The following is a 124,575-nucleotide window of genomic DNA, read 5'->3' as shown; positions in this document are numbered from 1 at the left end:
TGAGGTGGGACAGTTTCATCCCAAAACCATCCTCCTCACTCCACCCTGGAAAAAATTGTCTTCCACGAAACCAGCCTCTGGTGCCAAGAGGATGGGGACTGCTGTCATATGTGACTGCAACAAGTTGCAATTTGCAATGCCTTTTTTTTTTTTTTTTTTTTTTTTGAGACCGAGTCTCACTCTGTTGCCCAGGCTGGAGTGCAGTGGTGTGATCTCGGCTCACTGCAACCTCTGCCTCTGAGGCTCAAGCGATTCTCGTGCCTCAGCCTCCCGAGTAGCTGGGATTACAGGTGCCCACCACCATGCCCAGATAATTTTTGTATTTTTAGTAGAGATAGGGTTTAGCAGAGACCATGTTGGCCAGGCTGGTCTTGAACTCCTGACCTCAGGTGACCCACCTGCTGCGGCCTCCCGAAGTGCTGGGATTACAGGCGTGAGCCACTGCGCCTGGTCTGCGATGTCTTTAGCCGGTCATTTGCAATATCTATTAATTTTAGATACGCATGCCCTTTAACTCAGCAAGCGCATTTCTGGGAATTTATCCTACAGATAAATTCATATAATTAGACAAAAAGTCCAAGGATGAAAGAGTGGCATTATCTATTATTCCCATTTTCCTGCTAAGCCTATCGAGGTCTTGAAAGGTAAATGCAAGGCCCTCCCTTGCAAAAGCTGGGGAGCCAGGATTAGAATCCCGATCTGTTTGAAGCCTAATTTAGTCAGAGATGGCATTAGCGATGTTTGACACATCTGAATATGTCAGCCCTATTCACAGTCCTGTCCTAACAACTCACTGCTTCACCCCTTGAGCACAAACAAGCTATTCATTAGCCTGTGGAAGATCCTTAGGTCTTCGAGTTACAAGTCTCAGCTCTGCCCAAAACTCCCTGGGTGATGCTAGGCAAGTCACTTGCCCTCTCTGGGCCTTGTATTTTTCAGCCTGGTACAGTAAAGTTCTATGCTCCTCACCTTTATTTTGAGACAGAGTCTCACTCTGTTGCCCAGGCTAGAGAACAGTGATGCAATCAGGGCCCACGGCAGCCTTGAACTCCTGGGCTCAAGCAATCCTCCTGCCTCACTCAGCCTCCTGAATAACTAGGACTACAGATGCATGCCACCATGCCCAGCTCATTTTAAAAATTTTTTTGTAGAGATGGTGCCTCGCTATGTCGCCCACTCTGGTTTCCAACTCCTGACTTCAAGCCATCCCCCGACCTCAGCCTCCCAAATTGCTGGGATTACAGGTATGACCTGCCATACCTGGCCTCTATGGCCCTTTCCTAGCAACTTTGATGAGGTTGTTCCTCCTTAGCCCCTGAAACCCTGATACAAGTCACAGATGTCCGACCTCCCCTTTCAGCCACTGTGACACTGTGAGCAGCTTCTTCCTCTGTCCTTGGATCACATACAAGGTTTCTTTCAAATTCTTGCCTGTCTTTCTCTAAACTCAGTCTTTCCTCCATTGTGTGGCCAGGGTTAAAAGTTGAAAGGTCAGGGGTGGAAGGAGAAGACCTAGAGAGCAAAAAGACCATCCCTTAAAGTATGCCATCAAGACCCTAAATAAGCCAGGCGCGGTGGCTCACGCCTGTAATCTGAGCACTTTGGGAGACCAAGCCAGGCGAATCACTTGAGGTCAGCAGTTCGAGACCAGCCTGGCCAATATGGTGAAACCCCATCTCTACTAAAAATACAAAAAATTAGCCAGGCATGGTGGTGGGCGCCTATAAACCCAGCTACTCTCTCCTCGGGAGGCTGAGGCTGGAGAAGTGCTTGAACCTAGGAGGCGGAGGTTGCAGTGAGCCAAGATCGCACCACTGCACTCCAGCCTGGGCGACAGAGCAAGACTCTGTCTCAAAAACAAACAAACAAAACCCTAAACAAATGCAATTGGAATTTGTAACATTCCCAATCCAGGTAAGGAATGGTAGCTTCATATATTAAAGATTCTAATCACCACTTTCAGCCCAAATAGAAACGAGGTTTATGAGATCAAAGGGAAGAAAATTAAGAGAAGCTTCTCCTTTAACGGCCACATAGTTTAGGCTTCCCGGTTCTGCCAAAGATGAGCCATGCCATACTGAGCAAACATCTTGAACTCTCTGGTTGTGTTTGCTATAAATAACCATCACTAAAGCTTACCAGGGGCCAGGCACAGTGCGAAACCCTTCATACACATTAGCTCATCAAATCCTCCCATGAGGGTAATCTGTGAAACTCTGGAGTTAGAAAGACCTAGATTTGTAGAATCTTGTTTTCCTTACTGGTTAGCTGAGCTATCTTAAGCAAGTTATTCAGACTCCATATGTGTAAAATAAAGCCAGTTATAATAACAGTATCTACTCTAAAGGGTTGTTATGAAGACTTAAGATAATGTCCACAAAGGGTTTAGCATCTCGCCAGGCAAAAGTGCCCAAAAAACATGAGTTATTCTCATTAGCCCCATTTCCCGGATGAGAAAGTGAGGTTTGGGGAGGTGCTGGAGATGATTTTTAAATTTGCTTATGACCTTCTATGATTCTACTGGATTGAAAATTGAACTTGGTTTTCAAGAAAAATCTACTATATATCTGCTCTTGGAATTACACGCTTGTGCCTAACGTGGAAGACCCACCTGTTTGGATTCAAGCCCTGTGGAAAGGAGACAATTCCCTCCCACCCCCCACCCAAAAAAATCAAACCTCTGAGTAAGAGGGGGTAGGAAAAAAGAATCCCACTTTCCTCCCAAATCTCTTCTCCTTAGGGTTTCTCCACTAGTTCTTCAATGGGTGAGGGACATGGTAGACAAATCCCCAGGGCCAGGACCAACCGGGCTGCAGTGCAAGGCTGGGTAACTGATGAGGGGGCCGGGGATGGCCTCATGGAAAATGCTTCCATAAATGGGCATGTTTGCCTCAATCTCTGCCCTCCCACGGAAAAGTAATGATAACAAATCCATAACAGATACCTTGAACGGAATAACACATCTATTTCGGACATGATCATAAAAAAACATGGTGTTTACGAGGCAAGCCTGGCGGCTTCTCGGAAAAGACCCAGCTAGTTCACGTTCTGGACTCTCGGCATGGCAGCCCACCTAGGGTCACTGGTTTCAGCTAGGTCACCCCCTCAATCAGGGGACAAACAGTGCCTTTTATTTTAAATGTGCAAAAAGTCAGTTTATGTTTTCTTCAAAGGACATGGTGATAAACATTTACTTTGTTGGAAGCATTTAGTCCCACCAGAAACCTGACCCCAGCAAGTTTGTGTCCATGGTAAAGAAGAAAGATAGTGGGGTCAAGGGTATGAACTTGGACTCAAACTGACCCGGGAATGGGTTCTACCACTTGCTGGCTGTGTGACACTTTACCTCTCTGAGCCTCAGCTGCCTTGTATACTAAACAGGCATCATAACGCCTTTCTTATGAAGTTGTTGCAAAGATTAAATGAGATAAATTAAGTTAAATGTTGCAACAGCATGTGGCACTGAAGTGTTCCATCAAAGGTAGCTATCTCAAAGGGAAAACATCAATTTCCTTCAAACAAAATTCCCTATCTTATTTCACACCCTGCCACCTAATGACTTTCAGTTCAGCGTCAAGTTCCCTCTCTGAACAATTCTAAAATAGTATCGTTAAGTAAATCAAAGAAACAAAAAACTATGCAAAGCAGTTTATTAATAGCCTGCCTTCTTTTTGCCAAACCCCAGACAGTTCACCATTTAATCTCTCAGTTCTTCATACTGCAATTAAACACTCCCGCCTTGGGTTTCTAAATATTTTCTTTTACTTCTTGACAAGCATGGCTTTGGATGGTACCTTTTCTCAAGTGGCAAAATCCCTACCAGACCCTGTGCTGGAAGAAAACTTACAACAGGCAGTAGCCACACTTTCTCTCGTTTTACCCATTTGGTTGGGCACGAGAGTGGCATTGACACAGGTGGCTCTGCGGGAAATTCTAGTGTAATCTTACCTAATGCACCTGCAGATCGTGGAAGCAAATGGAGACTTTGGAGCCCACCTGGGTATCTGGGGGCCCTTTGGGGTCAACCTGGGTGAGTTTTTTTTTTTTAATTTGGAGAAGAGGAAAAAGTGGGCTGTAACAAACTAGATCACAACCAGCCTTATCTCCCAGGGGTTCTCAACACAGAAGAACCTCCCCTAAACTGATTAAAAAAAAAACACAACACTCCTTTCTGCTAAGCCTATGCCCATGTGTTTTTAACTGATTTAATGCATTATCAACACAACTGTGCAATACGGTCAAATCCACAAGGAGCCTCACTTTGCCCGTCTGTGTGATAGCAAGTGACTTTTCAGTGAAGTTCAGCTGTACATTTTTTGGTGCCTAGAATAAAAGTGAGATGCCTTGATTGTCTGCACCGGACCTCTGAGATTTCCAAGGGAGCATATCTCCTGGATTAGCCTCTTAACAAGAATCACTCGGGACTAATTTTTTTTTTTTAAGGCAGTTTTTCTGGGGATTCTAGAGTTGGGAAATGGAGTTGGGTCCAGGCATTGATATCGTTAATAAGCACCCCCAAAATGGTACTTCTCACTGGCAATCTTGAGAAATGCTGTTTGGGGAAAGTCTAGGATAATCTAAGACGATAAGGCAGAGAGAAATCCAAATCACAACTCTGCCCCCACCATGGCCCTTACGAGGTTGACAACAGGGACCCCTAAGTGCACCCCAGCCCCTATAGAATACCCTATAGGACTTTTAACACCCCCCTCCCCTGCAATCTGCCCCCAGAAGGACAACTACTACTTACAGATCTCCAACTGGGGGGACTAGTGGAGAGGAAACTGGATGGCGAGCTCGGATCTGACGCACCTCCCAGGCCGGAGCGTCCAAATCTCCCTGCGCGTCTCGGACGCCTCTCTTTATAGACCCGGAGCTGCCCGCGGCTGGGAAAGGGGAGGAGGCCGAAGGGGTGGAGTTGGGGAGGGTCCCTCGCGGCCCCCTCGCCGCGCCCCCTGCAGGGCGCACCCCCGGCGGGAGCGCAAGGAGCTGGGGCGCCCGGGACAAGGGCGCACCGAACAGGTGCGCACCGCACAAGGGCGCACGGAACAGGTGCGCACAGGGACGGGAGTGTCACCCCCGGCCCGAGGCGGTCGCAGACGCTCCGGATCCCTAGAGAAAGGGGGTCGAGCAGGCAGTGTCTGTGCGGGATGCTTGAGAACGCCTTCCCTGAGTCGGTTCCAGCCGCATAGGCTTTAACCTCTTCCTCCCCGTGTTGGGGCTGTGGTGGATCTGACTTGACATCTCCCACCCCACTTCCCATTTTATTGGCATCGCACTGTCTGGAAAGAGGGCCGGCTGTGCAGCGTGAAGGGTAGGGAAAGGGGATTTCTTGAATTTTGCAAAGTGCAAGACAGGAGGTCCCCACCCTTGCTGGGAACCGTGCAGGAAGGGGAAGTTTTTACTTTTCCCAACTTGCCATCTCCACCTCCACCCACATCACCACGACCAAAATACAAATAAAAATTAAAAATAAGCCCACTGTGATTATTTCAGCTGTCCCCCTCCCCTGTGCGCCACTCGCCAGCTGCGTGACCTTGGGCAAGTCACTTCACTTCTCTGAGACTTGGTGTCCACAGCTGCAAAATGGGGGAAGGCGGTGGCGGTAATAATTACATAATTTACAAGATGCAAGTGTCAAGATCCAAGGAGAAAGTGGGTGTGCCCCCAGAGGCTGCGAGTTCCCTTCAACAACTTCCCTTCCCCAAGGATTCCTCGACTAAAATTGCATTCCCTGTCTCTCTCCATCACAGGCTCTCTCGCTCTGTCTCTGCCACTGTCTCTGCATGTCTGTCACTCTGATCATTGCTGTCTCTCGCTCTATCTTTTGTCTCTGTCCCTCTCGCTTCTCTAGATCTGTCGATGTATCTGTCTCTCCCTCCTGTCTCACTTTGTCTCTGGTCTCTATGTCTCTTGCTCTCCATCTCTCCCGCGTGTCTCACTCCTATCTCTGCGCTTTCTCTCTCTCTGTTCCCCAGGCTCTCCGTCTTCTCCCCGTCGCTCCCTCCCCGCTCCTGTCCACGCACGCACACACAGGCCATAAAAGGAAGTCGAGGCGGTGGGCTGGCCCCGCGCCAGGCCGGGGACCCGCGGGCAGCCCGGGCGCTCCGCTCCCCGCGCGGCACCAGCTCCTCCGAGGTTCCCGGGCCGGGCCGGTCCCCCTCCCCGGGAGCGGCGGGAGCGGCGGGCGGGAGACAACCCAAAAAGGGCAGGCGCGGACTCCTTCCTGCAGGAATTCCCAGCGCCGCATACCAGCTCTGGGCTGCCGGCTCCCCCTGAATAAATATGGTGCCGAGTGGCCTTCCTGCTCCCCGGCGTCGGGGGAGGGGGCCCTTCACGCAGCCACCGGCCGCCGTCGCCCCGCGGGGCTAGATGGGGACCCCTCTGCTTGGGGCAGGCCCGGAAGGGGGCAGCCCCCAGTCCCACGTGGGTTTCTGCTGCTTCAGGCCAGAGGATTTGGAGAGAGGGTTAAAGTTGGGCGGACCCCTCCTGGGTTCTGTACTTGACGCAGGCCCTTAGTCTACAACCACTCCTCTTGCAACCAGGTGGAGGGGCTGGGGGCCGGGGGTGCGGGGGGTGGCTTTATTAATACCCCCATGTTGCAGGTGAGAAAATTGAGTCCCTGCAGGGGTAAAGGGATTTGCCCAAGCTCTCACTGGGACAGTCATTGATTGGTGCTGGCATTGGAACCTTTCTGATGACACCATTCACTTCCAGAGAGGAGACATTAAAGGGAAATGCCCAGGCAAACTGGCCTTGAGGCCCAGGGCGTGTATCTGAGAGTAGATGTCTGGCTTTGAATCTGCCAGTGCTGCTTTCTACCTGTTTGACCATGGGCAAGTAACTTTGCCTCTCCATGCCTCAATTTCCCTACCTGTAAGATGGGAAGAACATCAGCTACTTCCTGGCCTTTTTGTAAGCAGTCCTTGAGACGATCCATGTAAAATGAACATGGTGCACCGCTTCATGTGAGCTGCTGTTACTGGCAACAAACATGAAACCAACTAGAGTCGCACCAGGCCTCCAGGATATAAAGAGAGTCCTCTTTCCCTGCAGGCTCCCAGGCCCCTCTGGAGAGCTCTGCATCTCAGACCCTTTTGGGTCCTTCTTCATCCTTCCAACATCAAGCTTACCTGGTTTTCACCCTGGAAACTCCTGAGCCTGGCCCTCGCCCTGCAATGGGCCTAGGTCAGAGAGTCAAGAACAGCCTGCATTTAGCTGGCTGGGGAAGTGAGGGGTAAAGCTCTGCGGAAAATGATGAATGAGCTGCTCCGCAGCTTTTAACATCTACGCTGTAAAAGGAGTGGAAATCGTCCCTGCATCAGCACAGAAATGATGTGGAGCAGAGAAGTAACGGAAGGGGGAAAATTGAAGTCAATCATCCCCTTCCCATCCTGGAAAGGGAAGGCCATCGGAATCTAGCTTGCTGGCCTCGAAGTAAAAAGTGGCATTAATACTAGAGGCATGAACACTGTATTTCCAAAGGGTTCCATTCGATTATTTAAATAACTTGTTGGTAACTTTTAAAAGAGAATAATTATAATGTGATTAACAACTGGAGACTGTAACACTCAATTTTACTTCATTCTCTCACCTACCCCTTATATAACAACCCTTTATTAAAAATTAAAGTAGGCAGCCGGGCACGGTGGCTCTTGCCTGTAATCCCAGCACTTTGGGAGGCCAAAGTAGGCGGATCACTTGAAGTCAGAAGTTCAAGACCAGCCTAGCCAGCATGGTGAAACCCCCATTTCTACTAAAAATACAAAAATTAGCTGGGCATGGTGGTGCACACCTGTGGTCCCAGCTACTTGGGAGGCTGAGGCAGGATAATTGCTTGAACCCAGGAGGCAGAGGTTGCAGTGAGCTGAGATTGTGTCACTGCACTCCAGCCTGGGAGCCTGGATGACAGAGCAAGACTCCAACTCAAAAAAATAAATAAATAAATAAAGCAAAACTAAAGTAGCCAAGGCCAGGCATGGTGGCTCACACCTGTAATCCTAGCACTTTGGGAGGCCAAGGCAGGAGGATTGCTTGAGCTCAGGAGTTTGAGACCAGCCTGGGCAACATAGCAAACCCTGTCTCTACAAAAAATAAAAAGTTAGCCATGTGTGGTGGTGGGCACCTGTAATCCCAGCTCCTTGGGAGGCTGAGGTGGGAAGATCACTTGAGCCTGGGAGGCAGAGGTTGCAGTGAGCTGAGACTGTGTCACTGTACTCCAGCCTGGGTGGCAGAGTGAGACCCTGTCTTGAAAAAAAAATTTTTTTTTAAGTAGCCAGCCTGGGCAACATGGTGAGATCCAATCTCAATAAATAAATAAATAAATAAATAAATAAATAAATAGCAGCTGGGCGTAGTGTAGCCTGAAGTTCCAGCTACTAGGGAGGCTGAGGTAGGAGGATCTCTTGAGCTTGGAAGGTTGAGACTGCAGTGAACTATGATTGCACCAGTGCACTCTAGCCTGGGCGACAGAGCAAGATGCTGTCTGTAAAAAATAAGGTACGTACTTTAATTCCCTCCCTACCCCCATTTTATTGTTGAGAATCTAGGTTTGGAGAGGTTAAATAACACAGCAGTGGTGGAACAGGAATTCCAACCCCAGTCTTTCTGACACAGGCCATAGTAGACAGAAGTCTGATGTTTTAAACCCAGATCTCTTAAGCACCAACCAAGCACCTTTGGGATTGTCAGTAAACCTCTCTGAGTGCATTTTCTCAAGGAAAAACAAAGATGATCAGATTCTTTGCCTCAAGTACCTTTCTGATTGTTAAATATGACAGCACATGTGAAGGCCTTTATGAACCATCTCAGACCTCTCTGGTACCCTCTGGAAGCAGGCAGGGGCAGTATGTTCACTTAAGAGTCATTCAATAGATATGTGTCCAATGCATGAAGTTCCAATGTTTGAATCTTCAGAAGTGCATTGTTATCATTCGATCAGATGCCTCTGTTTTATTTCTCATGGCTCAAAAGGTCAGTTCTTTTAAGATGGAGGAGGCAATAGTCTCTTTTTAAAATGTCACTTTGACTGAGTGCTGTCAAGTAATTTTCCTTGGCATATCTTTTTTTGTGACAGGCTGTTTAATGGGAGTTTCCATGAATCCATGAAACAAGACGGCCAAGGGGAAATTTCTCTCTTATAGTCTTTTTTTGCTGTTGGCTTAAAAAAGCCCCAAAGTGGCTGGGCATGCCTGTAATCCTAGCACTTTGAGAGGCTGCAGCAGAAGGATCGCTTGAGCCCAGGAGTTCAAGAACAGCCTAGGCAACATAGCAAGATCCCTGTCTCTACAAAATAATAATAATAATAATAATAATAATAATAATAATAATAATAATTAGTCGAGCACAGCAGTGTGTGCCTGTAGTCCCAACTAGAGAGTGAAGTAGGAGGATTGTTTGAGCCCCAGAGTTTGAGGCTGCAGTGAACTGTGATCGTACCAGTGCACTCCAGCCTGGGCAACAGAGCAAGACCCTGTCTCAAAAAAACAAAACAAAACAAAACCATGAAGTGTGATCCCCTCCAATTTTTAGTAACATCGAAGATTGGGTCTGAGCATGGTTTACTCCTGCATGTGCCTCAAGATTTAATATTTTTTGGCCGGGCACAGTGGCTCACACCTGTAATCCCAGCACTTTGGGAGGCCAAGGTGGAGGGAACACTTGAGGTCAGGAGTTCGAGACCAGCCTGGCCAACATGGTAAAACCCTGTCACTACTAAAAATACAAAAACTAGTCGGGTGTGGTTGTGCACGCCTGTAGTCCCAGCTACTTGGGAGGCTGAGACAGGAGAATCCCTTGAACCTGGGAGGTGGAGGTTCCAGTGAGCCAAGATCACACCATTGCACTCTAGCCTAGGCTAGAGAGAGAGGCTCCATCTCAAAAAAAAAAAAAAAGATTTAATAATTTTAAAGTGTTATCAGCCTTGATCTACTTGACTCATATAGAGTCAGGTAGATCTGGCCCAAGATCTGTGAATAAAGGAACATCGTTCCTGACCACAAGCAGGGCCATGCTCCAACTCTTGCACAAAAGCACTTTTGTTTCACTCATGGTGGCCCCCATGATGGACCTCACACTTCTCCCGATACTAGACTGCATTGCATAGTAACCTGCAATGCTCTTTTCTTCATCATCAGTTTCCCATTCTGATGTCACGATTTGGTTCATGACATTCCTGATAGATTCTCTATGTCTATCAGGAAGGGTCCTAAAACTCTCAATAAAAGTAGTTCTACAGTTTTTTAAAAATGAAACACACCGGGCACGGTTGCTCATGCCTGTAATCCCAGCACTTTGGGAGGCTGAGGCAGGTGGATCTCCTGAGGTCAGGAGTTTGAGACCAGCCTGGCTAACATGGTGAAACCCTGTCTCTACTAAAAATACAAAAAATTAGCCAGGCGTGGTGGCATGCGTCTATAGTCCCAGCTACTTGGGAGGCTGAGGCAGGAGAATCGCTTGAACCTGGGAGGCGGCAGTTGCCGTGAGCCGAGATCACGCCACTGCACTCCAGCCTGGACGACAGAGCAAGACTGTCTCGAAAAAAAAAAAAAGAACTCTCGCTGTGTGGCCCACACTGGAGTGCAGCAGCAAGATCATGGCTCACTGCAGCCTCAATCTCCTGGATTTAAGTAATCTTCTTGCCTCACCCTCCTAAGTAGCTAGGACTACAGGCATGTCATTTTAAAACCCGAAAGCATTTGGATTTTCAAACATGTATCTGGCCTCAGTGGTTTCAGATGCAGCACTGCAGATCTGTAAGTAAATAATATGAGTAATATGTGACTATGGCAAACTCTGTGAATGCCAATCACTGAAGTGTGAGAAACAAGGGCTTAAAGAAGTTACCTAACTTTTAAAAAATAAAGCCGTTTTAGCAACTTTTTTTTTTTTTGCTTCCTCATCCTCTCTCAAACTTACTTCTTTTTTTTTTTTTTTTTTTTTTTGAAACGGAGTCTCGCTTCTGTCGCCCAGGCTGAGTGCAGTGGCACGATCTCGGCTCACTGCAAGCTCCACCTCCCCGTTTGATGCCCATTCTCCTGCCTCGGCCTCCCAAGTAGCTGGGACTACAGGCATCTGCCACCTTGCCCGGCTAAATTTTTGTATGTTTAGCAGAGATGGGGTTTCACCGTGTTAGCCAGGATGGTCTCCATTTCCTGACCTCGTGATCCGCCCGCCTCGGCCTCCCAAAGTGCTGAGATTACAGGCGTGAGCCAATGCGCCCGGCCTTCTTTTTTAAAAAAATATGAAACATTTCACGAATTTGCGTGTCATCCCTTTGCCGGGGCCATGCTAATCTCTGTACCGCTCCAATTTTAGTTTATGTGCTGTTAAAGTGAGCACAAACTTCTTAATACTTTCATCTGAAGTAGGTATCTCAAAAGCTACCAAGAAGCCAGTAGGAGTATAGTCATTGCTTATTTCCATCAACTGCTAAATGTAAAATGATGTCTTGTATTAAATGATGTAATAACTCACTGCTCATCCTAAGTCACGCTTAGATTCCCCCAATTATTTTTCCCAGTGTTCTCAATTATACAATTTTCATACTTTTCAAAACACTTGTTACCAGGTGCAGTGGCTCATGCCTGTAATCCCAACACTTTGGAAGGCCAAGGTAGGTGGATAACTTGAGCTGAGGAATTGGAGACCAGCCTGGCTAACATGGTAAAACACCATTTCTAAAAAAAATACAAAAATTGGCCAGGCATGATGGTGCATGCCAGCGTATGCCTGTAATTCCAGCTACATGGGAGGCTGAGGTGGGAGAATCGCTTGAGCCCAGGAGTTCGAGGCTGCAGTGAGCCATGATCAAGCCGCTGCACTCTAGAGACCTGGGCAACAGAGTGAAACCCTGCCTTGAAAAAACAAACAAAAAAACCTCACAGCACTTTGGGAGGTGGAGGTGGGCAGATCACTTGAGGCCAGGAGTTCGAGACCGGCCTGGCCAACATGGTGAAACCCCATCTCTACAAAAAAATATGAAAAAAAATTAGCTGGGCATGGTGGTGCACACCTGTAATCCCAGCTACTCAGGAGGCTGAGGCAGAATCAGTTGAACCCAGGAGGAGATTGCGGTGAGCTGAGATGGGGCCACTGCACTCCAGCATGGGCGACAGAGCGAGACCCTATCTCACAAAAAGGAAAAAAGAAAAAAAAAAGAAACACGGGAAGATGAGAGGAAGAGAAAGAGGAAAATGCCATAAAGGAGTTACTATCTGAACAGGGCCAACAGAAAGGAAAGATGCTCCAATAGAAGTTAAGATGCTCCAATAGAAGTTAAGAGGGAGAAAGGTGATGTAGGGCTTCTAGGATAAGGGAATGGTTTACAAGGCAAAGAAGCATAAAGTTGCAAAGTGTCTTCCAGGCACAATCAGAAATCAGGTGTGAGCAGATACAACAACAGACGGGTAGAAAGAGGTGTAAAGTGCTACGCTAAGCAATAGGGACTTCACTATACACACAATGACAAAGGTAGTATATGATCCTGGAACATTAATTTTACACAAGGATTTGTGGGAGAGTTAGATTTAACTGGAATGTCATTTAAAACATTTGTATAGTAAAGCAAACAACTTTCAGAACTTTTTTTTTTTTTTGAGACAGGGTCTGATTCTGTCACCTAGGCTAGAGTGCAGTGGTGTGATCTTGGCTCACTGCAACCTCCGCTGCCCAGGTTAAAGCGATTCTCATGCCTGAGCCTCCCTAGCAGCTGGGACTACAGGCACACGCCACCATGCCTTGCTAATCTTTTTGTTATTTTTAGTAGAGATGGGGTTTCGCCATGTTGACCAGGCTGGTCTCAAACTCCTGACCTCAGGTGATCCGCTTGCCTCAGCCTCTGAAGTGCTGGGACTACAGGCATGAGCCACCGCGTCTGGCTAGAGATGGGGTTGTCCAGGCTGGTCTTGAACTCCTGAGCTCAAGTGATCCATCCACTTCAGCCTTCCAAAGTGCTGGCATTACAGGCACGAGATACCTCACTTGGCCTTAAGAACTTTTAGGATGAGAAAACGTAAGGCTTCAAAGAAAGTTCTAGATTTAAAAAAAGGCTGCTTTAAGCTATGTTCTCAGGTCTCCTATGTACTTTTTTTTTTTTTTTTTTTTTTTTTTTTTTTTTTTGGCTATACAGGGACTCTCCAGAAAAAGTTTAAGAAACACTGAAATAGAAAAAAACTAAGAAAACTAGAAAGTGGTCATCCTCCTTTTCAAGAGCATAGTTGGTGAGAGGAGGTACACAGAGGGCAAAGGACAGAGTAATAGTAATGAAAGCAGTGGGCTGATTCAGTAATCTTGGTAGAAAAAGGTATTCAAGCAGAAGCTTGGGGTTGGAAGTTCATAGTTTTTGTTTTTGTTTTTGTTTTTTTTTTAGGAGAGGAGAGATCTGAGTACATTCCTAAATTGGAGTGAAGGAAGAGTTAAATATGAAGAAAACAACTGACAAGGCAAAGTCTCAGAGGCCAGGCATGGGGGGCTCACACCTGCAACCCTAGCACTTTGGGAGGCCAAGGCAGGAAGATCACTTGAGGTCAGGAGTTCGAGACCAGCCTGGGCAACAAAGCGAGGCCTTGCCTCTACAAAAATAATTGGAAAATACAAATAAAAGTTGAAATTATAAATTAAAAAAAAACAAACAAAGCCTTAGAAGGACAAAGGATCAAGAAGTCAAAAGGAGCTAACTCCAGAAAGAAGATGCTTAGTCACTCTGAAGCCATGTAATTTTAGCTTCAGCAAACACAGATCTCATCTGACTTATTCACTGCTGCACACCCTGGATTTAGGACAATGCTTGACACACACTAGATCTGAATAAATACTTGAATTAAAATGAAGTAAAACCACCATGGTGCAATTATGACTCAATACAATATGTGGAAACTTCTTTAAAAAAAATTCTTACATTGTATTATCCTTTGATTCTTCAAATGCATTTAGTTCATGGATGAGAAACTGTCTGTCCAATGGAACTACAGGTTGACCAGATTCTGGGAGAAATAAATTCATGAGAACACTGAGTCTATTAAACTAAAAAGCAAATAAGATTTTGAAAAGAATCACATTTACCAGACATACACTTTTTAGATTTTGGAAGAATGATGACAACACACACCAAGACAGATCAAATTGCCTGTGATTTTGTGACTTTCAAAATATCTCTTTTGTTAAATGCATGTCTTAATACAGTTTAACATAAATTCACTTTTTAAATTCCCCAGTGTTTGGTTGGAAAAATACCCTTTCTATATCCAAATTATAATACTAAATTTTGGAAGTCTGTTTATCAATAACTTATTTTTGAAAAGAATATCCACTTGGTGACAATACTTATAAATAAAAATTAAAGTTAACCTGAAGTGTGGGGCAGCTGGAACTTTCACACTTTGCTGGTGGGAAAGCACAATGGTACAGGCACTTTGGAAAAGAGTTGAGCAGTTTTCTTATAAAGGTGAGCGTGCACTTAACCACACAACCCAGCAATCTCACTCTTAGCTTTCTACCCAAGATTAATGAAAACTTATGTTCTCACAAAAACCTGTATGTAAATGTTTATGGCAGCTTGATTCCTAACTGCTAAAACTAGAAACAACTCAATGCCCATCAACTGGTCATAGATGAGCAAACTAGCACAGCCACACAATAGAACAGTGTTCAAAGGAAAAACAAACATGGCTGAATCCTGAATGTATTACACTAAGTGAAAAAAGGCAGACTCAAAAGGCTACATCATGTACGGTTCCATCTACAGCAGGGGTCCCCAACCCCCGGGCCACAGATTAGAAACTGGGCCACACAGCAGGAGGTGAGGAGTGGGCAAGCAAGTGAGGGAAGCTTGATCTGTGTTTACAGCTGCTGCCCATCACTAGCATCACTGCCTGAGCTCTGCCTCCTGTTGGCAGAATTAGATTCTCATAGAAGCGTGAACCCTATTGTGAACTGCGCATGCGAGGGATCTGGGCTGTGCACTCCTTATGAGAATCTAAGGCCTGATGATCTCTCACTGCCTCCCATCACCCCCAGATGGGACCATCTAGTTGCAGGAAAACAGGCTTAGGGCTCCCACTGATTCTACATTATGGTGAGTTATAATTATTTCATTATATATTACAACATAATCATAGAAATAAAATGCACAATAAATGGAGTATGCTTGAATCATCCCGAACCATCCTCCCAGGTCCATGGAAAAATTGTCTTCCACGAAACCGGTCCCTGGTGCCAAAAAGGCTGGTGATATCTTGATTGTGATCTGGTAGTAATTACACAACTGCAGGCATTTGACTAAAGTATAGAACTGTACAGTTTAAAAGGTAAATTTTACTGTATATAAATTATATCCCAGTTTTTTAAAAAAAGCCAAACCATTTAATATGAAAACTTGACTACTGTCACTATATTTCATTCTAGTGAAGCCCAAGTCCCCGCTATTTTCATAATTTCTTCTTTTCTGGGTGTAACTGGTATCATACAGCCATCTATAACAAACAAAGGAAAGCAGAGATGCTGATATCAAAGATCCTTAAACCATAAAAATCATGAGTCTTTATGTAGTTCAGACGTATGTTTAATATTAAATAAAGGATCTGTAATGAAAAATTCTAACTTCACAAAGAATTCATTCTCTCTTGCAAAATCTACTTCCTGGCCTTGCTTCTTTGCTGAGGCATGAAGTAGTCAAAGCAGAGATGGAACCTGAAACGAGGGAATCCGATGACACACATTCAGGGTGCCTCAGACCAACCCCCAGCTGCATCCCCCACCCCACCAAGTCCAGGGGTAACCAGGATTCTGACTTATTTATATCCATCCAGTCTCTCCTCACTTTTTTGAAAGAAGACATTTAAAAAGTCAGCAGAAGATATTAAAAATATTCTCACCACTCAATAACTGTTACACTTGAAGAGCAAATTTATTTCTCAAGAAATAAAATTCAACAGATAAAGGGAATTTATCTTTATCTCCCCACCCCCAACCCCCAATATCATTCTCTGCCTCCTATCACTAGGATGAGTTTGGAGTTTCCCGCTGCTAGAGTCTGGATATTTGTCTCCGCCCAAATCTCATGTTGCAATGCACTCCCCAGTGTTGGAAGTGGGACCTGGCAGGAGTTGTTTGGGTCATGGGGGTGGATCCCTCATGGCCTGGTGCTGTCCTTACCACAGTGAGTGGGTTCTCATGAGAACTGGTCATTTATAAGTGTGTGGCACTAACCTTCCCCACCCTTGGCCCCTGCTTTCACCATGTAACGTGCTTGCCGCAGTGAGCAAAAGCTCCTTGAGGCCTCCCAGAAGCTAAGCAGATGCCAGTGCCATGCTTGTACAATCTGAAGAACCGTGAGCCAAGTAAACCTCTTTTCTTCAACCGGGTGCGGTGGCTCACGCCTGTAATCCCAACATTTTGGGAGGCCGAGGCGGGCAGATCACGAGGTCAGGAGACTGAGACCATCCTGGCTAACGGTGAAACCCCGTCTCTACTAAAAATACAAAAAATTAGCCGGGCATGGCCTGTAGTCCCAGCTACTTGGGAGGCTGAGGCAGGAGAATCACTTGAACCTAGGAGGTAGACGTTGCAGTGAGCCGAGATCAATCCACACTCCAGCCTGGGTGACAGAGCAAGACTCTGTCTCAAAACAAACAAACAAACAAACAAACAAAAAAACCTCTTTTCTTCATAAATTACCCAGTCTCAGGTGTTTATTTATAGCAATCCAAAAACAACCTAATATACCAGCCTAGTCCTTTATAAATACCATGCTTTTAGATACATACATTTGTAAATGTACCTAAGCACTACATAGTAGTAATATTTCAAAGTTTTATCTCTATCTATCTATCTATCTATATACACACACACACACACACACACACACAAATAGACATATATCTACATATCTATATATAGACAAGGACAGTTTTTTTTTTTTTAAGAGACAGGAGTTGGACCAGCCTGTCCAATATGGTGAAACGCCGTCTCTACTAAAAAATACAAAAATTCGCCGGGCCTGGTAGCACACACCTGTAGTTCCAGGTACTCGGGAGGCTGAGGCAGGAGAACTGCTTGAACCCGGGAGGCGGAGGATGCAGTGAGCTGAGATCACAATAGAGTGAGACTCCGTCTCAAAAAAAAAGAAAGAAAAAAAAAGAGACAGGGGTTGGGTGCAGTGGCTCATGCCTGTAATCCCAGCATTTGGGGAGTGTGAGATAGGTGGATCACCTGAGCCCAGGAGTTCAATACCAGGCTGGGCAACATAGTGAGAGCTCATCTCTATAAATAATAAAAAAATTTAGCTGGGCATGGAGGCATGCACCTGTGGTCCCAGCTACTTGGGAGACTGACGCAGGAAGACTGCTTGAGCCCAGGAGGTGAAAGTTGCAATAAGCCATGATCGCACCACTGCAGTCCAGCCTTTGCAACAGAGCGAGATTCTGTCTCTGGAAAAAGAAAAAAGAGACAGGGTCTCTCTCTGTTGCCCAGACTGGAGTGCAGTGATGCGATCATGGCTCACTAAAGCCCAGAGCACATGGGCTCACATGATCACCCCCTCCCCGACCCCTGCTCAGCCTCAGCTAGGACAACAGACACGTGCCACCATGCATGGCTAATTTTAAAAACTCTTTTCCAGAGATGGGGTCTCCCTGTGTTGCCCAGGCTGGTCGCGAACTTCTGGGCTCAAGTAATCTTGCCTCGGCCTCCCAAAGCACTGAGATTACAGGTGTGAGCCACCTACCCAGCCTATTTTTTAACAAATAATATACTTAATCAGCGTATATTTTTAAAGCTTAATACACAGGAAAAAACTGGTGGCAAACAGGACAAAACGTCAACAATTGTTTATTCTCGGTTACAGGAATTATAGATGATTTTTCCAAGTATATGCCTAGTTTAAGTAATTATTTAGTTATGTATTTTCTCTTGTAAGAATCTGTTTAAGCTACAGAAAGAACCCATGTGATTTTTGTGTCCCAGTCACCCAGATGGCACTATCTGGTAGATTTCTAGGATAAACAGTTTCTGAGAATTGGGGAAAGGGGAGAAACAGATTTTATGTGATAAATAATAACCACTTACCTGCTATGAGGACAGATGCTGTATACTTATATTTGTTGAATTCTAAATACTCTCTAATTAATTCATTAATTAGAAGGTTTTCATGAGACAATGATGGTCGGGGTTCACGGTCATCATCTAGGGCATTGAAAACTTCAGCTCGGATCCTTGCTTTTAAATGCCCTAATACCCCCTTTTTTTCCAAGGTGTCCTTTAAAACTGTTCAATATAAAATATTAAGGCTTCAGTTACAGAGTAAATTTGTCATTCTTAGGCATACTTTGAAAAGAAATGTTGAAAAGGTAAATGGTACAAAAACAGCTCTCAAGCAGCTCTTAATCTAAACATTGTGACAAATTATTAAACAATTACACTACCACCAGCCATGTTTATACTAAAACATATAGTTCTCATGTTGCGGTGATTTAGTCTTAACATATTTGAGCAAATTCAAGTTTATTCCTACATCATCAGCACTGTCAGGGGCTGTAGTCTAATACATATTCTTTTTTATTTTATTTATTTATTATTTTTTTTGAGACACAGTCTCGCTCTTTCACCCAGGCTGGAGTGCAGTGGCACGATCTCAGCTCACTGCAACCTCTGCCTCCCAGGTTCAAGCAATTCTCCTGCTTCAGCCTCCAGGGTAGTTGGGACTACAGGCACGTGCCACCACGCCCAACTAATTCTTTTTTGTATTTTTAGTAGAGACGGGGTTTCACTGTGTTGGCCAGGATGGTCTCAATCTCCTGACCTCGTGATCCACCCACCTCAGCCTCCCAAAGTGTTGGGATTACAGGTGTCAGCCACCGTGCCCGGCCAATGCATAATTCTTTAGTGAGGGGAAAAGGCGGGGGATAGGATTATAGTTGCTTACTGAGACCTGAACTTAAGCCCCAGTCTCTCATATATTTTCAAGAGTGTCTGCCACTGCACACAGGTTCTGCTTGTCACTAACAACCTCTGGTCCAGAAAGATGATTAAAGAAAACAACTACATTCCATAAAAGAAGTCTGTTGGGTTACTGTGTAAAAACCTTGATGGCAGGGCATGGTGGCTCATGCCTGTAACCCAGCACTTTGGGAGGCTGAGGCGGGCGGATCACGAGATCAGCAGATCGAGACCATCCTGGCTAACAAGGTGAAATCCCCCTCTCTACTAAAAAAATACAAAAAATTAGCCGGGTGTGGTGGCACGCACCTGTAGTCCCAGCAACTTGGGAGGCTGAGGCACAAGAATTACTTGAACCCGGGAGGTGGAGGGTGCAGTGAGCTGAGATGGTGCCACTGCACTCTAGCCTGGGCGAAAGAGTGAGACTCTGTTTAAAACAACCAACCAACCAACCAACCAAAAAAAAAAAAACACAAACCTTTGATAATCCACAACCCTTTAGGGAGTGAAAAGGTGTTGGGTTTTTCATTGTTGTTATTTTGAAACAATCTCGCTCTGTCGCCAGGTTGGAGTGCAGTGGCACGATCTCGGCTCACTGCAATCTCCAGGCTCCCTGGTTCAAGCAATTCTCCTGCCTCAGCCTCCCGAATAGCTGGGATTACAGGTGTGCGACACCACGACTGGCTAATTTTTGTATTTTTAGTAGAGACAGGGTTTCACTATGTTGGCCAGGATGGTCTCCATCTCCTGACCTCATGATCCACCCGCCTCAGCCTCCCAAAGTACTGGGATTACAGGCATGAGCCACTGCGCCCACTGGCCTCGTTGTTTTAAAGACAACTATGAGTTAATTCCTTAGAACAGCAGGATTCTGACAGTGGGGTGCTGCTGGCACCTTAGTGCTTAACTTTAGCCAGCCGAGTTTTTCGTTGTCTCTGCAGCCTCAAGTACCAACTGCTAGTAGTTACCACCTATTAACCCTGCGGTTCTCAAACTTGAGCACGAATCCTCATCACCTTCAAGACTTGTTTAAACGGATTGTTTGCTAGTCCTCCCCATAGAGTTTCTGCACGCGCAGCTCCGCCCCACTCACCCTGCGGCGTGGTCTGTAGCCAATAGGCGCACAGCTCTCGCCCCGCCTACTTCCGCCCCTCTCAGTTTATGAGATCTGCGGTTGAGTGGGTGGTGAATGTCGACCAGAGACTCCACCAATCAGCGAGCGCTCTCGGAAGGCCCAGTTGAGTGAGACGGCAGGGAGGGCGGGGACTGAGGCAGTTGAGAGCCTGGCATCTAACTCCCATTCTCCTCATTATAATGTTGAGGCATTTAGGCCTCAGGAAACAGAATCTCCCTCTCTGATCTTCTCCTGTCCACCTCTGACCTGCCTCAAGCAGGACTCTAATCTGACTGTGGGTCAAAAGACCCTCATTCCAGAAAGGGTTCTGCCCGGTACCCTCACGGAAGAAATGCTGCACAGAGAGGCCAAGAAAAGTCTGAGCAGACAGGCTTTGCTGGGTTTAGATCATGCACTTTCTGTCCAATCAGATTTCTTTTTTTTTTTTTTTGAGACGGAGCCTTGCTCTGTCGCCCAGGCTGGAGTGCAGTGGTACAATCTCCGTTCACTGCAACCTCTCCCTCCTGGGTTCAAGCGATTCTCCCGTCTCAACCACCCAAGTAGCTGGGATTACAGGTGTGCACCACCATGCCTGGCTAATTTTTTTCACAGTTCCACTCTTGTTGCCCAGGTTGGAGTGCAATGGCATGATCTCGGTTCACCGCAACCTCTGCCTCCCGGGCTCAAGCAATTCTCCTGCCTCAGCCTCCCAAGTAGCTGGGATTACAGGCATGTACAACCACACCCAGCTAATTTTGTATTTTTAGTAGAGATGGGGTTTCTCCATGTTGGTCAGGCTGGTGTTGAACTCCCGACCTCAGGTGATCCGCCCGCCTCGGCCTCCCAAAGTGCTGGGAATACAGGCGTGAGCCACCACGCCTGGCCTGTCCAATCACATTTCTATACGGTGTTCAATCACACCTATGTAATAAAGTGTCCCATAAAAACCCAAGAGAACTGGGTTGGGAGAACTTCTGGATAGCAGAACACATGGAGGTTCTTGAAGGGTGTTGCATTCAGGGAAAGCATGGAAGCTCCACACCCCTTCCCCTATACTTTGCCCTATGTGTCACTTCATCTGTATAGACAAAATTAAGTTTCCCTGAATTCTTCGAGCCACTCCAGCAAATTAATGGAACCCAAAATGGCGGTTGTGGAAGCTCCAACTTGAAGGCGGTCCATCAGAAGTTTCAGAGGCCCAGACAGACTTGCGACTGGTGTCTGAAGGAGGGCAGTCTTGGGGACTGAGCTCTCACCCTGTGGGAAATGACACTATTTTCAGGTCGAAGATGTCAGACTTAAATTGAAGGACACCCAGCTGGCATCAGCTGCAGAAATGATTGTTTGCTGACCAGGTGCAATGGCTTAAGTCTGTAATCCCAGCATTTTGGGAGGCAAAGGTGGGTGGATCACTTGAGGTCAAGAGTTCCACACTAGCCTGGTGACGTGGTGAAACCTTGTCTCCACTAAAAATACAAAAAATAGCTGGGTGTGGTGGCATGCACCTATAATCCCAGCTACTCAAGAGGCTGAGCCAGGAGAATCGCTTGAACCTGGGAAGCAGAGGTTGCAGTGAGCAGAGATCATGCTATGGGTGACAGAGTGAGGCTAAACCTAAAAAAAAAAAATTGTATACTTGCTGGTGGGGGGATTTCCCCACACATTTCTGGGGTCCACAGAAGTATTCTGTGTTGATTATTGGTGTGTCGATGTGCGAGCAGAGCAAAAACACGGTTTGAGAAAGTTTATATCCAAAAAACTCCTGAATATGTTGATGAGGAACTCGGAGAGAGAGGCAAATAATAATGTGATTGACTGATTGGCAGTGGTAATCATACAGTAGCTAACATTCATTATACTCTCTGTATGGCAACGACTGCTCTAAAAGCTTTACATTAAGTATTCACCAACAACCCTATGAGATGGATACTTACATGCAATTGTCTCAAGTAAAATTGTATTTAAAAACATACTGGCCAGGTGTGGTGGCTCATGGCTGTCATCCCAGCACTTTGGGAGGCTGAGACAGGCGGATTGCTTGAGGCCAGGAGGAGTTCAAGACCAGCTTGGTCAACATAGTGAAACCCTGTCTCTACTAAAAATACAAAAAATTATTTGGGTGTGGCGGCACACACCTGTAATCCCAGCTACTTGGGAGGCTGTGGCATGAGAATCACTTGAACCCGGGAGGCAGAGGTTTCAGTGAGCTGAGAATGCGCCACTGCACTCCAACCTGGGCGACAGAGAAAGACTCTGTCTCACAAACAAACAAAAAACATGTACTAATGACCAGGCACAGCACTTCATGCCTGTAATCCCAGCACTTCATGCCTGTAATCCCAGCACTTTGAGAGGCTGAAGCGACAGGATCAGTTGAAGCCAGGAGTTTGAGACCAGCCAAGCCAACAAATCAAGAACCCATGTCTTTAAAAAAAAAAAAAAAGTAGCTGGGCATGGTGGCACACACCTGTATTCCTAGCTGCTCAGGAGGCTGAGGCAGGTGGATTGCTTGAGTCCAGGAGTTCAAGGCTGTAGTGAGCTATGACTGCACCAGTGGACTCCAGCCTGGGCAGCAGAGCAAGACCCCATCTATGAAAAAATAAATACCTTTATACATACATTAAAAACATGCACTGACATTGAGTAACACACTGAATTGCTGGGGATATGTCGAAACAGGCACTGCCATACATAATTGGTAGGTAGGCAATCAACACCACCATCCAGAAGGCAGTTTGTCAATATCTAATCAGATTTTCACACCCTTTGACTCATCAAATCTACTTCTAAGAATGTATCTTACAGATATAATCACACCTACTTACAAAGGATATAAGTATAAGAATATTCATTCACTGTTGATAGTAGAAAAAACTATGCACACCTTTCAGAAAGGCTAAAATAAAGACTACTGACAATACTGTTGGCAAACACACATGTACTGCTGGTGGGAAGACAAAGTGGTATAGTCACTTTGGAAAGCAGTTTGGCAATTGCTTATTAAGTCATAGGTACACTTGGCCCAGTAATCCCAAAACTAGGTGTTTGCCCAAGTGAAGTAAAAACTTGTAGGCTGGGCACGGTGGCTCACGTCGGTAATCCCAGCACTTTGGGGGGCCAAGGAGCGTGGATCATTTGAGGTCAGGAGTTTGAGATCAGCCTGAGCAACATGGTGAAACCCCGTCTCTACTAAAAATATAAAAATTAGCCAGGCATGATGGAGCATGCCTATAATCCCAGCTACCCAGGAAAATTAGCCAGGTGTGGTGGCACATGCCTGTAATCCCAGCTACCCAGGAGGCTGAGGCAGGAGAATCACTTGAACCCGGGCAGCAGAGGTTGCAGTGAGCCGAGATCCTTTCACTGCACTCCAGCCTGGGCAACAAGAGCTAAAGTCCATCTCACAAAAAAAAAAAAAAAAGAACTTGTAGCCAGGCACAGTGGCTTATGCCTATAATCCCCACAGTTTATGAGGCCAAAGCGGGATGAACGCTTGAACCCAGAAGTTTGAGACCGGCCTGGGCAACATGGTGAAACCCCATCTCTACAAAAAAAAAAAAATTACAAAAATTAGACAGGCGTGTAGGAGTGAACATGTAGTCCCAGCTACTCCAGAGGCTAAGGTGAGAAGACCTGCAGAGCCTGGGAGGTCCAGGTTGCAGTGAGTAGTGATCACACCACTGCACTCCAGTCTGGGCAACATAGTGAAACTGTGTTTCAAAAAAATAAAAAATGTCCTCTGGTGAGGACTTGGTGATTGAGGGTCAGTGTTCAATGGAGACTTACTTTTTTTTTTCTTTTTGAGACAGTCTCTGTTGCCCAGGCTGGAATGCAGTAGCACCATCATAGCTCACTACAGCCTTGACCTCCAGGCTCAACTGATCCTTCAGCCTCCCGAGTAGCTGGGACCACAGGCACGTGCCGCCACGCCCAGCTATTTTTATTTTTTGTAGAGATGGGGTCTCACCATGTTGCTCAAGCTGATCTCAAATTCTTGGGCTCAAGCAATCCTCCTGCCTCGAACTCCCAAAGGGCTGGGGTTGCAGGCATAAAACACCACACCCAGCCTTACTTTTGTCCATAGACTTATTTTAATTTATTCATTAATTTATTTATTTGAGACTGAGTCTTGCTCTATTGCCCAGGCTGGAGTGCAGTGGCACAATCTGGGCTCATTGCAACCTCTGCCTCCCAGGTTCAAGCAATTCTAGTGCCTCAGCCTCCTGAGCAGCTGGGATTACAGGTGCACACCATCATGCCTGGCTAATTTTTGTATTTTTAGTAGAGACAGGGTTTCACAATGTTGGCCAGGCTGGTTTCGAACTCCTGACCTCAAGTGATCCTCCTGTCTCGGCCTCCCAAAGTGCTGGGATTACAGGTGTGAGCCACCACACACGTCCTTGAGCCTCCATTTCTACAGCTATTAAAAGGAGGCCATAATAGTACCTAACTCCTGGGATATTATCGTGGCTAAAATGAACTAATGGGCCAGGTGCGGTGGCTCACATCTGTAATCCCAGTACTTTCGGAGGCCGAGGCGGGTGGATTACCTGAGGTCAGGAGTTCGAGATCAGCCTGGCCAACATGGCGAAAGCCCGTCTCTACTAAAAATACAAAAATTAGCCGGGTGTGGTGGCTTGCACCTGTAGTCCCAGCTACTCGGGAGTCTGGGGCAAGAGAATCGCTTGAACCCAGGAGGTGGAGGTTGCAGTGAGCTGAGATTGTGCCACTGCACTCCAGCCTGAGTGACAGAGCTAGACTCCATCTCAAAAACTAATAATAATAATAATAATGATAATAATAATAATAATAAGATGGGCCAGGCGCAGTGGCTCACGCCTGTAATCCCAGCACTTTACTCTACTAAATCTCTACTAAAAATACAAAAATTAGCCAGGTGTGGTGGTGGGTGCCTGTAATCCCAGCTACTTGGGAGGCTGAGGCAGGAGAATCACTTGAACCTGGGAGGTTGAAGTGAGCCAAGATGGCGCCATTGCACTCCAGCCTGGGAAACAGGAGTGAAACTCTGTCTCAAAAAAATTAAATAAATAAATAAATAAAATGAACTAATGCATGAAGAGCACTTAGTTAAGTTAAATAAATAAATAAAATTTTAAAAAGTTAAATAAAATTAAATAAATAAATAAAATGAACTAATGCATGCAACAACTTAGCACAGTGCCTAGGACATAATAGGCACTCGACAAGTGGGCTGGGCGTAGTGGCTCATGCTTGTAATCTGAGCACTCTGAGAGGCTGAGGCGGGCAGGTCACCTGAGCTCAGGAGTTCAAGACCACCCTGGGCAACATGGCGAAACCCCATCTGTACAAAAATTACAAAAATTAGCTGACCATGGTGATACCCACCTGTAGTTCCAGCTACTTGGGAGGCTGAGGTGGGAGGATCACTTGAGCCCAGGAGACTAAGGTTGCTGTGAGCCGAGATCATGCCACTACACTCCAGCCTGGGGGACAAAGCTAGACCCTGTCACACACACACACACACACACACACACACACAAAAGTGGCTATTTCCTCACCATTCCCCCCTTGGCAGGTCACAGCCCAGTCCACTCCACTCCTCCATGGTCTCCATTCTTGTCGCCTCGACACCAGACGGCCTGGATTAGGTGTGTAAGAACATATTTATGCTCCAGTTTTCTCTTGTCAAATTCCTCATCCTTCCTCTCCCCTTCCCAGATGTTCTCCATTCTCCGCAAATCCTCTACCTCACCTCCATCTTCCACCTGCTCTTTGGTCACTCTGTCTCCTACTCAACTAGGAAGACCCTAGGAACCCTCCACTTGGACCCTAAATCTCTTTGCATTTTAACCTTTCATTCACGAATTCATTCATTCGAAAGATATTATTGAGCATCTACTATGTACCAGGCACTAAGGATACTAGAGTAAATATAATAAACAGGATCCTGGCTGGGTGAGGTGGCTCATGCCTGTAATCTCAGCACTTTCGGAGGTAAAGGTGGGTGGATTGCTTGAGGTCAGGAGTTCGAGACCAGCCTGGCCAACATGACAAAACCCGTCTCTAGTAACAATACAAAAATTATCTGGGCATGGTGGTGGCACATGCCTGTAATCCTAGCAACTTGGGAGGCTGAGGCAGGAGAATCGCTTGAACCCAGGAAGTGGAGGTTGCAGTGAGCTGAGATCACACCACTGCACTCTAGCCTGTGCAACAGAGCAAGACTTTGTCTCAAAAAAGTAAACATGGTCCCTATTCACACAGAGCTCACTGGCCAAGAGAAAGGGCAGCAATTCATCAAATACTTATTTACAAACTCAGATAAATACTATAATGAAAAATGCAGAGATTCTGAGACAGACAGGGGCCATAACCTAGCCTAGGTTGGTGGTTATGGAAGGCTTCCATATCAGCATGTGTTTCTTTCTTTCTTTTTCTTTTTTCTTTCCTTTTTTTTTTTTTTTTTTTTTTTTTTGAGATGGCGTCTTGCTCTGTTGCCCAGGTTGGAGTGCAGTGGCACCGTCTCATCTCACTGCAACTTCCACCTCCCAGGTTCAAGCAATTCTCATGCCTCAGCCTCCCAAGTAGCTGAGGTTACAGGCATGTGCCAACACACCTGGCTAATTTTTGCATTTTTAGTGGAGTGCAGTGGAACCATCTCGGCTCACTGCAACTTCTGCCTCCCAGGTTCAAGCGATTCTCATGCCTCAGCCTCCCAAGCAGCTGGGATTACAGGTGTGTGCCACCACACCTGGCTAATTTTTGTGTTTTTAGTAGAGATGAGGTTTCACAAAGTTAGCCAGGTTGGACAGCATGTGTTTCTATGCAACAAACTGTCCTAAAACTTAGTGGCTTAAAATAACAACAATCATTGATTTCACCCACAAATCTGCAATTTGGGCAGGATGTGGCCTGGACAGCAAGTCTGTGTTCCACATGCCATGCTCAACATGGGGCAGCTTGACAGGGGCCGGAGGACCCACTTTTTTTTTGGTTGTCTCTGAGATATAATTCACATGCCATAAATTTCACCATGTGAAACCATACAATTCCATGTTTTTTAGTATATTCACAGGATTGTACAACTATTGCTATCTAATTCCACGATATTTCCTTTTCCCTAAAAAGAAATCCTATACTTATCTGGATGTGGTGGCGCACACCTGTGGTCCCAGCTACTCGGGAGGCTGAGGCAGGGGGATCAATTGAGCCCAAGAGTTCCAGGCTGCAGTGAGCTATGAACGCACCATTGCACTCCAGCCTGGGTGACAGAATGAGACCCTGTTTCTAAACAACAACGACAAGAACAACAACAACAGAACATATACCATTAGCAGTCTCTTCTATTCCCTCTTCCCCTAGTCCCTGGAAACACTCATCTATCTTCTGTCTTTATAGATCTGTCTGTTCTAGACACTTCAAATGGAATATACACTACATGGCCTATTGTGTCTGGCTTCTGTCACTGAGTACAATGTTATCAAGATTCTGGAAGACCCACTTTGTGGGTCCACTTTGTGGATGGCTCAGTCACATGGCTGGCAATTTGGTATTTGCTGTCAGGTGGGAACTCAGCCAGGGCTGTGGGCAGGGATCCCGGTTCTTCTCTATGGGGGCCCCCTCCAGGGGCTGCTTGAGCTTCCTTATGGCATGGTGGTTGGGTTCCAAGATGGAGCATCCTAAGAGAGCCAAGTGGGAGCTTTTCATATCTTTTTTTTTTTTTTTCAATTGAGACAAAGTCTCACTGTCACCCAGGCTGGTGTGCAGTGGCATGATCTTGGCTCACTGCCACCTCCACCTCCTGGGTTCAAGTGATTCTTGTGCCTCAGCCTCCTGAGTAGCTGGGACTACAAGTGAGCGCCACCACGCCTGGCTAATTATTGTATTTTCAGTAGAGGCTAGGTTTGCCATGTTGGCCAGGCTGGCATCTTTATTAAAAAAAAAAAAAAAAAAAAAAGAGAGCGAGACAGGGTCTTGCTTGTTGCCCTTGGCAGGTCACAGCCCAGTCCACTCCACTCCTCCATGGTCTTGAACTCCTGGTCTCAAGTGATCCTCCTGCCTCATCTTTCCAAAATGCTGAGATTACAGGTGTGAGCCACGATGTCCGGCCAGGTTTTCACCTTTTATGACCAGTTACAGAAGTCACACCATGTCACTTCCACAGTAGCCTCAAGCTCGTCTGGATTCAAGGGAAGGGAACACAGACCACCCTTCACAATAGGAGTGTCAAAGTCACCTTGTTTGCGTTTTAACCTTTCATTAATGCATTCATTCATTCAAAAGATATTATTGGCCAGGTGCAGTGGCTCAAACCTATAATCACAGCACCTTGGGAGGCTGAGGCGGATGGATCACCTGAGGTCTGGAGTTAGAGACCAGCCTGGCCAACATGGTGAAACCCCGTCTCTACTAAAAATACAAAAATTAGCTGGGTGTAGTGGCATGCGCCTGTAATCCCAGCTACTTGGGAGGCTGAGGCAGGAAAATCGCTTGAACCCGGGAAGTGGAGGTTGCAGTGAGCCGAGATTGCGTCGTTGCATTCCAGCCTGGGTGACAAGAGTGAAACTCCATCTCAAAAAAAAAAAAAAAAAAAAAAAAGTCACACCATGTCAGTTCCACAGTAGCCTCAAGCTCATCTGGATTCAACGGAAGGGAACACAGGCCACCCTTCTCAATAAGAGTGTAAGATCACTTTGTTTACATTTTAACCTTTTATTCATGCATGCGTTCATTCAAAAGATATTATTGAGCATCTACTCATGAATGAATAATTGTGGCCACTTTTGGAAAATACAAGTGCTACAGCTTCCCTGAGAAGATGATGTTGGGGCTGACAGCTGAAGGATAAGCAGGTGTTACTTAGGCACAGGTATGGAAGAGCATTCAAAAAACACAGAACAACATGTTCAAAAGACCCGGGGGAACAATTAGCACACTGGAGGAACTTAAGGCGGCCTTGAGTGGCAGAGGCAGAGAGAAAGGCACTTGTCTGTTGTGTGCTTTCCATGACTGCTGTTTCCACTCAGCCTTCATTGTCCATTTTTTCAGAAACAGTACCCTAAATTCCCTTTGGGGAACCATTGACTCACCCGCCCTCAGCCCTCTCAGTGGGGCTGGCTGCAGGGGTGGGTGTTAAGACCCACGTCTAGCCATTCAAGACAGTTCACCCAGCCTCGCCAGTCTCACTGATTGGTTCGGGTGTGGTCATGTGACACTCAGAAGGGCCAATGAGGCTCAAACCCAAGACATCTGCTGCAGCTATTGGACAAGACAGAGTGTATTGCCTTGGGGTTGCTAGGTAGGATAGAGGCAGGAGTGTTGGGTGTCACCTTTGCCTCTGCCAGAGAATAACCTGTTGAAATGACACCAACAAAGAGAAAGTAGAACGAAGTGACACAGACCATTGAGCTCCTGGACTATGACCAAAGCCAGCTCTGCCACTGGACATTTTAGATTCATGGGCCAATACATGATGGTTTAGGCTAATTTGAATTTCTGTCACCTGGAATCAAGAGTACTGTTTAAAGGCACCATCGGTGGGCGCAGTGGCTCATGCCTGTAATCCCAGCACTTTGGGAGGCCGAGGCGGGTGGATCACCCGAGGTCAGGAGTTTGAGACCACCTTGGCCAAAATGGCGAAACTCCATCTCTACTAAAAATACAGAAAATAGCCGGGCATGGTGGCACGTGCCTGTAATCCCAGCTACTAGAGGGTCTGAGGCAGGAGGATGGCTTGAACCTGGGAGGCAGAGGTTGCAGTGAGCCATGATTGTGCCACTGCACTCCAGCCTGGGCAACAGAGTGAGACTCCATCTCAAAAAACAAACAAACAAATAAATAAATAAAGACACTATGGTTAGGATTTTTCTCTTCCTGTCCCTAACTACACATTCTCCATTCCTGGTTCTTACGTACCACTTCAGAAGCCTCCAGCACTTCATCTGGCCTCTCTTCCCTCTCTCTCTCTTTCATTTCTTATTTTTTTGAGACAGAGTCTCGATCTGTCACCCAGGCTGGAGCGCAGTGGTGCAATCTTGGCTCACCGCAACCTCCACCTCCAAGGCTCAAGTGATCCTCCAGCCTCAGCCTCCTGAGTACCTGGGATTACAGGCACACACCACCACTCCAAGCTAACTTTTTGTATTTTTAGTAGAGACTGGTTTTTGCCATGTTGCCCAGGCTGGTCCCAAACTTCTGGCCCCAAACTTGTGGCAGATCAAGTGATCCACCTACCTCGGCCTCCCAAAGTGCTGGGATTACAGGTGTGAGCCACTGCACCTAGCCTTCTCTCTTTTTTTTGTGATCAATAAATGTTTGTTTATTGCATCTTGGTCTGAATGTCATATTAAATTTGGGGTTCCAAAAAACTCTAGAAAACATTTATGAGAACTTGGGAGGTGGAGGTTGCAGTGAGCCGAGATCGCGCCACTGCACTCCAGCCTGGGTGACAGATTGACACTTCGTCTCACCAAAAAAAAAAAAAAAAAAAAAAAAAAAAAGAAAGAAAAAAAGAACTAAATGTCCCTGAATATAAAATGATAGGTAAGAACAGTAATTGGCTTGTCGATCAATGATGAATCAAACAGAAAATGCATGACAGATTATGGGGAAGTTTAAAATGTCCAAATATTATGTCCCAGAAGAATTTGTCTAGATAATAGATCTTCCTCAGTCCCTTTCAGGGGATGGATGGATAGTGGACATACTTGGGCAGGTTTATTCAGGGTAAGCTGGAGGAATGTGTCAAATAGGTAGCTACCTATCTGATTTATTTTCATCCTATTTTTTCTGCTCTTAAAACAAAATAACCTCCTATTGGTTAAATTTTTTTTTTTTTTGGTTGCAAATCAAACTCTCTTACTGGTTTTAAAATATCAATTTCTTTTCTTTTCCTGTTTCTTTTTTTTTTGAGGCGGAGTCTCACTCTGTGACCCAGGCTGGAGTTCAATGGCATGGTCTTGGCTCACTGCCACCTCCGCCTCCCAGGTTCAAGCGATTCTCCTGCTTCAGGCTCCTGAGTAGCTGGGACTAGAGGCATGTGCCACCACACCTAGCTAATTTTTGTATTTTTAGTAGAGACAGGGTTTCACCATGTTGGCCAGGCTGGTCTCGAACTTCTGATCTTGTGATCTGCCCGCCTTGGCCTCCCAAAGTGCTGGGATTACAGGCGTAAGCCACCGTGCCTAGCCTATTTTTTTTCTTTTTCTTTTTTTAAGATGAAGTCACTCTCTGTTGCACAGGCTGGAGTGCAGTAGCACGATCTTGGCTCACTGCATCTTTTGCCTCCTGGGTTCAAGCGATTCTCAGCCTCCTGAGTAGCTAGGACTATGGGCGCGCGCCACCACACCTGGCTAATTTTTGTATTTTTTTACAGAGGGGGTTTCACTATGTTGGCCAGGCTGGTCTCGAACTCCTGACCTGAAGTGATCCACCCACCTTGGCCTCCCAAAGCGCTGGGACTACAGGCATGAGTCACCATGCCTGGCCAAAAAAAAGATTAATCTTAAACATAACCAGAAGTCTAGATGTTTGACAGGTTTATTTATTTATTGAGACAAGGTCTAGCTCTGTTGCCCAGGCTGGAGTGCAGTGGCGTGATCTCTTGGGTCACTGCAACCTCCACCTGTGGGTTCAAGACACCCTCCCATCTCAGCCTCCTGAGTAGCTGTGACTACCTGCCTGGCTAAGTTTTGTATTTTTAGTAGAGACCAGGTTTCACCATGTTGCCCAGGCTGGTCTTGAACTCCTGGCCTCAAGTGATCCAGCACCTGGCCTCCTAAAGTTCTGGGATTACAGGCATTGGCCACCATGCCTGGTCAGTTTGGCAGGTTTAAGGGTTGACTTATGCCTGTGACTGTGGCTATCTTTCTTTATATTCTCATGGCTTACCCCAGGCTGGCCACTTGTAATATATGGTCATCTTAACCAAATTAGAAAAAGGTATTCCAGTTGATGTGGTGGCTCACGCCTGTAGTCCCAGCACTTTGGGAGACCAAGGTGGGTAGGTCTCTTGAGCCCAGGAGTTTGAGATCAGCCTGGGCAACATAACAAGACCTCGTCTCTACAAAAAATACAAAAATTAGCTGGGCATGATTGTGCATGCCTGTAGTCACAGCTACTCGAGAGGCTGAGGTGGATCCCAGAAGGCAGAGGTTGTAGTGAGCCAAGATGGGACCACTGCACCCCAGCCTGGGCAACAGAGCCAACCTGTCTTAAAAAACAAAAAACAAAAAACCTGACATGGGACTTTGAATATTCTAGTATTGAATGAATGAGGAATAAAGAGATGGATGGGTGGATGGATGGATGGACAGATGAATGAATTGATAGATGGATGAGTTGAATGGGTGATGGAAGGATGGATGGATGGACAGGTGGATGAATGGATGGATGGGTGGTGGATGAATGGATGGACAACTGAATGAATGAATGAATGAATAGATTGACAAGTGGATGGGTGATGGGTGGAAGGATAGATGGTCAGATGGATGGGCCATGGACGGATGAACGGACAGATGGATGAGAGAGAGAGAGAGATTCCTCTGGGCAGCAGACAATTTCCTTAAAAAGAAACCAAAAAAATCTCCTTTTTCGGGAAGATACAACCACACATACGGGCTGAATGTCAGCCCCCAATCATCTACTCGGCACTTCCATAGCACAGGGCACAATTTTGGGCAAATGCCCATTTCGTGAGGACCACAGACAGGCACCATTTTTTTAAGGGTTGGTGGGATGATCACCACTGTTTGAGGCCTTATATTCAAGGATTACAATGTTCAGAGGAGAAAATAGAACGAATTCCAGGATCTCTGCCAGAGCGCCAGGAAGAACTTCCTCAGAAACATTTAACAAAACTTTCCTCGTTATCTCATTAGCCTGATTTGAGTTACATTTCCTTTCTTTTCTTTCTTTTTTCTTTTTTTCTTTCTTTCTTTCTTTCTTTCTTTCTTTCTTTCTTTCTTTCTTTCTTTCTTTCTCTCTCTTTCTTTTTTCTTTCCTTCCTTCTTTTTTTTTTCTTTTTTCTGAGACAGGGTCTAGCTTTGTTGTTCAGGCTGGAGTGCAGTGGCACGATCTTGGCTCACTGCGACCTCCGCCTCTGGGTTCAAGCAATTCTTCCTGCCTCAGCCTCCTAAGTAGCTGGGATTACAGGCACCCATCACCACGCCTGGCTGATTTTTGTATTTTTTAGTAGAGATGGGGTTTTACCATTTTGGCCAGGCTGGTCTTGAACCCCTGACCTTAGGCGATCCGCCTACCTCGGCCTCCGAAAGTGTTGGGATTACAGGCGTGAGCCACCGCGCCCGGCCTTCTTTCTTTTTTTGAGGTAAGATTCACAAAACGTTTTTAAAAATCACCCTTTGGGGCCAGGCATGGTGGTGTGTGCCTGTAGTTCCAGCCACTAGGGAGGCTGAGGCAGGAGGATCACTTGGGCCCAGGAGGCTGAAGTGCGCTATGATCATTCCACTATACTTCAGCGTGGGTGACAGAGTGATACCCTGTCTCAAAAAAAAAAAAAATCACCATTTAAAGTGAATAGTTCACTGTTTTTTGTCACATTCACAATGTTCCACAGCTATCATCACTATCTAGAACATTTTTACCACAGCAAAACAAAAGAAAAAAACAAAAAGCAAAACAAAAAACAAAAAACCATAACCATTAAGCAAACATTCTCCATTCCGCCCCTCCTCCTAGGCCCTGAGAACCACAATCTACTTCCTGTCTCTCCGGCTTTGCCTATTTCGTGTGTTTCATCACATATAAATATATTCATACAATATGTGGTCTTTTGTGTCTGTGTCTGTTTCCTTCCTCTCTTTCTTTCTTTCTTTCTTTTTCTTTCTTTCTTTCTACTTTCTTTTCTTTCTTCCTTTCTTTTTTTCTTTCCTCTTTTCTTTCATATCATGGCTCACTACAGCCTTGACCTCCCAGGTTGAAGAGATCCTGCCACCTCAGCCTCCCAAGTAGCTGGGACTACAGGTGTGCACCAGCACCCCTGGCTAATTTTTGTATTTTTTTGTGGAAACGTGCTGTTGCCATGGTGCCTGGGCTGGTCTGGAACTCCTGAGCTCAAGCAATCTGCCCAACTCGGCCTCCCAAAGTGCTAGGATTACCGGTATGAGCCACTGCGCCTGACTGGGGTTCTTTTTTGTAGCATGATGTTTTCAAGGTTCATCCCAGGTGTAGCATGCATCAGTATTTTCTTCCTTTTCATGTCTGAATGATATTCCATTGCATAGATAAACTAAATATTATTTATCCAGTCGTTAATTGATGGGCATTTGATTTGTTTCCACTTTATGGACCGTTACGAATAGTGCTGCTATGAGCATTTGTGTGCCAGTTAATGTTTGAACACCTGTATACTAGTATACACCCAGGCATTAAATTGCTGGGTCATATTGTAATTCTATGTTCAACTTTTTGAGGAACTGCCAAACTGTTTTCCATAGAGGCTGTACCATTTTACATTCCTAGCAGCAATGTACAAGGCTTCCAGTTTCTCCATATCCCCATCAGGCTTGTAATTTTCCTTTTTTTTTTTTTTTTTTGACACAGAGTCTCACTCTGTCGCCCAGGCTGGAGTGCAGTGGCGTGATCTCGGCTCATTGCAACCTCTGCCCCCCGGGTTCAAGCGATTCTCCTGCCTCAGCCTCCTGAGTAGCTGGGATTACAGGGGCCTGCCACTGTGCCTGGATGATTTTTTTGTATTTGTAGTAGAGATGGGGTTTCACCATCTTGGCCAGGCTTGTCTTGAACTCCTGACCTCGTGAGCCATGGCGCCTGGCTGTAATTTTCCATTTTTAAAAATTATAACCATTCTATTGTGTGTGAAGTGGCATCTCTTTGTGGTTTTTATTTGCATTTCCCTAATAACGAATGACGTTGAGCATCTATTCACGTGCTTGTTGGCCATTTGTATATCTTCTTTGGAGAAATGTCTTCAAATCTGGGGCCCATTTTTAAAAACTGGGTGCTTTGTTTTTTTTGTTGTTGAGTTGTAAAGTTCTTTACATATTCTGGATAGTAGAGCCTTATCAAATATGTGATTTGCAAATATTTTCTCTCATTCTGCGAACTGCCTTTTCTCTCCTTCGATACTGTTCTTTGATGCATAAAAGGTTTTAATTTTGATGAAGTCTAGTTTCTCAACCTTTGCTGTTGTCACTTGTGTTTTTGGTGTCATATTTAAGAAACCATTGCCAAGCCAAAGATAATGAAGATTTCCCTCTAGGCTCTCTTTTAAATATTTTATAGTTTTAACTTTTATAATTTAGATGTTAATATTATGGCGTGAGTTCAAAGTCCAATTTCATTTTTTGCATGTGGATATCTCATGGTCCCAGGGTCATTTGTTGAAGAGACTGTTCTACGAAATTATGTCTTTTAGGCTGGGCACGATGGCTCATGCCTGTAATCCTAGCACTTTGGGAGGCCAAGGTGGGTGGATCACCAGAAGTCAGGAGTTCAAGGCCAGCCTGGCCAACATGGCGAGACCCTGTCTCTACTAAAAGTGTAAAAATTAGCCAGGCATGGTGGTGTGCACCTGTAGTCCCAGCTACTTGGGAGGCCGAGACAGGAGAATTGCTTGAACCCGGGAGGTGGAGGTTGCGTGTGCCGGGATTATGCCACTGCACTCCAGCCTGGATGACAGAACAAGACTCCATCTCAAAAAAAAGAAAAAAAATATGTCTTTTTCAGCAACTTGGATGGAGCTGGAGGCCATTAATCTAAGTGAAGTAACTCAGGAATGGAAAACCAAATATTGTATGTCCTCACTTATAAGTAGGAGGTAAGCTATGAGTACCCAAAGGCATACAGAGTGATATAATGGACTTTGGAGTCTCAGAAGGGGGAGGATGAGAGGAGGGTATGGATGAAAACTACATGTTGGGTACATGTGTAACTACTAGGGTGATGATGGGTGCATTAAAATCTCAAAATTTACCACTATATAATTCATCTATGTAACCAAAACCCACTTGTACCCCAAAATCTATTGAAATTTAAAAAAAAAGAGAGAGAGGGAAACTGTTCTTTCGCCTATTGAATGGCTGTGGCACGCTTGTCAAAAGCCAATTCACTGGCTGGGCATGGTGGCTCACACCTGTAATCCCAGCACTTTGAGAGGCCGAGGTGGGTGGATCACCTGAGGTCAGGAGTTCAAGATCAGACTGGCCAACAGGGTGAAAGCCCGTCTGTACTAACAATACAAAACTTAGCCAGGCGTGGTGGTGGGTGCCTGTAGTCCCAGCTACTCGAGGGGCTGAGGCAGGAGAATTGCTTGAATCCAGGAAGTGGAGGTTGCAGTGAGCCAAGAATTCGACACTGCACTCCAGCCTGGGTGACAGAGCAAGACTCCATCTTGAAAACAAACAAATGGACAAACAACAACAAAAAGCTAACTGACCACACTGGGTACAGTGGGTCACGCCTGTAATCCCAGCACTTTGGGAGGTCAAGGTGAGAGGAATGCTTGAGCCCAGGAGTTTGAGACCAGCCTCAGCAACATGGCGAGACTTCATCTCTACTAAAAACAAAAAACATTAGCCAGGTGTTGTGGCACGTGCCTATACTCCCAGCTACTAGCTATGTGGGAGGCTGAGGTGGGAGGATTGCTTGAGCCCAGGAGGTAGTGGTTACAATGAACTGTGATTGCGCCACTGCACTCCAGCCAGGGCAACAGAGCAAAATCCTGTCTCAAAATAAAAAATCAATTGACTATAGATGTATGGGTCATTTCCAGACTTTCAATTCTATTCCACTAATCTATATGCCTATCCTCATACCAGTATCACACCTTTTGAGTACTGTGGCTTTGTAGTAAATTCTGAAATCACCAAGTGTGAGTCTTCCAACTCTGCTCATTTTTCAAGATTGGCTCTTGGGTGCAATACCATGTGAATATTAGGTTTGAATTTTCCAGGTCTGCAAACAAGGACATTGGGATTTTCACAGGGATTATATCAAGTCCATAGATCACTTTGGGATAGTATTATCATCTTAACAATATTAAGTCTTCTAATTCATAAACACGTGTATTAGTCTGTTTTCGTGCTACTGATAAAGACATACCCAAGACTGGGGAGTTTACAAAAGAAAGCGGTTTAATGGTCTTACAGTTCCACGTGGCTAGGGAGGCCTCACAATCATGGTGGAAGGCGAAATGCATTTTCTACATGGCGGTGGCAAGAGAGAGAATGAGAGCCAAGTGAAAGGGGTTTCTCCTTATAAAACCATCAGATCTTGTCAGACTTATTCACTACCACAAGAACAGTACGGGAAAAACTGCCCCCATGATTCAATTATCTCCCACTGGGTCCCTTCCACAACCCATGGGAATCATGGGAGTACAATTCAAGATGAGATTTGGGTGGGGACAAAGAGCCAAACCATATCAACATGTGACGTCGTCTTTCTATTTATTTAGGTCTTCGTAATTGCTTTCAGCCACGTTTTGTAGTTTTCAGGGCACTAGTGTTACTCTTACTTGGTTAAATTTATTTATTTTTATTCTATTGGAAGTGAAATTGTTTTCTTAATTTTACTTTCTGATTGTTTATTGCTAGTTTATGGAAATGTGGCTGATGTTTGTGCGTTGATCTTCTTTTTTTTTTTTTTTTTTTGAGATGGAGTCTTGCTCTGTCACCCAGGCTGGAGTGTAGTGGCATGCTCTTGGCTCACAGCAACCTCTACCTCCTGTGTTCAAGTGATTCTCCTGCCTCAGCCTCCCAAGTACCTGGAACTACAGGTGCCCCCACCACGCCCAGCTAATTTTTGTATTTTTTACTAGAGACGGGCTTTCACCATGTTGACCAGGCTGGTCTAGAACTCATGACCTCAAGTGATCCACCCACCTCGGCCTCCCAAGGTGCTGGGATTACAGGCATGAGCAACCACGCCCAGCTGCAAACTACCTTTTCAATGACAGTCGTCTCCTAATTTGTTGGCCTCAGCATAGGTAGATAATAATAAAACCTACATTTTAAAACATCAAAGGGCAATGTTCAGCCAGGCACAGTGGCTCACGCCTGTAATTTCAGCACTTTGGGAAGCTGAGGTGGACAGATCACCTGAGGTGAGGAGTTCGAGACCAGCCTGGCCAAAATGGTGAAACCCTGTGTCTACTAAAAATACAAAAATTACCTGGGCATGGTGGCCGACACCTGTAGTCCCAGCTACTTGGGAGGCTGAGGCAGGAGAATTGCTTGAACCCAGGAGGCAGAGGCCACAGTGAGCCGAGATCATGCCACTGCATTCTAGCTTGGGTGACAGAGAGAGAAGCGGTCTCCAAAAATAAATAAATAAAAATAGATGAGTCACTTCCAAGATGGCCAAATAAGAACAGCTCCAGTCTGTAGCTCCCAGCGAGATCAACACAGAAGACAGGTGATTTCTGCATTTCCAACTGAGGTACCTTGTTCATCTCATTGGGACGGGTTGGACAGTGGGTGCAGCCCACAGAGGTGAGCTGAAGCAGGGCAGGGTGTCGCCTTTCCCAGGAAGTGCAAGGGTTCAGGGGATTTCCCTTTCCTAGGCAAGGGAAGCCGTGACAGACTGCACCTGGAGGAACGGTACACTTCCATCCAAATACTGTGTTTTTCCCACAGTCTTAGCAACTGGCAGACCAGGAGATTCTCTCCCGTTCCTGGCTTGGCAGGTCCCACGCCCACAGAGCCTTGGTCACTGCTAGAGAAGCAGTCCAAGATCAACCTGTGATGCTGCAGCCTGGTCAGCAACTATCATCAGACTGAACAGGCAATCTACAGATTGGGAGAAAACTTTTGCAATCTGCCCATCTGACAAAGGGCTAGTATTCAGAATCTACAAAGAACTTAAAGAAATTTACAAGAAAAAAACAAACAACCCCATCAAAAATTGGGCAAAGGATATGAACAGACACTTCTCAAAAGAAGACATTTATGCAGCCAACAGACACATGAAAAAATACTCATCATCACTGGTCATCAGAGAAATGCAAATCAAAACCACAATGAGATACCATCTCACGCCAGTTCGAACGGTGATCATTAAAAAGTGAGGAAACGACAGATGCTGGAGAGGGTGTGGAGAAATAGGAATGCTTTTACACTGTTGGTGGGAGTGTAAATTAGTTCAACCATTCTGCTCAATAGCCACACACTGTGTGGCTATTCCTCAAGGATCTAGAACCAGAAATACCATTTGACCCGGCAATACCTTCACTGGGTATATACCCAAAGGATTATAAATCATGATACTATAAAGACACATGCACACATATGTTTATTGTGGCACTACTCACAATAGCAAAGACTTGGAGCCAACCCAAATGTCCATTAATGATAGACTGGATTAAGAGAATGTGGCACATATACACCACGGAATACTATGCAGCCATAAAAAAGGATGAGTTCATGTCCTTTGCAAGGACATGGATGCAGCTGGAAACCATCATTCTTAGCAAACTATCACAAGGTCAGAAAACCAACCACCACATGTTTCACTCATAGGTGGGAACTGAACAATGAAAACACATGGACACAGGGCAGGGAACTTCACACACTGGGGCCCGTTGGGGGTAGTGGGGGCGGGGAGGGAGAGCATTAGGACAAATACCTAATGTAAATGTCGAGTTGATGGGTGCAGCAAACCAACATAGCACATGTATACCTATGTAACAAACCTGCACGTCGTGCACATGTGTCATAGAACTTAAAGTATAATAAAAAAAGAAAAAAAATCCATTCATATATCAATAAAAAATAGATCAATCAATCAATAAAACATTAAAGTGCAATGTGGACAAGAGGTGGTAAAAGCAGGCATCCTTGTGTTGTTCCTCGTCTTTGTGGGGAAATCTTTAAATTTGTAAGCCTTTCACTGTTGCATATGGTGTAAGTCTCTTCCTTTCTTTCTTTCTCCTTCCTTCCTTCTTTCCTTCCTTCCTTCCTTCTCTCTTTCTTTCTCTCTTCCTTTTCTTTTTTTTTTTTTTTTTTTTTTTTTTTTTGAGACGGAGTCTCGCTCTGTCACCCAGGCTGGAGTGCAGTGGCTCCATCTCGGCTCACTGCAAGCTCCGCCTCCCGGGTTCACGCCATTCTCCTGCCTCAGCCTCCCGAGTAGCTGGGACTACAGGCGCCCGCTACCGCGCCCGGCTAATTTTTTGTATTTTTAGTAGAGACGGGGTTTCACCGTGTTAGCCAGGATGGTCTCGATCTCCTGACCTCGTGATCCGCCCGCCTCGGCCTCCCAAAGTGCTGGGATTACAGGCGTGAGCCACCGCGCCCGGCCCTTTTTCTTTCTTTCTATAAATAGAGACAGCGGGCCGGGCACGCTGGCTCAGCCTGTAATCCCAGCACTTTGGGAGGCCGAGGCAGGCGGATCACGAGGTCAGGAGATAGAGACCATCCTGGTTAACACAGTGAAATCCCATCTCTACTAAAATACAAAAAAAAAAAAAATTAGCTGGGCGTGGTGGCGGGCGCCTGTAGTCCCAGATACTCGGGAGGCTGAGGCAGGAGAATGGCCTGAACCCAGGAGGCGGAGCTTGCAGTGAGAGGAGATCATGCCACCGCACTCCAGCCTGAGTGACAGAGCGAGACTCCGTCTCAAAAAATAAATATAAATAAATAAATAAATAAATAAATAAATAAATAAATAGAGCCAGCGTCTCACTATGTTGGCCAGGCTGGTCTCAAACTTCTAGGCTCAAGCAATCTTACAAAAGTACTGGGGTTACAGGAGTGAGTCACCATGCCTGGCCTGGTGTAAGTTTTTTATATATGCCCTTTATCCTGTTGAAGAAGTTCTCTTCTGGTCTTTATTATTTCAGTATTCTTTGTTGTTGTTGTTGTTGCTGTTTTGTTTTGTTTTTTTTTAAATCCTGAAAAGGTGTTGGGTTTTGTCAAAGGCTGTTTTCTACATTATCCCTTAATTCTATTAATGTTGTGAATAACATTTATTTATTTATTTATTTATTTATTTATTTTGAGATGGAGTCTCACTCAGTCTCTCAGGCTGGAGTGCAGTGGCATGATCTCGGCTCACTGCAACCTCCATCTCCTGGGTTCAAGCAATTTTCCTACCTCAGCCTCCCTAACAGCTGGCATTACAGGCGTGTGTCACCACGCCCAGCTAATTTATTTTTATTTTTTGTATTTTTAGTAGAGATGGGGTTTCACCGTGTTGGCCAGGCTGATCTTGAACTCTTTACCTCAAATGGTCCCCCTGCCTCGGCCTGCCAAAAGTGCTGGGAATACAGGCGTGCACCACCGTGCCTGGCTGAGTTTTTTCTTTTTTGAGACAGGGTCTCACTTTGTCACCCAGGGTGGGGTGCAGTGGCACAAACATGGTTCACCGCAGCCTCAACCTCCCCAGCTCAAGCGATTCTCTCACCTCAGCATGCCAAGTAGCTGGGACTACAGCTGTGAGCCACCGCGCCCTGCCCTGATTTTCTTATAATGAATCACCCTTACATTCTTGGGATAACTCTCATCTGTTAACACATATGTATAATATGTTTCTATGCTGCTGGATTTGATTTGCTAGTATTTTCTTTAGGATTTCTGCATCTATATTTATAAAGGACATTGGTCTATAGTTTCCTTTTCCTGTAATGTCATTGTGTGGCTTTGGTATCAGGGTAATGCTGGCCTCATAGAGTGGGTCAGAAATGTTGCCTCCTCTTCTAGTTTTGGGAAGATTTTAATAAGAATTGGCCTTAATTATTCAAATACCTGGTAGAATTCACCAATGGAGCCATCGGGTCCTGAGCTTTTCCTTACAGAACTTTAAAAAATTGTTACCAATTCCATCTCTTTCCTTGTTATAGATCTATTCTGACTTCCTAGTTTTTCTTGGGTTAGTCTTGGTAATTTGTGTGTTTCTAGAAATTTGTACATTTCATCCAGGTGTATTCAATTAATTGACATGTCATTGTTTATAGCATTCTCTTATAATCTTTTATTTTTGTAAGGGTTGTAGTAATCTTTGGTTCCTGATTTTAGTGGTTTGGGTCATCTCCATTCTTCTTTTGGGGGGATCAGTATTTCCAAAAGTTTAGCAATTTTGCTGATTTGTAAAAGAACCAGTTTTTGGTTTTGATGACTCTATTGCTTTTATAGAATACTATATTTTATTTATCTTCACGGTAATTTTTATTGTTTTTTTTGCTGCTGCTTGCTTTCGGCATAGTTTGATCTTTTTCTAATCCTATAAGGTGGAAGAATGTATTATTTATTTGAGATCTGTCTTTATTTTTTTGCTTGAGACAAGGTCTTGCTCTGTTGTCCAAGCTGGAGTGTAGTGGTGCAATCATGGCTCACTGTAGCCTCAAACTCCTGGGCTCAAGTGATCCTCCTGCCTCAGCCTCCCAAGTAGCTGAGATCACAGGCATGTGCCACAATGCCTGGCTAGATTTTTTATTTGTATTTTTCATACAGATAGGTCTCGCTATATTACTGAGGCTGGTCTCAAACTCCTGGCCTCAAGTGTTCATTTTTTTTTTTTTTTTTTTGAGATGGAGTTTCACTCTTGTTGCCTAGGCTGGAGTGCAATGGCACGATCTCAGCTCACCACAACCTTCACCTCACGGGTTCGAGTGATCCACCTGCCTCAGCCTCCTAAGTAGCAAGGACTACAGGCATGTGCCACCATGCCCAGCTAATTTTGTCTTTTTAGTGGAGATGGGGTTTCTCCATGTTGGTCAGGCTGGTCTTGAACTCCCGACCTCAGGTGATCCACCCGCCACAGCCTCCCAAAATGCTAGAATTACAGGCGTGAGCCACCGCGCCCGCCCTCTTTCATTTTTAATGTAGGTGTTTACAGCTATAAATTTCCCTCTGAGCATTGTCTTTGCTGCATCTCATAAGTTTTGGTAAGTTGTACTGCTTTTTCATTCATCTCAAAATATTAAAAAATTTTTTTATGATGTCTTATTTTGCTCATTGTTTATGTTAATTTCTACATAATCGTATATTTGTGAATCTAAAAATTTTCTTTCTCTTGTTGATTTCTAGTTTTATTCCATTGTGGTTGAAGAAATTATTATTATTTTTTTTTTTTTGCAGGGTCTCACTCTGTCGCCCAGGCTGGAGTGCAATAGTGTGATCTCAGCTCACTGCAACCTCCACCTCCCGGGTTCAAGCAATTCTCCTGCCTCAGTCTCCCAAGTAGCTGGGATTATAGACAGCCGCCACCACACCCAGCTACTTTTTGTATTTTTAGTAGAGATAGGGTTTCACCATGTTGGCCAGGCTGGTCTCAAACTCCTGACCTCAGGTGATCCGCCTGCCTCGGCCTCCCAAAGTGCTGGGATTACAGGCGTGAGCCACCGCACCCGGCCAAAAGTACTTTGTATGATTTCAACTTTTTTTTTTTTTTTTTTTGAGACAGGGTCTCTCTCTGTCGCTCAGTCTGGAGTACAGTGGCGTGATCGTGGCTCACTGCAACCTCCACCTCCTGGGTTCAAGCAATCCTCCTGCCTCAGCCTCCTGAGTAGCTGGAATTACAGGTGCCCACAACCATGCCCAGCAAATTATTTTACTTTTAGTAGAGATGGGGTTTCACTATGTTGGCCAGGGTGGTCTCGAACTCCCGACCTCAAGGGACCCACCTGCCTTGGCCTCCCAAAGTGTTGGGATTACAGGCATGAGCCACTGCGCCCAGCCGATAACTCAAAAAATTTCAAGAGGCAAAGACTTATTTTTTAACAGATGTGAGACTCAGTGTTTTAAACAAGACCCAATAAAGACAGTATGAGGCTAACTGAATCTGTCTCTCCTGCAAAGAAAAATTTTTTTACTATTTTTTAATATTACATGAAAATTTTGTTTAAAAAACTAAATTTTACCTTTGTATGTAAAATTGTTCCTTTAGTAGTTTTAATGACATATAATGTTAACTCTTAGGCAGTCTCTGCCTCTCGGGTTCAAGCAATTCTATTGTCTCAGCCTCCTGAGTACCTCAGACTACAGGTGTGCACCACCATGCCCAGCTAATTTTTGTATTTTTTGTAGAGACAGGGTTTCGCCATGTTGGCCAGGCTGGTCTCAAACTGCTGACCTCAGGTGATCTGTCCGCCTTGGCCTCCCAAAATGCTGGGATTACAGGTGTGACCCACTGCACCCAGCCATTACTAATTTTTATTTTTAATGAAAAACTAAGGAGGTAGGCAATTTTAATTATGTACCAGGTACAGAGTCTAGGACAGTAATAATATATGTCAATAATATATGATGCTTTTTAGGATAGGCAGGGGACATGGTTAATTCTACACATCCCCAGGCCTTATCTACAATCTAAGGGCTTTAAAATAGACAAGTCCAACAATTATTTAAAATATTATAGAAGGGCCAGGCACGGTGGCTCATGCTTGTAGTTCTAGCACTTTGGGAGCAGAGGCTGGTGGATGCCTTGAGCCTAGGAGTTAAAGACCAGCCTGGCCAACATGGTAAAACCCGATCTCCACTAAAAATACAAAAATGAGCCAGACATGGCGGTACGTGCTTATAGTCTCAACTACTTGGAAGGCTGAGGTGGAAGGATCACCTGAGCCCAGGGAGGTTGAGGCTGCAGTGAGCATGCCACTGTACTCCAGCCTGGGCAACAGAGTGAGTCCCAGTCTAAGAAAAAAATTTATAAAAGTAGTTTAGGACCTGAAAGGTCTTAGTAAAGACAATACCAGACTTGTCTAATTTACACCAAATGTTCACATTCTGAAGATGTTTTTATTTTACTAATAATTGAAAAACTGTCTTTATTTACTAAAGATTATTAAAGTCATGTGAACTAAAAGATATTTAAAGTTTTTATTTTTTGATAAAATATTCAATTTAAGTGGTTAAGTCAACTGATTAGAGCTTTCGAAAATGTATTTCAGTAGCAAAATATTATGTATTCATGGCACATATAAACAGACATAACAGAAGTAGATCTTATAGACTTGTAAGACTTTCTGTCAATTTTAAAATTTTTATTAATTAATTAATTTATTAGAGACAAGGTCTCACTCTGTCACCCAGACTGGAATGCAATAGTATAATCATAGCTCACTGTAGCCTCAAATTCCTGGGCTTAACTGATCCTCTCGCTTCAGCCTCCTGAGTTGCTGGGACTACAGGCATGCACCACCATGCCCAGCTGATTTTAAAAATTTTTTATAGAGATGGTGTCTCACTTTGTTGCCCAGGCAGGACTCGAACTCCTGGCCTCAAGTGATCCTCATACCTCAGCCTCCCAAAGTGTTGGAATTACAGGCTTAAGCCACCACATCTGGCTGGTTTTAATTATTAAACAATAACAAAAAAATTCATTTTCTAAAAAAAAAAAAGAGTACTGTGGCCTCTATACAAAAATAAAGAAAAACAATTTAGCATAGTGAAAACAAGATAGAGTCAATCATATTAAATTTGTATTTTTGAGACAGAGTCTCACTCTGTTGCCCAGGCTTGAGTGCAGTGGCTTGATCTCAGCTCACTGCAGCCTCTGCCCCCCTGGTTCAAGCAATTCTAGTGCCTCAGCCTCCAGAGTAGCAGGGACTACAGGCGTGCACGACCATGCTTGGCTTATTTTTCTATCTTTAGTAGAGACAAGGTTTCACCATGTTGGCCAGGTTGGTCTTGAACCCCTGACCTCAAGTGATCCGCCCGCCTCAGCCTCCCAAAGTGTTGAGATTACAGGCGTGAGCCACCGCGCCCAGCCAATTATGTTAAATTACCCTTATTACTATGATTTTTATAAAAGTGGTTTCAAGCATATAAAGAATGTTTGTTATTACTATTATGTATTATTTTCTTTATCATGATATTTCAGACAAAAGGAACTGCTTAGGACAACTTGAATATGTCTCATAGTTACAGCCTGCAAGCCTTTTTCTTTGCTGTGCCATGTGCCTAAGACACCATCCTTCGTTTGTGTGTGTCACAACCCTGCTAGTCTGTCCTCTAATCCCAACACCAATGTCCTGGGTGCCAATAAAGGCTTTCCTCACCTCCAAATTGAGACTTTATTGACCTCTCTTGGGGTGCTTATACTGGCTTTGGGATGAAATCTATTTTTTCTCCTCTCCCCTTGAAGAAGCACGTCTCTTTGCTTAAGGGAACGTAGAAGCCACAGCAGATCCTAGCCGATATCTGTTACCCTGAAGAAGAGGTCAGGGCCCAGGCACGGTGGCTCATGCCTGTAATCCCAGCATTTGGGGAGGTCGAGGTGGGCGGATCGCTTGAGCCCAGGAGTTCGAGCCCAGCTTGGGCAATATGGCAAGACACCGCCCCCCGACTCTACAAAAAATACAAAAATTAGCCAGGCGTGGTGGTGAGTGCCTGTAGTACCAGCTACTTGAAAGGCTGAGTTGGGAGAATCAGCTGAGCCCAGGAAGTTGAGGCTGCAGTGAGCCGTGATCGCACCACTGCACTCCAGCCTGTGCAACGTGGCAAAACCAGAGTGGGGCCTTGTCTCATTTTAAAAAGTAATAAGAGACCGAGCACGGGAACTCAGGCCTGTAATCCCAGCACTTTGGGAGGCTGAGGCGGCCAGATCACTTGAGGCCAGAGAGTTGGAGACCAGCCCGGCCAACATGGGAAAACCCTGTCTCTACTAAAAATACAGAAATTAGCTGGGTGTGGTGGCAGGCACCTGTAATTGCAGCTACTGGGAGGCTGAGGCAGGAGAATCGCTTGAATCTGGGAGGCGGAGGTTGCAATGAGCAGAGATCGAGTCACTGCACTCCAGCCTGGGCCGCAGAGCAAGACCCTGTCTCAAAAATAAATAAATAAATAAATAAATAAATAAATAATTTAATAAATAAGAAGAAAGGGTCAGGGCCATTTTTAAAAGGCACTAGATAAGGCCTGGTTGCAATCAGGGAGTGCGGGCAACTGATTTCTTTGAAGCCTCCTCTTGTTCTGTTTCTGTGACATTGACAGGGACCAGCTCCCATGGTTCAGGAGCTGCTGAGGGTTAACATCCTGTCCCAGGAGGGATCTGACCACACCAATGGCTTTATCGTTGCCTAATTGGGGAGGCCCTGTGGGGGATGTTTCAAGGACTGAGAGTGCAGAGGAGCCTCCCACATGCAGTTACGCTGATGGAAACACAATGGGTGGATTGCCACAGGGGCCGGCAGGCTCGCTGGTAAACAGGATGCACAGGTGGAAACCTTCCCCGCTGACCAGATACTTTGTTTCCTTTCTGGGGAGGCAGATAAAACAGTTACCATAACCGAAACCCTGCCCACTCTTCATTTGCAAACTGCAATGGTCTTAGACATCTTCCTTAGGTAAGCGCTTTGAGAGCTCCTGTTCATTTCAGGACTAAAATGAACAATAATAGCGACCGTCCTTCAGAGCCTGCTGGATGCCAGGCACCTCACCAGTGTCTCCCAGTGCTGGGTGCAGTGATTCACACCTGTAATCCCAGCACTTTGGGAGGCTGAGGTGGGTGGATCGCTTGAGCTCAGGAGATCAAGACCAGCCTGGGCAACATAGTGAGAACTCTGCCTCTAGAACAAAGAAAAAGGAAAAAGTAACTCCTGGTGAATTTCCAACTTAGAACAAGAGTGGGAGGTGTCCAATTCATGATCTTTAATGCTTTGCTCAAATATCACCTTCTCCGTGAGGCCTACCCTGACCACTCTGCTTAAAATTGCAACCCTCCTTCACCTCCACCCCGCATCGCAAGTTCTCGTCACTGCCTTTCTCACCTGCTACACACTCCATGATTTACTTATTAAGTATGTTTGTTAGGCCGTGTGCAGTGGCTCATGCCTATAATCCCAGCACTTTGGGAGGCTGAAGCAGGTGGATCACCTGAGGTCAGGAGTTCAAGACCACCCTGGCCAACGTGGCGAAACCCCATCTTTACAAAAATACAAAAAAGTTAGCCAGGTGTGGTGGTGCGTGCCTGTAGTCCCAGCTACTCGGGAGGTTGAGGCAGGGGAATTGCTTGAACCTGGGAGGGAAGGTTGTAGTGAGCTGAGATTGCACCATCGTACTCCAGCCTGGGCGGTAGAGCAAGACTCCGTTTCAAAAAAAAAAAAAAAAAAGTACTGCTAAGTCAAAAAGTATAAACAGTTTAAATTTTTTTTTTTGGAGACAAAGTCTTGCTCTGTTGCCCACGCTAGAGTGCAATGGCACGGTTTCGGCTCACTGCAACCTCTGCCTCCTGAGTTCAAGCGATTCTCCTGCCTCAGCCTCCCGAGTAGCTGGGATTACAGGCATATACCACCATGCCCAGCTAACTTTTTGTATTTTTAGTATAGATAGGGTTTCACCATATTGGCCAGGCTGGTCTCGAACTTCTGACCTCGTGATCTGCCCGCCTTGGCCTCCCAAAGTGCTGGGACTACAGGCAAGAACCACCGTGCCCTGCCTGAAGAGTTGAAATTTTTTTTTTTTAAACAGTTTCACTCTGTCGCCCAGGCTGGAATGCAATGGCACATTCTCAGCCCACTACAACCTCCGCCTCCCAGGTTGTAGCCATTCTCCTGCCTCAGCCTCCCAAGTAGCTGGGATTATAGGCACCCACCACCATGCCTGGCTACATTTTGTAGTTTTTTTTTTTTTTTTTTTTTTTTGAGACGGAGTTTTGCTCTTGCTTCCCAGGCTGTAGTACAATGGCGCCATCTCTGCTCACCACAACCTCCGCTTCCCAGATTCAGGTAATCCTCCTGCCTCAGCCTCCCGAATAGCTGGGATTACAGGTATGTGCCACCACGCCCAGCTAATTTTGTATTTTTAGTGGAGACGGGGTTTCTCCATGTTGGTCAGGCTGGTCTCGAACAACCAACCTCAGGTGATCTGCCCGCCTCAGCCTCCCAAAGTGCTGGAATTACAGGTGTGAGCCACCATGCCTGGCTCTACTTTTTGTAGTTTTTAGTAGAGACAGAGTTTCACCATGTTGGTCAGGCTGGTCTCGAACTCCTGACCTTAGTTGATCTGCCCGCCTCAGCCTCCCAAAGTACTGGGATCACAGGCGTGAGCCACTGCGCCCGGCCCAAACAGCCTAAATTTTAATAAATACTGCCAAATAACACTTTCAAAAGAGTATCCATTCATACTCCCACCAATGGTACATAAAAAGGCTCAATAACAATTGGTAAAATTGGTTTGGTGGGGAATTCAACTCTACACTGCTGAGCTGCTGCTATTTGCAACCATAGTTGTTGTTGTTTTTTTTTTTTTTTTCTGAGACAGAGTCTCGCTTTGTCACCCAGACTGGAGTGCAATGGTGCTATCCAGGCTCACTGCAACCCTTGCCTCCCGGCTTTAAGTGATCCTCCTGCCTCAGCTTCCTGACTAGCTGGGATTACAGGAGTACGCCACCATGCCCAGCTAATTTTGTATTTTTAGTAGAGACGGGGTTTCACCATGTTGGCCAGGATGGTCTCCAATTCCCGACCTCAGGTGATCTGCCCGCCTTGGCTTCCCAAAGTGCTGGGATTACAGGCGTGAGCCACCGTGCTGGGCCCTGCAAACATAGAATCTTAGAGTTGAAAGGGACATAAAAATTCATCAAATTCTTGTCCAACTCCCCTCCCAAGGCAGAAATCCCCTGCAATACAGCCTTGTTTACAATGCTCTTGTCTGTGACTGGGGTCAAACTCCACATCTTTGATCTTAAGAATAAACCACCACTGACAGTGGGCTTATCACATCCAGTAAGTTTGTTATATCACTGGGCCAAAATCTACTTTCCTGGTGGGGCCCGGTGGCTCACGCCTGTGATCCCAGGACTTTGGGAGGCTGAGTAGGGCGGATCACCTAAGGTCAGGAGCCAGAGACCAGCCTGGCCAACATTGCGAAACCCCATCTCTACTATAAATACAAAAACTAGCTGGGTGTGGTAGTGCCTGCCTGTAGTCCCAGCTACTCGGGAGGCTGAGGCAGGAGAATCACTTGAACCCAGGAGGCGGAGGTTGCAGTGAGTGGCGATCACTGCACTGCACTCCAGTCTGGGTAACAGAGTGAGACACACGCACACGCCCTACCTTTCCTGCAACACACCCCACCTATCCTAGCTCAGCTCTGGGAAGTAACACAAAAGAGCTAATCCTTTTCCATATGACAGCCCTTAAAATATGTGAAGACTGTATCACATTTCCCCAGAGCCTTCTTTTTGTGGGGTACAACTTCCCAGTTGTGACCAAACACGTCCCTTCCATAGGAAAGTGCTGACTGGAGTCTCTTCAGCTGAGTGGCCTAGCATAAGAGCTTTAGAGTCACTAGGCTTGGGTTCAAGTCCGTGTTCCCACCCCTTCCAGCCACCTGACCTGGGCTAAATCACTTCTCAGACTTTAGTTTCCTCCCTTGGATAAACTGCATAGCAATAGTACCCATGTCATAGGGTTGCTGGTTTGGCCACATTATGATTTTTTTTCTTTTTTTTTTTTCTTTTTGAGACAGAGTTTTGCTCTTATTGCCCAGGCTGGAGTACAGTGGCACAGTCTTGGTTCACTACAACCTCCGCCTCCTGGGTTCAACTGATTTTTCCTGCTTCAGCCTCCCGATTAGCTGGGATTACAGGCACCCGCCACCATGCCCAGCTAATTTTTTGTATTTTTAGTAGAGTCGGGGTTTCACCATGTTGGCCAGGCTGGTCTCGAACTCCTGACCTCAGGTGGTCCACCCGTCTTGGTCTCCCAAAGTGCTGGGATTACAAGTGTGAGCGACTGCTGGCCTTTTTTTTTTTTTTTTTTTGAGACAGAGTCTTACTTTGTCACCCAGGCTGAAGTGCAGTGGCATGATCTTGGCTCACTGCAACCTCCGCTTCCCAGGTTCAAGTGATTCTCTTGCCTCAGCCTCCTGGTAGCTGGGACTACAGGCACCCGGCACCACATTCAGTCACATGGATTTTTTTGGTGGGTTAATTCCTCCATAAGAAAAAAGTGTTTTAAATCATATTTTATGACCGTGTTAGTATAAGGATGAATATAACAAGGCCTGGTGCAGTGGCTCATGCCTGAAATCCCAGCACTTTGGGAGGCCAAGGTGGGTGAATTACTTCATCCCAAGAGTTCAAGAACAGCCTGGGCAACATGGCAAGACCCTTTCTCTACAAAAAATAAAAAAAATAAAAATTAGCCGGAAGTGGTGGCATGTACCTGTGGTCCCAGCTCCTCGGGAGGCTGAGGTGGGAAGACTGCCTGAGCCCAGGGGGTCAAGGCTGCAGTGAGCCATGATTGTGCCACTGCACTCCAGCCTCGGCACCAGAGCTCCTGCTCAAAAATACCAAAAACTAAAAACTAAAGATAATATATATATGTAATAAAGGCAGGGTTATGTTTATTTTTTCTTCTGATTTTAAAAGAAGTAAAACATTTTCATGGGGCCCTAAAAGTATTGTGGGCCTTAGGCATCATGCCTTCTGTAAGTTCATAGGCCCTGGCTGCTGGAAGGAGTAAAAAAGAGAAAACATGCCAAATATGTAAAGTGCTTAGCGCAGCACTGGGCCTGGCTCTTTGTAACTTAATAAATGGTGATCAAAAATTAAAAAGGGCAATGCAGGCCGGGTGCAGTGGCTCACGCTTGTAATCCCAGCACTTTGGGAGGCCAGGCGTGCGGATCACAAGGTCAGGAGTTTGAGACCAGCCTGGCCAACATGGTGAAACCCTGTCTGTACTAAAAAACACAAAATTAACCAGGCATGGTGGCACACACCTGTAATCCCAGCTACTCGGGAGGCTGAGGCAGGAGAATTGCTTGAACCTGGGAGGTGGAGGTTGCGGTGAGCCGAGATCACACCACTGCATTCCAGCCTGGGCAACAAGAGTGAAACGCCGTCTCAAAAAAAAAAAAAAAAAAAGTTGGGGGTATAGTGCAGAGAACAGAGTGTAACCCTGGAGAACTCTGCAGAGCTTTCCTTTTTTTTTTTTTGAGACGGAGTCTCGCTCTGTCGCCTAGGCTAGCACAATCTCGACTCACTGAAACCTCCGCCTCCCGGGTTCAAGTGATTCTCCTGCCTCAGCCTCCTGAGTAGCTGGCATTACAGGTGCATGCCACCATGCCCGGCTAATTTTTTGTATTTTTAGTAGAGACATGGTTTCACCATATTGGCCAGGCTGGTCTTGAACTCCTGACCTCAGTTGATCTGCCCACCTTGACCTCCCAAAGTGGTAGGATTACAGGCATGGGCCGCCACACCTGGCCTGCAGAACTTTCTTTATTGGCATGCACTGGGACTTGCAGACTCAGCTCCAGCTGAATGTAAGGAACACAGTTCCTGGGTCCATGTTTTCTCACTGTGTTCACAGAGTCTTGCAAGAGATTCTGCAAAAAGACACGCAGTCTATGGCATTTATCTTGAGACGAGAGAAAGTATACATGTAAGGACATGTGCGTGAAGAATTCTGGAAGGATAAAGAAGATATTAATTTATAGCCATTACCTATTGAGAAGGAGGGATTGGGAATATTGTGAATAGGTCCAGAAGTGGGAGAGAGACTTTCCACTGCATGCCTACTTATAGTTTTGATGTATAAACAATGATAATAGAGTGCTGATTCAAAAATGTTAATAATTTCTTTTCTTTTTTTCTTTTTTTTTGTGATGGAGTCTGACTCTATCACCTAGGCTGGAGTGCAGTGGCGCAATCTCAGCTCACTTCAACATCTGCCTCCCGGGTTCAAGCGGTTCTCCTGCCTCCACCTCCTGAGTAGCTGGAATAACACTTGTGCACCACCACACCCAGCTAATTTTTGTATTTTTAGTAGAGACAGGGTTTCGCCATGTTGGCCAGGCTGGTCTCGAACTCCTGACCTTCGGTGATCTGCCAGCCTCGGCCTCCCAAAGTGCTGGGATTACAGGCTTGAGCCACTGCACCTGGCTCAAAAATCTTAGTAATTTTTTTGACTGTCCTAAATTGTTTATTAGGTATGAGTTTTACGAACTTTACTTATATTAGTGGTAACAGCGGAGATTGAGAGTATTGCGCCTTCTCCAAGCTGCCCGGCAAGAACCACCAATAGTGTGGTGGAACTTACGGCCCTTTCCAAGGCCATGGCTCTTTTGGCCTGCACATGCCAGGCCACGCATCTCCTTGTGCTTGTGGACTGGTTTGGTGATCCACTGGGTGTCAGGATTTCTTCCGATAGCTTTATGGAATGGATCAATGAGGATAACCTCAAAAAATTTGTGTGTGGAATCTTCACCCATCCAGTAAGAATTCAGGACTCTTAGAGCCCCACAGTGGCGTCCAACTCACTCCTCTGCAATCAACTGTAGGCTTCAGTTAATACCATGATGGACAGGCTTGCCGTAAGTTGCACCCTTAGGAACTGAGCATTTTCGGCCGTCACGGAGAATACGAATCCCGTATATAACATAACCTTGCTTGATCTTGTAGCCCAGTTGGTGCACTTTATCGGGCCGGGTGGGGCGGGGAGCCCTGTGGAGAGCAGAGAGCTGGCGGTACTGCCAGCAGCGGACCCTCAGAAGAAAGCTCATGACATCAGACTGCTTCTTCCTCCACAGCTCGTGGATGTACTTGTATGCACCCATCTTGGCTTACCTGATTGCTGCCGCCAGACAGAAGGGCCAAAAATCTTAATAATTTTTATTTTGAAAAATATATGCATGTGGTTAGAGAAAACTTCAAACAGTCCAAAAGGGTGAAAAGCAACTCTCCCTCTTGTACCCAGGGAGGACCTGGTAAGATATAACATCTCATACAGCACTTACAGAACCTCTATAAAAACTATTAAAAAATTTTGTTGAGAGACAGTAAAGAAGACCTAAATAAATGGAGAGATATACCTGTTCGTTGATTGGAAGAGCCTAGATTTGAAGGCGCCAACTCTTGTATTGATTCATAGATCAAATGTAATCCCAATGAAAAGCTCAGCTTTTTTTTTTTTTTTTTTTTTTTTTTGTAGAACTTGACAATCTGATTCCAAAACTGATAGGGGAATAAAAGGAAGTCAAAGTACCCAAGACACTCTTGGGAGGAAAAAACAAAACCAAAAATGAACTGTGGGCTGGGCGCAGTGGCTCATGCCTGTAATCCCAACACTTTGGGAGGCTGAGGCAGGTGGATCATCTGAGATCAGGAGTTTGAGACCAGCCTGGCCAACATGGTGAAACCCTGTCTCTAATAAAAATACAAAAATTAGCTGGGCATGGTGGTGGGTGCCTGTAGTCCCAGCTACTTGGGAGACTGAGGGAAGAGAATCGCTTGAACCCAGGAGGCAATGGTTGCAGTGAGTCGAGATTGTGCCACTGCACTCCAGCCTGGCAACAGAGCGAGACTCCATCTCAAAGGAAAAAAAAAGCTAGACATGAAGCTAGGGAGAGGAAGACAAACCAGAACCCACATTCCTTTTTGACACTGTTGTTTACTTTTCCATTATAGCCATTCTAGCACAATTAGAGTAATATCTTATTGTGGTCTGTTGAAATACTTTAAAGGAAGTTACACAGATCATGATAGATTACTTTAAATGCCATGCTATATATCTCTAAAAATACACGTTTATGTATTAGAAGACTCAATATTGTTAAGATGGCAATACTACTCCAAAGTTATCTATAGACTTGATGTAATCTCTATGAAAATCCCAATGTCCTTGTTTGCAGACCTGGAAAATTCAGACCTAAAATTCACATGGTATTGCACCCAACAGCCAATCTTGAAAAATGAGCATAGTTGGAAGACTCACACTTGGTGACTTCAGAATTTACTACAAAGCAACAATAATCAAAAAGTTTGGTATTGTTAGGAAGATAGGCATATAGATTAGTGAAACAGAATTGAGAGTCTGGAAATAACCCATACATCTATGGTCAATTGTTTTGTTTTGTTTTGTTTTTTTTGACAGAGTCTCACTCTGTCACCCAGGCTGGAGTGCAAAATTGTCACACCTGTAAGTTCTGAAATTTTTTCTCTTATTATTTCATCTACAATTTTTTTTCCTGTGTTTTGTCAGTCTTATTTTTCTGAAATGCTTATTATTTAGATGTGGGATCTTTTTGTGTGACCTTCTAATGTTCTCCATTTTCTCTGATCTCTGCAAGATTTCAGCAATTTTTTCTTCCCTTTTCTTTTTTTACTTCTTGCTTTCTTAATTTCTGAGAACTCCTTTTTGTTCCCTGAATGTTTCTTTTAAAAGATATACTGGTTGGGTGCAGTGGCTTACACCCGTAATACCAGCACTTTGGGAAGCCAATAGGAGGATTGTTTGAAGCCAGGAATTTCAGAGAAGAATTCTGCAATCTCCTCATTGAAGGTTGTGGTAGTCATACCTGACCCTGTGAATAATTCTAACCAAGACTGGGCATGGTAGCTTATGCCTGTAACCCCAGCACTTTGGGATGCTGAGGCAGGTGGATCACCTGAAGTCAGGAGTTTGAGACCAGCCTGGCCAACATGGCGAAACCCCATTTCTACTAAAAATATGAAAATTAGCTGGGCATGGCAGTGCATGCCTGTAATCCCAGCTACTTGGGAGGCTGAGGGAGGAGAATCGCTTGAACCCGGAGCCGAGATCATGCCATTGCACTCCAGTCTGGGCAACAAAAGCAAAATTCCATTTCAAAAATAAAATAAAATAAAAATAAAAATAAAAAAATTCTAACCAATGAGGTATGATTGAAAATGACACACATCTTTGCCAATCATACTTCATTGGTTAGAATTATTATTATTATTGGAGACAGAGTCTCACTCTGTTGCCCAGGCTGGAGTGCAGTGTTATGATCTCGGCTCACTGCAGCCTCTGCCTCCCTGGATCAAGTGATTCTTCTGTCTCAGCCTCCCAAGCAGCTGAGATTACAGGCATGCACCATCATGCCCAGTTAATTTTTTGTACTTTTAGTAGAAATGGGGCTTCACTATGTTGGCCAGGCTTGTCTTGGACTCCTCATCTCAGTTATCCACCTGCCTTGGCCTCCCAAAGTGCTGGGATTACAGGTGTGAGCCCACATGCCCGGCCTGGTTAGAATTATTCAGAGAATAATTGAACAATTATTCTGTGAACAACTTGTAAACGAACAACCTGAAAATTAAACTAAGGAAAGAAAATTAAGACAATCCACTTGCAATAGCACCAAAAACAATAAAAATACTTGGTAATAAATTTAACAAAAGATGTTCAAAATTTGTACACTGAAAGCCATGAAACATTGCTGAAAGACATTAAGGAAGACCTAAACAAATAGAAAAACGTCCCATGTTCATGGATTAGAAGACTCAATATTGTTAAGATGTCAATACTACCCAAAGCAATAAACAGATTTAGTGCAATTTCAATGGTCTTTTCTGCAGAAATGGAAAGGCTGATTCTCAAATTGATATGGAATTGTAAAAGACTCCAAATAGCCACAACATTCTTGAAAAAGAAGAACAAAGTTGGAGGACTCATATTTCTTGATTTTAAAGCTTACTACAAAGCTACAATAATCAAAACAGTGTGGTGTTATCTTAAGAACAGACATATAAACCAATGAAATAGAATTGAGAGTCCCCAAATAAACCTATACAATTATGGTCAATTGATTTTTGAGAGGTGTGCTAAGACAATTCAATGGGAGAAAGAATAGCCTTTTTAAAAAATTGTCCTAGGACCACTGGATAAACATGTACAAAAGGATGAAGTTGGACCCTAACCTTGCAATTACCTTAAAAATTATTATAAATATAAGAACTAAAACTATAAAACTCTTAGAAGAAAACACAAGGATGAATTTTCATGATCTTGGACTTGGCAATGAATTCTTAGATATGACACCAAAAGTACAAGCCAAAAAAGAAAAATAGACAAATTAGACTTCATCAAATTAAAAACTTTTGTGCATTGAAGGATATTATTAAGAAAGTAAAAAGACAATGTACAGAATGGGAGAAAATATGTGCACACCATGTATCTGATAAAAGTCTATGTTTTAATGTAATTAAAACATGAACAGAGTTAATTTGTGCGGCGGCAATAAAAAAGGGAAACAAATATGAACAAAGGACTTGAATAGACATTCCTAGAAGATATGTAAATCACCAACAGGCACGTAAAAAGATGTTCAACATCATTAGTCTTTAGAGAAACACAGACAAAAACCACAGTGAGGTCTCAATTCACACACACTAGGATAGCTACAATTTTTTTTTTAAAAGTGTGTGTGTTGGAGGTGCAGCTGGGAACAGTGACTCATGCCAGCACTCTGGGATGCCAAGGCAGGAGGATCACTTAAGTCCGGGAGTTTGAGACCAGCCTGGGTGACATAGCAAGACTGCCATCTCTCCAAAAAATTAAAAAATTAGCTGGGAGTGGTGGCATACCCCTGTGGTTCTAGCTACTTGGGAAACTGAGTCGGGAGGATTGAACCCAGGAGTTTGAGGTTGTAGTGAGCTATGATCATGCCACTGCATTCTAGCCAGAGCAATAGGGTGAGATCCTATCTCTAAATTACATAAATAAATAAATAAGTAAATATGCAGAAAATAAACGCTGGCAGGAATGTGGAGATATTGGAACACTCATGCATTGCTGGTGGAAATGCAAAATGGTTCAGCTGCTGAGAAAAACTGTTTAATGATGCGTCAAAAAGTTAAACACAGAATTACCATATATCTCAGCAATTCTACTCCTAGAATATTCACAAAATAAATGAAAACATGCACTCACGTAGATGCACATACTATACACATGTCGACAGAGGCACTATTCACCGCGCCGGGCCCAAAACATGTATTTTCTTAGGAACACCAGATAGCACTTCAGTGCTATGCTTGGGGGCCATTTCAAACAGCAAAATCAATAATAAATACCATAGAAATGTGAAACCTATGGCACACAAATGCTGCAAAAAGGGCATTTGTGGCCTGGTGCAGTGGCTCACGCCTGTAATCTCAGCACATTGGGAGGCCAAGGTGGGTGGATCACCTGAGGTCAAGAGTTCAAGACCAGCCTGACCAATATGGTGAAACCCCGTCGCTACAAAAAATACAAAAAGTAGCTGGGCGTGGTGGTGGGCACGTGTAATCCCAGCCACTCGGGAGGCTGAGACGGGAGGATTGCTCAAACCCAGGAGGCAGAGGCTGCAGTGAGCTGAGATCGAGCCACTGCACTCCAACCTGGAAGACAGAGTGAGACTCCATCTCAAAAAAAGAAAAAAAAAAAAAGGACATTTACAATAGGACAGCTGAAACAAGAAGTCAGGGTGTGGCCTCATTCAACCTCAGATAGGAACATGTGTGTTGAGCAACTCAAATTTTCTTCTTTTTTATTTGAGACGCAGCCTTGCTTTGTCACCCAGGCCCAGGCTGTCCCAGGCCCAGGCAGTGACGTGATCTCGGCTCACTGCAATCTCTGCCTCCTGGGTTCAAATGATTCTCCTGCTTCGGCCTCCTGAGTAGCTGGGATTACAGGTGCCCACCACTATGCCCAACTAATTTTTGTATTTTTAGTAGAGACTGGGTTTTGCCATTTTGGCCAGGCTGGTCTCGAACTTCTGATCTCAAGTGATCCGCCAGCCTCAGCCTCCCAAAGTGTTGGGGTTACAGGTGTGAGCCACCGCACCCAGCCCTTTTTTATTTTTATTTTCATTCATTTTGAGACAGGGTTTTGCTCTGTCACCCAGACTGGAGTGCAGTGACGCCATTGTGGTTCACTGCAGCGTCAACTTCCCGGGCTCAAGTGATCCTCCCAGCTTCCAAAGTAGCTGGGACCAAAGGTGCGCACCATCACAGCCGGCTAATTTTTTTGTCTATTTTTGGTAGAGACGGGGTTTTGCCATGTTGCTCAGGCTGGTCTCCAACTGTTGAGCTCAAGTAATCCACCCACCTCAGCCTCTCAAAGTGCTGGCATTCCAGGTGTGAGCCATCACAACCAGCCAGGGATCTCACCATTCTTAAGGGCCTCTCATTGAATTATCCTGTTGATAGTTGCATTGATTTCTCACTCCTTCTTCTTCTCTGTCTCTTGCTACATCCGGACTCTCTCTGATTCATTTTCTCAAAGACATTCATCTAGAATGTCTAATTTTTGTGGTTGGGATCAATACAGTTCACTTGCTTTATGGGGTGGGAGGAGTGTAACTTGTCTTTAAACTGAATTCTAAGCAGTTTTCACTTTTAACTCACTACAGTCTCCATGCTATATTCTGAATGTTTATATCCCCAAAATTCATATGTTGAAATCCTAACCCCCAAGGTGATGGTATTAGGAGGTGAGCCTTTGAGAGATGATTAGGTCTTGACAGTGGAGTTCTCATGACTGGGATTAGTGCCCTTATAAAAGGGACCCCAGGCTGGATGTGGTGGCTCACGCTTGTAATGGTTCAGCTACCAAGGCCCCCGAAGTGATGAGATCGCTTGAGCCCAGCGGTTTGAGACCAGCCTGGGCAACATAGTGAGACGCCATCTCCATTTAAAATTAAAATAATAATAAATAAAAAGGACCCCAGAGAGATCCCCTGCCACTTATCATAGGAAGGCACAGTGAAAAGACAGCTATCTAGAAGAGCAGGTCCTCTCCAGACACTTGAATCTACCAGCACTTTGATCTTGGACTTCGGTACCATGTTACAACAGCCATACATTGTGCTACTGATATTCCATATATAATTGACATTTTCAGGGTTTTTTTTATTTGTTTTTTGTTTTTTTGGTTTTTTTTGAGACAAAGGCTCACTCTGTCGCCCAGGCTGGAGTGCAGTGGCACGATCTTGGCTCACTGCAACCTCCGTCTCCCGGGTTCAAGTGATTATCCTGCCTCGGCCTGTTGAGTAGCTGGGACTACAGGCATGCAGCACCACGCGCAGCTAATTTTTGTATTTTTAGTAGAGATGGGGTTTTGCCATTTTGGCCAGGCTGGTCTCGAACGCCTGACCTCAAGTGATCTGCCCACCTTGGCCTCCCAAAGTGTTGGGATTACAGGAGTGAGCCACCACTGCACCTGGTCTCTTTTCTATTTGTTTTGTTTTTTGTTTTTTGTTTAAATAAAGACAGGGGTCTCCTTATGTTGCCCAGGCTGGTCTGGAACTCCTGACCTCAAGTGATCTGCCTCCCTCACCCTCCCAACGTGCTGGGATTACAGGCATGAGGCACTGAAACTGGCGGAATTTGAAGGTGAGGATTTGGGCTGGGCAGGGAAAGTCCACGCAGAGCAGAGCTATGAGGAAGACTGAAGCCCAAGCCCAAGGTCTCCCATGACAGTAGGCCTTTTTTGGTAAAAGATCTGAAAGTCTGAATTTGGGGATCCTGTAAATAAAACGTTCATGGGTAGGGCTGAATCCAGGATGCAAATGAAGCCATCATGAGTCTGTTTTTCTCCCTTTCTTGACTTCTGCTTGCCCTTTGTTGGCCCCAGCCTCAGGCTTCATGTAGCAGGGACACGATGGATGTCATTCAGGTACCTGGGTCCCCTCAGACTTCCAGTGAGAGGAGTCAGAAGCAAGACTCTCCTTCCCCATATTCTTTTTTTTTTTTTTTAAAGACGAAGTCTCACTCTGTTGCCCCAGGCTGGAGTGCATTGACACCATCTGGGCTTGCTGCAACCTCTGCCTCCTGGGTTCAAGCGATTCTCATGCCTCAGCCTCCCGAGTAGCTGGGATTACAGGCATGCGCTAGCACATCCTGCTAATTTTTGTATTTTTAATAGAGACGGGGTTTCATCATGTTGGCCAGGCTGGTCTGGAGCTCCTGACCTCAGGTGACCTGCTCGCCTTGGCCTCCCAAAGTGCTGGGATTACAGGCGTGAGCCACCGCACCTGGCTTCTTTCCCCAGATTCTTAGCCCAAATTACATTGTGACTCTTGGGCTGTGACTAGGTCACATGCTCTCTTTGAACCAATCACTGTGTCCAGATGAATGCAATGCACTCATTGTCTAAGGCTGGGAACACATTTTGGGCACAGGGAATGGCCTTTCAAAACTGTACATCAAATCATGTCCCTTTCCAGTCTGACGTCCTCTCCAGCAATGATTCTCAACCAGGTCGAGTTTGCCCTCCCAGGGGACATTTGGCAATGTAGGGAGGCATTTTTGGTTGTCACAACGTCAGGGTGTGTGTGCAGGTACATTCCTGGCATTTGGTGGGTAGGGGCCAGGAATGAGGCTAAAACATCCTGCAATGGGTCAGGTATGTTGGCTCAAACCTGTAATTCCGGAGCTTTGGGAAGCCGCAGCAGGAGGATTGCTTGAGCCCAGGAGTTTGACACCAGCCTGGGCAAAATGACAAAACACCATATCTACAAAGAAAAATACAAAAATTAGCTAGGCATGGTGGCACGTGCCTGTGGTCCCAGCTACTAGGAAGGTTGAGGCAAGAAGATCCCTTGATCCCAGGAGTATGAGGCTGTCGTGAGCTCTGATCATGCCATGCCACTCCAGCCTGGGTGACAGAGGGAAACCCTGTCTCAAAGAAACAAACAAACAAACAGGCCAAGCATGGTGGCTCACACCTGTAATCGCAGCACTTTGGGAGCCTGAGGCAGGCAGATTGCTTGAGCCAGGAGGATTGCTTGAGCCCAGGAGTTCGAGGCTGCAGTGAGCTATGATCACACCACTGCACTCTGCACTCCAGCATGAACAACAGAGCAAGACCTTCTCCAGAAAAAAATAAAACCCCTCAAAACCAGATAAAGATATCTGCAAAGATAACAGGAAATAATATTTCTCCCAAGGACACTGCAGCTGTAAAGTGCCATGGTGACTTCCTACTGTGAACCACTGCTTTCTGACTTGCTGAGAAACTTTGTTTCATGAAATCATAGATAGATAATTTGTAGTTTGAAAATATATCAGTACAGGCCGGGTGCAGTGGCTCACGCCTGTAATCCCAGCACTTTGGGAGGCCAAGGCAGGTGGATCACCTGAGGTCAGGAGTTCGAGACCAGCCTGACCAACATGGTGAAACCCCGTCTCTACTAAAAACACTAAATTAGCCAGGCATGGTGGCGGGTGCCTGTAATTGCAGCTACTTGGGAGGCTGAGGCAGAACTGCTTGACCCTGGGAGGTAGAGGTTGTAGTGAACTGAGATCGTGCCGTTGTACTTCAGTCTGGGCGACAAGACCAAAACTCTGTCTCAAAAAAAAAAAAAAGAAAAAGAAAAAAAGAAAAGAAAAGCAAATATGTCAGTACAAATGAAATTTTTTCCTCTTGCTTGGAGGATCTGGGCAGTTGGATACCCAGGCACAGCAATTCAGATAAGGGTTCCCTGAACAAAGTGGTCCACATTTACTAAACTTTAGAAGTTAATTTTTGTCTTTGTTTGGTGAAGCAACCCATAGCTGCTCAGTTGCTCTGGTGTCCCTCTCCCTCCTTTTTTTTTTTTTTTTTTTTTTTGAGACAGGGTCTCACTCTGTTGCCCAGGCTGCAGTGCAGTGGTGCAATCACAGCTCAGTAGAACCTCTACCTCCTGGGCTCAAGCAATCCTCCCACCTCAGCCTCCCGAGCAGCTGGGAATACAGGCATGTACCACCATGCTTGGCTAATTTTTGTATTGTTTGTGGAGATGGGGTTTTGCCATGTTGCCCCAGCTGGTCTTGAACTCCTAGCTTCAAGTGATCCCCCAGCCTCGGCCTCCCAAAGTGCTGGGATTATAGGCGTGAGCCACCATCCAGCCTTTCCTTGTTTTCAGTAAATGAATAAACCTGACTTTCTCACTAAAGGTTAGTCCCTGGTGGCCAGGCTGGTCTCGAACTCCTGGGCTCAAGCAATCCTCCCACCTCAGCCTCTCAAAGTGCTGGGATTATATGTGTGAGCCATCACGCTCAGCCTCATTTATGTATTTGTTATGGCTGCCTTTGCACTCCCACGATAGATGTGAGAAATGGTGGCAGAGACTGCAGGGCCTGCAAAGCCTAAAAAATGTACAATCTGGCTCTTTACAGAAAAACTTTGCGGACCCCTGGTCTAAATGTTCTGAGTACATAAGTGAGCAAAACACAGCTAAATTCCTCCATCATGGAGCTGAAATTCTAGTGGGAAAAAGAAAAAGATTTACGTACTTACAAGACACCATAAATACATCTAGTATATGACTTGTATATAACTTAGGGTAATTAAATGGTAAGAAAAGAAGTGGCCGGGCATGGTGGCTCACACCTGTAATCCCAGCACTTTGGGGGGCCGAGGTGGGCGGGTCACCTGAGGCCAGGAGTTCAAGACCAGCCTGGCCAACATGGCAAAACCCTATCTCTACTAAAAATACAAAAACTAGCTGGGCGTGGTGGTGCCAACCTGTAATCTCAGCTGCTCGGGAAGCTAAGGTGGGAGGAAGCACCATGCCCGGCCTGCTTCCACTTTTTGGCTACTGTGAATAATGCTGTTGTGAACATGGGTGTACAAATATCTGTTCGAACCCCTGCTTTCATTACTTCTTTTTTTTTTTTTTTGAGACGGAGTTTCACTCTTGATGCCCAGGCTGGAGTGCAATGGTGCAATCTCGGCTCACCACACCCTCTGCCTCCTGGGTTCAAGCGATTCTCCTGCCTCAGCCTCCCGAGTATCTGGGATTACAGGCACGCGCCACTGTGCCCGGCTAATTTTATATTTTTAGTAGAGAGAGGAGTTGTCCTTGTTGGTCAGGTTGGTCTCGAACTCATGACTTCAGGTAATGCACCTGCTTCGGGATCCCAAAGTGCTGGGATTACAGACGTGAGCCACTGCGCCCGGCCTCAGTTATTTTGGTTATATACCTAGAAGTAGAATTGTTGTATTTTTTTCCAGCAGGATTTTATACCAAGGACAAAGGGAGGCCATGGGAAGCTGCATGCAGGGTGCTTTACTAGGTCCCCTGGGGCTGCTGTGAGGCGTTCTGATTGTAGTGGGGAAAGAAAGGAAGTGGGGAGACCAAGGAGGAGGTAGGTACAGAAGTTCAGGTCACACGTAGCAGCAGCTTCAAGGTCCCAATCTGGGCCAGGCGCTCACGCCTGTAACCCTAGCACTTTGGGAGGCCAAGGCGGGCGGATCACTTGAGGTCAGGAGTTCAAGACCAGCCTGGCCAACATGGTGAAACCCCGTCTCTACCAAAAATACAAAAATTGGCTGGGCGTGGTGGTGTGTGCCTGTAGTCCCAGCTACTTAAGAGACTGAGGCAGGAGAATCGCTTGAACCTGGGAGACGGAGGTTGCGGCGAGCCAAGATCCTGCCACTGCACTCCAGCCTGGGCGACAGAGCGAGACTCTATCTTAAAAAAATAATAAAAATAAAATTTAAAAAATGCTCTCAGTCTGGCTGGGGAGGCCATATGGAGCAAATAAATAAATGAATGATTACAAATAGTGAAAAGTACTCCTAAATAAACGAACAAGAACAGAGCGCTGTGATTACAGGAAATAAAAAGAGGAACTCTGGCATTCTCTGTGCTACCTATCAGTTTAGTGATGCTTGAAATCCAAAATTCAAATCTTGCATTTTAATCATGAATCACTTTGCTGCCAGTTGAGTGGGTTTGATGCAGGGCCGAGTCTGTCGGTCTAAGGGTTTGTTACATTGTGAGAGCCCCTAATGGGGAGGAAGGGGTTTAGAAAGAAGGCAAAGGGGGTGGTGTGAGCCTGTGGCTGAAAGAGTTGCACAGAGAGGCTTGGTGGTTAGGAGCAGAGCTGAGCCTTATCTCTGCCACATTCCAGCTGCTGGATCTGCAACAAATTACTTCTTCCCTCTAAACCCAGTTTCCACTTTTGGAAAATGGTAGACTAATTTGTTTGGTCTATAATTACTTCCTTCTTTGTTTTGGTCACTCCTGTGTCTACAGCACCTAAAACAGTATCCAGCACACAGGAGACTCGCAATAAATTTCTTTCTTGCTTTTCTTTCTTTCCTTTTATTTCCCTCCTTCCCTCCCTCCCTTCTTTCTTTCTTGCTGTCTTTCTCGCTCTTTCTCTTTCTTTCTTTCTCTCTCTTTTCTTTCTCTCTCTCTCTCTTTCTTTCCTTTCTTGATGGAGTCTCACTCTGTCTCTGAGACTGGAGTGCAGTGGCGCCATCTCGGCTCACCTCAACCTCTGCCTCCTGGGTTCAAGTGATTCTCCTGCCTCCACCTCCTGAGTAGCTTGGATTACAGGCATGCGCCACCATGCCTGGCTAATTTTTGTATTTTTAGTAGAGACGGTGTTTCACCATATTGGTCAGGCTGGTCTTGAACTCCTGACCTCAGGTGATCCACCCGCTTCGGCCTCCCAGAGTGTTGGGATTACAGGCGTGAGCCACCGTGCCCGATTCACGTTTATTTATTTTCTGTTTTAAAAATTTTAATTGAGGCTGTGCACAGTGGCTCACGCCTGTAATCCCAGTGCTTTGGGAGGCTAAGGCAGGAGGGTCGCCTGCGGCCAGGAGTTCAAGACCGACTTGGGTAACGTAGTGAGATCCCATTTTACAAAAATATTACAAAAAATGTTAGTCAGGTGTGGTGGTGTCCCCCATAGTCACAGCTACTTGGGGGGCTAAGGCAGGAAGATTGCTTGAGTCCAAGAGTTTGACGCTACAGTGAGCACCACTGCTCTCTAGCCTGAGCAACAGAGCAAGAGCAAGATCATAGCTCAAAAAATTTTTTTTAATTGAGTTTAACTTTCATAGAGCAAAGTACAGCAACTTTAAATGTCCTCTTGATGAAGTTTTTTTTTTGTTTTTTTTTGGTTTTTTTTGAGACGGAGTCTCACTCTGTTGCCCAGGCTGGAGCGCCATGGCACGATCTCGGCTCACTGCAATCTCTGCCTCCTGGGTTCAAGTGATTCTCCTGCTGCAGCCTCCAGAGTAGCTGGCATTACAGGCGTGCACCAGGACACCTGACTAATTTATGTATTTTTAGTAGAGATGCGGGTCCACCATGTTGGCCAGGCTGGTCTTGAACTCCTGACCTCAAGTGATCCACCCACCTTGGCTTCCCAAAGTGATGGGTGGGATTACAGGCATGAGCCACTGCACCTAGCCAAGCTCAATGAATTTTAAAATATAAATGTGTGTGTACGTGTGTGTGTGTGTGTGTGTGTGTGTATATATGTTTAAAACCACATAACTACCACCAAATCAAGTTATAGAACATTTCCATCTCCCTAGGACATTTCTTCCTATCTTGACTTTGATCAACATATGTTATTATTATTATTATTATTCAGAGACAGGGTCTACCTCTGTTGCCCAGGCTGGAGTGCAGTGTTGCAATCGTACACAATTCACCGCAGTCTGGAACTCTGGGGCTCAAGCAATTCTCCTATCTCAGTTTCCTGAGTAGCTAGGACCACAGGTGTGTGCCAATATGCCCAGCTAATCTTTAAAATTGTTTTGTTGAGGCAGGCATGGTGGCTCACGCCTGTAACCCCAGCACTTTGGGAGGCCGAGGCAGGCGGATCACAAGGTCAGGAGTTTGAGACCAGCCCGGCCAACATGGTGAAACCCCGTCTCTACTAAAGATACAAAAAAAATTAGCCAGGTGCGGTGGCACGCACCTGTAATCCCAGCTACTTGGGAAACTGGGGCAGGAGAATCACTTGAACCCGGAAGGCAGAGGTTGCAGTGAGCTGAGATCATGCCTCCGCACTCCAACCTGGGCAAAAGGGAGAGAGTCTGTTTCAAAAAATAAAAAAAAAAGAAATTTGTTTTGTAGAAATGAGGTCTCACTATGTTGCCCAGGCTGGTCTCAAACTTCTGGCCTGAAGCAATCCTCCTGCCTGGGCCTCCCAGATTGCTGGTATTACAGACATGAGCCACAGTGCCTGGCTCTTGAATAATGTATATTAGTTTTGCCTATTGTTGAACATCGTGTAAATGAGATCATGGCAAATATGCTCTTTTGTGTCTGGCTTGTTTTGCTCCTTGTTGTGTTTTGTGGGATTCATACATATTGTTGCTATTATGAACATTTTTTGTAGATGTGTTTTGGTGGATGTAAGCTCACCTTTCTTTTGGAGGCGAGTGGAATTTCTGTGTCACTATGTAATTGTATGTTTCACTTTAGCACGAATTGTTAGTTTTCTTTTTTTTTTTTTGGAGATGGAGTCTCACTCTGTCACCTAGGCTGGAGTGAAGTGGTGCGATCTTGGCTCAGAGCAACCTGTGCCTCCTGGGTTCAAGTGAGTGTTGTGCCTCAGCTCCCCAAGTAGCTGGGACTATAGGCATGTGCCACAACGCCCAGCTAATTTTATTTTATTTTATTTTATTTTTGAGACAGAGTCACTCTGTCGCCCAGGCTGGAGCGCGGTGGCGCGATCTTAGCTCACTGTAACCTGCGCCTCCCAGGTTCAAGCAATTCTCCTGCCTTAGCCTCCCGAGTAGCTCGGATTACAGGCATGTGCCACCATGCCTGGCTAATTTTTTTGTATTTTTAATAGAGATGGGGTTTCCTCATGTCAGCCAGGCTGGTCTTGAACTCCTGAGCTCAGGCAATCCACCCACCTTGGCCCACCTTTTTGTATTTTTTGTAGAGATGGGGTTTCACCATGTTGCTCAGGCTGGTCTCAATCTCCTGAGCTCAAGAGATCCACCTGCCTCGGCCACCCAAAGTGCAGGGATTACAGGCGTGAGCCACCGTGCCTGGCCAGTTTTCAGTTTCTTTTCTTTTTTTTTTTTTTTTTGAGACAGAGTCTTGCTCTGTCACCCAGGCTGGAGTGCACTGGCGCGATCTCAGCTCACTGCAAGCTCCACCCCCCAGGTTCACGCCATTCTCCTGCCTCAGCCTCCTGAGTAGCTGGGACTACAGGCACCCGCCACCATGCCCGGCTAATTTTTTTGTATTTTTTTTAGTAGAGACGGGGTTTCACCGTGTTAGCCAGGATGGTCTCGAACTCCTGACCTCGTGATCCACCCGCCTCGGCCTCCCAAAGTGCTGGGATTACAGGCGTGAGCCACAGTGCGTGGCCAATTTTCAGTTTCTTTTTTTTTTTTTTTTTTTTTTTGAGACAGAGTCTCGCTCTGTCACCCAGGCTGGAGTGCAGTGGTGCGATCTCTGCTCACTGCAAGCTCCGCCCCCCAGGTTCACGCCATTCTCCTGCCTCAGCCTCCTGAATAGCTGGGACTACAGGCACCCGCCACCATGCCCAGCTAATTTTTTTGTATTTTTTTAGTAGAGATGGGGTTTCACCGTGTTAGCCAGGATGGTCTCGAACTCCTGACCTCGTGATCCGCCCGCCTCGGCCTCCCAAAGTGCTGGGATTACAGGCGTGAGCCACGGTGCGCGGCCAATTTTCAGTTTCTTAACTGCATAACCAAACAGTTGGCTCCAGCCTGGCTTCTCTTAAGCACCAACTACGTGTAAAAGCTCAGCCCTGCTGTCATCTTGTAGGTCCTTCAAGTCACTTTGGCTGAATTTCACAACAAGCAAAATAAAATTGAATACAGAGACTGAAGACGTTGGTGGTTCTGGGCTGACTGGATGCATTTGCAAATAAAAGTCGGATCGTTTTGGGATTTCCTCCCTAACAATGGCTAAGGCCTCCTTCTCCAGCACTGGCTGTGTGTGGGCAGTGTGCCAAGTCCTTGCTAACGCTGCATTCCAGGAGATGGAGATACACAATAGCCAAGTAAACAAATAATCAAGATAGTTTGTGGTGGAGATATCATTGCTACATTGGGGTGATGTGACTGAGAAGATCCAGGGGAAGGGAGGGAGGGGAGGCTGTGGATGGGGAAGCCAGGGAGTTGCTGAGCCTTGAAAGTTACAAGAGAGCCCTGTGGGAAGGATGGAGGGACGGGTGGGCCAGGCAGGGCAAACAGTATGGACAGAGGTCCAAGGGAGGGAAATGCTGGGCCCAGGTATGAGACAGAATGGCCCCCAGCATGGCTGGAGGGCCACAACAGAGGGGGACAGCAGGAAGTGACGAGGGAAGAGCAGATCACACTCAGTCTTCCAAGTCACAGTAAGGAATCTGAGTTTTATTCTCATGGGTGCAGGAAACCATTTCAGGAGGGGAACGGGACTTTAGAACCAGTGTGGGGAGAATCAGAACTGCAGGATGGGCTGGGCGCAGTGGCTCATGCCTGTAATCCCAGCACTTTGGGAGGCTGACTGAGGTGGGTGGATCACCTGAGATCAGGAGTTTGAGACCAGGCTGGCCAACATGGAGAAAACCCATCTCTATTAACAATACAAAAATTAGCTGGGCATGATGGCATAATACTCGGGAAGCTGAGGCAGGAGAATTGCTTGAACCCAGGAGGCGGGGGTTGCAGTGAGCCAAGATCGCACCACTGCACTCCAGCCTGGGCAACAGAGTGAGACTCTGTCTCAACAAAAAAATCAACAACAACAACAACCAACTGCAGGATGGGCCAGGCTCAGCGGCTCATGCCTGTAATCCCAGCACTTGGGAGGCCGAGGCTCCCCAGGTCACCTGAGGTCAGGAGTTCGAGACCAGCCTGACCAACATGGCAAAACCCTGTCTCTACTAAAAATACAAAATTAGCCAGGCATGGTGGTACATGCCTGTTATCCCAGCTACTCGGGAGGCTGAGGCAGGAGAATCACTTGAACCTGGGAGGTGGAGGTTGCTGTGAGCCAAGACCACGCCATTGCACTCTAGCCTGGGCAATGAGAGCAAAACTCCATCTCAAAAACAAACAAACAAACAAACAAACTGCAAGATGGATACTGGATTGCAGGAAGGATTTTTAAAAAATAGTGAGCACTTTCACTACAATAGCAGTTGATCCTTACAAAGTGCTCACCATGGGGCAGTGGCCTGTTTCTCAGTTCTTCACATGTAGTGACTCATTTCATCCTTCCAACAACCCAATGGGGTGCTTATTGTTTCCATTTTACAGATGGGGAAACTGAGGCTCAGAGAAGTGAACTGACTTATTTCCTGGAGCATACAACTAACTAGACGATGATGGGGCCAGAATTCAAACCCAAGGGGTTAGGTTCTGGAATCCACACTTTATGACAGCATGCTAATGAATATTTATTCAATGAATAATGAGTGAATATTCTTATAATGTGTATTTATTGAAGGAAGGAAGCAAGCAAGCAATGGGAGCAGGGAGCTTAAGAGACTGCTACAGAGGCCCTGGTGAGAGGTGACGGGACCCTGAACTAGGAAGAGGCGGTGGAGTCAGAGGAATGGACAGAGATAAGAAATATTTCAGCATCATACTGTCCAAGGCAGGAACCGCTATCTAAATTAACTAAAATCCTAAAAATTCAGTTCTGCAATATACTTGCCACTTTTTAAGAGCTCAATTAAGTGAACTTTTAAGTGAACTTTGTGCTCATCACAAAGTTCTTTTGGATAGCACCGTTTTAGATGAAACAGCACCTGCTGATGGCATGGGTGCTGGAAATGAGAGCAGGGTGGCCTCTTCTTCATCTTCACAGCCTCTCCATAAGCTCAGCTCAGAGAGGTCAAGTGACCCGTGCATAGCTACATAGCTAGGAAGCCATCTGAAAGTCCTACTCTTTCCTGCACCTCTCTGTTACCACACTTAATTCATTCACTCAACAGAGGGCAGTTGAGCTACACTATTTTGGTTCCTGGGGAGATGACATGTGGCTCACACATGGGTTCGGCTCCTAGGGGATCAAATGCCTCTGTGGTCAGCTGAAAAACAGCCCCCACAAGAATGTCCATGGCCTATCCTCAGAATCTGTGAATATGTTTGCTTGAGATGAGGAGACTGTCTTGGATCATCTAGGTGGGGCTAATATAACCACAAAGGTACTGGGCCTTATAAGAGAGAGGTAGGGGGACCAGAGAAAGAGATTTGAAGATACCATGCTGCAGGATTTAAAGATGGAGGAAGAGACCATGAGCCAAGGAATGCAGGTGACCCCTAGAAGCCAGAAACCTAGGAAACCAAGTCGGCAGGTTGTTTTAGCATTTATATCCTCATAGCTAGGTAGCATTATATCTCTAGATCCAGACTATTCATTGTCAAACATCAAATGTGTACATCCTACCATGGAATATGAGAATTCAGTTCCCATCTAATCCTCTTCCCTTTCCCCACAGAGCCAAGTCCATCACAGGTAATTATTCTGGTTAGATAAATACTCCAAACTTGCACAGCTGGGCTCCTTAGTCCAATGTGATTACTTCTCCTTCCATCCCAACTTTTCGTTTTTCCTGGAGTTTATAATTGCCTTTGTTTTATTGTTTCCAGGTTTTCTATCTATATCAACCCCAAACTTATTAATTGTTTCAATCTTCTCTCAATACAGTTCATTGCCATCCTACCATCCATCACCATCTGAAATTCTAATTACTAGTTTTTAATTGTCCTTCCAGATAATTTCATGCAAATAGGAAGCATATGCACGTCCATGCAATCGTGCTCTTTTTAAAGACACACACGGTTACATTATGCATATGCTGGTTTGCCCTTGTGTTTTCCACTCAACGGTATTATCTATAAAGAGCATTCTCTCTGAGCATAAATAGATCAGCCTCACTCTTTGTAGTGGCTACCTGGAAATGCTATATTTTATTTAAATAACCTCTGTTGATTATAGCTTTAGTTGCTTCCAGACCTTCAAATATATATATATATAAATATAAATATATTAAATATAATACATATTATATATTATGTAAATATATATATGCAGTCCATCCTCATTATTTATATATTCTATATTTTCAAATTCACCGACCTGCTGAAAGTTATTGGTAACCCCAAAATCAATATTCATGGCACTTTTGTAGTCATTTGTGAACATGTGCAGAGTAAGGAAAATTCGATTCCCCCAATGCACACATTCCCAGCTCAGGTTGAACAGGGGAATGCTCTACCTTCTAGTTTCAACTCTCATACTGTAAACAAGTGTCCTTTCTGTAGTGTATTTAGTGCCACCTTTTTTTGTATTTTTGTGGCTTTTTGTTAGTTATTTTGCAGTTTAAAATGTCCCCTCAGATGTGCTCCCTTCGGCAGCACACATACAAAAATGTCCCCAGCATAGTGCTCAAGTGTTGGCTCATGTTTCCAAGCACAATAAAGTTGTGATACCCATTATGTAATAAATACACATCAGATAAACTTCATCCAGGCATCAGCCACAGAGCTGCTGGCTGTGAGTTCAGTGTCAATGAATCAACAATATATATTAATATATGTTACTTGCATATAAATACAATAGTGAAAACTCTCTCAATGATTCTAAAATTGAGTTACTATCTTCTGCCTATGTACCTAGGTCTTCAAAGAAACAGTGATACCAATCACCAAATATGGCACTGATGTGTTTGTGGCTTGATAAATGTGAAATACTAAAGTGACAGTTTAACATCTTCCCTATCAACACAGATGGCTGTTATGCAATTAGATAAGATTCTGCATATAAAATCTTTAGTTCAAGTCCTGGCACAGAGTACATGTTCAATAAATGCTAGTTTTTTAGAAGGAGAAGAGGTATGGAACCAAATGATAGCAGGTGTCATGAAGAGTTTAAGTTTGCCTGCCTCCGCAGAAGACCATATATCACAAATGTTTAGTGAGCATCTACATGGTGCCAGGTATAAAGAGAGGCACTTGGAACCATGAACAAATCAAAGATCTCTGCACTCATGGATCTTTTCTTTCATAGGGTGGATCTCGACTACAGATTTAAAAAAAAAAAAAAACAATAAAAAGCAGTTCCACTTACGTGCATAGAATGGACTGGTCCTCCCGATCTGCAAACAGAAAGAAAAAAGAGCCGTGAATTAAAATGAGCTCTGAGCTAAGGGTCTGGACTTGGCTCCTCCCAGGGCCCTCCCATTCTAAAGCTTCTCCATGCTGGCCTCATTGGAAGTGACAACAGGTCAGCTGGGCTCATTGCACAGGCCACAGGGCCCAAGACCAAAGCCAAAAGGGCAGCCCCAAAGTCCCAGAGGCAGTCCCAGAAAGATGCTGGAGCCTGACTGATCCAGGAGTCATTAGCATCCAGCCACATCAGCTCTGGAGGTGTCCTGGGAGGCCCACCCCACCCAGATTAGGTTAGGGACCAAACGTAGATGTTGGATCTATACAGATCGGGGTCCCACTTAGCCACTTCTCCTCTCTGTGGCCTTGGGTAAATATTCTTAAACTCCATGCCTCAGTTCCTTCATCTGTAATATAGTATTGTGCATATTTGTGTTTTTTTGTAAATCCAGCATCCATTTTCTCTTCTTCCAGAAGCATCCTGTGGTCCTTGAGGTTTCCCCCATCACCCCTGCCATCATGTACAGTCTTAGTCGGACTGCCTCTTAGGTACCTTCAACAAAGAGGTAAGAATGTGTTCCAGGCTGCATTGGTCAGACTCTCTGGCCTAAAACTCCAAGCTCAGTCAAGGACAGGGAAGCACAGCAGGTGGACAGAGCCCTGAGGCAGACTTCCTTTCTGCCCCTGGGCCCAAGCAGCCCAGTTTCTGTCATTTACCTAGCCTGATTCCTAGTGTTCCCACTGCATCTGTGAGCTCCTCCATACTCCCCTACAAATCCCTTTCCTCTACTAGATGACAGAGTCAGTCTCTCTTGTTTACCACCAGAGAAACCCAAAAGATACAGAGGTCATCAAAGAACTAGATGTGATTAAGCAGACATTACCCATCACCTTCTACTCTTAAAGAGGCCTCTGACGTGGAGCCAGGCTCTGAAGACCCATTTCCTTCCCAAAGAGAGATCTGAGAACAGTTACCAATACGTTCAATGGTCACCTAACAATGTAGAAATCCCAGCATCATATCTGCTGGTAGACAATGCCACAGTGGCAAGCATTTCTTAAATCCACTCCCTGGCTTCAGTCCTACTAGTTCAGTGCTCAGCTCTCACAAGCTTCATTTCATCAAAAATCTCCTAGGCTTGATTTTACATTGTATCTCTAGTACTGGCACATAGATGGTAGGTGCTGAATTATGCTTGTTAGATGGATGGATTGAGGGATGGATGAGTAGATGGATGGGAAGATGAGTGGATGGAAGGAAGGAAGAAAGGAAGGAAGGGTAGATGGGTGAATGGAAGAGTGGGTAGATGGGTAGGTAGATGGATGGGTGGGTGGATGGATGGATGAATAGACAGATGGACGGGAGGGTGGATGGGTGGGTGGATAGGCAGATGAGTAGGTGAGTAGGTGGGTGGGTGGATGGGCAGATGGGTGGGAAAATGGGTGGGAAAATGGATGGACAGATGAGTAGATGGATGGGAGGATGGAAGAAGAGGTGGATGGGCAAGTGAGTGGAAGGAAGAAAGGAAAGAAGGAAGGAAGAAAGGATGGGTGGATGGAAGAATGGATGGATAGGTAAATGGACGGGAGGATAAATGGATGGGAGGCTGGGTGAATAGGCAGATAGATGGCTGGATGGAAGGATAGATAGATGGATAGATAGAGAGATAGGAAGACAAATGGATGAGTGGGTGGGTGGGTAGGTGGACAAATGGATGGAAAGAAGGAAGGAAGGATGGATGGATAGATAGGAAGAAAGAAAGAAGAAAGGAGGGAAGGGTGTGTAGATGGGTAGGTGGGTGGGTATATGGCTGGTTGGACGGATGGTTGGACGGAGGAGGGAAGGATGAGTGAGTGGATGAGAGAGTGGATGGGTGGGTGAATGGGAGGGAGGACAGAGTGTATAGGTGGGTAAATGAGTTGGTTGGATGGATGGATGGATGGATGGATGGATGGATGGATGGATGGGAATATGAATGGGAGGATGGATGGGACTGAAGAAGGCAAGGTGAAAGAGATGACTCTTTCTTCCGTCTGTAATCTTAAGAGAGAACTGATTGGAAAGTGGGCACGTTCCTCAGATTCTATGCCCAACTCCAATCAGTTCTCTCTCTCTTCCCTCGGATTATAGATAGGATGTTTGGGTGGCCTGGTTGAATGAAATCCTCAAGACAAAAGGCCTAAAGACTAGTCAGCTCTGGGGTTTCAATTCTGGTGTGTTTATATAATGGCACATTTAAAAATAGGCAGGCCGGGCGCAGTGGCTCATGCCTGTAATCTCACCACTTTGGGAGGCCAAGGAGGGTGGATCACTTGAGTTCAGGAGTTCCAGACCAGCCTGGCTAACATGGTGAAACCCCATCTCCACTAAAAATACAAAAATTAGTTGGGTGTCGTGGCACACGCTTGTAATCCCAGCTACTCAGAAGGCTGAGGCAGGAAAATTGCTTGAACTCAGGAGGCGGACGTTGCAGTGAGCCGAGATCGCGCCACTGCACGCCAGGCTGGGCAACAGAGCAAGACTCTGTTTCAAAAACAAATAAAAAATAAATACATAAATAAAATAGGCAGCCATTGAAAAGAACCAGGCAGAGCTTTATGGATGGACACAGAAAAATATCCAAAATATATTAAGCTAAAAATAAAAGATAAGGTAGCATAGTGTTATACCTTTTGTGTTTTAAAAAGACAGATATATAGGTAGGATGCAGTGGTTCATGCCTGTAATCTCAACACTTTGGGAGGCTGAGATGGGAGGATCACTTGAGGCCAGGAGTTCCAGACCAGCCTGGACAACATAGCAAGACCCAGTCTCTACAAAAAAAAATTTTTTTTAATTAGCTATGTGTGATGGACATACCCCTTGTCCCAGCTACTTGGGAGGCTGAGACAGTAGGATCCCTTGAGCCAAGGAGTTCAAGGTTGCAGTGAGCTGTGATTACACCACTGCACTCCAGCCTGGGCAATGGAGTGAGACCCTATCTCTAAAAACAGACCTGGGATGGGTGCGGTGGCTCACACTTGTAATCCCAGCACTTCGGAAGGCTGAGGCGGGCAGATCACTTGAGGTCAGGAGTTCAAGACCAGCCTGGCCAACATGGTGAAACGCTGTCTCTACTAAAAATACAAAAATTAGCCGGGCATGGTGGCATGCACCTGTAATCCAAGGTACTCCGGAGGCTGAGGCAGGAGAATCACTTCAACCCAGGAGGTGGAGGTTGCAGTGAGGTGAGATCATGCCACTACACTCCAGCCTGGGCAACAGAGCGAGACTCCAAAAACAAAATAAAACAAACAAAAAAAACCAACAAACAGGCCTGAGCCTGAAGTACTGAGAAAAGGGACAGGAGGAAGACCTGCTTTCACCCATTCTACTTCTATCCCGGTTATGTTTGTGCTATGAACACATACAATCTTTTCCTCATCCCACCAAAAATGGTCAATAGAAAAAGAGTCGGTATTGTTCTTTATGAAACCATCATGACCACACAGCTAAAAAAAGACAGAAAAGAAAGAGCCACCGCATTACGATCCCACTAACAGCTCCGATCTCCCGAGCGCTCACTGCACTGCAGGCGTATGCTGAACTTCTGTGTTGAAGTGACCCACTGAATTATCTCAGTAGCCCCTGGGGTGGGCACTGGCATTGCCTCCATTTTACAAATAAGGAGAGTGAGGTTCAGAAGTTAGGCAACTTGCCCAAGGTCACTGGGGTGGGTTGAACTGTGACTCCCAAAAGCTATGTTCACTCAGAACCTCAGACTGCGATGTTATTGACTAACCAGTTGATTGAGATGGGGTCTCACTTTGTCACCCAGGTGGGTGTACAGTGGCGTGATCTCAGCTCACTGCAACCTCAACCTCCCAGGCTCAAGCAATCCTCCCTCTTTGGCCTCCCCTGTAGCTGGGACTATAGGCACATGCCAGCATGCCCGGCTAATTTTTGTATTTTTTGTAGAGATTGGGTCTTGCTATGTTGCCCAGGCTGGATTCACACTCTTGGGCTCAAGTGACCCACTTGCCTCAGCCTCCCAAAGTGCTGGGATTACAGGCGTGAGCCACTGTATCCCACCTGTGATTTTATTTAGAATAAGGGTCTTGCAGATGTAATTAAGGGAAGGATGTTGAGATGAGGTCATCCTGGCTTGGAGTGAGACCTAAATCAATGGTGTCCCTATTTATAAGAGAAAGGAGGCCGGGCGTGATGGCTCACAGCTGTAATCCCAGCACTTTGGGAGTCTGAGGTGGGTGGATCACCTGAGGTCAGGAGTTCGAGACCAGCCTGGTGAAACCCATCTCTACTAAAAATACAAAAAATTAGCCAGGCATGGCGGCAGGCACCTGTAATCCCAGCTACTCAGGAGGCTAAGGCAGGAGAATCGCTTGAACCCAGGAGGTGGAGGTTGCAGTGAGTTGAGATTTTGCCACTGCACTCCAGCCTGGGCAACAGAGCAAGACCCCATCTCAAAGAAAAAACAGGAAAAAAGCAATCAAACTTTAATCTCTCCATTATACTCTGGAGACAGACAGATACCCATGCCTTTAGCTTCCACCCAGGGGGAGAAATTCACTCGAGGACAGAGCAAAATGGGAAACCAGTTTAATTTTTTTTTTTTTTTCTGAAATGGAGTCTCGCTCTGTCACCCAGGCTGGAGTGCAGTGGCTCGATCTTGGCTCACTGCAACCTCTGCCTCCTGGTTTCAAGCAATTCTTCCACCTCGGCCCCCCGAGTAGCTGGGACTACAGGTGCGTGCCACCACGCCTGGCTAATTTTTCTATTTTTTGTAGAGACGGGGTTTCACCATGTTGGCCAGGCTGGTCTCGAACTCCTGACCTCAGGTGATCCGCCCGCCTCAGCCTCCCAAAGTACTAAAAAGTGATTTTTTAAAAGAGGGTGAAGGATAGAAGAACCAGGTACCCTGTGATTAGAACCCAGGCAGAGAGAACCTCCTGGGACCGGCCCAGACAACCTCCACTATCTTAAGGAAAGATTTTGAGATGGACAGACAGATGGGCTGTGTTGATCCACGACTTCAGGGAGAGAGGCAGGCTTTCCTGGCAGCCTTGTGAATCCTAGGCCCAGAGCAGGAGAGATTTATAGGCTCAGATGCTCACAGGGCCCCCAGGAGAGGGAGCGGGCTCCAGGAGAAGGCCTGGGAGCTGCCAGCGCGGCTCTGAGCTGGGGGCTGCTGGGAGACCTCTGGCCTGACGTTCCCATCAGAAACACACCACTTCCAGGCGTGGGAAGCTTGCAGGATGCTGGTTACGAGCAGAAGGACTCCATGTGGGTGCTGTCTGCCAAACCGTGTGGAGCACAGGGAACTCTGAGATCCTGGAACTTTTTATCTGATTCCTTCCCCAAGCCTGAGCTTGTGTTGGACTCAAAAGCAGTATTCTCCGCCGTACAAAGCAGTTTCACTCCCTCCTTGCTTTGCACAAGTGATTTCTTCTGCCCAGTGCACCCACCACCACTTCTCCTCTGGCCTAATCCATTCTCTCTCTCTCTCTCTTTTTCTTCCATTGAGGTAAAATTTACACTACATAAAAAGAACCATTTTAAAGTGAATAATTCAAGCCAGGTGCGGTGGCTTATGCCTGTAATCCCAGCACTTTGGGAGGCCGACACAGCTGGATCTCCTAAAGTCAGGAGTTTGAGATCAACACAGCAAAACCCCGTCTCTACCAAAAATACAAAAATTAGCTGGGCGCGATGGTGCACACCTGTAATCCCAGCTACTCAGGAGGCTGAGGCAGGAGAATCGCGTGAACCAGGGAGGTGGAGGTTGCAGTGAGCTGAGATCGCGCCACTGCACTCCAGCCTGGTGACAGAGGGAGACTCCATCTCAAAAAATAGTAATAAAAATAAAAAAATAACTAAAGTGCATAATTCAGGAGCATTTAGTACATTCACAATGTTACGTAACTACCACCTTTATCTAGTTCTAAAATATTCTGTCACCCCCAAATGAAACCCTCTACCCATTAAGCAGTCACTCCCGCATAAGCCCTTGCAACCACCAATTTGCTTTCTGTCTCTATGGTCTTACCTATTCTAGATATTTTTGCATAAATGGAATTATAACGTGTGTGGCCTTTCATGTCTGACTTCTTTCACTCAGCATGTGGCTGAAGTTCATCCATGTTGTAGCAGGTCCCAGACTTTATGCCTATTTGTGGCTGAGTCATATCACATTGTATGGATAGATCATATTTTGTTTATCCATTCAACAGTTGACAGACATTTGGGTTATTTCCACCTTTTGGCTATTCTGCATAGTGCTGCTATGAACATTCCTGTACGAGTTTTAGTTTGAGTACCTTTTCAATTCTTCGGGTACATACCCTAATCTGTATTTGAAACATCGTCTTGGGAGTCAACTCTTCTATGATACCTTCTCTAACTCTGCACTTTTCTAGAGCTGAGTTGGAGACCTTTCCACTTGACCTCCTACCTGCAGGATGGCCATGGACCGTGGTGCATGTTGTACACTGCATAACTCTATGTAGAAACTATTTGCATTGGTCATTTATTGTATTGCATTGTGTATTTATTGTAATAATCTTTCAGCAGATGGAGGAAAAGTGCTTTGAGAAAACGGTGCCTTTCTCTAATATAAACGTGAGTGTCACATGGCCTAGTGGTTCCCATGGTCCACAGGTTCTCTCCATTTTAGTAATTATCATCATTGTGATCCTTACTTAATAAATGTCTCAAAACATTCTGGCGGAAAAAGGTACAGATGATATGGAATGATAATAGGCCATCTATCCATGATATGGCATTCAGAGTTTTTCTTGTTTTTCTTTTCCATATTGGTAAAAATTATGGACTTTATTCATAATATCCAAAAAATAGAAACAACCAAATGTTCATCAATGGGTAAATGGATAAAATGTGGTCTACCCAGACAGTGGGATAGTATTCAGCCATGAAAAGAAAGGATGTATGGCCGGCGGCCATGGCTCATGCCTGAAATTCCAGCACTTTGGGAAGCTGAGGCAGGTGGATTGCTTGAGCCCGGGAGTCCGAAACCAGCCTGGGCAACATGGTGAAACCCTATCTCTACTAAAAAAAATGCAAACATTAGCTGGGCATAGTGGCACAATCCCTGTGGTCTCGGCTACTCAAGAGGCTGAGGTGGGACAATGGCTTGAGCCCAGGAGGTGAAGGTTGTAGTAAGCTACGACTGCACCACGGTACTCCAGCTGGGGTGACAGAGACAGACCCTGTCTTAAAAAATACATAAATAGTATGAATCCATGATACAACGTGGATGAACCTTGACAACATTATACTAAGTGAAAGAAGCTAGCCGGCTGGGCGCGGTGGCTCACACCTGTAATCCCAGCACTTTGGGAGGCTGAGGTGGGCAGATCACAAGGTCAGGAGTTCAAGACCAGCCTGGCCAATACAGTGAAACCCCGTCTCTACTAAAAATACAAAAATTAGCCAGGTGTGGTGGCACGTGCCTATAGTCCCAGCTACTTGGGAGACTGAGGCAGGAGAATCACTTGAACCCAGGAGGCAGAGTTTGTGGTGAGCCGAGACCACATCACTGCACTCCAGCCTGGGCGAGTGCAGTGAGACACTCTGCCTCAAAAAAAAAAAAAAAAAAAAAAAAAAAAAGAAGCCAGCCACAAAAGGTCACTCATGATTCCATTTATATGAAATGTCCAGAATAGGCAAATCCATAGAGACAGAAAGTAGATTTGTGAATTCGTGGCTGCCAGGAGCTGCGGGTAGGGATATGGAGTAACAAAAAAATGTGCACAAGATTTCTTTGGGGGATGATAGAAATATAAAATTATATTGCAGCAATGGCTGCATAACCATGTAAATTATGAGTGAATTTAGACAGTTATGCAGACATAGCTGCAATTTTAGGTGTGAACTGTATCCTTAAAATGAATTTATTTAAATTATACTGCATAAACCTTTTTTAAAAATGATGTTCATTTTACACCACCTCTGAATGATTATAAATCTGACTTCTTCCACTTCATGCAGCTCTATTAGGTTTCCAACAATTACAAAATTGTTCGTTTTCAATGCTTTTCCCCTGAACCAATGAGCTCCTGAAGGTCAAGGGCTGTGCCTGATCCCGGGTACAAGGAACAATGCCTGACACACAGTAGGTGCTCAGGAAATGCTTGTTATTTTGAATTGCTCTCTGGCTCAGAGAGGCAACCAAGGTAGAAGCAATGGAAAATGCATATTCACGTGTTCACATATTCATTCAACAAACGAGTCCTGAGCCAGGTACTGAAAGCACAAAAGTCAATAAGATCTGCTTTTTTTTTTCTTTTCTTTTTTAAGAGATGAGGTGTCACTCTGATGCCCAGGCTGGAGTGCAGTAGCACGATCATAGCTAACTGCAGTCTGGAACTCCTGGGCTAACAGATCCTTCCATCTCAGCCTCCTGAGCAGCTGGGACTACAGGTGCATGCCACTATGCCTGGCTAATGGTTTTTTGTTTTTTGTTTTCATTTTTTTTGTAGAGACAGGGCCTAGTAAGGTAACTTAGTAATATTACCCAGGCTGGTCCCAAACTCCTGGCCTCAAGTGATCCTCCCGCCTTGGCCTCCCAAGTAACTGAAATCACAGGCTCAAGCCAATGCACCGAGCTTCATGACTTGCTTATCCTTGCTTTTGAGAAGTTCATGACCCAGGGTGGGAGTCAGATGGGCAAAGAAATGACTGTAAGAGACGAGCAGTGCTACGATGGATGTGAACCCAAGTGCTATAGACGTCAAGTTTTTTGTTTGTTTGTTTTTTCACACCACCTGAGCAAGACAGGAAGCCTTCATGGCAGAGGTGACCACTGAACAGCATTAAGAAAAATGTGAAAGAATCTCCTGGGGAGAGGTCGAGGCAGAGCATCCCAAGCAGAGGGCCTGGGACAGAAGCTCCAAAGTGGGCAGGGACACAGTACCGAGCCTTTGTGGAGTCTGGGAAGGCTGGAGCTTGGGGCGGCCGGCCGTCATCAGGACCCACCTGGGGCTGAGCTTCCCAGCCCAGATCCCTGGGGCTCATGTCACCTCACACCCCATCCTTAAACGTGCCTCTCTCCCTTCCTCCTCCCCAGACTCCCCACCCAGCCTCGGATGTGTAAGGCCCCAGGCACGTTTCCTGAGAAGATAAAGGGCTTCAGCGGTTTCTCCCCCGCTGTGGGCCTGAGGACTCCCAGGAGGTACCCAGCTCCCCACAGACCAGCTATTTCGGCCCAAGCCCAAACACAAGCTGGTGGATTCTGGCTGGGAAGCCGGAGCACTGCAGGCTGACCATAAAAGGAGAAAACCCAGCAGGGACTGAGCACACACCCAGGCTCCCTGCGTCTGCCCTTCTTTCTGCTAACAGGCTGCTGGGGGATCCAGTGAGAGGTAATCAAAACCTGGGCTAGTAAAGAAGAAAGGTCTCAGCCTCCATTGCCTGTAGAAAAGTGGCTCTCTACCTAATGCCCCGCACGGAGGCAGATGCCAGAGGTTCTGGATCTTCCGTGGTGTGACTGTGAACGTGGCCACTGCATGGCCCTTGACAGTGGGTCCTCGGCAGCTGACTGCTAATGCCTATTGAACTTGTCCTGTCCATGCACCGTGTCCCTACACACTGACCGAATTACCCTTGTAACAACTGGAGTAGGCACAGTCATCATCCTCACGGGACAAGTGAGGAAACTGAGGCACAAAGTAATAGCCGGGGCAGAGCTGGGAGGTGAACCCAGCTCCAGAGCCCATGACCTAAGCCATTCTGTAAGTGAGGGCCCTTCTCTTTCTCCAGCCTTCATCTCCCCACTCTACTCTCCCGGCAGAGTTGGTTAGGATGAGATGCTGAGTAAGAAGAGATACTTTGAGAGCCTGTGCTGCAACCCAACAGGTGTTTTCCAAACCTACAGGAAGCCCTGGTATTGTAAAAGCAGAACTGGGCTGGGCATAGGAGCTCATGCCTGTAATCCCAGTGCTTTGGGAGGCTGAGGCAGAAGGGTTGCTTGAGGTGAGGGGTTTGAGACTCAAAGCGAGACCCCTATCTCTATGAAAAAAAAATTTTTTTTAATTACCTGTGGACGGAGGTGTGTGCCTGTAGCCCCAGCTATTTGGAAGGCTGAGGCAGGAAAATTGCTTGAGCCTAGGAGTTTGAGGTTACAGGGAGCTATTATTGTGCCACTGCACTCTAGCTTGGGTGAAAGAGTGAAACTCTGTCTCAAAAAATATATAATAAATAAAAACATGAAAGCAGAACTGGCCAGTGAAGGGGTGTAGGAGACAGGAAAACCAACGCTCTCCCTCTTGGGCCTCCACTCCTACCTCCTACATTCTCCCTCTTCTCTCTGCTCCAGCCCCAGCAGCCTCATAGAACCTATATCAAGTTCCCTAGCCAAGCCTACACTTCACCTTCCAAGGAAGCCTCCCCTGTCCTCCCAAGGTCCCCAGGGCTACACTTCCCCACTCCCTGGACCTCCTCTACTTAGCAGCTACTTGTGGGATGATTCAATTCGTATTTACACAGACGCACAGTAGGCTGTGTCTAGGGCAACACCTAATAATCAATATTGTTAGAATGACCGGGCGTGGTGGATCACATCCGTAATTCCAGCACTTTGGGAGGCCGAGGCGGGAGGATTGCTTGAGGCCAGGAGTTCGAGACCAGCCTGGACAATATAATGAGACCTCATCTCTACAAAAAATCAAAAAATTAGCCAGGCGTGATGATCTGCGCCTGTGGTCCCAGCTACTTGGGAGGCTGAGAGGGGAGGATCACTTGAGCCCAGGAGTTGGAGGCTGGAGTGAGCTATGAGTGTGCCACTCCACTCCAGCCTGGGCAACAGGGCAAGGCCTTGTCTCACAAAAAAAATGCTGTTGGATAAAGAAAGGAATGGGGAGCCAGACTGCCCAGAGGCTGGGAGGACACCGAGGGAGGTGGCTGACACATGCAATTTAACAAGGAAGGTGCTGGCCAGGCACTGTGGCTCACGCCTATAATCCCAGCACTTTGGGAGGCTGAGGTAGGTGGATTGCTTGAGCTCAGGAGTTCAAGGCCAGCCTGAACAACATAGCAAAACCTCATCTCTACAAAAAATACAAAAATTAGCCAGTTGTACTGGTGCATGCCTGTATGCAGCTACTCTGGAGGCTGAGGTGGGAGGATCACCTGAGCCTGGAGAGGCTGAGGCTCAGGTGAGCCGAGATCACACCACTACACTCCAGCCTGGGCAACAGAGTGAGACCCTGTCTCAGAAAAGCCCAAAACAAACAAGGAAGGTGTTGCCAAGTGTCAGCTGGGGCTTTTCAAGTTCACTCCCTTAAGTATGTCCCTTTTTCAATTTAATATTTACGGTTTTTTTTTTTTTTTTTGAGACGGAGTTTTGCTCTTGTTGCCCAGGCTGGAGTGCAGTGGGGCAATCTCGGCTCACTGCAACCTCTACCTCCCGGGTTCAAGCGATTCTCCTGCCTCAGCCTCCCAAGTAGCTGGGATTATAGTCGCCACCACCATGCCTGGCTAATTTCTTGTATTTTTAGTAGAGATGGGGTTTCACTACATTGGCCAGGCTGGTCTCGAACTCCTGACCTCAGATGATCTGCCTGCCTCTGCCTCCCAAAGTGCTGAGATTACAGGTGTGAACCACTGTGCCTGGCCAATATTTACTATTTTATAACAAATAATTCTCCTTTGCTGTCTCCCTTCCCTGTAATGCACCATGGGTACCAAAAATAAAAATAAAATAAAAATAAAAAAGGTGAACTTTTCATGATTAGTCAGAGCACCAAACAGACATTCCTAGCACCTCTGTAAAGACTGAGCCAGCCAGACAGAGCCATTCATTCCCACACACAGTCTCCCATCATTCCCAACCGGGCCAGACACATAGCTGACAGCCACTGCAAAACCCACAAGAGACAGAGAAGCATTTGGCTGTACCCCTTCCTGGAGATGTGTTTGTAGCAGCACTGCCTCTGCAGAGAAACAGCTGGGAATTACTTCTTGGCTCCACCCTATCACCTCTGCCCCCAGGGCCTGTTTCCTCACCAGGGAAATCAACAAAATTCCAGACCTTTCAAGGGCATGAAGATGATTGAAAGAGACTGGATTCAGAAAGAGCTTAAAATTGTTTTACCCGCAGCACATTTAAGAGCTTGGTAATTGCCGTTAATATCATCTTTATCATCATCATCTAAAATAGTGATCTAGGGAAGAGGTTATAGACAGCAGTGATTCTGAATCGGCAGGACAGGATATTCAACCAAGGATATTTAACCCCTTTCTGATTACAAGGTGTCATGGTCTGAATGCTCATGTCTCCCTCAAATTCATATGCTGGAATCCTTACCCCTAAAGTGATGATATTAGGAGGTGGGGCCTTTGGGAGGTGACGAGATCATGGGGGTTCAATCCTCATTGGGGGAGAGACCCAGAGAGCTAGCAGGTCCCTTCCCCCACGTGAGACACAGCGAGAAGGCAGCACTAGGCCCTCACCAGATACCAAGCTTGATCTTGGACTTCCCAGCCTCCAGAACCACGGGAAACAAATATCTGTTTAAAAGCCACCCAGTCTATGGTATTTTGATATAGCAGCCTTAACAGGCTAAGACACAAGGCCTATGCTAGTCCCTTAGCCTTCTGGGGGCCTCAGTTTCCTCTTCCGTTATATGGGGACAAGAATACTACACTATCTATACCACGCTACCTAGGAGGGAAGAGTAACATTCTGAGGGCAGCGAAGCTGGGTCCCCAGGTTTGACTCTCTGTTCTGGGGCCAAGTAGGTGTGCTGAGTTTTCCCCATCGATCAAATGGGGAGGCTGCCACCCACCCTGTGTGGTGCTAGTGAGGGCCGAGCAATGTGGGATTGATGGAGCAGTGAACCCAGGTCCTGACATATTGCAGGGGCCCTGAGGACATCAGTCCCCTTCCTCTCTCTGCCTCTACTGGGGAGCAGCCTCAGGGGAGTTGGGTGAGCAGGAACCATCCCCCAGGGGGCTGCCAATCTCAAGCAGAAGGATACAGCCGAGTGTGGGAACTTGCAAAGTGGAGAAAGTCTTTTGGATCACTCCACCCGCAGAGTTGTCTTAAGCTTAGAGAGGACTTAGCCAAGAGCCCCAAGCTGATAAAGGCTGGCTGTTATTTCTTTTTTTAATCCCCTGAGCGTGGCCATTTGTTGCTAATGAGGTGCGGACAAACCATTACTTGTGGCTATCTTGCATAGGGCAAGTGCAGAGGCTCAGAATGGAATCTTATCTGCTTTCCTGCCCCTCCTACACCCCAGGGACCCATGGAGGGGCTCCAAAGTGGTTCTTGTCTGGAGGGCTTTAATGGCGCTTTTCTCCTATTCATCACGTTCTTTTATTGAACTCAGCTCCAGCCTCCTAAGCTTTGAGCTGTCAACACTCTGAGATGAAGACAGTAGACAGCCTTCCGTGGGATTGAGGGGGATCCCTGTGGTTGCCCGGTGTCACCAACTGACCAGCAGGACTCCGGCTTTGGAGTCAGGATAATCCAAGTGTATATTTGGCTCTGACACTTAACAAATCTGCAGCAAGTTCTCCACTCCTCTGAGTCTGTTTTCCCAGCTGTAAAAGGGGGCTAATAATAGCTCTTGCGGCTAGCGTTGGATCACCCAATAAACCTTGTAAGCATATGCTGAGGGCACGCCCACACAGGCATGCACGAGAAGGAAGAATGCCATAGTTGCCATTTCATAAGCACCACGAAGATAAACATCATGGGAAAAATAGCAACTTTAGGCTGGGCACGGTGGCTCATACCCATAATCCCAGCACTTTGGGAGGTCAAGGCAGGAGGATCACTTGAGGCCAAGAATGAGAGACCAGCCTGGGCAACACAGTAAGATCTTATCTCTAAAAAAAAAAAAAAAAAGTTTTTTCACTAGGCACAGTGGGCTCACACCTGTAATCCCAGCACTTTGAGAAGCCTAGGCAGGTGGATCACTTGAGCTCAGGAGTTCAAGACCAGCCTGGGCAACATGGTGAAATCCCGTCTCGACAAAAAATACAAAAATTAGCCGGGTGTGGTGGTGCATGGCTGCAGTCCCAGCTACTTGGGGAGCTGAGGTGAGAAGATCACTGGAGCCTAGGAGGTCAAGCCTGCAGTGAGCCGTGTTTGTGCCACTGCACTCTAGCCTGGGTGACAAAGTGAGAACCTGTCTCAAAAATAAAAAAGACTGGGCACGGTGGCTCATGCCTGTAATCCCAGCACTCTGGAAGGCCAAGGTGGGTGGATCACCTGAGGTCAGGAGTTCAAGACCAGTCTGGTCAACACGGTGAAACACCATCTCTACTAAAAGTACAAAAATTAGCTGGGCATGGTGGCATGCGCCTGTAATTCCAGCTACTCAGGAGGCTGAGGCAGGAGAATCACTTGAACCCAGGAGGTGGAGGTTGCAGTGAGCTGAGATCGTGCCATTGCACTCCAGCCTGGGTGACAGGGGTGAAACTCTGTCTCAAAACAAACAAACAAAAAACAGTTGTTTTTTTTTAATTAGCTGAGCATGGTGGTACATCTCTGTAGTCTCAGCTACTTGGGAAGCTGAGGCAGGATTGCTGAACCCAGGAGTTTGAGGCTGCAGTGAGTTATAATCGCACCATTACACTCCAGCCTGGGCAACAGAGCAAGACCCTGTCTCTAAAAAAAGCAAAAACAAAAACAATTTTGTCAGCCTTCTTTACTTTATAATTTAATTTTTTTTTATGACGTATGCCTGCACCTTAATAGTTTCAGGGCTTAATTTTAAAATTCCTAATCTGGTCCTGTCCACCTTGTAGGTTTGTGGTAAAGATTAACTGAGAATATTTCTGTAAAGCCCTGAGCTTTATAGGAAGCATATAATAAAAATCCATGATTATTATTATCACTTCTTTGTAAAAGAAGGCATGAGAGAATTCCCATGAGAAGATGGTAGGCTGAGTGCATGCATTTAGCTCTCTTCCTTCCTAAACCTTACTAAAATAACTGTAAAAGACTTTCCAAAAATACATGAACCAGTTTAGCCGGGCATGGTGGCTCATGCCTGGAATCCCAGCTCTTAGGAAGGCACAGGCATGAGGAAAGCTTGAGCCCAGGAGTTCAAGACCTGCCTGGAAAATATAACAAGACCCCATTCTCCACACAAAAGAGGGGGGAAAAGGCAAAAAAAAAAAAAAAAAAGTGTAAAAAGGCCGGGCGTGGTGGTTCACGCCTGTAATCCCAGCACTTTGGGAGGCTGAGGTGAGTGGATCACCTGAGGTCAGGAGCTCGAGACGAGCCTGGCCAACCCGTCTCTACTAAAAATACAGAAATTAGCTGGGCATGGTGGCATGCACCTGTAATCCCAGCTACTCAGGAGGCCGAGGCTGGAGAATTGCTTGATCCTGGGAGGTGGAGGCTGCAGTGAGCAGAGATCGTGCACTCCAGCTTGTGCGACAAGAGGGAAACTCCATCCCCCAAAAAAAAACAAACAAACCAAAAAGTGTAAAAATACATGAGGCAGTTTAAAAAGAACTAGAGAGGGGAGAACAGCAAAGCCATCTTGGAAGACAGAAAATGGGATAAGCATTGAAAAGTACCAAGAAAAAGGCCAGACACCGTGGCTCACGCCTGTAATCCCAGCACTTTGGGAGGCCGAGTTGGGTGGATCACCTAAGGTCGGGAGTTCAAGACCAGCCTGACCAACATGGTTGAACCCCATCTCTATTTAAAATACAAAAATTAGCCGGGTGTGGTGGCGGATGCCTGTAATCCCAGCTACTTGGGAGGCTGAGGCAGGAGAATCACTTGAACCCGGGAGGTGGAGGTTGCAGTGAGCCGAGATCATGCCATTGCACTCCAGCCTGGACAACGAGAGTGAAACTCCATCTCAAAAAAAAAAAAAAAAAAAAAAAGGTACCAAGAAAAAAGTCTAGGTGAGCAGTGAGGAAAGGTGAGAAACGACCTAATTTCAACACCGAATTCCCCATTTCTGCCCCAAACCTCAGAAACTGGCAATGCCAGGGGCCTCTGGAAGAAAAGATCAAGGAGGAGACAAAAACATAAGGACTGGGTCAAATATAAGGCACTGTTAGACCCCTCCCATATCTTCTGCACTCCCTGAAGCCAAGTGACTGCCCTTCTCACACCCCACAGAAGGTGGTGGGTTTAGTCTCTGGTGAGGGTTAAACAGAGGGTCTCCGTCCTGGGGGGACACCAGGAACCATACTGAAAGAAGGAAGGTAATGTACAAATTTCACTGCACATTTTGAAACCCTCAGCTTCTTTTCAGCTAGACCCTCAAAATGATGCTAGACAAATCTTTAACCTCCAGGCAGAAGATTTTTCTACAAACCTTCTCTGAAGAATCAGATTAGCCCATGAACAAAAGACTGAAAGACGAAACAGAAGTGTCCTAATGGGGTAGCCCAGCGGTTTCATATTATAGCCAAGCACATCAGCAAGCCCATCCTATAAGCTCTGAGCTTCCATCAACAATTTGGTATCCTGTGCACTAAAGCATCCAAGATGAATGGATAGCCAAGAATCCCAAGACATCTGAAGAAATCCACTAATATGACAGACAGAAGTTAAAACAATTAGGAAAATATGTATCTTGGAGGAAATAGACTCTGCATTAAATATCCTCTGAGAAACAGGATATTGCATCCACAGAAAAAGAATGTCATATGAAAGAAACATTTAAAAATAAAATAGAATTTTTGGAATTTAATAAAATATATACCAGAAATTTAAAACACAATAGAAGGGTTAGGGAAAAAAGTTGAGGTAAGTGCCCAGAAAATACCATTAAAAACATTAAAGTGATGAAAATGACAAGAGAAAGAGATTTAAATTATAGGATTGGTCTAGGAATTCCATTATGGAAATAAAAAGACTTCTAAGAAAAAGAAACAGAGAACACAGGGAGAAAGACAGCATCAAGGAAATAATTTGCAAAATTTCCCAGAATTTGTGGACACAAGTTTATAGATTAATTGGGCCACTAAGTGTCCAGGATAACAAATAAAAATGGACTCATAGCAAGTCCCATCATCCTGAATAGGGGTACAAAGACAGTCTAAAAGCTTCCAGAGAAGGAGGAAAAACAAAAACTGGTCATGTACAAAGGATCAAGAATATTCCCAGCCAGGAAGGTGAATATAATCACACACACACACACTCACAAACATACACACACACGAATCAGATTGGGTTTCATCTTCTCAAAACTGAAACTAGAAGGCAACAACACAAATGCCTTAAAAAGCTCAGGCAAGAAAGTTATTTATAACTTTCTGAAAACAACTTTCTTGCCTGGAATTTTAAACCCAGCTAAACTATCCTTTAAGTGTTAGAGAAGCATCAAGCCTCTCAGATATGGAAGTTCTCAATGCCTCAAGATCACGTACATTCTTTCTTGGGAAGCTACTGGACAAAGTGCTTGATTTAAGCAGGAGAGTAAAGCAAGAAAGAGGAAGACATGAAAACTGGGAAACAAGGAATCCACTATGAAAGCATTAAGGGGAATTTCAAGGATGGTGAAAAAGATCCTATATGACAGTTACTAGCTATAGAGAAAGCCAGGGCAGATCAGAAGGCTATAGTAGAGATCACATTCAAGGAGATGATATCAATATGATATCCAATACATGTCTGGACATATTAAAAGGAGATTAACACATTTAGAAAGATTTTGGGGCAGAATTGGTGGTTAAGTACATGGAAAACAAGATTGGGGAAAAAAAGGCAATTGCTAACTCCAGGAAAAAGAAAAGTCATACAGAAAGAAGAAAAATAGTCACAAAGCAGTGCAAAGCTCAGCTTCGAATAACATCTACATAATCATAATAATGTAAACTCTAGATAGCATTACATAGTCATAATAATGGAAACTCTGAACACTGAGTTTGTCAAAACTAAGATAAAATTATACTGGGACTCTGATATGAGGCATGTGTATTGGAATGAGGAAATAGGGGCAAATCCAGGGGGTGAATGAGCTAAATTTCATCTTTCATGGAGGGAAGTCAATAGATGATACCTAAAATTGAAAACAAAATTAAGATAGCAGCACGATGATCAAGTGTTGTTGTCAGAGATATGGTGGTAAATACAAAAAAAAAAAAAAAATCAATTAAAGGAGTTGAGAAGTAGCAGAGGATGGCTATTTTTCTTAACAAGCCTTCAAAAATTACTTGACTCTAAGCCATCTGCATGAATACTTTTAACAAAAATAAAAACCAATTTTTTAAAAAAGGGAACAAGGAATTCCTACATGCACTGATATGTAACACCCTCTGGCAAAATATAGAACTGTATATATATGGAATGCTAGTATTTGTAGGGAAATCTTAGGGAAGAAAATAGATACCTATTTGCTTATACTTGCAAAAATATCTCTAGGAGAAAACTTCATACACTAGAAACCATAATTGTCTCTTGGGAGGGAAGCTAAGGATCTAATGCACAAGGGTTGAAGGGAGAAGTTCACCTTTTGAATTTGTATGTAACATCTTTCCAAAAACAAACCACGGCCGGGCGCAGTGGCTCATGCCTGTAATCTCAGCACTTTGGGAGGTTGAGGCGGGCAGATCACCTGAGGTCAGGAGTTTGAAACCAGCCTGGCCAACATGGCAAAACCCCAACTCTACTAAAAATACAAAAATTAACCAGGCATGGTGGTGTGTGCCTGTAGTCCCAGCTACTCGGGAGGCTGAGGCACAAGAATTGCTTGAACCCAGGAGACAGAGGTTGCAGTGAGCCGAAATCATACCACTGAGCTGAGATCGTGCTGCTGCACTCCAGCCTGGGTGGCAGGGCGAGACTCTGACTCAAAATAAAGGGGGGGAGAATTTAAAAAATAAACATGACATAATTTATGCATATGCAGATATAAGATACATATTTTAAGCATCAGCTTCTCTTCCCGTACCCTCAAGGGGCTTGGCTTCCATTTGGGAGGGTGCCATGTTGTGAAGTATCTCTTAGAAAGTCCCTCCCATTTTCCCAACTCCTGTGAGGCAGCAAAGGGCTGAGCTCTGGCTCTGAGCTCCCTGCCACAGTATACTAGTCAACCCCTCTAAACCAGCTCCTCCCACACTCATCATACCCATTCTCACCCCTACATTTATGCTTTTATTATTCTTGGCTAGAAAGCCATCCCTGCCCCCTTCTCTCACCTTAGCAAACCATTCTTCGAGGCTTATAAAGCCCCACCTCTCTCAAATAACCCACCCCATCCATCCTGACCCTGGTAGGTTCTTTTCTATAAATAACTCTAATAATTCATTGATTCAACAAATACTGAGCAGCTACTATGTGCCAGGCACCAGAAAATGTGCTGGAGATACAATGATGAACATGCAAGAAGGATGGAGTTTATAGGTCCTCAGGAACTTACTGTCTATGTGACACAACTGCAATGCTTCATCTTATATTCAGTGCATGTGTGTTACCCATCCCTCCTCAGTCCCGCCTTTTCACACCCCATCTTTTCCATGAAGAACTCAAGGAAGAAGCCACATGTGCTAGCTTTCTCTCTCCACCTTCATGGTAAGCTTAGTGTGGATCGCAGCCCAGTGACTTAACAGAATGAGATTGTGCCATTTATCAATGGAGTCAACACACTGGGCCTACATGTTTCTTCACAAAAACCAATTTCCTACTTGGGAATGGAGAAAAAATTAAGCAGATGAACGGAATTCTTCCCAAGCTTAAATTTTTCTCCATTATTTTTGACATTCTTTTTATTTTTTATTTATTTATTTTGAGATGGAGTCTCGCTTTGTTGCCCAGGCTAGAGTGCAGTGGCGTGATCTCAGCTCACTGCAAGCTCCGCCTCTTGGGTTCACACCATTATCCTGCCTCAGCACCCCCTGAGTAGCTGGGACTACAGGCGCCTGCCACCGTGCCTGGCTAGTTTTTTTTGTATTTTTAGTAGAGACAGAGATTCACCACGTTAGCCAGGATGGTCTCGATCTCCTGATCTCATGATCCCCCCACCTCGGCCTCCCAAAGTGCTGGGATTACAGGCATTAGCCACCGTGCCCGATTCTTTTTATTTTTGGAGTCCACCATCAATGATTTGCCAGAAAGCACCAGGTCATGCCAAAATAGACGAGGGCATAGCAGGTGTTGGTTAACATTTAAATTAAGAGTTTATCTTTTATGGATGTGCATATTCACGGTTTTCATTTTCTTTCTTTCTTTCATGACAGGGTCTTACTCTGTTGCCAAGGCTGGAGTACCATAGCACGATCATAGCACACTGCATTCTTGAAGTCCTGGGCTCAAGCCATCCTCCTGCCTCAGCCTCCAGAGTAGCTAGGACTACAGACTCACGCACTGTGGCCAGCTAATTATTTTTTTGTAGAGACAAGAGCTCACTATGTTGCCCAGGCTGGTGTCTAACTCCTGGCCTCAAGTGATCCTCCTGCCTCGGCCTCCCAAAGTGCTAGGACTGGAGACATGCTGCTGTGCTCAATCATGATAGTCATTTCCTATTGGAGCTTACTATGTGTCAAGTGAGCATTTCTAAGTAGTTTCAAGAGAGCTGACTATGCAATTTTGTGTTAAAACCTAGAGACCATGAGGAATCAAATATATGAACACAGGGTGTCCTTGTCAATTACAACATTGCCTCACAGTTAAGAGGTGGTCTAGCGCAGGCATCTCAAACCACCGACTGGTACTGCACAGCAGGAGGTGAGTAGTGGGCTTCATCTGTATTTACAGCCACTCTCTATCACTCCAATTACTGCCTGAGCTCTGCTTCCTCTCAGATCAGAGGCGGCATTAGATTCTTATAGAACCACCAACCCTACTGTGAACTGCACTTAAGAGGGATCCAGGCTGTGTGCTCCTTATGAGAATCTAATGCCTGATGATCTGTCACTGTCTCCCATCACCCCCAGATGGGACCGTCTAGTTGCAGGAAAACAAGCTCAGGGCTCCCACTGATTCTACATGATGGTGAGTTGTATAATGATTTCATTATATATGACAATGTAATCATAGAAATAAAGTGCACAATAAATGTAATGCGCTCGAATCATCCCGAACCATCTCTCCCCTGCGGTCCATGGAAAAACTGACTTCTACGAAACTGGTCCCTGGTGTCAAAAAGGTTGGGGACTGCTGGTCTAGGAAAGCAAAAGTCCCCACAACACAAAAATATTCTTCAATGACTACAAGAGCGATCAAACTCCACCGAAACCTCCTTCTCCAACGATTCAGTGGCTTCACCTTGCCAATTATCGGGTATCAATAGCCACCATCATGATATGAACACAAAACAAAGTGGCAGTTCTGCAAAATAAGGTGCAGTGACTGGCAAAGTCAGTGGCCTTGGAAAGGCCAAAAAAAAGATTCAGGGGCCAAGTGTGGTGGTGCACACCTGTAATCCCACCACTTTGGGAGGCCGAGGTGGGAGGATCACCTGAGGCCAGGAGTTCAAGACCAGTCTGACCAACATGGTAAAGCCCCATCTCTACTAAAAATACAAAATTAGCCTGGTGTGATGGCGCATGCCTGTAATCCCAGCACTATGGGAGGCCGAGGCGGGCAGATCACAATGTCAGGAGATCGAGACCATCCTGGGTAACATGGTGAAACCCCATCTCTACTAAAAATACAAAATTAGCCGGGTGTGGTGGCACATGCCTATAAGCCCAGTTACTTGGGAGGCTGAGGCAGTAGAATCGCTTGAACCCAGGAGGCGGAGGTTGCAGTGAGCTGAGATCACACCATTGCACTCCAACCTGGGCACCAAGAGGGAAACTCCATCCGAAAAAAAAAAAAAAAGAAAGAAAGAAAGATAAAAGAAAGAAAAAGATTCAGGGCAATTCACAGCTGAATGAATGCTAAGACCACAGGGGCTTTGAGAGACTTAAACACTAAAGAAGTAAAAGAAGCCCTTAGGAAAACTGGTGACCCATCAAATAAATCTGTAAGAATGATCCTTTTTAGCTCGGGCTGCAGAAGTCAAGCATGACATGAAGATGTCGTTTTATGCTCACATGATTTCATCCCTCACCCCAAAAAAAGTTACAGAAAAAAACCCCACACTCACTCTTAATTCATTTTATACTGAATCTACAAATTAGCACCTACTTGTAATTAAAATAAAATTCTTATTACATGTAAGCTGAAATTAACCTATTTTTATAATTTGCAATGTTGGTTTTCTTTTCTTTTCTTTTGAGACAAGGTCTGGCTCTCTCACCCAGGCTGGAATGCAGTGGCGTGATCTCGGCTCACTGCAACCTCCACTTCCTGGTCTCAAGCGATCCTCCCACCTCAGCCTCCCAAGAAGTGGGACTACAGGTATGTGCTACCACACCAAAGTAATTTTTGTATTTTTTGTAGAGACATGGTTTCGCCATATTGCCCAGGCTGGTCTCGAACTCATGACCTCGAGCAATCCACCCATCTGGGCTTCCCAAAGTGCCAGGATTACAGGCGTGAGCCACTGTGCCTGGCCTGCAATGTCATTTTTCAAGCTCAGTCAAATATTTTGCCCACTCTCTTTCCCTCCTCCACACACATACTATCTACAGTGAAACTTTAGTCTCTGTTTTAAGTGATCTTTTTCCGGAACGAATTATCTTCAGATAGTAAAAATTTCCTTCATTTCATGCCATTTAGTTCAGTTAGTGTAATGAAAGGTCACGTAACAAAATGTTAATGGTGATGAGTTTTGGATGATAGAATCATAGGTGCCAGCAAGTTCTCTTTTACTTAAATATAAGTTTAAGTTTTTCTAGAATGAATATACAATATTAAAGACTTTTTCAAGTTACAAATAAATTTTTTCAGAGCACTGTAGAAATGCTTACCCATCTGTCGCTCCCCCTCCTTCTCCTTTGCTAACAGAATTTTCTTTCTTTTTGGTATTTAAATTAAAATGTGCTTAGTGGGACCTCAGCTCCAGAAAAGAACCAGGAATTGCTGGGTATGGTAGCTTATGCCTGTAATCCCAACACGTTGGGAGGCCAAGGCGGGTGGATAACTTGAAGTCAGGAGTTCAAGACCAGCCTGGCCAATACGGTGAAACCCGGTCTCGACTAAAATACAAAAATTTAGCCAGGCATGGTGGCACACACCTGTAATCCCAGCTACTCTGGAGGCTGAGGTGGGAGAATCACTTGAACTCGGGAGGCAGAGGTTGCAGTGAGCTCAGATCATGCCACTGTATTCCAGCCTGGGCAACAGAGTGAGACCCTGTCTCAAAAAAAAAAAAAAAAAAAAAAAAAAGAACCAGGAATAGTTCAAACAAATCATAAACACTCCAATCCCCTCTGCCAGTGATTGCTGTAGGGGTTAGCATATGACCAAGTTTCTACCTGACTTAAAAAAAAAAAAAAAAAGAGAGACACAGGGAAAGAACCTTACCCTCCACTTCCTTCATGCTTTTGGATATTATCACATGAAAACGTGATATCTGGAACTATGGCTACCACTTTGTGACCATGAGGAAGAAGCTGAGAAAAATCCCAAGGAAGTCAACCCTGAAATCAGCCACTAGACTTCCCGTTGTGTGAGGCAATGAACTCCTACTGGTTAAGCCACTTTAGTTAGTTGTTATCTTACTTGCAACCAAAAGCACCCCAAATGATAGGAACACTGAGGTCTGTGATGCTCAGCTTCCCAAAGGTGTACACGAACCACTTTGTAAATACTCTTCCATCAAGGGACACCATAAAGAATGTGTGTGTTTGTGTGTTTAATACAAAGACAGATACCTGACTCCAGGAGCCGTCACTTTACAACCTGAGATTACAGCTCCAAGATTGCCCTTGCAAGGCTCCACCTGCTGGTCTTTGGAGGTAATGGCAGGCCCTGCCTAGAAGGGCCAAGGTTCTGGTCCTACCTGTGGAGTCTGGCTAACTGTCAGAAAGTTGGGGCACTTATACCTGAGTCCCTCTACCTTGGGGGCGGGGTCGTGGCATCTCTCAGGCACACCTGGATTCCTGCCTCAAGAACTTCCAGAATTGGGCTCCTCTCAACTCCCAACTCAGATCCCTGGGTTCCCACCTGTTGGTGCCCTTTCAGAGGGGGTGTGAGTTTTCGAGTTTCTTGTACTCTTCGCCTGACCTGGTACACTTGTTTGCATTAACTGCCTAGTCCCTCTGTTTGACTTGGGGGTGGCTATTTCAGGGGCTCCAAAGTGTTCTAAATAGAAGGTGAGAAGGCCTGGGTGCAGTGGCTCATGCCTATAATCCCAGAACTTTGGGAGGCCAAAGTGGGAGGATCGCCTGAGGCCAAGAGTTTGAGACCAACCAGTATAGCAAGATCCTGTCACTTCCAAAAACAAAACAAAACAAAACAAAAACAAAACAAAAAAACCCACCTTTTTAAAATTAGCTTGACATGACAGTCCACACCTATAGTCCCAGCTACCTGGGAGGCTGAGGCAGGAGAATTGCTTGAGCCCAGGAGGCGGAGGTTGCAGGGAGCCGAGATGGCACCACTGCACTTCAGCCTGGGCGAGAAAGTGAGACCCTGTCTCAAAAATAATAAAACAATAGTAAAAATAATAACGTATAAACATGAAAGTAATAGGCACAAGTCTTAAGTTTGGAAAAACCAGCATTAACAATCTTCACAAGAAGCTACAAGATAGAGACTATCACCCCTTTTGACAAATGAGGAAACTGAGGCTGAAGAGGAAAAGATATTTACCCACAGTCCCACAGGGGTTGAGGGACAGGTAGGTGTCAACACAGACCACAATGGCTCAGCCCCAGGGCTGTTCCCCACCCTCTTTCCATCCTTTGCAGACAGCTGGCCCAACAGGGCCCTTGGGCAGTGAGCCCCGGAGCTGGAGCTGGAGCGGGCCCATGCCCGTATTTGCCCAAGCTCTTGGCTCTCCCTCACCCTCCCAGGCTGCAAACACAGATGTTCCTTTTGCTTTTTCCCTTTTTCAGCCACAGTAACTCCTGGTCCCTCGCAGTGCCTGCCAAACTCCACATTCCTGGCAAGAACTGCAGACAAGCAGGACAGGAGGGGCTCCCTGGAGCTGGCCCCGTGCAGCCCTGAGTTCACTCACCTTGAAGCATGCTCCGGTAGGCCGTGTCTGCGATGGCATAGATGTGAGGCGGCATCTCGTGCCTCTTCTTGCCCTTGTACATGTCGACGATCTTCTCCGAGTAGATGGGCAGGTGTTTATAGGGGTTGACCACCACGCAGAAGAGGCCAGAGTACGTCTGCAGACAGAGAACCCAGCTTACTTCCAGACCTCCTCCAGGGTAGACAGATCGCACAGAAGCACTCAGTATTCTCAAGTTAGAGATGGGGAAACTGGAGCTTGGAGTCTTAGTGGAAACCCTGGGCCTCACTGATATTCCAGGTATGTGGGAAGAGGAGAAAGGGCGAGAGTGGGTTTCCAAGCTGCCTATGTTTTATTTTGCAATTGTGGGGGGTTTTGTGTTTGTTTTGAGATGGGGTCTCACTCTGTCACCTAGGCTGGAGTGCAGTGGTGTGAACATGACTCACTGCAACCTTGACCTTTCTGGACTCAGGTGATCCTCCTACCTCAGCCTCCTGAGTAGCCAGGACTACAGGCGGGTGCCACCAGGCCTGGCTGATGTTTATATTTTCTGTAGAGACGTGGGTTTCACTGTGTTGCTCAGGCTGGTCTCAAATTCCTGGGCTCAAGCAATTCTCCCATTTCAGCCTCCCAAAGCACTGGGATTATAGGTGTGAGCCATTGCACCTGGCCAAACTGTGGAGTTTTGAAGAGCTCTGGGTTCAAATCTCAGCTCCACTCCTCCGAGCTGCCACTGTACCTCCCTGGACCTCACTGGCTTAAATAACAGCCACCGTTCATTGAGCACTTACTATGTGTTGGGCACCAAACTAAGCACTACGCAGGATCTTTTTTGGATGCTGACAATCATATTAAATGCTCATCATTTAACAGGTGGCACAGAAAATGAACAGTGTGCTTAAGATATTAACTCAGGAACATTTAATAAAAAGAGTGTTTACAGATATGTGTGCAGAATTAAAGAAACCCAACCAGTGACGGGAGCAGTTAAGTCTGAAGAGCAAGAACAGAAGAGAATGTTGTTTACTTTTTTTTTTTTTTTGAGACAGGGTCTTGCTCTGTCGCCCAGGCTGCAGTGTAGTGGGGTGATCTTGGCTCACTACAACCTTGAGTTTCTGGGCTTAAGTGATCCTCTCGCCTCAGCCTCCCAAGTAGGTGGTACCACAGGTGTGCACAACCATGCCCAGGTAATTTTTATTTTTATTTTTTGTAGAGACAGGGTTTCACCATATTGCCCGGGCTGGTCTCGAACTCCTGAGCTGAGGTGATGCGCCAGTCTCAGCCTCCCAAAGTGCTGGGATTACAGGTGGGAGCCACCGCACTCAGCCAGAGAGGGAATGTCGTTAACTGAACATTGGAGGCATAGAAAGCCACACACCCCTAAAAAGGGGCTGTCCAGAGGGATCCACAGCCATATAGAAACACAGCTGCCAAAACTGTGGTCCAGGAGGGGGGGAGGAAAAGGTAATAATCCTCCAAGCTCTCTCTCCTCCCACCACCCTCTGATCTCTTTCTGGGACCTCCCAATGTCCATATCTAAGAAGAAACCCCAGTGACTCAGTCTCTAGAAGATGGCAGAGGCATCTCCTCATGGCATCTTCACAACTACTCAGTAACAGTGATTTCCCCACCACCTGTTTGACAGGAGGGCAAAGCGAGGCGTGGTGAGGTTGTCACCAGGTTACACAGCTGGAGGGAAGTTGGGAACTAGAACTCCTGTTTACCCCACAGCGCCTGCTCCTGATCATTAATACCTTCCCCATCTGCAAAACGGAGACAAACACTGACATGAGCTCTCCAATGTGGATGAAGCTTGAAAATATGCCTAGTGAAAGAAGCCAGGCACGAAAGGTCACGTACTCTATCATCTCATTTATGTGAAGTGTCTAGAGTAGGCAAAGCCATGGAGACAGAAAACAGACTCGTGGTTCCCAGGGGCTGGAAAGAGGTGGGAAATGAGGAGGAACTGCTCATGGGTATAAGGTTTCCTTTTGAGGCTATAAAAATGCTCTGGGGCCAAGTGTAGTGGCTCATGCCTGTAATCCCAGCACTTTGGGAGGCCAAGGTGGGAGGATTGCTTCAGGCTAAGTGTTTGAGACCAGCTCAGGCAACAACAGCCAGACCCCCTCTCTACAAAAAAAAAAAAAAAAAATAGCTGGCCATGGTGGTGATCACCTGTAGTCCCAGCTACTTGGGAGGCTGAGTCAGGAGGATTGCTTGATCCCAGGAGCTCAAGGTTATAGTGAGCTATGATTGTACCATTGCACTCTAGCCCCTGGGTGACAGAGCAAGACCCTGTCTTGAAATTGATAGCTGTACAACATTGTGAATGCACTTAATGGCACTGTTTTCTTTAAAATGTTTAAAATGGTAAATTTTATGTTATATGCACTTTACCATTTAAAAAACAGCAGTCCTCTCCTACTGGGTGAATAGGAGCATCTGAAAATAACCAGATCAGGGACGGAGGATTCAAGGCACAAGGTAAGTCCCGCCATTCTGTACGTGGTAAGGCACTATTGTCATGATTTTTCCTTACTGGATACTAGATTTTCCCATGGTTGAGGTCACAGTTCAGGAGACAGGCTCCAACCCGTCTCACAGGAACTGCTTTCCCCAAACGATAAACATCAGTACTGCCCAAGACTCTGATGGCCATAAAGCGTATCCTCTTCCCTGCAAGTGACTTAGGGAGAACCACAGATCCATCTCTCAGTTACAGCTAGGGTGAACCAAGCAACAGAGGGTTAAGTGACTTGACCGAGGTCACCAAAGAAGATCCTGGCAGCACCAAGCCCAGCCTGGCCCACCCCCAGGTATGAGCATGGTCCATTATGCTATCCAGCCTAGGCCCATCCGACAGAAACAGAAACTACTGATCGTTCGTTCGTTCATTCATTCATTCATTCATTCATTCATTCATGTCCCAGATGCCATGCAAAAGGTGCTGGGACTACATTAGAACATTAAAAAAAACACAGGATCCCAGCCCTCAAGGGGCTTTTAGTCAAGGGCTGGAGCCAATTAGAGAGTGGGAAAGTCTGGCTGGGTGTGGTGGCTCACAACTGTAATCCCAGCACTTTGGGAGGTCAAGGCAGGAAGACTGCTTGAGCCCAGAAGTCTGAGACCAGCTTGGGCAGCACAGTGAGACCCCCATCTCTATAAGAAATTTAAAAATTAGCTGGGCATGGTGGCATTTACCTGTAGTCCCAGCCACTTGGGAGGCTGAGGTGGGAGGTTTGCTTAAGCCTGGGAGGTTGAGGTTGCAGTAAGCCGTGATTGTGCCATGCACTCCAGCCTGTGTGACATGGTGAGACCTTGTCTCAAAAAAAAAAAAAAGAAAAAAAAAAAAAGAAAGAAAAAGAGAGAGTGGGAAGGTCCTTCCAGGGCTCAGTCTGCTCAGGGACAATGGTATGTAATGTCTGGGGGTGCTGCGGAGGAATGATATTCTTTGAAGGTACAGGATTGTTGGGCGCAGTGGTTCACACCTATGATCCCAGCACTTTGGGAGACCAAGGAGGGCAGATTGCTCACACTCAGGAGTTCAAGACCAACCTAGGCAACACAGTGAGACCCTGTTTCTACCAAAAATACAAAAAATTAGCAGGGCATGGTGGCACATGCCTGTAGTCCCAGCTACTCGGCAGGCTGAGGCAGGAGAATCACTTGAACCTGGGAGGTGGAGGGAGGTTGTAGTGAGCCAAGGTGGTGCCATTGCACTCCAGCCTGGGTGACAGAGGGAGACCCCATCTCAAAAAAAAAAAAAAAAAAAAAAAAAGAAAGAAAGAAACAGGATTGATGGAGACAGAGGTTCTCACCATCCCCTAAAAGGAGCATGAATGAGTCAACATATGCCTGTCTAAATAGCCATCAACCATTTACTGAGCACCTACTATATACCACATCTGTGTCAGAAGCTGGAGATAAAGAAATCAATGATAGATAGCTCCTGCTCTTAAAGAACTTAAATCAGAGGGGGAGACAAGTACATTAAAACACGTCATAAGAACAGAGAATGATAGGAACAAGGAAGGGAAGGCCCTAACCCACATTGGGAGTGGTCAGGGAAACCTCCAGGTGGGGAGGTATTCCCTGCACTGAGTCTTAAAGGACAACAAGGTGTTAACCAGCTCAAGACAAAGCAGGGACATGGGCAGAAAAACAGGACACGGGGTCCATGGGGGTGAACTATAAGCAACTTGGTATAAGCAGCTCCATTGGACCGAAATGGAGAAGCAAAGCAAGGGTGAGAGGTAAGCGGGGCCCAGGAGCAACATCCAGCCTGGTGGGGCTGGGAGTGGGGGGCTGCCTGCTTGGACACCCCTCTTCCCCATTCCATCACCCAGGACCCTCCCACCCATCCTGCAAACACCAGCTCCAAGTGCCTTGAGGCCGGGGAACACCCTTTCTCCTCTTCAGTCCCAGCACAGGCCTTGGTATAGAATAGGTGCTAACTAAATGCTTGCTAAATGCATGCCAGGGGAATAAATTAATGATACAGCTTCCTGGGAGCAGGGACAGCCTGACTTCACCTCCGTGACCTGGGGGCCTTGCACGGCGGCAGTAGGTACTCAGTGGACTGCATTGAGCCAGGCCAGGAGCCATGTCCGGTTCAATAGGTGTCCCCTGTCCCCAGGACAAGCCTCCCAAAGAGAAGCGCCCAGTCTGTGGTCACCTGAACAAAGGTCAATCAAGCCCCACCCTCCTTCAGGCCTCGACTCCGTCTCCAGCTCCTCTGGGGCCATGTCCATTGCCACGCCCCTTTTGAATGTAGGTATCATTTACAGCCCAACCTGTCCTCACTCAAGCCCTTGACCTGGAGGCAGTAAAGGGCAGTAGCTAAGGGCTCAGAACTGGGTATGGGGTACTTTAATTTGAACCTTCACTTTGCTACTTCTGCGCTGTGTGACCCTGGGCAAGTCCCTTAACCTCTCTGAGTCTCACTTATCCTCATCTACAAAACAGGGAGGCATACGAACAAGCCCTTCATAGATGTGCTGCGAGATAATGCTCGAAAAGCATTTAGCATGGCGGCTGGTATGTAGTAGGTGCTCAATCAATGTTATTTAGTGACTCTTACTATACTCCCTTCATTTCACGAGAGGGAAAGTCTTGCCACCTTAGAGCCTTCAATATGCTGTTCTCTCCACTTGGAACACTTTTCCCCTCATCTTCCCAGCTGGTTCCCTCTCCTCTTTTAGAGCTCTGCCTAAATGTTACCTCCTGGACTGTGACCCACACACTACTGTATCTCCTGCACCCCGCACAGTGCCAGGGACAGGGTAGACACTCAGTCAGCTGTAATCCCAGCACTTCGGGTGGCCAAGGAGGTCAGATCACTTGAGGTCAGGAGTTCGAGACCAGCCTGGCCAACATGGCAAAACCCCGTCTCTACTAAAAATACAAAAATTAGCCAGGCATGATGGCAGGCGCCTGTAATCCCAGCTAGTCGGGAGGCCGAGGTAGGAGAATCACTTGAACCCAGGAGGTGGAGGTTATAGTGAGCTGAGATCATGGTGCTGCACTCCAGCCTGGGCAACAGAGTGAGACTCTAAAAAAAAAAAAAAAGGAAGGAAGGAAGGAAAGTAAGAAAGAAAGGAAGAAAGAGAGATAGAGAAAAGAAAAGAATAAAAGGAATTTTTAAAAAGAAAGAAGAGGCCGGGCATGGTGGCTCACACCTTTAATGCCAGCACTTTGGGAAATCGAGGAGGTCAGATCACTTGAGGTCAGGAGTTTGAGAACAGCCTGGCTAACATGGCAAAACCCCGTCTTTACTAAAAATACAAAAATTAGCTGGGTGTGGTGGCGCATGCCTGTAATCCCAGCTACTCAGGAGGCTGAGGCAGGAGAGTCACCTGAACCAAGGAGGCAGAGGTTATGTGAGCCGAGATCAAGCCACCACACTCCAGCCTGGGTGACAAAGTGAGACTGTCTCAAAGAAAAAAAAAAGAATAAAATGAATTTTTTTAAAAAAAGGAAGGACCACACTGCCTTTTCAACTCCATCACCAGCTTCTGAAAGAGGAATATGATTTTCATCCTCTTTGTTTGGGACATCTCTCCCAGTGCCATGCACAAAACAAGCACTTAATCCATACTTCCAGGTAGATCTGAATCTCTGCTGAGTTCTGTAAAAGCTTTCTAAGCAAGCCAGTGTATGACGATGGAGTGAAGGTAAGACCGGTGCAGGCAGCCGCACATCTCACGGCAGGGCCGTGGGGCTTCAGCATCTGGCTCTTCCTCCCACATCATTCAGCTACTTCTCCTTCACCTCGACCCAGCGCAACCATAGTTGGCTGTGTTTCTGCCTCTCTGGCCCCACGAGCCCCTCTCCAGCTGGTTAAATTCAGAGGTTTCAGCATCCCAGCCTCCTGTGTCCCAGCCGGCATCTCATGGGCCCTGTGCCACCAGCAAGTCCCAGCTGCAGGCCCAGGATTTCCCTCTTGTGACCGTATTAGGAAGCAGCTCCAGTTTTTCTCTGACGCTTTATATGGTCAGCCACAGAGCCCTGAGCAGGGGGTGCTCCCAGGGCCTGCAGAAGAAATGAGGAACAGGGAGGGAAGTGGAAGGAACACTGGCTTTCAGACACACAGGGATGGCCAGGTGCAGTGGCTCACACCTGTAATCCCGGCACTTTGGGAGGCCAAGGTGGGTGGATCACCTGAGGTCAAGAGTTCGAGACCAGCCCGGCCAACACAGTGAAACCTCATCTCTACTAAAAATACAAAAAATTAGCAAGGTGTGGTGGCGCGTGCCTGTAGTCCCAGCTACTCGGGAAGCTGAGGCAGGAGAACTGCTTGAACTCAGGTGGCAGAGGTTGCAGTGAGCTGAGATTGTGCCACTCCACTCCAGCCTGGGTGATAGAGCGAGACTTGGTCTCAAAAAAAAAAAAGACACACAGGCCTGGGCAGAGTGTTTGCTTTGCGTTATCACCTGCCTGACTTGTACATACAGAACTACCCCTGAGCTTCCTCAGTAAAGTGATGGATAATCATGGCTTCTTTATGAAGCTGCAGTGCAATATCACAGCTTTCTAAATACCCAACCTAGAGACAGACGTGGTCCACCAAGCACGTGCTTTTGCTGCAGCCTTGCTTTTAAGAGCAAAAAGACTAGAAACAACCTAAATACCTGTCAATAGCAGACAGGCTTAATCATTATGGTTCATCCCTATAGCAGAAGACTGTGCAGTGGCCCTCTCTCTGCTACCATGGATGAATGGCCAAAATACACAGTTAGATGCAAAGATTGCGACACACAACAGCCGGGGCCTGTGCTGCCATTTTGGAGGGGTGCAGGAGGGGCTCTCTATGTGGCTGCATGTGTATAAAACATCACTGGAGGCTGGATGGAGCAGCTCACACCTGTAATTGTAGCATTTTGGGAGGCTGAGGTGGGTGGATCACTTGAGGTCAGGAGTTCAAGACCAGCCTGGCTAACATGGCAAAAACCCATATTTACAAAAAATACAAAAATCAGCTGGGTGTGGTGATGCACACCTGTAATCCCAGCTACTCAGGAGGCTGCGGCAGGATGATCGCTTGAATCCAGAAGGCATAGGTTGCAGGAGCCGAGATCGCACCATTGCACTCCAGACTGGGTGACAGAGTGAGACTTTATCACAAAAAAAGCAATAGGCTGGGCACAGTGGCTTAAGCCTGTAATCCCAGCACTCTGGCAGGCCGAGGCAGGTGGATCACCTGAGGTCAGGAGATCGAGACCAGCCTGGCTAACATGGCAAAACCCCCTCTCTACTAAAAATACAAAAATCAGCTGGGTGTGGTGGTGCACGCCTGTAGTCTCAGCTACTTGGGAGGCTGAGGGAGGAGAATTGCTTGAACCTGGGAGGGGGCTGTTGCAGTGAGCCAAGATCATGCCACTGCACTCCAGTCTGGGTAACAGAGTGAGACTCTATCTCAAAAAATAATATAAATAAATAAATAACATGACTGGAGAGCTACATATGTAACCAGCAACCACAGTGTCTCTAAGAAGGGGAACTGGAAGGGCGAGAAATAGGAACGAAGGGGGAAGTTCTATATTCCCTTATACACTATTTTATTTCATATTTGCATGTCTTACCTATTCAAAAACATATTTTAAGTCTGACTAGATGGTTATGAACAGACAGAAAAAACTATAAGGTAGGGTTAAGTGGAAAAAAAATCATACTGCAAAACACAAGGAGTGACTTTTTCTTATGTTTGGTGTGTGTGTGTGTGTGTGTGTGTGTGTGTGTGTGTGTGTGTGTGTACATACATGAACCTGTGAATCATGTTTGCCTCCAGGGAAGAGGGCTGCTTTCTGTGATACATACTTATTTTTAAATATTCTCCTGAGGTCTTTGCGTAGATTATCCTTGTATTACTGGAGGAGGTTCTTTGAAGCAATAATGACTTGAAAGATCAGAAGGCTGGGTGCAGTGGCTCATGCCTGTAATCCCAGCACGTTGGGAGGCGGAGGTGGGAGGATCATCTGAGTTCAGGAGTTCAAGACCAACCTGGCCAACATGGTGAAACCACTTCTCCATTAAAAATACAAAAATTAGCTGGGCGTGGTGGCATGTGCCTGTAATCCCAGCTACTGGGAGGCTGAGGCACAAGAATCGCTTGAACTCAGGAAATGGACGTTGCAGTGAGCCAAGATCACACCACTGCTCTCCAGCCTGCGTGACAGAGCGAGACTCCATCTAAAAAAAAAAAAAAAAAAGATCAGAAGGGCTAATTCCTGGGGCTTGACAAAGGGCAGCTTCCAGTTACAGTGTCTGGCAGCCCTCCTCCTCGCCAGAGTGGCCCAGCACCGTGAGTGTGAAGGTGTATCCCTCGCCGTCCCGCAGCATGCCCTGCCGCAGCACCAGTCACATGCCTGCGCTGCCCGTGGACGTGGTGGTCTCATCCAGCACCAGCGTCTTGTTGCTGAACGTACGTGCAGCCCACCGCTGCAGGCAGAAGGGGTGGTGAGGGGGCACAACCCTCTGCCCTGTCAGCCCCACTTCTGCCTGCAGGCCCCGTCCCCTCGGCCATGGGACCCAACCCAGCCCGCCCACACCCTGCTCAACACTCACCCCTCGCTTGGAGCCGCTGCTGCAATTGAGGCAGCGGCCCTCCAGGTACACGTAGGAGCTGCGGCTCACTTCGTACACGGCCTGTGCCTTGCAGGACACACACTCCAAGGACACAATGGGCACCCGGCCACTCCGGATCAGCACCTGGCGTGGGAGTGGGGTTACCTCCAACACAGGTCTATTTGGCCTGCTGGAAGGTCTGGGGGACCCGTGGAGGATGCTGCTCCCAAACTCCAGGTTTCCCAGGGGCCTGGCCACTGCCGGTGAGCTCACCCCCTCCCAGGATACTCATCCGGTTTGCCACCTTCCAACCTGGGCGGCAGAAGGGCATACACAGGGCAGAAGACACTGGGGTGTGTGTTCTGGTGTACTGGACCCAGCTGGACCCTGGCAGGAGGCAGGCAATGCTCACTGAGGGCCCCTGGGGGGATGCGTGTGGGAACAGACGTATGTGTGGGTGTGAGGACCGCAGTTGCCACGTAGGCCTGACTCACAGACTCCTGCAGCCCTTAGCCAGGGCCTGGGTCAGGAGGCTGAGCCGGGATGGAACCTGCTCCCACACCCTCCCCTCAGACGACCCCTCTGGGCAGACCCCCAATCAGGCCAGCTGAGGAAAGCAGGGACTGGGGAACAGACACCCACTCTGGGGCACCAGCAGGCCCCGCCTGACAGCAGCAGGAGCAGCCACCACGGGCTCAGGGTCACCAAGCCTCCTGGCTGGTCCAGAGTGGGGAGCGTGAGGGTGAGAACCAGCCCACCACATCCAGCAACAGGGACATGGGCTGGGGACAGTGGCTGCCTCTGGGGTGGGAAGGGGCTCTTCCTCACTGTTGGTATTGCTGGGGGACTGTGTAGCTTTTGTCACTAGAGCATATGTGGCTTGAAGACTGTACGTGGAACTGTGGCAGGTTTGGAAGGAAACAAAGCTGAAGCAGGCTGTCGTGTTACATAGAATTTGCATCAGAAACAGACAGGGGACAGCGCGCGGCCTCCACCAGCACTAAAACATGGAAAACAGTAGATGAGCAGGGAGGCTGGGCTGTCCAAGGCAAGTGGCCGAGGGGCGGGCGGCACCCACCGTCTGGTTGGTGGCCTCCTCCTTGCAGCCGGCCTTCCACACGGTGAGGCTGAAGGTGTACTCCACGCCAGCCACCAGCCGCCAGCCGCTCCCGTGGAATGGTGACCGTGCTGCTCCCGCGGGGCCCAAAGTTCAGCGCACACCCGCCAGCCTCCCTCTGCAGGCCGAGAACAAGGGGCGACGTGGCCTGAGAACCCCATCCAGTTTTAAAGCAGAGCCCGGCCCAGGAGACAGCGCGGGAGACCCCCTCCCCATGCTGGGATGGGGCCCACCAGGCACTGAGGACGGGCCAGCCCTGGTGGCAAGCTGGGTGTTCTCTGGGCTCATGGGTGTGGACGGGTGAGGGACAGGGAGGACAGCCCTGCCACGCACTGACCTGTGTCGAAGCCACACAGGCCCAGTGGAAACTGAGCGGCGTCTGGTCGCCGTCCTCCAGGTTGGGGTCGTAGGACTCGCTCCCATCCAGCACCAGGTCCTGTGTGTCTGACCACACGCGGCATGAGCCACCCTCAGTGATGGGCACCAGGCGCTCGGGGGCCACCGTCACATTGGCCTGGATGCTCCGTGCCAGTGGCGTGTCCCCAAATGACACGACAAACACAAAGCAGTAGTGCTCCACAGGCAGCACCAGCCGCGGCAGCACCAGCCGAGGTGGGCTCAAGTCCACGCCGCGCAGGGCCACACGCGCCGGGCGCCCCGGCCGCTGGCAGCTGGCGGTGCGGTACACCTCCCAGCGGTACTCAGTCTGGTAGGTGACGCAGTCGCGCAGGTCAACGTAGGCATCCAAGTAGTTGCGCTGTGATCGTCGCATCAGCACCTGCAGGGGCAGGACCACGTCCACCTCCGGCTCCCGGCAGGCCAGCACCTGGACGGTCACCGTGGCCTGCGCCACGAAGAAGCTCACCAGGTTGGAGGCGTTCACCTGCACGCGGTAGTCCCCAGGCCTCAGGTAGGAGTGCTCGGCCCTGGGCTCATCTGTGTCCTGCCCTGGCGACCCATCCCCAAAGTCCCAGTGGTAGGCCACGCGCCGGGGGCTGGGACTGGTGGCGGCCTCAAACTGTGCCGAGCGGTTGGTGAAGCAGGGGCCGCTCCGCAGGGCCACATACTGGACGGTGTCCTGAACCTCCAGCACCAGCGTGCGGTTCTCACTGCCCAGGGCGTTGAAGGCGCGCACCTGGATCTCAAACAGCCCCGCGGCCACGGGCGTGTAGGTGACGTCGCAGCCCGACAGGATGACCAGCGAGTCGCCCTGGACCTTCTGCAGTGAGAAGTACCAGGCGTAGGCGACCCGAGAGCCGCGTTGCACGCGGGCTGTGAAGTTCCTCTCAGTGCCCGTGGCGATGCCAGGCTCGCAGCAGTTGGGCACCTGCAGCCCGCTCACGGCCTCCAGCACCACGATGCGCACCTGCGCCTGGGCCCAGCTCACGTGGTTTTTGCCCTGCACGCTCACCACGTGGTCCCCGACGCGGGGGAAGCTGTGGGAGAAACGGGGCCCGGGGAGCACCTCGGGGCTGGCCCCGCCGACCTGCAGGCGGAAGGTGACAGCTGAGCCAGCAGCCAGCAGGATCTGAAAATGGACAAGCTGCCCGGGCGCCACCACTTTGCTGCTGGCCCACAGCACCAGGCCCACGATGGGCTCCTCCACCGTGAGGTTGTACGTGGCTGAGACCCAGCTGACTGCGTTGGAGGCATTGAGCCGGATGTTGAAGGTGCCAGCATCCGGGAAGACCATGGTGACATGAGGGCCACGCTTGCTGCTGCCGCCGGGCACAGCCCAGCACCAGCTCACATTGGTGCCCGTGGCCAGCTGCCCCCAAAAGGGCACAGAAGACCCGGCCGCCACGAAGCTGCCTCCTGGCTCGCTGGCCCTGATGCTGAGGCCACTCACAGGCACCTGCACATCCACTTCCACGGTGGCGTTGGCTGAGCCCAGCGGGTTCCCTGCCTTCATGGTGACCAAGTGCAGGCCGGGTGTGGGGAAGCTGTGGGTGGTAAATGGCTCGGCGGTCTCCCAGCTCAGCCCCTCCTCCAAGGACCAAGTGTACGACACCACTGCCACCAGCCAGCTCGGCACTGAAGGTGACGCTTGTGTTGACGGCAGCTGGGTTCGGGGAGGCGGCCACCATCAGCCACCCCACAGGCTCCACGAAGTCCACGGTGCAGTCGGCCCAGGCGCTGCCCAGCATGTTGGTGGCCCACAGCTGCACACGGTAGGTGCCGGCCTCGAGCGCAGTGAGCGAGAAGCCTTTGCCGCTGCTGGCCAGGGCCGGGCCCCTGTCCCTCCAGGCAGTCCAGCTGTAGGAGATGTTGGTGCCGTCCCTGACCATGGCCTGCAGCTGTACCGTGTAGTTGGTGGGGAAGTAGCGGCCACCGCCCACCACCTGCAGCCCCTCTATGAGCTGCAGGACATAGACGAAGATGCTGTCCTGGGCGGAGCCCACCTCGTTCTCAGCCGTGACGATGATATTGAAGGTGCCCACGGAGCGGAAGGTGTAAACAGATGGTAGGACCCCCAGGGATGGGCGTGCAGCGGTCACAGAGCACCCAGGAATAGCGCACATCACTGCCGGCCTCCAGCGAGGTGCTGAAGCTCACGCTCCCATTCAGGGGCACCACCGTGCGGCTGGCATTGACGACGAGCCCCCGCACGCGCCGCTTCACCGTCACATTGAGCCAGGCCTCGCTGCAGCTCACCTCATTCCAGCCAGCCACCCTAACGGTGAAGTCACCTGTGCTGTTGGAAGCGTGGGTGACCTCCGTACCCTCGAGCCGCCCACCGTCCCCCAGATCCCACAGGTAGCTGGCGGGGCGCCCACGGCCCACGGCAGAGAACAGGTATGGCTGCTGCAGCTCCAGCCCAAGGGAGCCATTGACCTTGATGCTGGTGACCAGCACGGGCTCCTGCACCTCCACCAGGGCTGAGTCATTGGCAGCGGAGATGATGTTGGCCGCGGTGACTGTCACAAGATAGGAGCCTGGGTCTCGGTAGATGAACGTCACCTCAGGGCCCCCGGCACGGGCGGGGGCGGCTTCCTCGGTGCCAAAGTCCCAGGTGTAGTGGTAGGGGAGCGGGGGCCAGGCACATGCCACCAGCCGGGCCTCGTCCCCGAGCTGCACAAACTGCCTCTCTGGCTGCAGGGTGACGTTGCCCACCTCTGGCTCCATGCAGATGCTGGCGAAGTAACGCGCCCTGTTCACGCGGCTGGACAGCACCAGCGCCAGGGGGAACGTGCCGCTCCGCGTGAAGTTGTGTGTCACCGTCGGGCACCCCCGCACGGTCGTGTTGGAGGAGCCATCCCCAAAGGTCCAGTCGAAGAGGTAGTGGGCCGGGTTCCCGGTGACGTAGGCCGTGAGCCGCGCGTCAGGCTGCGTGGGGATGCAGGCGGCGGGCTCGACGCGCAGCACCTCCAGGACGAAGACCAGCACGTGCAGGCTCTGGGCCAGGTGGCCGGCGGGGCTGGCCGCACCCACGGTCACTGTGCAGTTCTGTGCCCGCAGGTACACATGCTCCACTGTGGCCTCCGGGCCCGACGGCACGGTGCCGTCCCCCATGTCGAAGGTCCACGTGATGTTGTCGCCCGTCTGCACCGCGGCGCTGACCACCACGGGGGCGCCCTGCTCCACGGCCAGGCTCATGTCCACGCTGAGCCCGCGGAGCTCCTCAAAGACGTGCACATCCGCCTAGGCCGCCGCACCGCTCACCGTGTTGTTGACCTCCAGGCGCACGTGGTAGGTGCCCCTCGAGGCATAGGTGTGGTTGGCAGCCGGCTGGCTCTGGGTCAGGACAGGGGAGCCGTCCCCAAAGTCCCACGTGTAAAGAACACCCCCAGGCGAGGGCAGCGGGTGCGGGTAGAAGGTGACGGGCCGGCCGGCCACCAGGACGCCGTCACTCACACCCACAGCCACGGAGGGCAGGGCGGCGCGCACGCTCACAGGCACCTGCTGCGTCCGGTTCTCGAAGGCATTAGATGCCAGCACGGTCAGGACGTACTCACCTGTGGGGACAGGCCCAAGTGGGGCAGCCGCGGCACCCCCACCTGCTCCCCACCCGCTCGGCAGAAGCCCCCCCACCTGAGGAGCCCGGGGTGAACGGCTGCACCTGCGGCCCAGCCTTAAGGGTCCCAGGCTCCCAAGCCACGTGCGGGACGGAGCACAGGTGCAGCAGCACTGAGGGCTGCCTGGTGAGGACGGCACCGCCTCCAAGTGCAGCTGCACTCGGGGCAGCAGAGCAGCAAGAGCCAGGCCGGCGGGGGGGGCAGTTCAGGGGGGGCAGTTCAGGGGGCCCAGCTTCCCTATCCACTGCCCCCACGCCTGGCCCCTCCCTCACCCCAGTAGGGGCCTAAGCCATCATCAGCCCAGGTGAGGTGACAGTGAGGGCTGTTGGGGAGGAAGTGGGGCAGCTTGACTCGGGAACTGGGGGGGCCCCGTGCTCAGAGCCTGAAAGGCAGTGGCCCCCTCACCCCCTCATCCCTCACCTGGGGCAGCGTAGGTGTGCGTGACATTGTGCTCCACCAGCACCTGGGCCACCGAGGGGTCTGGAACCGAGAAGGACTCGTTGTACGGAGGCTGGAACTGGTGGAGGGCCTGCTCCCCATCCCCAAAGGTCCACCTGCCGGGGCGGTGGGAGGCAGTGAGTGAACCGGGACGGGGGTGCGCAGTGGCGGGGCACAGGTGCGCGGTGGCGGGGCAGGGGGTGCTTGGGACCCAGCCGAGGCTCCACTCTGCAGTCACGCCCCGGGCCTCCATTCAGGGCCCACCCGGCTGTGCTGAGGCCTCTCCCGGCTCCCGTGCAGCCTCAGGGCTCCTGTGCACCCAGTACCTCCCAACAGACAGGGAAACCGAGGCTCAGAAAAGCAACCCCCCGATGTGGGGTCCCTCGGCTGAGGCTGGGGCCGGGACAAGAGCCTGGTGCCCACCCCAAACCGGCCCCCGAGTCACTCACAGGAAGGCCACCTCCACGGCCGAGTCCACCAGCACGCCCGCCGTCAGTGCCAGCATGGCACTGGGGGACAGCACGGCCGGCACTGTGGAGACCCGCAGGCCCTGCATCCTGTTCATCCACTCCACGGTGACGTTGTAGTTCACAGTGACGTTGCTCACGTGGTTGGAGGCCGTCAGCTGCAGGGACAGGCATCAGTGGGCCCAGGTGGCAGGTGAGAGGCCTGGCCCTGCTTGGCGTCCCTCCCTCCACGCACCCACAGCCATGGCAGCGTCCTCGGGCAGCATGAAGCAGAGCGGAAGGCAGAGGTGAAGGTGGAGCCCGCCCCGCCCCACCCTGCCCCGCCCCATCCCCACCCCTCCCCACCCCCGCCCACCTACTGAGAGCTTGAAGACCGCCGCGCTCTGATAAATGACATTGAAGACCACGTTCTGGAAGGTCAGGGACTGCTTGTCGTTGATAGTCCACCGGAAGACCATGTCCGAGCCGGCCTCCACCACGGGGCTGTACCTCTGCGGGGGGACTGGTGTCAGCCTGGGCTCTGCGGAGGACTCTGCCCTTAGCCTGTCGCCTCCTGGACACACCTCCCGTCAGGCTGGAGAGTCCCACGCGGGGCACAGAGGAGAGGAGGTGCCCGGGGCTCTGCATGCCATGGGAGCCAAGCCCGGGCTGGGACACTGACTGTCTCTCCAGCCAGCCATGTAGTACTACTAATGCCTCAACCTCTCTGTGCCTCAGTTTCCCCATCTGTAAAGCAAACCTAGTACCAGCTACAAAGAGTCCACCTCTCTCTGAGTCTTCTCAGACCCTCCCGGGGCTCCTGCCCCAGCTCCTCAGCCAGAGGGCTCGGAGCAGTGAGGGGAGGCACACGGGCCTCACAGGGACAGCACCTACACTGGCTTACAGAACCCAGGACAGGCTGCACAGGTCACGCCATTTCTGATGGCCCCTCCCAAGGCCCCTGGTGAAGGGGCAGGTACCCGCAAGACGGAGACAGCCCTGTCCCCCATGTACCCAGCATGGTGGCACCGCGGGCAGCCCGCAGTTTCCCATCAGGGGTTCAGACTCCACCTCAAAAGCCACTCGCTTTAGCCAGGCGAGAACACAGCAGAAGGCGTGAGAGACTCACGGGGGCTCGTGTGAGGTCAGGGAGCGGAGTTTTAAATTCATTTCGTGAAATGAGACGGTGGAATGAGTTAGCGGAGCCGCTGTCAGAGCCGTGACTTTCTAGGAATTTAAAGCCCACCAGGTAGCCTGAGGAGCCAGCCAGCAGGACCTGCCCGGGGCCGACGTCCCCAGTAACTGGGCTGCTGCCCTCACTGGGAAGCCAGGCCTCACGCCCTGTGTGAGCACCCTGTCTGCAGGCACCTGCCTGGGGGCTGGTGGTGGAGCCTCGGCCATACTCACCACTAGGACTCCCTGCAGTACACGGGCCTCGGGGCTGGGCGTGGCGCGGAGGCCACAGATGGGCTCCTCCGCCGTCACCCGCAGGCTGAGGTTGGCCCGACTGGCGCTGTTTTCCACCACAACGTCCATCACGTGCTCCCCCTCACTGAGCCACGGCAGTGCTACCACTGAGAACAGGGTATCATTGGTCTCCCAGGGGCAGCCGGGCACGAAGGTGGCCACCAGGGCAGGGCAGGCATTCTCAAAGCGGGCGCTGACACTGCCCCCAGGCCAGCGAGCCGTGGCCGTGGCGTTGGCACCAGAGTCCACCTGGAGCACCAAGGCTGAGCCGTTGGTGGGCACGTAGAGGCGGACGTCGCGGGGGGCAGGGTAGATGACCGGCAGCCCAGCCACTGGGGAGACCACGTCAAAGCTGCAGGACAGGTTGTGCCTAGACACGCCATTGCCCACCTCTGCCCGGACCTCATAGCGCCCAGGCAGCCGCAGCCCAGGGTTGGGCCTCAGGCCCAGCAGCACGGTGAGCTGTTCCGTGGCTGCAAGCAGCCGCAGGGCACAGGCAGGGCAGGCCCAAGTGCCCTCCGGCTGGGCTGGCAAGTGGGGCAGCCATGACGAGGCGTTGGCGGAGAGGTACGGGGCCTGGGGACCAGGGTGGCCGGGAGCCGGCGAGCAGTGCAGGAGGGCGCCAGGGCCAGCGTCGTGCTGCAAGCCAACGAGGTCACCAGGGAGCATGAGGACATCCTGGCCGTGGAGGGTGACGTGTGGAGAGGGAGGCAGGGCTGCATCACGTCCTCACGGTCATGGCCCGTGGACCCCTGCACGACGGATGAGGGTGGACACGCAGGGCTCCCCGCTTCGTCAGCCACACCTCAGGGAGCCTCCCCACAGTGCTCGGGACAAGGACAGGCAGGACAGTTGCAGACAGGGGGACACATGGGGAGAGGACACAGGCCAAGACCTGGCAGACAGGAAGGAGCGGCTGTGCTGGGAGAGAGGAAGAGGAGGCACAGCTCGTGCCAAGGGCCCAGGCGAGAGCTTCTCCCACTGGGAGAGGGGCAAGGGCACCGCAGAGGTCGGAGGTTGGAGGTCGGAGGTCAGAGGTGGCAAGGACGTGGGAGGGGCCTGCAGGCTGGGTGTGTCTGGTGAGCAGACCCAGACCTCGGGCAGCAGACAGGAAGGTGGCCTGAGGAGATGCAGGGAACAGACCCAGGTCAGGGCCACACACCGAGCACTGCGCGGGGGGCCCCGCGGGAACGGAGAAGAGGAACTCTCTCCATAGCGCATAGGGGGCCCCAGGTAGCCCTGGCCCTGACGTGCAGCCATTGGCGCAGGCCTGGGGGTGGCAGGAGGCGTCCAGCGGCAAGCAGATGTTGGCTCCAGGGCACCAGCGTCCCCCTGGCATGCACGCGGGGGCCAGCTGGGTCCTGTTGTCCGGGGACCTGCTCTCAGGCTCGCTGCCGTTCTCCGGGGTCCCTGCGAGGAGGGGAGGGTGTTGGGGCCCTGATTCGCCCACGGGCCACCGTCAGAGATGCCCAACTGCCTGCACCAGCAAGCCTGGCCTTGCTGTGAGGACAGGTCTCCCAGCCCGGGCAGCACTCCCAGCCCAGTGCTGCGTCCCTGTCTCCGGCCAGCCGACTGACCCAGGCCGGCCCCACCCAATCCACCCCCAGGACACCTGGAATGAGCTGGTGTCTCTGGAACCCCTGCTCTGTCCACCTAAGACTGGGAACCACTCTGGAGGCCACAGGACCAGCAGACGTGAGAGCTCAGAGAGGCCACCCCGAGTCCTGCGGCGCCCACAACCCCAGAGTCCCACCTGCTGTGCTGAGGAGCCGGTACACCTGCAGCCGCAGCTGGGCGGGCCGCCGGAGCTCCTGGGTCCCAAATTCGGCCGTGGTGAGGAAGGCTTCACGGCTCAAACGCAGGCCCGGGAATACCATGACCTGGTGGGCAGGGGGCCGCCTCAGCTCCACAGACCCCACCCCAGCCTGAAGCCCAGACTCCCCCCACCCGAACTTCCCAGGAAGAGGGGAGGGAAGGAGAGCGAGCCATCAGACCCCCACAGGCCTGGCTCCTGTCGCTCCAGAGGAAGACTCCGATGGAAACTGTCCATGGGGGGCAGGACCCCTGACCTGCCTTTCAGGAATAACTCACACACACTCAGAGAAAAAGCCTGGGGGGAATGTGAGTAAACGCTTTCCTCTCTGCACTCTGGATTTTCCCAACCATCTTCACTGGGCACAAGCAACATTAAGGCCCCCAAGTTTTTTGGCGAGACACACAGTGGGCAGGGCAGGCAAGGCCTCCAGGGGCAGGCAGGAGGGCAGGTTGTAGAACGTGGGGGGCCGACTACCTCCACGGGCTCGTGCGGGGCTGAGAGGCCGTCCTGCTGTGCCAGAGGCGTCAGGGGTCCCTGCGGGTCCCCACTGGGCGCTCCCACGAGGAGGTTCTCGGCATCCTGCACTGGGCCTGGGGTGGCGAGTGCACAGTGAGGCGCCGCGCCAGGGCCCAGGACACCAGCATGAACAGACTGGGGACCGAGCCGCCTGAGAACCCCCCCACCAGCCCCTCCTCCTCAGCCCAGGCTCCACCGCGGGCGCCCGGCAGGCCCCTAACCACAGCCAGCGTCTCTGCACTCCAGCCTGGGCAACAAGAGCGAAACTCCGTCTCAAAAAAAAAAAAAAAGTATATATTTTTAAAAGACATTGGCCGGGTGCGGTGGCTCACGCCTGTAATCCCAGCACTTTGGGAGGCCAAGGTGGGGAGATCACGAGGTCAGGAGATCGAGACCATCCTGGCCAACACGGTAAAACCCCGTCTCTACTAAAAATATAAAAATTAGCTGGGCACGGTGGTGCATGCCTGTAAACCCAGCTACCAGGTACTCGGGAGGCTGAGGCAGGAGAATCGCTTGAACCAGGGAGTCGGAGGTTGCGGCGAGCTGAGATCATGCCACTGCACTGCGGCCTGGAGACAAGAGCAAGACTCCGTCTCAAAAAAAAAAAAAAAGACATCAACTAATTGCAGTGTGTGGACCTTATTTGGCTCTTAATTCAAACTATTAAACCAAAAATGTGAACACACCAGGCCTTCGGTGGCATGAAGGAATTGTCTGTTGTGTTAGGTGGGTCTGCAGTATTGCGATGCCCTCCAAAATGCTTGCAGATAAAAGGGTGGCTGGAATTTGGTTCAAAACGTGGGTCAGGGCTTGGCCTGGTGGCTCATGCCTGTAATCCCAGCACTTTGGGAGGCCGAGGCGGGCGGATCGTCTGAGGTCAGGAGTTCAAGACCAGCCTGACCAATATGGAGAAACCCTGTCTCTACTAAAAATACAAAATTAGCCAGGCATGGTGGTGCACGCCTGTAATCCCAGCTACTCGGGAGGCTGAGGCAGGAAAAGCGCTTGAACCCAGGAGGCGGAGGTTGCCATGAGCCGAGATCGTGCCATTGCACTCCAGCCTTGGCAACAAGAGTGAACTCTGTCTCAAAAAAAAAAAAAAAAAAACCACATGGGTCAGGAGGGGAAGGGTCGGGGCAGGGAGGGCAGGGCAGGCTCTGGGGTGGGGGGTCTGTGAGTCAGCCACGGCTCTGCCCACGTCTCCCCACGAAGCTTCGAGCCACGCAGAGCAGCACGTTTTGCAGTACGCCATCTTTCCCAAAAGCCACCACCTCTCGGCAGCATCATTAACCCAAGGCAAGCTGTGGCCTCAAAAGCCCTGGCTGTCCTCCACCTGGAACTGGACACAGCTGTCCCTGCTGATCTTCAGCAGCCAGGGAGCCACAAGTGGAGAGGCACCTGCGTGAGCCCCCCAGGAAGGCTACTGGTGACACCCAGACAGCAACGCTCCTGGACCCTTAAACACCTGCCAGCAGCTGTGATCTGTGTCCTTCACCTCTCCCAGCTTGACCCCTCTTCCCTGGGGAAAACCCAGCCGTCTCCCCGAGGAGGAGTTTGCAGGGTAGACAGCAAAATGGCTGGGCTGCCCCCACAGCACAGAGGGTGGCCTGGGGGGCCAGCCAGGGCCTTAACATCCTTCCTAAGGCCCTAGCTTCCCATGGGTCCCCTCACCCCACCTTCCAGAACTCTCCCAGCGGCGGCCCCAGGTGTGTACAGAACAGCACCCACCTGCCCACATGAGGTCGCCCTGTGCCCTGTTGCACACTTGAGGGGCCTGGCATTCGGAATCTTGCCAGCTCAGGCTGGGACAGGCCACCAACTCCCAGGGTCCCCCTCCTCCAAATCCCAGGACCAGAGCCTAAGGGGACAACACAAGGCAGGGGCGGGGGCTCCACTGCTGTGCCAAGGGCCTGGAGAACACGGGCCTTGCTCTCCGCTCAGCAGCCACCAGCGCCCTTCTCTCCTGGACAGCTCCTGAGGGGCTGCTCTCATGGACACCATCAGGTGCTGGGAAGCAGGAACCACCAGGACCTGGACAGAGTCCCCAGTGACCGGCCTGGCAGACAGAGGAGCCCTCAGCTACAGCATCAGAAACAACGGGTGGGGTAGGTCTGATGCAATTCTGTGGGCGCTGTTGCCAGGCAGGAGGAGGCCATCTCCACAGAGACAGCCGCGAGACACACGCGTCCGCAGTCAGGGAGCGCAGGAGCAATGTGGCCCCGAGGGGCACGGGCTCCATTGGTCCAGGAGAACCCATTCTTCTCCCACCCTCGAGACCACCCAGCAAAGCCCCAAGGACACACGGCTCCCCTAAGGAAGGGTGGCCACAGGCGGGAGCGACCCAGAAACGTTACAAAACCAAATGCCAGAACCCACCCAATGTTTAGCAAGCCTGGGGATGTGCCACGTCCCCCAGGGATCCAGCACGCACCCAAGGAGACACTGTCCCGGCGAGGAGCCTGGAGCCTGGGAAATACAAGGCATCAGACTGGTCCCAAGACTCTCCCCAGCGCTGGGGACAACTGTCTGCTTATCTTAGTCCCCTGCGCCCTTTTCAATCCAACCCTGGGTCCTGGGCACCTCATAGTTCCAAACCCCTGCTATGCACATCCCGGCTGTGATGCCTGGGACAGGTTCTGTCCTGGCTGTGATGCCTGGGACAGGTCGTGTCACCTCTCCAAACCTGTTTCCTCATCTGTGAAATGCAAATCTCCACGGTCCCTATGCCTCGGATGGTCAGAGTCAGGATTCCGCATGACGACCCCCAACAGAAGCCTGGCACAGACCTGGCTCTGAGCAGCATCTCCATAAAGGCCACCTGTTGTTTTTATCTCCCGAAAGCGAACATGACAAGGCTTTAACCCCCCCCACGGCAATCCCCCCTCACCCCTGTTCTCAGGATAGCCTTGGAACCCAATAGCAGAGCGCCTGAGGCCCTTCATGACCCCAGCCCACCCGCGAGCCCACCTCCCACCCTGCCCCTACCCCTCACACCTCCCGTGGCCAGCCTCCAGCCTCACGGTCTTTGCTCACACCGTTCACCCCCCTTCTTCTGGACCCACCTCATCGCCCCTTCCTAAGCATCAGCCCAATTCTTGCACATCCATCAAATCTTTGTCCAGACACCTCCTGGAACTCTTCCCTGCAGCCCCCTACAGCCATCCCCACCTCTCCGGGTACCCCGCAGCCCCAGGCCGCATCCCAATTCCTCTCCAATTAGCGACTGTTTGTCCCCCCAGCTGAGCGCGGCCTCCGCGCCCCGCCCCCGCTGGCGTCTGCAGAGCCCCCGGGTGGGACGTCTGTCTCCAGACCCGGGCTTTTTCAGCTCCCCGGGGCCGTGCCAACCGCGGCTCCAGGCGTTCCTTATTTAGCAGGGCCGCCGTGCCGCGCCGGAGCCTCGCCCTGGGAGCGTCCTGGCCCGCGTCCTGCTTCCCGTCCCGGGCCAGGGAACGCGCCCACGCCCGCCCGTCCCGCGGCCTCTCCCGGGTGCCGCTGGGCCCGCTACTCACAGCGCTGTGGCGTCCGCGGGGATGCGCAGCGCGGGACCGAGCGTCCGCAGCCCGCGGCCCGAGCAGTTGACGCGGCAGGCGGCGCCGGGCGCTGGGCCGCAGAGGCAGGGGGGCTCGCAGGGCCCGCAGCCGCGCCCGGGGCCCCCCGCCAGCGCCCCGAGCCACAGGCCCAGGCCCAGGGCCAGCGCCAGGCGGGCGGGCGCGGCGGGCGGCATCGTTAGGGCAGCGCGCGCATGGCCCCGCCGTCCCCAGGCCCGCCCGCGCGCGGAGGCCGCGGCTCAGGCGGGGTCGGCGGACGGCATGGCGGGCGCGGGGCTGGATGGGGCTGCGGCCGCGACCTGCTGCTGAGCGACGCCCGCTCGGGGCTCGGAGCCAGGCCGCTCCGGGAGCTCGGCCGCCCGCTCGGACGTTGGCGCTGCAGTGCGGGCCCCGCCGCGGCTCCTCCTCCTCCCCGCGCGGCGCGGGGCGGACGGGGCGAGGGGGGGGCGGGGCGGGTGCAGGCTCCGCCCCCTTCGCCACAGCGCGACCGGGCCAGCGATGAGGGACTGGCATCCGGAGGCTTCACCCTCCGCGCCACAAAGCGAGTCTATCCCATGATAAATGCTGATCTGGATCCCGGGCAGGGTTCTCTCTCTGACAGGGCTTCAGGACATCCCCCAGGCTGAAAGATGATGACAGTGCTCAAACTCTCTTGGGCATAAGAATCACCAGGAAGTGCCCTGGGTCCCAGCCCAGATCTTCACTCCATAGGTCTGAGGCTAACCCTGAGATCTGCCTGTCTCTCAAGGTGGAGCCAGTCTCACGGGCATACAACATTCAGAAGGGGCCCGTGCTTGGTTTAATCCTCTGTTGTCATTATGTTCACATTCTTAATAATTTGTTTTTGTTTTTTTGAGACAAGGTCTCACTGTGTCACCCAGGTTGGAGTGCAATGGCATAATCTAGCTCATTGCAGCCTCAACCTCCCTGGACTCAAGCGATCCTCCCACCTCAGCCTCCTGAGTAGCTGAGATGACAGGCACCCACCACCATGCCCAGCTAATTTTTGTATTTTCAGTAGAGACGGTGTTTCACCATGTTGGCCAGGCTGGTCTTGAAACCCTGACCTCAAGTGATCCACCCACCTCAGCCTCCGAAAATGCTGGGATTACAGGCATGAGCCACCACCCCTGGCCTATTTTCACATTCTTAATAATTTTACTTAAAAAAAATTTTTTTAGAGACAGGATCTCACTATGTTGCCCAGTCTGGACTCACACTCCTGGGCTCAAGCATTCCTCATGCCCCAGCCTCCTGAGTAGCTGGGACTACAGGAACATGCCACCATGCTTGATCCTTAATATTTTTTGAAGCTAAAGACCTTGCATTTTTATTTTGCACTGAGCCCCATGCATTACATAGCTGGTCCCGGCTGCTGGTCTCCAAGCCATACTTAAACAGCAATGGATTAAGGAACGATGTCAAGTGTAAATGTGAACACACTTCAAATAGTTCAGCTTACATTTACTGAGCACCTAGTATGCGCTGTGCACTGGTGCCAGGCAGGCTAGAACACAATGGTCACTGAGCCCGAAGGCTGTTCTTGAGGAATTCACAGGTGAGTGGAGGATCTTAGTTTATTCATCAGTGTGCCTGAGGCTGAGCATCCAGCATTAAACAAAAGACCAGGCTCTGCTGGGGGAGGACCTCTTAAGGCAGAAAGATTCCGCCAGCAGCAAACCTGGGGACTAAAAGCTGAACTAAGAGTTCACAAGGAAACAGGCACCTAATAGATCCGAATTAAGGTTTTCAAAGAGCAGAGAAAGGCCCTGTAAAAGTGTGATAGCTTAGGCAACACAGCAAGACCCTGTCTCTACCAATAAATAAATAAATTAGCTGAGCATGGTGGCGTGTGCCTCTAGTCCCAGCTACTTGGGAGGCTGAGGTGGAAGGATCACTTGAGCACGGGAGGTTGAGGCTGCAGTGAGCCAGGGTCGTGCCACTGCACTCCAGCTTGGGTGACACAGTGAGGCCCTGTCTCAACAACAGCAGCAAAAGAGCAAAATGGAGCTGTGAGCTCTGAAGGTAGACATCTTTGAAAAGAGATGAAATTTCCCTGAAATGAATTTTCAGTATCAAGAGCCACCCTCAAACTGGAATAGCTCCCCAGTCACTGTCCTGTCACCCAGTTCTGTTTTCTTCACGGCACTTGTCAATAAGATGACCCCATATATTTATCTGTGTGTTTACTTCAGCAACGTGTGTCTTCCCACTAGAATATAAGGTCCCGTGAGAGTAAGGACTTTGTCTTTTTTTTTTTTTTTTTTTAATACAGAATCTCACTCTGTCACCCAGGCCGGAATGCAGTGGTGCAATCTTGGCTCACTGCGACCTCTCCCTCCTGGGTTCAAGTGATTCCTTTGCCTCAGCCTCCTGAGTAGCTGGGACTACAGGCATGTGCCACCACGCCCGGCTAATTTTTGTAATTTTAGTAGAGACGGGGTTTTGCCATGTTGGCCAGGCTGGTCTCAAACTCATGACCTGAAGTGATCCACCCGCCTCGGCCTCCCAAAGGGCTGGGATTATAGGCATGAGCCACCATGCCCGGCCAGGACTTTGTCTTTTGGTATTCACTCTATCCCCAGGTCTAGACCACTGCCTGGCGCATAACAGGTGCTCCCTACATTTTTGTTGAGCGAATAAATGATTTTGTCCTCCCCGGTAAAGACAAAAGAGGAGGCTAAATTGCAATTGATATGACTTAGCCAGATATACACATATAAACACTTCCTACCCTAAAGGATTGGGATCCTGAAAAAGGCTATCATAATAAACTAAGGAACCATTTTACAACTAAATTGTTTTTAAAACGATAGCACCCAATGCTGGTAACACTGTGAGTATCTTTGTCGTTGGATACAAACTCTTTGAAGAGCAATAAGGTGTGAAGTGTCAAAAGCTGTAAAAATGTTCACTCATTAGACTTGGCCTTCCCACTCCTGAGAATTTAAAGAAATAATTCAAGAGTAGCAAAGAGTTTTTGCATAAAGGTGCTTATTGTTTTATTATCGGAAAAAAAAAAAACTAGAACGAGTTAACTGTCTGACAGTTGGTGTACACGGCCTGTAACCATGATCATTATGAAAACTCACTGGAGCCACACAGGAAAAAGATTATGATAAATGAAAGAAGTCACATGAAAACTAGAATACATATTATGGTTCCAAGTAAGAAAACCACTTACAAACAAGGACAAGAAGAGAGCAAGGAATCATGGAAATATTTATTATGTGTGTTGGAGACGGTGGGCTGCCTCTCGAATTTGGTCCTTTCCTTTTCCTGGACTTACAGCTTGGCCAGACATTTAGGAGTCCTTGCAAGTAGGGGGAGCCACAGGACTGGGTTCAACACAACAGAAAGTGACCAGATGCAATACAACACTTCCCGTCTAGCCCATAAAATCCTACCAAATGGCCAGGCATGGTGGGTCATGCCTGTAATCCCAGCACTTTGGGAGGCCGAGGTGGGTGGATCACCTGAGGTCAGGAGTTCGAGACCAACCTGACCAACAAGGTGAAATCCCATTTCTACTAAAAATACAAAAATTAGCCAGGCGTGGTGGCAGGTACCTGTAGTCCCAGCTACTAGGGAGGCTGAGACAGGAGAATAGCTTGAACCTGGGAGGCAGAGGTTGCAGTGAGCCGAGATTGCACCACTGCACTCCAGACTGGGCAATACAGTGAGACTCCGTCTCAAAAAAAAAAAAAATCCTACCACATGTGCTCCACCAAGCTCTGTCTCCGAGGTGGCCTTAGAAGCCACATGGGGAAGGTGGCAGAGACTCTAGGAGCCTGAGCAGAGACACAGATGATTATGAAAAATGCAGACCTACCCATCCTTATTCACCTGGGACCACCGTGAACTATATCATAAGAAATAAACCCCTATTGTACATACATGCACCATTCGAGTTGGGTCTAATTGTTACAGCAGTTTAGCCAACCCTAATCCACGTATACAGTGTCAACAGTGGCTGAGATGACATGTTGCACAGACATGAGAGTCAGAAAGACCTGAGTTCAAGTCCCAGTGATGACATTTACTATCTGTGTGACCTTGAAAAGCTGCCTAACTACTCTCAGACCGTTTCCTCATCAGTTTGTTTTGAGAATCAAATGAGAAAATTACTAAAAAGCCCTTAGCACTGCATCTAAGATGGGGAAGAGACAGTCAATGAATTCAAGTTTCCTGAAGCCCAGTTGTATCCCTGCCCTGCCCTGGGCTCTGAGAGACAGTTGCTGAAGCTAGTGTTAAAGTGAACTAAATATGGCCTGAGTGGGACTTCGTACTTCTATAGTTGAGTCCTTGTGGACAAATTGCAACCTAGCTTAATAGGTAGACAAGATTGAAAACCTAACTTAGGAGTATGCGCCTGTAACAATAGCTGAGTCTTGGCCAATCCCAGAGGCCGTAGTTCAACCGCTCATACGCTGCCGAGTGTTCAAACTGTACTCAAATAAGGCAAACGCCAACTTGTAACAATCCAGCCATTCTGTACTTCACTTCTGATTTCTGTACATCATTTCCCTTCTTTTGTCCATAAATCTTCTTCCACCACGTGGCTGCGCTGGAGTCTCTGTGAATCTGCTGTG

The 124,575-nt window shown here is 48.1% G+C and overlaps 4 protein-coding genes and 1 non-coding gene across 7 annotated transcripts; all 5 read right to left on the bottom strand.

Moving 5' to 3' along the window:
- Positions 1 to 11,236: 11,236 nt before the first annotated feature.
- Positions 11,237 to 11,340, bottom strand: LOC117976389 (U6 spliceosomal RNA). Its single transcript, XR_004667067.1, has one exon. It is a non-coding gene; the product is annotated as a U6 spliceosomal RNA (small nuclear RNA).
- Positions 11,341 to 13,893: 2,553 nt separating this feature from the next.
- Positions 13,894 to 109,645, bottom strand: LOC129393053 (polycystin-1-like). The gene is given in 13 exon segments (XM_055100259.3): positions 13,894 to 13,982; positions 17,011 to 17,082; positions 18,064 to 18,261; positions 25,588 to 25,668; positions 27,193 to 27,316; positions 38,180 to 38,321; positions 72,511 to 72,538; positions 97,554 to 97,710; positions 106,053 to 106,241; positions 106,617 to 106,760; positions 107,695 to 107,772; positions 107,774 to 107,851; positions 108,071 to 109,645. Coding segments are annotated over 13 exon segments (2,955 nt in total).
- On the bottom strand, positions 48,553 to 61,045 carry LOC129394304 (large ribosomal subunit protein eL15-like). Its single transcript, XM_055100282.2, is given in 1 exon segment — positions 48,553 to 61,045. A coding segment is annotated over 1 exon segment (600 nt). The 5' UTR covers positions 53,506 to 61,045; the 3' UTR covers positions 48,553 to 52,905.
- Positions 109,646 to 111,375: 1,730 nt separating the features above from the next.
- LOC129394299 (polycystin-1-like) lies at positions 111,376 to 114,769 on the bottom strand. Its single transcript, XM_055100260.2, has 5 exons — positions 114,041 to 114,769; positions 113,014 to 113,145; positions 112,637 to 112,812; positions 112,170 to 112,303; positions 111,376 to 111,689 (listed from the first exon to the last, which is right to left on the bottom strand). Exons 1-5 carry the CDS (start codon positions 114,767 to 114,769, stop codon positions 111,376 to 111,378), a joined length of 1,485 nt encoding a protein of 494 aa, XP_054956235.2.
- Positions 114,770 to 114,821: 52 nt separating this feature from the next.
- Positions 114,822 to 120,511, bottom strand: LOC129394302 (uncharacterized). 3 transcript variants are annotated; one of them, XM_063598404.1, is made up of 7 exons: positions 119,945 to 120,511; positions 119,222 to 119,269; positions 118,812 to 118,901; positions 118,164 to 118,293; positions 116,391 to 116,506; positions 115,854 to 115,980; positions 114,822 to 115,510 (listed from the first exon to the last, which is right to left on the bottom strand). In XM_063598404.1, the coding sequence occupies exons 1-7, from the start codon at positions 120,494 to 120,496 to the stop codon at positions 114,822 to 114,824; spliced, it is 1,752 nt and encodes a 583-aa protein (XP_063454474.1). In that variant the 5' UTR covers positions 120,497 to 120,511. The 3 variants fall into 3 exon arrangements, with proteins under 3 accessions (XP_063454474.1, XP_063454475.1, XP_063454476.1); XM_063598405.1 differs by lacking the exon at positions 119,222 to 119,269; XM_063598406.1 differs by lacking the exons at positions 118,164 to 118,293; positions 118,812 to 118,901 and having other exon boundaries at positions 119,119 to 119,269.
- Positions 120,512 to 124,575: the final 4,064 nt, after the last annotated feature.

The sequence above is a fragment of the Pan paniscus genome, chromosome 18 (genome assembly GCF_029289425.2).
Source record: "Pan paniscus chromosome 18, NHGRI_mPanPan1-v2.0_pri, whole genome shotgun sequence".
Lineage (NCBI taxonomy): Eukaryota > Metazoa > Chordata > Mammalia > Primates > Hominidae > Pan > Pan paniscus.
The sequence above is the reverse complement of the archived record's forward strand: the minus strand, read 5'-3'. Positions and strand labels throughout refer to the sequence as shown.

What these genes read in the sequence shown, in the direction of transcription:
- LOC129394299 (XM_055100260.2), bottom strand. Translation starts at nt 114,769, where the DNA reads ATGCTCCCTGGTGACCTCGTTGGCTTGCAGCACGACGCTGGCCCTGGC. An exon ending in GCCGTGGAGGTGGCCTTCCT is followed by an intron (nt 112,304 to 112,636) that starts GTGAGTGACTCG and finishes CCGCCCCGGCAG; the next exon opens with GTGGACCTTTGGGGATGGGG. An exon ending in GCACACCTACGCTGCCCCAG is followed by an intron (nt 111,690 to 112,169) that starts GTGAGGGATGAG and finishes CTGTCCCCACAG; the next exon opens with GTGAGTACGTCCTGACCGTG.
- LOC129394302 (XM_063598404.1), bottom strand. Translation starts at nt 120,496, where the DNA reads ATGCCAGTCCCTCATCGCTGGCCCGGTCGCGCTGTGGCGAAGGGGGCG. An exon ending in GAGATGCTGCTCAGAGCCAG is followed by an intron (nt 118,902 to 119,221) that starts GTCTGTGCCAGG and finishes TGTATTTCCCAG; the next exon opens with GCTCCAGGCTCCTCGCCGGG. An exon ending in CCAGGCTTGCTAAACATTGG is followed by an intron (nt 118,294 to 118,811) that starts GTGGGTTCTGGC and finishes TTGTCCCCTTAG; the next exon opens with GCTCTGGTCCTGGGATTTGG.